At 58.6% G+C, this 135,268-nt stretch overlaps 5 protein-coding genes across 7 annotated transcripts in view; 3 read left to right on the top strand and 2 right to left on the bottom strand.

Moving 5' to 3' along the window:
- The first annotated feature begins 50,072 nt into the window (after positions 1–50,072).
- ADGRB2 (adhesion G protein-coupled receptor B2) lies at positions 50,073–80,867 on the top strand. The gene is made up of 31 exons (XM_058819932.1): positions 50,073–50,859; positions 57,303–57,386; positions 59,212–59,376; positions 60,631–60,795; positions 63,087–63,254; positions 65,480–65,644; positions 65,718–65,819; positions 66,409–66,515; positions 67,204–67,398; positions 67,505–67,573; positions 67,685–67,793; positions 68,767–68,913; positions 69,649–69,724; positions 69,796–69,898; positions 70,884–70,927; positions 73,044–73,170; positions 73,883–73,986; positions 74,751–74,853; positions 75,084–75,234; positions 76,274–76,343; positions 76,484–76,550; positions 76,641–76,726; positions 77,294–77,392; positions 78,120–78,291; positions 78,364–78,459; positions 78,597–78,636; positions 78,762–79,420; positions 79,668–79,703; positions 79,972–80,076; positions 80,216–80,269; positions 80,360–80,867. The coding sequence occupies exons 1-31, from the start codon at positions 50,082–50,084 to the stop codon at positions 80,552–80,554; spliced, it is 4,641 nt and encodes a 1,546-aa protein (XP_058675915.1). The 5' UTR covers positions 50,073–50,081; the 3' UTR covers positions 80,555–80,867.
- Positions 80,868–85,984: 5,117 nt separating this feature from the next.
- On the top strand, positions 85,985–115,296 carry COL16A1 (collagen type XVI alpha 1 chain). Its single transcript, XM_058820004.1, has 70 exons — positions 85,985–86,065; positions 87,964–88,026; positions 88,142–88,259; positions 90,325–90,448; positions 90,533–90,808; positions 91,366–91,446; positions 91,870–92,001; positions 92,908–92,961; positions 94,815–94,850; positions 95,185–95,211; positions 95,986–96,048; positions 96,183–96,224; positions 96,324–96,368; positions 96,706–96,741; positions 96,870–96,932; positions 97,021–97,065; positions 97,146–97,241; positions 97,361–97,399; positions 98,304–98,348; positions 99,558–99,593; positions 99,964–100,083; positions 100,164–100,199; positions 100,283–100,318; positions 100,395–100,469; positions 100,584–100,628; positions 100,712–100,747; positions 100,840–100,893; positions 101,157–101,273; positions 101,350–101,385; positions 101,495–101,602; positions 101,683–101,817; positions 101,892–101,945; positions 102,610–102,651; positions 102,735–102,770; positions 102,918–102,971; positions 103,039–103,116; positions 103,210–103,254; positions 104,236–104,262; positions 104,342–104,407; positions 104,493–104,546; positions 104,626–104,679; positions 104,754–104,807; positions 104,900–104,944; positions 105,029–105,127; positions 105,761–105,796; positions 105,948–106,013; positions 106,890–106,934; positions 107,220–107,264; positions 108,522–108,575; positions 108,680–108,733; positions 109,398–109,451; positions 109,535–109,579; positions 109,669–109,722; positions 109,808–109,843; positions 110,564–110,626; positions 110,769–110,840; positions 111,060–111,113; positions 111,208–111,252; positions 111,436–111,480; positions 111,566–111,619; positions 111,704–111,757; positions 111,867–111,917; positions 112,488–112,577; positions 112,671–112,706; positions 112,810–112,854; positions 112,935–113,123; positions 113,598–113,664; positions 113,774–113,950; positions 114,836–114,913; positions 114,998–115,296. Exons 1-70 carry the CDS (start codon positions 85,990–85,992, stop codon positions 115,198–115,200), a joined length of 4,815 nt encoding a protein of 1,604 aa, XP_058675987.1. The 5' UTR covers positions 85,985–85,989; the 3' UTR covers positions 115,201–115,296.
- An 831-nt stretch (positions 115,297–116,127) lies between these two features.
- On the top strand, positions 116,128–119,863 carry PEF1 (penta-EF-hand domain containing 1). Of its 2 annotated transcripts, none has more exons than XM_058819989.1 (5): positions 116,128–116,157; positions 116,619–116,838; positions 117,380–117,535; positions 117,989–118,132; positions 118,607–119,863. In XM_058819989.1, the coding sequence occupies exons 1-5, from the start codon at positions 116,140–116,142 to the stop codon at positions 118,834–118,836; spliced, it is 768 nt and encodes a 255-aa protein (XP_058675972.1). In that variant the 5' UTR covers positions 116,128–116,139; the 3' UTR covers positions 118,837–119,863. The 2 variants fall into 2 exon arrangements, with proteins under 2 accessions (XP_058675972.1, XP_058675973.1); XM_058819990.1 differs by having other exon boundaries at positions 117,825–118,132.
- A 637-nt stretch (positions 119,864–120,500) lies between these two features.
- On the bottom strand, positions 120,501–130,999 carry TINAGL1 (tubulointerstitial nephritis antigen like 1). 2 transcript variants are annotated; one of them, XM_058819956.1, is made up of 12 exons: positions 130,984–130,999; positions 129,664–129,986; positions 129,045–129,108; positions 127,117–127,209; positions 126,920–127,034; positions 125,584–125,707; positions 125,193–125,343; positions 124,300–124,483; positions 124,012–124,057; positions 123,461–123,584; positions 122,436–122,481; positions 120,501–122,318 (listed from the first exon to the last, which is right to left on the bottom strand). In XM_058819956.1, exons 2-12 carry the CDS (start codon positions 129,974–129,976, stop codon positions 122,178–122,180), a joined length of 1,401 nt encoding a protein of 466 aa, XP_058675939.1. In that variant the 5' UTR covers positions 129,977–129,986; positions 130,984–130,999; the 3' UTR covers positions 120,501–122,177. The 2 variants fall into 2 exon arrangements, with proteins under 2 accessions (XP_058675939.1, XP_058675938.1); XM_058819955.1 differs by lacking the exon at positions 130,984–130,999 and adding an exon at positions 130,842–130,940.
- Positions 131,000–135,230: 4,231 nt separating this feature from the next.
- The window catches only part of KCNQ4 (potassium voltage-gated channel subfamily Q member 4), a 24,445-nt gene continuing 24,407 nt past the window's right edge, over positions 135,231–135,268 (bottom strand). The window contains exon 15 of the mRNA XM_058819624.1: positions 135,231–135,268. This exon is cut by the window's right edge and continues 251 nt beyond it. The gene's annotated coding sequence lies outside the window, so the exon portion shown is untranslated.

Raw genomic sequence — 135,268 nt, 5'->3', positions numbered from 1 at the left:
AATAACCCCTAAAATAAATAGTTTATAAAGTTATGAAATAAAAGTTTATAAAATAAAATGAAATAAAATACCTCCTGAAAGTTTATAAAAATATAAAATAAAATCCCCAGAAATTTATAAAATTATAAAATAAAATAAACATCTAAAGTTTTATTTAAATAAAATAAACCCCAAAAGTTTGTAAAAATATAAATATGCTATCTTTTTGCTTAGTAAAAATATATTTTTGTTTTGAGCTGGGTTTATCCTTTGCTCTAATAAGCCATAAAACCCCCTCTTCATAACTAACACACCCTTTGCCTCCTTGGTTATCCAGTAATGACTCGGCAATTCTTTTCTTCTAGATCAAAACTTGCTTCCATCTCCCATGGATCCCCATCCCCATCCCATCCCATCCCCATCCCATCCCATGGATCCCATCCCCATCCCATCCCATCCCATCCCATCCCATCCCATCCCATCCCATCCCATCCCATCCCATCCCATCCCATCCCACCCCATCCCATCCCATCCCATCCCATCACCATCCCATCCCATGGATCCCATCCCATCCCATCCCATCCCATCCCATCCCATCCCACCCCATCCCATCCCATCCCATCACCATCCCATCCCATCACCATCCCATCCCATGGATCCCATCCCATCCCATCCCCATCCCATCCCATCCCATTCTCCCTTTTTTATCCCCCTCATCCCATTCCCACACATCATTCCCCCACCCCATCCCCGCCATTCCCTGAATTCTGGGCATTTTCTGCCCCCCAGGAATTTGCGGGCTCCACCCCAGCCCCATCACCCTGGAATCCCAAAACCTCCCCTGGAATTTTCTCGGCCCCTCAAGGCTTTGTCCCAAATAACCCCCGGGAGCAATTCCCACCCTTTTTCCCTGGAATGACTCGGCACTTCGAGCCACAGAGGCCTTTTTAAAGCAGGAAATAACCCATAAATCCAAATATTTCAGAACACAATTGCCTTTTTCCCCCCCAAACCGTCCGACCTCATAAATATGCATTTTCCCATTTTCACTTCCTACAAATCTATTATTGTTTTTGCCGGCTGCGGGAGGCCGCGGTTGGCATCGGGAGTGCGTAATTTATCATTAAAATGTAATTTATAACGTCGAGAGCGGAGCATAATAAAGTCTGGATGAGGTGATGGATGGTTGGGAAGCATGTGTTTAAAGGGGGTCGTGTTTACATCCTTGTAGGTCTACTCGGAAAAGGGAATGGGATGGCTGGGAAATAATTACCGAGGGTTTTTTTTTATTAAAAAAATAAAAAAATAAAACAAACAAACCAAGAAAACCCCCATGTTTTATTGTGGGCTCCTGCTGGTGCTCTCTTCCCTGGAGAGCACCTGGGAGAAGTGGGGGAGGGCTTGGGGGTGGAATTGCTGGGGTTTGGGGGGGATTTGGGGGTGTGGGGGAGAAGGGAGAGGGTCCAGGGAAAGGTGAGGATCCAGGGGAGGGAGAGGATCCAGGAAGGATGGGGACTCAGGGAGGAAGAAGATCCAGGGAAAGGAGGAGATCCAGGGAGTGAGAGGATCCAGGGATGGGGATCCGGGCAGGGACAGGGCCCAGGGGGGATCCAGGGAAAGGTGAAGATCCAGAAGAGGGAGAGGATCCAGGGATGAGGATCCAGGGAAGGATGGGGATTCAGGGAGGGAGAGGGTCCAAGATGGGAGAAGATCCAGGGAAAGGGGGAGATCCAGGGAGTGAGAGGATCCAGGGATGGGGATCCAGGCAGGGACAGGGCCCAGGGAAGATCCAGGGAAAGGTGAAGATCCAGGAAGGGATGGGGATCCAGAAGAGGGAGAGGATCCAGGGATGAGGATCCAGGGAAGGATGGGGATTCAGGGAGGGAGAGGGTCCAAGATGGGAGAAGATCCAGAGAAAGGGGGAGATCCAGGGAGGGTGAGGATCTGGGGAGGGAGAAGATCCAGGGAAATGTGAGGATCCAGGAAAGGGATGAGGATCCAGGGAAGGGAGAGCACCCAGGGAAAATGAGATCCCAGGGCAGAGAGGGCACCAAGGGAAGGGAGAATCCCGGGAAGGAAGAACATCCAAGGAAGGGAGAAGAGAACCCAGAGAAGGGAGAGTATCCTAGGAAGGGAAAGTAGCCTGGAAAAGGTGAGAACATCCAGGGGAAAGGGAACATCCAGGAAAGAGAGAACATCCAGGGGAGGGAAAGTAGACTGGAAAAGGTCAGGAGCCAGGAGAGGAGACACGTTCATGGCACTCATGGAAGGAAGAACATCCAGGGAAAAGAGAGAATCCAGGGAATGTGAACACCCAGGGAAAGGGAAATGGCCAGGGAAAGAGGAGGATCCAGGAAAGGGAGCACCAGCATTTGGCAGCGGCTCAGATTTTTATGGAAACCAGGAAAATCGTCCTCTATAAATCCCTGGATACTTCTCCTGCTCATTGCTCCCTCTGTGTCCTCTTCAGTAACAAATCAACTCCGGGCATGTGGGAGCAGAATGTGCCAGGTGAGTCTCTCTGCTTTCTCTTCCCTAAAAATCAAATCAGCTCCTCCGGGGATGCAGCAGCAGGATGGGCCCATCCATGAGGGCGCTGAAAGAAGAAATCTGGGAATTCTGTGAGCAACATCCACTGCAACAGGCTCAGGGTGGGATTTTTTGGGGTCGGGGTCCCTGTGGGTCCCTTCTAAATGGGAATATCCACCAGGATGCTCCTCCCCATGGGCCGGGGCATCCCCTGGGCGCTGCCTTTGGCAATTCCAGGCTCTCCATGGGCGGCTCGGGAATCCCGCGGGGCCCAGCTGATCCCGCCGGGATCCTGGCGGCATTCCCGAGCCCAATCCGGCCCATTGTTTTCCATCCGTCTGCCTTCAAATTGCTCCTAAATAACACAGTTTATCTTTGGCTGATTGAGTCGGAGAATTTTGCAATTACCCGCAAACAAGGACATTCAGCAGCCCATGTTATTTGCATTTTTAAGGACCGAGGATTGATTTTTTTTTTCCCCATCCCTCTCCACGGGATTTTAGCTAATGATGTTTTGGGTTGGAAATGAGGATTTCAAACATTTCAAACGTGATCACCGGCGTGGCTCCTCTTCCCCCGACCCCAAAACTCCCTCCAGCCCCATCCCATGAGTCCTCAGGCAGCTGGGGGAGAAATTTAACAATAAATTGTGCTCTTTTTTGGGGAGAAATTTTAATCCTAAATTCTACTCTGTTTCCCCATTATTTCCAGCTCCAAACTGCATTTAGGAGGGAAGAGCATCGCTGGAGCATTTTTGGAGCCAGCAGCAAACCCAGCACGGGTGGAACCGGTCCCAGTTTCCCTCTGGCGCACTCAGCCAGGGGTCAGCGGCCGCGTTTGGGCTTTTATTCACTTTTTTTATCCTTTTTTATTCCCTTTTTTGCTCCATTAGGCCGGGCCGCCTCCTCCAGGCCCCTTTTTCTGCTCCAATTCCCTCCCCTCATTGATCACCTTGTCCAAACTTCTGCGGGGCCGAGGCGGCGAGGAAGAGGAGCAGAGAGGTTTAATTACAGCCTGCGCTGGCTGCCGGGGGTCCCAGAGCTGGATAAATTATTAATTACAGCGCTGCTAATGCACTGAGCGCTCTCCCCTGCGAAACACCTGCGGGGAGAGGGGGAATTGTGGGGGAAACGCCTGGAACAGACCCGGCCCTGCCCCAGTTCTGAGTTTTCAGGAGTTTCCCAAGTTCCTGGTGAGAGGAAAAGCGAAATTGTCTTTCCAAATTGTTGGGAAGGATGGAAGCTTGATGAGAAGGTCTCACGGATGTGTGTGCTTGGCAGAAAGAAATCAGGATTTCAGACATTTCACATTGAAATCAGGATTTCAAGAATTTCCAATTTTGAAATCAGGATTTCAAGCATTTCGAATTGAAATCAGGATTTCAGACATTTCAACTTGAAATCAGGATTTCAACATTTCACATTGAAAGCAGGATTTCAAGCGTTTCGAATTGAAGTCAGGATTTCATGCATTTCACATTGAAATCAGCATTTCAAGCATTTCAACTTGAAATCAGGATTTCAGACATTTCGAATTGAAATCAGGATTTCAGACATTTCACATTGAAATCAGGATTTCATGCATTTCCAATTGAAATCAGGATTTCAAGCATTTCCTATTGAAATCAGGATTTCGAGCATTTCAAATTGAAGTCAGGATTTCAGACATTTCACATTGAAATCAGGATTTCAGACATTTCACATTGAAATCAGGATTTCAAGCATTTCACATTGAAATCAGGATTTCAGACATTTCACATTGAAATCAGGATTTCATGCATTTCCAATTGAAATCAGGATTTCAAGCATTTCCTATTGAAATCAGGATTTCGAGCATTTCAAATTGAAGTCAGGATTTCAGACATTTCACATTGAAATCAGGATTTCAGACATTTCACATTGAAATCAGGATTTCAAGCATTTCACATTGAAATCAGGATTTCAAGCATTTCACATTGAAATCAGGATTTCAGACATTTCACATTGAAATCAGGATTTCAAGCATTTCACATTGAAATCAGGATTTCAGACATTTCACATTGAAATCAGGATTTCATGCATTTCACATTGAAATCAAGATTTCAGACATTTCAAATTGAAATCAGGATTTCAGCATTTCACATTGAAATCAGGATTTCAAACATTTACAATTGAAATCAGGATTTCAGACATTTCAAATTGAAATCAGGATTTCAAGCATTTCGAAGTCAGGATTTCAGACATTTCAAATTGAAATCAGGATTTTAACATTTCAAATTGAAATCAGAATTTCAAACATTTGAATCCTGATTCTCTCCCTCACAGCCCAAAACTCCCTCCAGTCCCACCCCTTGAGTCCTCAGGCTGCTGGGGGAGAAAATTTAATCCTAAATTCTGCTCTTTTTCTTTTTTTTTTTTTGGCCGTTTCCCTACTGTTAATGTGGGGAATGTAGGGTCTGAAAATGTAAATGTAGAATCTGAAATGTAGACTCCGAAAAGGAAAATCCATGGGATGGGATCAATGGGATGGGGTGGGATGAAAAAGGGATAAAATGGGGGAATGTTTTGGGATGGGATGGGATAAAAAAGGGAGATAAAAAGAGGGAATGTCATGGGATGGGGGTAGGATGGAGGGACCCAAAGGGGGAATATGACAGGGGGACGAGTGTGGGAATGTTATGGGATTTATGGGATTTTATGGGGGACTATTGGGGAATGCCATGAGAGGGATGAGGTGGGATTGACGGCGAGTGCAAAGAGGGGATCTGATGAGGGGTAGGATGGGGGGATGAGATGGGAGAATGGGGATGTGATGGGGGGGATGACGTGTGTGTGGGGGTATCATGGGATGCAATGCAGAGCCAGCACACCCCACAATTTAGAGCAGAGGGAGCAGCAGGACACACCCATGGGGACACCTGGCCGGGGAGGGGACACTGCTGCCACCTCGGCGGTGCCGCAGGGACAAGGGAGGGCTCGGGGCCCCTCCGCCCCCCGCGCTGCTGCTTTTGTGTGCGCACCATCCATTACCGGAGCGGCTTTTGAGCGGAGCGGGGATCGCCTCCCTGGCCTTCAGCAAATGGCTTTTTCAAGGTGAACATCAGCTTTCTGCCAGAGCCAGGGCTTTTGGGAGCTTTTCAAAGAGCTGCCTTTATTCGGCAGCTGCGCTCCCTCAGCGGGATCGGGGAGAGAAAATCCCCGGCAGGAGGAGGAGGAGGAGGATAAGGGGAAAAAGCCAGGCAGGGAATGAGAGGAGATGGAAAAGGGGAAATAATCCAACCAGGGGAATAAGAGGAGAGGGAAAAGGGGAAAAACCCAGACAGGGGAATGAAAGGAGGGGAAAAGGGGAAAATTCCAGCCAGGGGAATGAGGGGAGAGGGAAAAGGGGAAAAACCCAGCCAGGGGAATGAGAGGAGAGGGAAAAGGGAAAAAACCCAGCCAGGGGAATGAGAGGGGCAGGAGAAGGGGGAAAACAGGATAAACCCAGGCAGGGGAATGAAAAGAGAGGGAAAAGGGGAAATAATCCAGCCAAGGGAGTGAGAGGAGAGGGGCAGAAGGAGCAGGGGGAAAAGGGGAAAAATCCAGGGAGGGGAAAGGGAAGAGAGGGAAAAGAGGAAAAACCCAGCCAGGGGAATGAGAGGAAGGGGAAGAGGGGAAAATCCCAGCCAGGGGAATGAGAGGAGAGGGGCAGGAGCAGGGAAGGACCTGGGGGTGCATCCATGGGGATGTCCCGTGCTGGGCAGGGAGGTCGCACACGATGCAAGGAGGAGAATTTTGGAGAGAGGGAAGGAGAGAGTGGAACCACTGCTGGGTAGGGACAAGGACAGAGCCAGTCGATGGCCAAGAGGCTGCTCTGGTGGCCCAGAGGCCGCTCCATTGGGAGCTTTCGGGGTGAGCGAGAGGTGAGAACAAAACGCGGGGATCAAAAGGGCAGCGAGCGCAGGAGGAGGAGGAAAAACCGGCAGGGAGGAAGAGCTGGGAAGGGAGGAAGAGCTGGGAAGGGAGGAAGAGCAGGCAGGGAGGAAAAGCTGGGAGGGAGGAAGAGCTGGGAAGGGAAGAAGAGCAGGCAGGGAGGAAAAGCTGGGAGGGAGGAAGAGGTGGCAGGGATGAAGAGCCGGCAGTGAGGAAGGGCTGACGCTGGCCGTGCCATCGGTGCCACCTCCCCGGTGCCCCGCGGGCCGTGCCCATCCCGTGCCCGCTCCCAGCGGAGCCGCCGCCCGCGGGCAGGGGCAGGAGCAGCCCGAGCGTTTCTGCACTTTCTGCATGAGCGGCGCCTCGGCTCACGCACCAGCGCCCGATTATCGCCCGCATGGGCGGCCAAGCGAGCCCAGCCTGCCCCAGGGTGCCCCACACCCACCCCAGGCCCTCCTGTGCCCCCTGGGGGTGTCGGTGCCAGGGTGGGGCTCGGATCCTGCCCTGGCAGCTTCCGTAGAGGTTTCGCTTCGGGATTTCAGGCCAGAACGCGGAATTTCTGAGTGGTTTGGGGTGCTGGGGAGGGGAAGGGTTGGTGGGGAGATGGGATTTCTGCAGGAGGTGCGAAACCGGGGTGAGGGAGGTGCCTGGCTGTGTCCCCAGGGTGCCACCAGCCCCTTGGCCCTGCTCTCACAAGCAGGGTGGGAGAGGTGACACAGGGACAGGCTGGGAGCGGTGGGGTCAGCATTCCATCACCATCCCAGTATGGTCCCAGTATCAGCCCAGTATCATCCCAGGATGATCCTAGCATCATTCTGGCATCACCCCAGTATCACTCCAGTATGATCCCAGTATGATCCCAGTATCACCCCAGTATGATCCTAGCATCATTCCAGCATGCCCCCAGTATCACTCCAGTATAATCCCACTATCAAACCACATTACCCCAGTATCAACCCAGTATCATTCCAGCATCACCCCAGTATCACCCCAGTATGATCCCAGAACCAACCCAGCATCACCCAGCATCATCCCAGTATGATTCCAGCATCCCAGCATCATCACAGCACCACCCCAGCATCCCAGTGCCATCCCAGTATGATCCCAGCATCACTTCAGCATTACCCAGCATCACCCAGCACCAACCAGCATTATCCCAGTATGATCCCAGCACCATCCCAGCCCTACCCCAGCATCCCAGTGCCATCCCAGCATCATCCCAGCACCGTCCCAGTATGATTCCAGCATCCCAGCATCACCCAGCACCAATCAGCATCATCCCAGCACCGTCCCAGTATGATTCCAGCATCACAGCATCATCCCAGTGCCATCCCAGCATCACCCAGTATCACCCAGCATCATCCCAGTAGGATTCCAGTATCACCCAGCATCATCCCAGTAGGATCCCAGCATCTCAGCACCATCCCATTGCCATCCCAGCACCATCCCATCACTATCCCAGTGCCATCCCAGTATCACCCATCCCCACCCCAGCATCCCAGGCCGGACCCCCGTTCCCTGCCGAGCCGGGAGCAGCGGCAGCACCTGGCTGCTCCATTTCGGGCTATATTTAGGAGGAATGTAGGGCAGGCTGGAGCATCCCAGGCCATGCACGGAGCGCGGCATGTGAGGGCTGGGCCGGGCGCAGGGGGGCCCGAGGGGGCCGCTGCCCATCCGTGTGTGCCGGCACGCTCCGGCTCCGGCCAGCTGGCCCAGGGCTCGGGAGGTTCCTCCCCAAAGATTTCTGTCGTGGATGAGCGGTAACAAGGCTGCGAAACACCCAGAATGAGCCCCAAATCTCCGGGGGTACGCCGTGCCCCCCATCCCTGCTGCTCCTCCTTCCTGCTGCTGCTCCAGGGTTTGTTATTCCAGCTCGGTCACGCTGATCTCCTCTCTCAGCAGAGGCCTTTGCTCTGCTGCTCCCGAGAGGTTTAATTCCCATTGTTGTCATTAGCATAGGAGGACAATGAAAGGTGAAGGGAGAAAATGGCTCCTGCCCCCCAGTTCCCTGGATCTCTGCAGTGGAGAGCAGGAGGGAGGTGCCAGCCTCGGGTGAGGATGGATTTGGCACTGAGAGGGTGCTGGGGATCCCAGCTGAGCCAGGGGAGCAGGAGGTGCCACCCTGACCGCTTCAGTCCTGAGTGCTCCACATGGGCACACTGCCCTCGGCTGGGCATGGTGCTAGCCCTTGGCTGGGCATGGTGGGAGCCCTTGGCTGGGCATGGTGCGAGCCCTTGGCTGGGCATGGTGGGAGCCCTTGGCTGGGCATGGTGGGAGCCCTTGGCTGGGCATGGTGGGAGCCCTTGGCTGCATCCCAGCAGCTCCCGGGGCTCTGGGAAGCTGCTCCGGCCTTGTCTGCATCCCTGTGCTCATCCCATTCTTTGTGCTCATTCTCGTCTCTGCGCCCATCCCATCCCCATTACCCATCCCATTCCCTGTACCCATCCCCATCCCTGTGCCCATCCCTGTTTCCTGTGTTCATCCCATTCTTTGTGCTCATTCATCTCATTCTTGTGTCCACCCCATTCCCTGTGTTCAACCAGTTCCTTGTGCTCATTCTTATCCTTGTGCTCATCCCATTTCCTCTGCTCATCCCATTCCTGCCCTCACCCCATTCCCTGTGCTCATTCTCATCCCTGTGCCCATCCCATCCCCATTACCCATCCCCATTCCCTGTCCTCACCCCATTCCTTGTGCCCATCCCTTTTCCTGTGCCCATCCCATTCTTTGTGCTCATTCTCATCTCTGTGCCCATCCCATCCCCATTACCCATCCCATTCCCTGTGTCCATCCCCATCCCTGTGCCCATCCCTATTTCCTGTGTCCATCCCATTCCCTGTGCCCATCCCTGTGTCCATCCCATTCCCTGTGCCCATCCCTATTTCCTGTGTTCATCCCATTTTTTTGTGCTCATTCTTATCCTTGTGCCCATTCCAATTCCCTGTGCCCATCCCATTCCCTGTGCAATCCCCATCCCTGTGCCCATCCCGATTCCCTGTGCCCATTCCATTCCCTGTGTTCATCCCCATTCCTTCTGCTCATCCCATTCCCTGTGCCCATTCCATTTTTGCGCTCATTCTTATCCCTGTCCTCACCCCATTCCCTGTGTCCATCCCCATTCCCTGTGCCCATCCCTGCCCTCATCCTGTTCCCTGTGCCCATCCCATTCCCTGTGCCCATTCCCTGTACCCATCCCATTCCTTATGCCCATCCCTGTGCCCATCCCTGTCCCCATTCCCATCCCTGTGCCCACACCAGCACCTCCCCCCACTCCCCTTTTTTTTTTGGGAGCTTCTGGCTGCTTCAAAGAGCTCCAGCCTTGAAATCCCGAAATTCCAGCGAGGGATTTTCCCCCTCCCGCCGCCCTCCAGCCCTGCGGGCCCGGCCGGGGCGGAGCGGCCGCCGCAGATGGAGCCGATCGGGGCATTAAATTTAAAGAGCTGATTAAGTGCAATGAAAACCGTGTCAGCTCCTTGTCAGGCAGGAGAATGCGCCAGGCCTGCGGATTAGAGGCTGAGTGACGGCCGGGGATTGCAGGGAGACAGGAGATCCATCAGCCGGGGAGATCAGAGGGAAACATTCCCGATCCTGGCATTCCCGATCCTGGCATTCCCGATCCTGGCATTCCCATTCCTGGAATTCCCATTCCTGGCACTCCCCGGTCTCTGTCCCTGCCCTTTGTCACAGGTGTGGTGGCACCAGGCTGAGCTGGCAGCATGAATGGAAAGAGGGGAGAGCCAGAGGTTCTCCAAAGAGTCATTCCTGCTCCTTGCCCAGCCCAAAAATGCCCCAAAAATCCCTTTATGATATTCACCTGCCCATGTTCCCCCAGTCCCTGACCCACAGAGATGAGGGGACAAATGTGACAATGGGGACACGTGGGGGTGGTGACAGAGGAAGCCCAGGTGCGGTGGATTCACATTTCCACCTCTCCACTTTTCCATCTTTCTCCCCATTTCCATTTCTCCCCATTTCCACCTCTCCCTGTTTCCATCTCTACACGTTTCCACCTCTCTCCACACTTCCATCTCTCCTTGTTTCCATCTCTCCCCATTTCTCTCTCTCCCCATTTCTCTCTCTCCCCATTTCTATCTCTCCTCATTTCCCTGTTCCATCTCTCCACTTTTCCACCTCTCCACATTTCCATCTCTCCCCATTTCCACCTCTCTACTTTTCCATCTCCCCATTTCCACCTCTCTGTTTCCATCTCTCCCCATTTCCATCTCTCCTCATTTCCATCTCTCTCCACATTTCCACCTCTCCACTTTTCCACCTCTCCTCATTTCCACCTCTCTGTTTCCATCTCTCCATTTCCATCTCTCCATTTCCATCTCTCCACTTTTCCACTTCTCCCAGCTTCCACCTCTCTACATTTCCACCTCTCCACTTTTCCATTTTCCCACCTGGCTGCTCCTTCCCCCACCGAATTCATCCCCAAATCCTTCTCCTCACCGAATTCACCCCCAAATCTGTCCCAGATTCCCAGGGAAGGCTCCAAGGATGCCCAGCTCGTGGTGCCAACACTCCCCACACCCAAACAGCAGAGCTGGGCTTGGATTTGGTGACAAACCCGCAGGAATCGGCCCACGCCGAGCTCTCCCTCCAATCCAGGGGCTCCTCCAGAGCCTGGCAGCGCTCCTGGATCGTCACCACTTCACACCTCCCTGGAATTCTCAGCTGGGAAAACGGGGATGGGCTCGGGGCCCTCCCACCCACCCCATGGAAATGCAGATCCCGGGAAATGCAGCTCTTTCCCTGCTCTATTCCACATCTGGAACATCTGGAGAAGCCGAGGTTGGGGTGATGGCTCAGCCCTTTCCTGGTGGATTCGTGGATTTGTTCCTCATGGAGCCCCTGGGGCTGACCTGCCCTGAATCCGGGTATTATTTATAACAGAAATAATAAATAATAAAAAACCAACCTCTCTGCTCTTCACGGGGGCTCCAGCCCTTTCCCTCTCTTTCCCTCGGTTAATTAATTTAATGGCTTTTTGATTGCGGAGGGATTTAGCTGGGAGCTATGGAATCTATATATAGAGATACAGAGGGGGCTATAGATAGCACAGCAAAGTGAGAACAGCCCCCATTCCCCTGGAATTGGTTTCCTGACACAAAATCCCCTGGAATTGGGGAGTTTGTGTCAGGAAAATCCATCCACAAACACCAGAGGTTTATGGCCAAAAAGGAGACAGAGGAGTCCTGGAACTTTATTCCAATCAAGGCAGAGGCCATGGGGCATTCCCCTGCGATTTCTCACATTTTTTGGAGGATGCAGCCTCCCTTTTTATCCCAATTTCCCAGCTGCATTTTCCTTCTCTCTTTGCCCATTTCTGAGGTACTTGAGAGGTTCAGACTCCCTGATACTCCTGATCCCAAAGATTTCCCAAAGATTCCCCTCTAATGTACAACCCTCCCATATAATTTTTAATACCTATAGAATTTAGGGCTTTTCCCCCATTTCTGAGGTGCTTGAGAGGTTCAGACTCCCCGATGCTCCTGATCCCAAAGATTTCCCAAAGATTCCCCTCTAATGTACAACCCTCCCTTTTAATTTTTAATTCTTATGGAATTTAGGGGTTTTTCCCCATGGGCTGAGGTACAGACTCCCCGATACGCCTGATCCCGAAGATTTCCCTCTAATGTACAACGTTCATTTTTAATTATTAATTCTTACGGAATTCAGGGATTTCTCTTCCCAACAATTCGCACCCCTGGGGCGGGCGGGGGGTGCCGGGGCCATCCCGGAGCGCTGCCCCTGGATCTCGCCGGGATGCCGCGGTCCCGCCGGGATCTCCGCAGGCAGCGAGGCGCAGATTGGCTTTGACAATCCCGGCCCGGGAGCCGCGTCCTGGCGGATGCAAATTATCCGGCAGCTCCCGGGAAAAACGCGCTGTGACAGCCCGTGCTGGGGGTGGGGAGAGGGGCTGTGACACCCTGTCACATCCCTGTCACATCCCTGTCACAGCCCCTGTCACAGCCCCTGCCAGCCGCAGCTGTGCTGTGCCCCCCCCGCGTCCCCGGCACAAAGAGAGGGGGGACACGGGCGTGGGGGACCCCGAAGGAGAGGCCGGGAGGTGACAAAAGGGGGTTTGGCTAAAGGATGGAGGTGGCAGCGGATCCAGGGACAGTGAGGGTGGTGAGGAGATTGTGTGCATGGCTGGGCAGGCTGGGAGAGACACAGAGCATCCCAGAGCATCCCAGTTCATCCCAGTGCATTCCAGAGCATCCCAGTGCATTCCAGAGCATCCCAGTGCATCCCAGTTCATCCCAGTGCATCCCAGTTCATCCCAAACCATCCCAGAACATCCCAGTTCATCCTAGTGCATCCCAGTGCGTTCCAGTGCATCCCAGTTCATCCCAGTGCATCCCAGTGCATTCCAGAGCATCCCAGTTCATCCCAGTTCATCCCAGAGCATCCCAGTGCATCCCAGTTCATCCCAGAGCATCCCAGTTCATCCCAGAGCATCCCAGTGCATCCCAGATCATCCCGGTGCATCCCAGTGCATCCCAAAGCATCCCAGTGCATCCCAGTTCATCCCAGAACATCCCAGAACATCCCAGTGCATCCCAGTGCATCCCAAAGCATCCCAGTGCATCCCAGTTCATCCCAGAACATCCCAGAACATCCCAGTGCATCCCAGAGCTTTCCAGTTCATCCCAGTTCATCCCAGAGCTTTCCAGTTCATCCCAGAGCATCCCAGTGCATCCCAGAGCATCCCATTTCATTCCAGTGCATCCCAGTTCATCCCAGAGCATCCCAGTGCATCCCAGTGCATCCCAGTGCATCCCAGTTCATCCCAAAGCATCCCAGTTCATCCCAGAGCATCCCAGTTCATCCCAGTTCATCCCAAAGCATCCCAGTTCATCCCAAAGGATCCCAGTTCATCTCAGAGCATCCCAGATCATCCCAGAGCATCCCAGTTCACGCCAGGATTGTGTTTTGCCCCATGGGGCCAGGCTGAGTGAGGAATTAAGCTCAGGGCTGGTCGGGAATGGGCCGGGAGCTGATAACAGAGATAAGGATCTGGAAGGCATCTCCCGGGATCACTTTCCCTCCTAATTCCTGGGATCACTTTCCTGATCTGATTCACCAGGTACTGGGCAGGTGGATCTGGCAAGAAAAAAAAATCTGTTCCCAGCTGAGATTCAATTCACACTCAGAAAATAAATAAATCACTCCTGGCCTCGATCGTCCCCAGGGATGTCCCCAAGTGGGTGACATTGGGATCAGACACCTCAGCCTTCCCCAGGCTGTTGTGGACCCAAAAATCCGCTGTTCCCATGAAGAAATTCGGGTTTTGAGGCCACCCCCTGCCCCCTGCCCCATCCCCAGGCTGACACATTTTTCCTGGCCCCACAAATCTGAAGGTTTGTCGAATTCCCGGGCTCAAGGATGCAAATCCTGAGGAGGAGAGCGAGGAGGGGGAGAAGCTGTTCCGAGCCAATCCCTCTCGGAGGTGGCATTTAAGCAGATGGAGGAGTGGAGTGGAGTGGAGTGGAGCTGTCTGAGGAGGATGTGATGGAAATGTGAATATGGAGAGGAGGCTCTGGCTGCCTGCTGGGAGCTGGGATCTCCCTGGAACAACATCCCTCCCCCAGCCAGCTCCTCCTGCCCGCCCTTTGGAAAGGCAGGAGCTGATTTCAGGGACTTTAAAGGGTTTTTTTTGTGGGGTTCTCTGAGGTATTTTTTGGGAGGTGAATGGGGCTGGAGCAGCCTTTGGAGAGCAGACAGGGAAGGTGGCACAGAGGTGATGCCAATTCCATGCCAGGGCAGCAGAACCACTCTGATGGCTGCACCACGCTCAGGAGCTGATTTTAGGGAACATTAAAGGGTTTTTGTGGGGTTCTCTTCACTTTTTGGGGGGTGGATGGGGCTGGAGCAGCCTTTGGAACATCTGCAAGCTGGGATCTCCCTGGAGCAACATCCCCCTCCCAGCCAGCTCCTCGTGCCACCTTTTGGAAGGGCAGGAGCTGATTTTAGGGACGATTAAATGTTTTTCGTGGGGTTCTCTTCATTTTTTGAGAGGTGGAAAGGCTGCCCTGGTGATCCCTGGGAGCAGGCAGGGAGGGTGGCACAGGGGTGATGCCAATTCCATGCCAGGAATTGCCAGGACAGCAGAACCACCCTGGTGGCTGCTGCACCGCGCTCAGGACGGGCTCCCGTGCCAAACCCTCCACTCTCCAAGCCGGATCCTCATTCCTGAGGGTTTGTAATTAATATTTATCCATCAGCAGCGCTAATTAGGCCTCTCAAGGATGCTCCTGGCCTGCGTTGGAGCCGATGAAATGCGGGTGATGCGCGAGAGGAGCCACGGGCTGGCTCGGGGATGTGCTTCGCCTCCAGATCAATCCCAGGGCTGGGTGAAAATTTTCCATCACGTTTTCCTCATGTTCTGCTTCTCCTGCTGCCCATCTCAGGGATGGGGACACATAGTGGGAGTTGTGATTTTCCCCTCCAGGTGTTCCCCCATGTTTCTGTGTCCTGGGGACGTGGCAGGGCAGGAATGAGGGAGGATTCCTCCCGGATCCCTCTCCATGCTGCTTCCCATCTGCTGGATTATTTCAGCATTTAATTATTTACTGCAGGCTGTGTGGGCAGCTGTACAGAGGCAGTTATTGCTTAATTGAGCTACTTGACTCCAGTGCTGCCAAAATAGGAATGGGAACGGCAAAAAGGATCCCCCCCCCTTGTAGGGCAGCAGGGACAGCACAATCCCCTGGGAAAATCCGGGTTTGTAGGGGAAATTTGGGGTGATGACACCTTCATCCCATTGCACCCCTCACTGCCGACTCCAAACCTGGCCCTGAGGGAGAGGGAAGCCTGGGATGAACTGGGATGCTCTGGGATGCTTTGGGATGAACTGGGATGCTCTGGGATGTACTGGGATGAAATGGGATGTACTGGGATGAAATGGGATGCTCTGGGATGCACTGGAATACTCTGGGATGCTCTGGGATGCTTTGGGATGATCTGGGATGCTCTGGGATACACTGGGATGAACTGGGATGCTCTGGTGTGAACTGGGATGAACTGGGAAGCTCTGGCATGAACTGGGAAGCTCTGGCATGAACTGAGATGGACTGGTATGCAGTGGGATGCTCTGGGATGCTCTAGGATGAACTGGAATGCTCTGGGATGCTCTGGGATGCGCTGGGAAGCTCTGGGATGAACTGGGATGCTCTGGCATGCACTGGGATGCTCTGGGATGAACTGGGAGGCTCTGGCATGCACTGGGATGCTCTGGGATGAACTGGGATGCTCTGGCATGCACTGGGAAGCTCTGGGATGAACTGGGAAGCTCTGGGATGAACTGGGAAGCTCTGGCATGCACTGGGATGATCTGGGATGAACTGGGAAGCTCTGGGATGAACTGGGAAGCTCTGTGTCCCTCCCCAGCCCGCCTGGCCATGCACGGAGCTCCTCAGCCCCAGGCTGTCCCCGCCCCTCCCAGCTCCGTGCCCTCCCCATCTGTCCCCGAGCCCGGTGTCCCCAGGAGCGCCCCGGCTCCATCCATCTCCATTTCCCCGGGAACGCCGAGCTCCGTGGATGAAAGCTCGGGATAATTGATGTCATTATGGGATGCAGCAGGATGCAGACTGGCACCGAGCAAACATCTGCCTGCTGCTCCTCGGGGAGCCCGGGGGGGCAGGAGGGAGAGGGGATGATCCCGTTTCCCTCTGGAGGGCTGTGGGAAGGAGGATGGAGTGGGGAAACCCCCAGGATAATTTTGGGATGTGATGGGTGCAGCCTCTGGGGTGCGGGATTTGGGGTGGGGTCTGGGGGGTCCTCACATCCCCCTGAGGATGCACAAGGGGTGAGGGACACTGAGCTGCCACCGCCCTGGGAATTTGGGGTGTCACACAGCCCCATGGTTTGTGTCCCAACCCATCGCCAGGCTCAAATCCACCTCTGGAAAAGGGAATGTCACCGGGCCCGCCTGGCCCTGTCCCCTCCCGCCGGGATGGCATCCAGGGAAGGACAAGGAGGATTTATTGGGATATTGCAGCTTAATTACTCGTTAATTGGGATTTTAGGGATTGGGAGTGGGAAATCAAACCAGGGAAGGGAAGGGAAGGGAAGGGAAGGGAAGGGAAGGGAAGGGAAGGGAAGGGAAGGGAAGGGAAGGGAAGGGAAGGGAAGGGAAGGGAAGGGAAGGGAAGAGAAGGGAAGGGAAGGAATTGGGAAAAAAGGAAGGGAAGGGGAGAAGAGGAAAGGAAGGCAAAGAGAATGGTGAAGGAATGGGGAAAACGGGAAGGGATGGGAAATAAAGGAAGGGAAGGGAAGGGAAAAATAGGAAAGGAAGGGGAAAAAGGAAGGGAAAGGAAAGGGAAAAAAGGGGAAAAGGAAGGAAGTGAAAGAGAATGGAAGGAATTGGGGAAAAATGAAGGGAAGGGGAAAACAGGAAGGAAAGAGAGAGAGAATGGAGAAGGAATGGGGAAAACGGGAGGGGATAGGAAATAAAGGAAGGGGAGGGAACGGAAAAGGGAAAATAAGAAGGGAAGGGGGAAAGAGGAAGGGAAAGGAAAGGGAAAAAAGGAAGGAAAAATGGAAAGAGAATGGGGAAGGAATGGGGAAAACAGGAAGGGAAGGGAAAGAAAGGAAGGGAAGGGAAAGAAAGGAAGGGAAGGGAAAAAGAGGAAGGCAAGGGAAAAAAGGAAGGGAGTGAAAGAGAATGGAAAGAATGGGGGGGAAAAGGAAGGGAAAGAGAGAACAGGAAGGAAAGGGAAAGGGAAAAAAGGAAGGAAAGGGAAAGGAAATGGGTAAGGAATAGGGAAAACAGAAAGGGATGGAAAATAAAGGAAGGAAAGGGAAAAGGGGAAAAAAAAAAAGAAGGGAAAGGAAAAAAAAGGGAGAAGGGAAGGGTGTGGTGGAGCAGCTCCAGCGCTGCTCTGGCCCCGGGAGCTCAGCCGGAGTTTCCCAGCCCCAGGATCTCCGAATCCCCATCGGGAGCAGCCATCCCGCCGGGAAGGGACGGCGGGTTTGTGCCGCTGCCAGCTCCTGCTCGGCGCTCCCGAGCGGCAGCTTGTGCTGCTAATTGTCTGTTAATTGTAATGGAGCTGTAGTCGGGGCTGCTTTAATTAGCGTTGTGCCTCATCCGGGGAGCGGGGATGGAGATGGGGAGGAACTGGCGCGGAAAGTGCAAGGAATTCTCAGGGAAAAGCGTTGGGATCAGCAAGGGTGTTGGATTTTTATGACCTAGGGATGGGGCAACAGGGAGGTGTTTTAAAAACTTTGATTTTTGAATAACAAAAGGAGCTGGGATGGCTGGATCCATGCGGGAGATTCTCTCCCAGCATCCCCAAAAAACAGTTGTCAGGGGAAAATGTTGGGATGAGCAAGGGTGGCAGATCAGGCTTTTTTCTGACCTAGAGATGGGACAACCAAGAGGCGTTTTAAAAACTTGGATTTTTGAAATAAAAAAGGAGCTGGGATGGCTGAACCTGTGCAGGAGAGTCTCTCCCAGCATCCCCAAAAACAATTATCAGGGAAAAGCATTGGGATGAGCAAGGGTGACGGATTAGGCTTTTCTTACCCAGAGATGGAGCATCAGAGAGATGTTGTAAAAACTTTGATTTTTAGAATGAAAAAGGAGCTGGGATGGGTGGATCCATGCAGGAGAGTCTCTTCCAACATCCCCAAAAACAGTTACAGGGAAAAGCATTGGGATGAGCAAGGGTGTTGGATCAGGCCTTTTCTGACCTAGAGATGGGACAACAGAAAGGCATTTTAAAAACTTTGATTTTTGGAATAAAAAATGAACTGGGATGGCTGGATCTGCACAGGAAAGTCTCTCCCAGCATCCCCAAAATCAGTTACAGGGAAAAGCGTTGGGATGAGCAAGGGTGTTGGATTAGGCCTTTTTATGACCCAGTGATGGGACAACTGAGAGGTGTTTTAAAAACTTTGATGTTTGAAATAAAAAAGGAGCTGGGATGGCAGAGGAGTCTCTCCCAGCATCCCCAAAAACAGTTACAGGGAAAAGCTTTGGGATGAGCAAGGGTGTTGGATCAGGCCTTTTCTGACCTAGAGATGGGACAACAGAGAGGCATTTTAAAAACTTTGATTTTTGAAATAAAAAATGAGCTGGGATGGCAGGAGATTCTCTCCCAGCATCCCCAAAACCAGCTGTCAGTGCTGCTTGGTGCTTCCCCTGTATTTTCCCACCCGTAAAACTCCCGATAACTGCAATTATCCCGTTTTTTATCTTTACGGCCCTGGAGGTATTGGATCCATACCCGAGCGCCAGAGGACGTGAAAAAAGCTCCTAAAGCCGAGAGGAGATCACTCACGGCACTTTGATTAAGCATCCTCAGCTCACCCGGGTGGAATTTATGGCCCTTAAAAACGCGTTTCACGCAAAGCCAGCAGCTGGATCCTTTGGAGAATGAGGGATTGGAGTAATGGGGAGTGGGGACACCCCCAGGGACCCCCAAAAATCCCCTCAGGATTCGGTTCTGGGAGGGTGGGAAGAGATTTGGTTGTGCTGGGGTGGAGGGAGGTGGCAATGAGTGACAGAGGAGGGTGGCAGGAGCTGGGATTTGGTTCCTGCTGGGGGCAGGATCCATGAGTGTCCCTTTTCTATTTATCCAGGGAAGTTTCATGCTCCTCATCCATTCCCTGTGCTGATTAATGTGTTTGATTTTTAAAATAAAAAATTGCATTTTTGGGGTGCTTTTAGGGCTGATGTCCAACCCTTTTCTTGCTGTTACTCCATTTCTGGAATGCTCAGTGTCTCTTTTCCATTTATCCCAAGGATGTTTAATGCTCCTCATCCGTTCCCTCTGCTGATCCAAGTGCTTGATTTTTAAAATAAAAATGGATTTTTTTGGGGTGTTTTTAGGGCTGATGTCCAAACCTTTTCTTGCTGGAACCCTCAGTGTGCCTTTTACATTTATCCCAGGGATGTTTCATGCTCCTCATCCATTCCCTGTGCTGATTAATGTGTTTGATTTTCAAAATAAAAAATTGCATTTTTGGGGTGCTTTTAGGGCTGATGTCCAACCCTTTTCTTGCTGTTACTCCATTTCTGGAATGCTCAGTGTCCCTTTTCCATTTATCCCAAGGATGTTTTATTTTCCTCGTCCATTCCCTGCGCTGATGCAGGGTTTGATTTTTAAAATAAAAAAGGCATTTTTGGGATGGTTTTGGGGCTGATGTCCAACCCCTATCTTTCTGGAATGCTCACTGAACCTTTTACATTTCTCAAGGGATGTTTTACGCTCCTCATCCCTTCCCCGTGCTGATCCAGGTGTTTGTGATCCCTCCAGGGTTATGATGTGTATTAAAATAAAAAAAAAAAAAAGTCAATAGGAAAGGGCCAGCGGGGATGGCAGCTCCATCCATCACCGTCACCAGGGCCCAGGATTATCCTGGGAAAAGGAGCCTGGAGCTGCTCAGCTCCTCCTGGGAAGGGGGGTTTGGTCACCCCATGGTCATCCATCACCTGGAGGGGTGGATTTGGGATTTGGGATTTGTGGGGAGGATGGGACGAGGCCTTGGGAAGGATTTGGGATTTGGGATTTGTGGGGAGGATGGGATGAGGCCTTGGGAAGGATTTGGGATTTGGGATTTGTGGGGAGGATGGGATGAGGCCTTGGGAAGGATTTGGGATTTTTTGGGAGGGTGGGACAAGGCCCTGGGAGGGATTTGGGATTTGTGGGGAGGATGGGAGGAGGCCTTGGGAAGGATTTGGGATTTGGGATTTGTGGGGAGGATGGGACGAGGCCTTGGGAGAGATTTGGGATTTGTGGGGAGGATGGGACGAGGCCTTGGGAGAGATTTGGGATTTGTGGGGATGATGGGAGGAGGCCTTGGGAAGGATTTGGGATTTGGGATTTGTGGGGAGGATGGGACGAGGCCTTGGGAGGGATTTGGGATTTGGGATCGGGGATATCCATGGATACTGATGGTTGCTGATGAATATTGATGGATATTGATAGATATTGATGGCTATTGATGGATATCCATGGATACTGATTAATATAAATGGATATCGATGGATATCAATGGATATTGATGGATATCAATGGGTATCAATAGATATCAATGGATACCCATGGTTATTGGTGGATATTGATGGATATCCATGGTTATTGATCTATATCAATGGATATTGATGGATATCAATGGATATCAAATATTGATGGATATCAATGGATATCAATGGACATCGATGGATATCAATGGATATCAATGGATACTGATGAATATCAATGGATATCAATGGATATCGATGGATATCAATGGATATCAAATATTGATGGATATCGATGGATATCAATGGATATCGATGGATATCAATGGATATCAAATATTGATGGATATTGATGGATATCAATGGATATCGATGGATATCAATGGATATCAAATATTGATGGATATCAATGGATATCAATGGATATCGATGGATATCAATGGATATCAATAGATGGAGGCCACTGGGACTCAGGACCAGGCCCAGATGACTCCCCCAGCCCCCAGGTGCTGAGGGTGGGGGGCTGCTGCCTCCTCTCCTGCGTGCCCAGGGAGGAGAATTCAGGAATTTTCCTGTTTTATCCAACAGAAAGGCGGCATTGCCAAAGCTCTGATGCCACTTTTGATATCCCCCAGAGCTTGGTGGCTCTGACTTTGCCACTCCCCACCCGGTTTTGGGGAGTTTTGGGGCTCTTTCCTTTGGTTGCTGCCTCCTTTTAGGATGAGAAGGGAGGGAGGATGAGGAAAATCAGAAAAGGTGGTGCCTGGCACCTCTGGTTTGTCCCAAATGCCACCCCGGAGAGGCTGGAATGTGCTTTCCTGGTGGGGAAAGAGCCACCCCTGCTGCGCTCCGAGGGTGGGGACTGTCACTTAACAGCGCTTAATGAGCACTTCCAGCGTTATGGAAATTCGCTCTTCACCCCGAGGAATCTGAACAAGAGCGGGCGCCTTCCTTTTTTCTTTTTTCTTTTTTTCTTTTTTTTTTCCTTTTCCCCTTTAATCTCACCACGGATCTCTCTTTTCTTTTCTCCTCTCTGCTCCCTTTCATTTAGCAGCAGAGCAGGCAGGAGATCACGATTCCAGTGGGGACCTGCTCATTCCAAAGTCAGGCACCACCCGGATACCCGAGACCTCACACGAGGCCTTTCCCTCTGTCCTGACCCTTCAAATCCCACCCCAACCCCATCAACGTCTGGGCACGAACATCAGGAAACGCTGGAGAAGCTTCTGGACCCTCAGCATCCTCAGCTCCAGGAAATATCCTGCATGTCCCATCCTTGGAAATGCCCAAGATCTGCTTGGATGGGGCTTGGTGGTACCTGGGATGGTGAAAGGTGAAACCGGACGGATTTTAAGGCCTCTCCCAACCTAAAATTATCCCTGAAGAGCCCCAAAATCTCATCCATCAGCCCTAAAACCGCCCCATCTTGGAGAAATCAGTGGCAATTATTTTTTTTTTTCATAACGAGCCATTTTGGGGTGGTTTTAGGGTTGATGTCCAACCCTCAGCGTCCCTTTTCCATTTATCCCAAGGATGTTTAATGCTCCTCATCGTGCTGGATCAACCCTTTGGAAAAACACTTGGAATTTTGCACATCCTCCTCCTGGAAGTACTTTTAGCTCCTTCCCTTTGTAATTATTGGGATGAGCAGGCAGCTCCAAGACCTGCGAGGAAATGTGTCAGTCACTGAATGATTTCCTTGAGGTTTTTAATCTTTTCTTTTTCCCCCCTTTTCCCCTCCTCCCCTTCAAATGAAAGTTGGCTAATGGCTCGTTATGAAAAAAATAATTGCCACTGATTTCTCCAAATTGCAGAAAATGTATTAATGACGCTTTTTTTTTTTTTTTTTCCACGAGACAGAAATAACGCAATTTGCATTTAAATGCGGCCGATCTTTGGGTGTTTTCTTACAGCCACATAAAAATACGGAGCGATTTCAGCGCAGGTGCCGGGGGTGGGGACAGAGGGTGGCATCAGCTCGGGGTGGTGGCACTGCCAGTCCCGGTGCCACCGGGATTTTGGGATTCCGGCAGGAATTCACCTGGGAACCTCCCAATCTATCTCTGTGCTGCCAGAAGGGAGCTGCTTCTCTTCATTAATAACTTTATCCATAATTTTATTGCTGCTTTATTAGCCAGACCCCCCCAGGGAAGGGTAAAACCGCTGATTTATGGAGTGGGACACGAATCCCTTGGGATGGGGAAGCTCCAGGAGCAGCCCCATAATACAGAGTGAGGATTTTGGGGTTTCTTGGTATCTGTGGGTGAGCAGGAGAGGGGGTTTGGGGTCACCAGGCCCCTTTCCTGCCTTTTTGTCCCATTGGAGGGGTGATATGGGAGCAGTGCAGGGATTTGGGATCATTCCCTGCATTCCGCTCCTCCGTGATTTAATTCCCATTCAGGCAGAAAATCGCTGGGTTTTAGGAGATCAGGACGGGCTCAGAACTGTGGAAATTGGGCTTTTCCCTGGATTTGACAGGGCTGAGGAGCTGAGGGTGGAATCCCCTCCCCTGGCAGTTCCAGTGGGAAATGAAGAGCTGAACGATGAGGATGAATCCTCGCCCTAATCTTCCTCTTGTGCCCAGCTGGGTGGGGAAACTGAGGCACGGGCCCTTGGGGAGGATTTGGGGGTTTAAGAGGAGATTTCCCTGCTGTTCAGGCTCTCCCTGTCCCCTGGGATTCCTCCCTCCCACCCCTTCTTGTGGGATACCCGCTTTTATCTGGAAAAGGGAAATATTTGCTTTATCCACGGAAAAAAGAATTTGCTTTTCCCCATCACTGCTTGTGCCCTTTCCTGGGGAATGATTTCCTGGGAATTCCCGACTCTGCCTTGAAAGGAAAAGCAGAAAGGAGAAATTCCAGGCGGGATTTGCCTGGCTGGGAGTTGGTGACCCCCTTCCCCTTCCATCCAGGGAGGTTCCCATGGATCTGCTCCATCCCAGAGGGAGCAGATTTGGGGTGCAGGATGCTGGGAAATGCTGGGAATTTTGAGATGGGGGAGGTTTGGTTCACCCTGTTGTGTTTGATGTGCAGCTCCATAAAAAGCAAACTGCTGCCCTAAAAGCTGAAAGGAGGAGGAAAAACATTCCCTGCTTCATTCCCTGCCCCTCTCCTGCCAGGAGCTTTCCAACAGCTTTTTCTCTTCTCCCTCCTCCTCCTCCTCATCCTCCTCCTGGGGTTGCAAAACCTATGGAGATTCCAAAAAAAAGAGGCCAAAAAATCCCTCTTGGAGTTGGTTTTGGGATCGTTCCTGAGCTTTCTAAAGGGGTCAGGGCTCATCCTGGGTGTTCCTGTTTATGGAGAGGAGGATCAGGATGCTCCAACCCACGAAGTGTTTCCATGGTGTGCACGATATTCCCTGGAAAGAGGACCAGGATGCAATTCCAAGGTTTTTTTTGGATGTAATTCCAAGGTTTTTTTGGAGCCTCCGTGCCCTCAGCGTGTCCCTGTGGCAAGGGAGGACGTCTCCAGCCTCTCTCCCCTCCCCAAGTTCTCCCTCCCTTCTCTCCCCTTGTGTTTTCCTTGCAAACAGCCTCGCCTTTGAAATTCAAATGCTGCCGTGGCCCTTTCCTCACCCTCCGCAGGAATATCTCCCTTTTCATCTGAAAATAATTAACAAATGAACAAAACTCCTGTGTGAAATTAAAATTCATGCCCAGAGGTGACCTTTGAAGCCCAGCACTGCTGCTGGCTTGGGTTGGGTTTTTATATTTTCCCTTCTCTCTTTTTTTAAAATTTTTTTTATTTCTCACGCTCTCTGCAGCTCCAGAGGGCTCCTTTCCACCTCGGTTTTTTTTTTAAATTGCCATAAATTGCATTTCTCCAGGGATTCTCCAGCCGTGGATGTCCACATCAGCTCCAAGATCTGCCCCAGGATGGGGAGCTGCTCCCACAGGGCTCTTGTGGGATTTTTTTGGGATCAATCAATCCTTAAATCCCACACCACGGGGTCGGGGTCAGCTGCCATGGGAGGTTAATTGTGTGTAATTAATTACAGAGAGATTTGCACTGGAGCCCTGCCCTGAGCAGGGAATGTCCCGTGGGGGTGGAGATGTCTTATCTCTGCCCTTGGATCCTCAAGGATCTGCTGGGATTCACTTTGGGATCTTCTTGCCTGCTGGGATGGAGTTTTCCAGTGTTCCCCATGGAGAATCCAGCCCCAAACTGATTTCCTCATGGAAGAGGGGGAATGTTGAGCTGGAGATGGATGGATGGATGGATGGATGGATGGATGATGGATGGACAGATGGATGGATGGATGATGGATGGATGGATGGATGGATGGATGGATGATGGATGGATGGATGGATGGATGGATGGATGGATGGATGGATGATGGATGGATGGATGATGGATGGATGATGGATGGATGATGGATGGATGGATGGATGGATGGATGGATGGATGGATGATGGATGGATGGATGGATGGATGATGGATGGACAGATGGATGGATGGATGATGGATGATGGATGGATGGATGGATGGATGGATGGATGGATGATGGATGGATGGATGATGGATGGATGGATGGATGGATGGATGGATTGATGGATGGATGGATGGATGGATGGATGATGGATGGATGGATGATGGATGGATGATGGATGGATGATGGATTGATGGATGGATGGATGGATGGATGGATGGATGGATGGATGGATGATGGATGGATGATGGATGGATGATGGATGGATGGATGGATGGATGGATGGATGGATGGATGGATGATGGATGGATGATGGATGGATGGATGGATGGATGATGGATGGATGGATGGATGGATGATGGATGGATGGATGGATGGATGGATGGATGGATGGATGGATGGAGGGATGGCTCTGGGGAGCAGGGATGGAGAAGGGATGGAGCAAAGAAGCAGCAGGGATTGAGCAGAGATGGAGCAGACGAGCAGACAAGGAGCAGGGATGGAGCAGGGATGGAGCAGGGATGGAGCAGACAAGGAGCAGGGATGGAGCAGGGATGGAGCAGGGATGGAGCAGGGATGGAGCAGACAAGGAGCAGACACGGAGCAGGGATGGAGCAGGGATGGAGCAGGGATGGAGCAGACAAGGAGCAGACACGGAGCAGGGATGGAGCAGGGATGGAGCAGGGATGGAGCAGACCCCGGCCCCCCCGCGGAGGCACAGCCGCTCTGTAATTAAGCCAAGTGGGAAAGGTTGCCATGGCACCAGGAGCACAGAACCGGAGCTGCACCTTTGTGGCTGCTCGGGAGCCTCGGGGCGTTTCCAGCCCCTGTGCCCGGCGCTCCAGGAACCCGCCGGGCACAGGGCACCCTGTGCCAGCCCCCGGGCCCTGCCCTGTGTGGGTGGAGGGGCAGAGGCGCTGCCATGTGCCAGCGGGGCCGTGCTTGGCTGATCCTGCGGGATCTGAGCTTGTCCCGGCGGGTTTCATCCCGCTGTGTCCCGTGCCCGCCTCCCTGCCCGTGCCCGCTGGGTGCAGGTGGCACTTTGGGGGGTTCTCTGAGACTTGGGGGGCTCCCCCAGCACCCCAAACGTGCCGCCTGCTGGGCCCCCCACACCCCAACACCCCGGAGCCGGCCCTGCTGGAGGAGGAGGAGGAGGAGGAGGAGGAGGAGGAGGAGGAGGAGGAGGAGGAGGAGGAGGCTCCATCACATCCAGTTGTCCTGGCAACAGGCGAGGATGCTGCGGAGCCGGGCCTGGCCTGTCCCCTCCGGCTGCGGGAATGTCCCCCCAGCTCTGCTTTTCCCAGCCAGGGAAAGCCGGGATATGCTGATTGCCACCCTCAAACCGCACTCGGGACTGGCGTGTTTGGGGACATTCGTGTCCCTTTGTCCCGCCCAGCTGAGGAGCAAAGCAGAGCCTGTGACGAAGCAGGACAGAGCCATTCCCATGCCCGGGGTTTATTTTCCTCCCCCTGTCCCACATTCCGAGCCCGTTCCTTGCCCTTTCTCTGGCCTTGCACTCCTGTTGTGTTTCTGCCGCGCCAGAAATAGCCCGGGAGGTGCTAAAATAGAATTAAGGATATGTAAATGCTGTTTGTGCTCGCCCTGTTGCCTCCTTCCCTTCAGCAGCAATGATGATTTTCCTGCCAGCCTCAGCCCGGGGAGGCGTTTGGGATCGGGGAATGCCGGGACACGGAGCTTTGCCCGCGGGTGGGATGGGTTTGTGAACTCCCCTTGGCACCACTGACCCTTTTCCCTGAAGCTGCTCTAAATCTTGGGGTTTTTTACCCAAAATTTGGCCAAGAACCGTCACCAGCTCCCGTTGGTTACCCCGAGGCTGGGGGAGGTTCTGAATTCAGGATTTTCCCAGCAGGAATTTGGGGGGGAATTGGGTTCTGAACTCAGCATCTTCCTGGCAGGAATTTGGGGGAAATCAGGTTCTTAATTCAGGATCTTCCCAGCAGGAATTTGGGGGGAGAATTGGGTTCTGAACTCAGCATCTTCCTGGCAGGAATCTGGGGGGATCTTCATGGCAGGAATCTGGGGAAGATCAGGTTCTGTATTCAGGATCTTCCCAGAAGGAATTTGGGACGATATTCCCAGCAGGAATTTGGGGGGATCAAGCTCTGCACTCAGGATATTCCTGGCAGGAATTTGGGGGAGATCAGGCTCTGCACTCAGCATTTTCCTGGCAGAAATTTGTGGGGATCAGACTCTGCACTCAGGATATTCCCAACAGGAATTTGAGGGGGATCAGGCTCTGCACTCAGAATCTTCCTGGTAGGAATTTGGGGAGGAATCAGGTTCTGCACTCAGCATTTTCCCAGCAGGAGTTTGGGGGGGATCAGGTTCTGTTCTCAGCATTCTCCACTCAGTTTTTAGGGTGGCATCAAGCTCTGCACTTGGCATTTTCCTGGCAGGAATTTTGGGGGGATTAGGCAGGAATTTGGGGGGGGGGATCAGGTTCTGTGCTCAGGATCTTCCTGGCAGAAATTTGGGGGGGAATCGAGTTCTGCACTCAGCACCTTCCCAGCAGGAATTGAAGGGGGGGAACAGGTTCTGTACTTGGCATCTTCCCAGGGGGAATTTGGGGGAATCAGGCTCTGCACTCAGCATCTTCCCGGCAGGAATTTGGGGGGATATTCCCGGCAGGAATTTGGGGAAGATCAGGCTCTGCACTCAGGATATTGCCAGCAGGAATCTGGGGGGGATCAGGCTCTGAACCCAGAATCTTCTTGGCAGGAATTTGGGGAGGATCGGGCCCTGCCCCGAGACACGAGCAGGATTTTGGCCGAGGCAGAAGCTCCGCATCTCCCTCGCTGCCTCCTCGCGCGGCGAGGCAGGGATAACTCGGGAGCGCTGCCATGAATCTCCGCTGCTCCCGCGGCTGCCGAGGGGAAGGAATTAAGGGGAAGGAATTAAAGCACTTTGAGGAGCTGGCAGAGATCCCTCCGGGAGCCCTGCGGCGGCTTCTTCAAACCCATCCTCCCCTCAGAAGTTACAACGCGCGGCCCCGCTCCTCTCTCATCCCCGGCTCCATGGGGGCGTTATCCCATCCCTGAGACCCTACAGAACCCTAAATTCCTGTCAGAACCTCCTGTCCCCCTTCTCCCGGCCTGCTGGGGAGGCTGGCAGGGCTGGGGGCCGTGGGTGTGAGCTCTGCCAGCCGGCACAGATGCCGGCTTCGCTCACACGACAGCTCTGCTTTTTCCCTCTCCAGATTTTTGCCCTGGAAAAGTAGGGCACAGCCACGGCTGCCCACGTCCTCCTCATCCTCCCTCCCCATCCCTGGCATCTGCTGCTCCTCGTGCTGGGAATTGGATTTGTGGGGTTGGATTTGGGATGAGACCCAAAAGCGGCTCCTCCTCATCCCCTCCTGGATCCCTGGCATCTTGTGCTGGGGATGGGATGGGATTTTGGGGCATTGGATTTGGCATGAGACCCCAAAAGTGGATCCTCCTCATCCCCCTCTCCATCCCTGGCATCTGCTGTTCCTCCTGCTGGGGATGGGATTTGGGGAGTTGGATTTGGGATGAGACCCCGAAAGTGGCTCCTCCTCATCCCCCACTGGATCCCTAGCATCTTGTGCTGAGGATGGGATGGGATTTGTGGGGTTGGATTTGGGATGAGACCCAAAAGCTGCTCCTCCTCATCCTCCCCATCCCTGGCATCGTGCTGTGGGGATGGCGTGGGATTTGGGACATTGGATTTGGGATGAGATTTGTGGGGTTGGATTTGGGATGAGACCCCAAAAGTGGCTCCTCCTCATCCCCCTCTGGATCCCTGGCTTGTGCTGCTCCTCCTGCTGGGGATGGGATGGGATTTGGGGAGTTGGATTTGGGATGACCACCAAAAGTGGCTCCTCCTCATCCCCCCCTGGATCCCTGGCATCGTGCTGTGGGGATGGGATTTGGGGTGTTGGATTTGGAATGAGACCCAAAAGTGGCTTCTCCTCATCCCCCTCCTGGATCCCTGGCTTGTGCTGCTCCTCCTGCTGGGGATGGGATGGGATTTGGGGAGTTGGATTTGGGATGAGATTTGTGGGGTTGGATTTGGGATGAGACCCCAAAGCGGCTCGTCCTCATCCTCCCTCCATCCCTGGCATCTGCTGCTCCTCGTCCTGGGGATGGGATTTGTGGGGTTGTATTTGGGATAGGATTTGTGGGGTTAGATTTGGGATCAGACCCCAAAAGTGGCTCCTCCTCATCCCTCCATCATCCCTGGCATCTGCTGCTCCTCGTGCTGGGGTTGGATTTTGGGATGTTGGATTTGGGATGAGACCCCAAAAGAGGCTCCTCCTCATCCTCCCTCCATCCCTTGGCATCTGCTGCTCCTCGTCCTGGGGATGGGATTTGTGGGGTTGGATTTGGGATGGGATTTGTGGGGTTGGATTTGGGATGGGATTTGCGGGGTTGGATTTGGGATGGGATTTGTGGGGTTGGATTTGGGATGAGACCCCAAAGCGGCTCCCTTGGCGGGCAGGGTGGCGCTCCCTGGCACTGCCACCGCTCCGTGTCACCTCCCAGCTCGGGAAGGAGCATCGGGCACCTCCGGGTGCTCTGTGGGGACAGGACGAGGTCCCAGCACGGCCCCTGCAGCCACCCCCGGGCTCGGCAGCGGGCTGGTGCAGGGAGGCAGCACCATCTGCATGGAAATGGGGATATTTAAAGCCGGAGCCGGGTGGGAAGCGAAGGAATCAATTTCCCAAGTGGGAGGGCGGGCTGTTATTTTTACATCGCGCTGGATCCGCAGCTTGAATCCGGCCCTGGAAGATGATGGAGGGGAAGCGGGGCGGGTGGGGAGGGAGAATCGTGTCCCTTCAGCGGCGCTGCCATCGCTGCCAGCCCCTCTGGGAGGTGGCGGGAGGGGACAGGGAGCTCTTTTCGCTGTCCCCATTGGGTCGCCAGCTCTTTTCGTGTCACCGCCGGGCACGGCCCGGATCCGTGGGCGTCCTCACGGAGCCGTGGCTGCTCCTCCAGCAGCGCCGCCGGCTTTGGAGGTGGGCAGGGGCTCCTTTTGTGCTCGTGGTTAATTAAGAGGATCATTCAGAGCCACTCGTAGTGTAGTGAGTGTTGTCTTCTAATAGTTGCGATTCTGTCCCTGTGCCAGCTTCCATTAGCAACAAAACCCCCTTATCTTGTTCTTCCCTATCTCTTCCCTTTATATTTTTATCCTCCCCTCTCCCTGCAAGTCTCTCCCTCTCTCTCTCTCCTCTTTTTTCCCCAGCCCCGGCACCGCAGCAATAATTCCACCAGTCGTCATCTCGCTTGACAAAACACGGGTGATGTGACAGCTCCGAGCTACGAAATCCCCCTCGCCGCTCGATAATTAATTAATTTGCTAATTGCGTGCTCTGCATGGCCCCGGGGCAGCTGCGAGGGCAGCGGTGCCACCCTGACCCCGCCGTGTCCCCCTGGGGTGTCCCCCTTGGAGGATGTGGCTGTCCTGGGAATGGGGGATTGGGGTGGAGGGAAGGGAGGGGTGCAAGGAAGTGGCACCAGTGGCACCAGTGGCACCAGTGCCACCCAGGATGGGGAACTGGGATGCAGGGAAGTGGCACCAGTGCCACCAGAGCCACCAAGAATGGAGAATTAGGATGCAGAGAAGTGCCTCCAGTGCCATCAGTGCCACCCGGAGTGGTGAATTGGGGTGGAGGGAAGTGTCCCCAGTGCCACCAGTGCCACCAGTGCCATCAAGAATGGGGAATTGGGGTGGAGGGAAGTATTCCCAGTGCCACCAGAGCCACCAGAGACACCCAGAATGGGGGAATTGGGGTGGAAGGAAGGGGGTGGGATGCAGGGAAATATCCCCAGTGTCACAAGTGCCACCCAGAATGGGCGAATTGGGATGGAGGGAAGGGGATGGGATGCAAGGAAGTGTCCCCAGTGCCACCAGTGCCACCCAGAATGGGGGAATTAGGATGGAGGGAAGGGGGTGAGATGAAGGGAAGTGTTCCCAGTGCCACCAGTGCCACTAAGAATGGGGAATTGGGATGCAGGCAAGTGTCACCAGTGCCACCAGAGACACTCAGAATGGGGAATTGGGGTGGAGATTTGCATCCAGGGTGACCCCACGAGCTGGGAAGGAAAGGAAAGGAGCTGTAAGGAAAGGGAAACTGAGGCACGGCCAGTGGAAATCGATGTCCCCGGCCCCGCTGTGCCAAGTGTCACCGTCACGGCCACTCCATGGGGGGTTAAGTGTCCTGTCCCCGGTGCCAGCAGCACTCCAGGGCAGCCAGCTCGGTGAATGAATAAACAACAGCGTCGCCTCCGCCGCCGCGGGGCTGCCGGAGCCGTAATTGCTTTTCGGGAGCCGCAATTACCGGGCAATGTTGCGGAACGTGTCAGAGCCCGCGGGACCGGAGCGCGATCCCGCCGGGATCTGAGCCTGGCCGAGCTTTGGTGACAGCTGGTGGCAGCCCCGAGGGCACCGAGGGCACCGAGGGGGAACGGGATCCGAGCCTGGCCCGGCCCTGGTGGCAGCTGGTGACCCCAGAGGGCACCGAGGGCACGGCTGAGCTGTGGGTGCTGCTTGGTGGCACTGCCCTGCTCTGAGCTGGGCATCCCAATCCTCACTCCTCCAGGTGGATTTTCCCCCCAGAAGAAGAGGGAAGGGACCTGGGAGGAAATGGGGACTGTGATTGTGAGCACCCCAATCCTCTCCTTGTGGGCTTTGACCTCTTGAAGATATGGAAAGGGATTTGGGAGAAGATGGGGACTGTGATCCTGAGCACCCTGAGCATCCCAATCCTCTCCTGACCTCAGCCTGGATGGGCTTTGCCCCACTCAGAATGGGAAGGGAGGAGATGGGGACCATGGTGTTGAGGGTTCTGAGCATCCCAATCCTCTCCTGACCCCATTCCAGATGGGCTTTGCCCCATAAGAGGAAGGAAGGGAGCTGGGAGGAGATGGGGACTCTGATCCTAAACATCCCAATCCTCTCCTTATGGGCCTTGACCCCCTTCAGATGTGGGAAGGGATTTGGGAGAGGATGGGGACTGTGATCCTGAGCATCCCAATCCTCTCCTTATGGGCTTTGACCTCCTGAAGATATGGGAAGAGATCTGGGAGAAGACGGGCACGGTGATTCTGAGCACCCTGAGCATCCCAATCCTCTCCTGACATCACTCCAGATGGGTTTTCCCCCCAGAAGGAGGGAAGGGACCTGGGAGGAAATGGGGATTCTGATTCTGAGCATCCCAATCCTCTCTTTGTGTGCTTTGACCCCCTCAAGATGTGGGAAGGGACCCAGGAGAAGATGGGCACCGTGATCCTGAGCATCCCAATCCTGTCCTGGCCTCACCCCAGACGGGCTTTGCCCCTCTCAGAAATGAGCAGGGAGCTGGCAGAAGATGAGGACAGCGGTGTTGAGAGCTCAGATCATCCCAATCCTCCCCTGCTTTCCCAAAAACCTCTTCCCCCACAGCCCGAGTGGGATCTGGGAGAGCTCAGGCAAAACCCAGAATCCCAAAAACCAGAATCCCAATACCCAGAATCCCAAAACCCAGAATGCCAAAACCCAGAATGCCAAAACCCAGAATCCCATTACCGACATAAACTGGGAGCGGAGGGGAAGTGAGTGACAAACGACAAACGGCGCCGCTTTTGATGTCCTGACAAAAGCCCCGGCTTCGAGCGGGGCTGTGCATGAGCAATTCCATCCATTTTTAATGGCAGGCCCTGGAGGAAAATCCATCACAACATCGAGTTTCCCTCATGCCAGGGAGCACAAAGGGATTGGGCTGGAGCAGGCAGCGCTCCAGAGGCGCCCCTGCCCCCGTTTCCCTGGGGGGGAAGGAATTTGGGAAAGGATGGGGACTCTGATTGTGAGCACCCCAATCCTCTCCTTGTGGGCTTTGACCCCCTGGAGATATGGAAAGGGATCTGGGAGAAGATGGGGACTGTGATCCTGAGCACCCTGAGCATCCCAATCCTCTCCTTGTAGGCCTTGACCCACTGCAGATGTGGGAAGAGATTTGGGAGAAGATGAGGACCGTGATCCTGAGCATCCCAATCCTCTCCTGACCTCAGCCTGGATGGGCTTTGCCCCACTCAGAATGGGAAGGGAGGAGATGGGGACCATGGTGTTGAGGGTTCTGAGCATCCCAATCCTCTCCTGACCCCATTCCAGATGGGTTTTGCCCCATAAGAGGAAGGAAGGGAGCTGGGAGGAGATGGGGACTCTGATCCTAAACATCCCAATCCTCTCCTTATGGGCCTTGACCCCCTTCAGATGTGGGAAGGGATTTGGGAGAGGATGGGCACTGTGATCCTGAGCATCCCAATCCTCTCCTTATGGGCTTTGACCTCCTGAAGATATGGGAAGAGATCTGAGAGAAGATGGGCACGGTGATTCTGAGCACCCTGAGCATCCCAATCCTCTCCTGACATCACTCCTGGTGCATTTTCCCCCCATAAGAGAAAGGAAGGGATTTGGGAAAGGATGGGGACTTTGATTCTGAGCACCCCAATCATCTCCTTGTGCGTTTTGACCCCTTGAAGATATGGAAAGGGATCTGGGAGAAGATGGGGACCATGGTCCCGAGCATCCTGAGCATCCCAATTATCTCCTGACCTCACTCCATGTGGATTTTCCCCCCATAAGAGGAAGGAAGGAATTTGGGAAAAGATGGGGACTCTGATTCTGAGCATCCCAATCCTCTCCTTGTGGGATTTGACCCCTTTCAGATGTGGAAAAGGATCTGGGAGAAGATGGGGACCATGACCCTGAGCACCCCAATCCTCTCCTGACCTCACTCCAGGTGGATTTTCCCTCTCCCAAATCCCTTCCCACATCTTCAGGGGGTCAAAGCCCACAAGGAGAGGATTGGGATGCTCAGGATCAGAATTTCCATTTCCTCCCAGGTCCCTTCCCTCTTCTTCTGGGGGGGAAAATCCGCCAGGAGTGAGCTCAGGAGAGGATTGGGGTTTCTTTTGGGTAAAAATGCCCCTATTTTTATTCCTGATCACCCCAGGTTTTGGGAGCATCCAGTGGGAATCTCCTCAAGATTCCAAAAGAATCCAGCCCAGCCGGGGAGAGAGAGAGTGACAGATCCTGCCGGGAATGTTTTTTTTTCTGAGGGGAAAAAAATTCCCCAAAACTTGAAATATTTTAAATATTTTTATATTTTAATATTTAATATTTTTTATATTTCCATTATTTTAATTTTAATTAAAACATTGAAATAAATAATAAAAGTAAAATAATATAAATCTTCTACTATTTTGAAGATTTTTCAATATTTTTATTTTTAATGTTTATTATTTATTTTTTAATATTAATAGTATTCATTATTTAATGTATTATTATTATAATATTAATATTATTTTTATTTATTTTTAATGAAAATAGTGAAATAAACAATAAAATGAAAATAATAATTTTATTTTGGGATGGAGCTGTGTCCCAGGGGCTCTGGGGAGCAGCTCCAACCTGTTCCAGGGACATGGAACACCTCATTTACCAGGATATTTCTTCTGCCGGAACGGGAGGAAGCAGCTGCTATCTGTACAAACAAAATTAGGCCAAAGGAGGAAAGTAATTTTGTCAAAGAAATAAGGAGATGCAGGGGGAGATGGAGAGGAGACAGATGAATAAACACAATCTACATAGGAACTGATAAAAATTCAATTTCTGCTCACACACGTCCCGGTCTCACTCACACCCTTCCTCTCCTCCTCTCCACGCGCTCCCCGGCGTTGTCTGCATCCATCTGGGATGTGGGAGGCAAACACAATGATCCTCTTCTGGCTTCAGCATGCTGGAAAATTTTTTCCCTTTAATTATGGTGCTTTAATTCCCCATCCAGCCCCAGCTTTTATCCCGCTTTATTTGCCCTGCTGAGCAGGGATAGCCTGGGAGAGGGGATGGACCTCGGATTCGGGGTGCTGTGGATGTGACCCCATTCCCACTGGGATCCCAGGATGGGGATAACCCTGGGGTGACCCCATTCCCATTGGGGATGGGGATCTGGGATTGGGGATGAGAGAATTGGAAGGAATTGGTGATTCCTGGCAGTTTTCTCCCTGTGGGTTCCTGGAGCTGCAGGAGCACAAAGGCGAGGTCAGGAGAGGATTGGGATGCTCAGGGTGCTCAGGATCATGGTCCCCATCTTCTCCCAGATCTCTTTCCACATCTCCCAGATCCCGGTATGGGGACAGGCCTGGTCCTGTGGATGGGACCCCATTCCCACTGGGATCCCAGTATGGGGATAGCTCTGGTCCCTCCTGCACACTGGTGACACCTGCACCCAGGTCCCTCCGGCACGCCAGAGCATCCTCAGGGATGCAGGACCTGCATCATCCATAAGGATTCCTGCTCAAGGGAAACCCAGGAGTTCAGACTCTGCTCCAATCCCTTTCTGGGGGTTCAGGAGAATCCAGGGAGAGCTGGGAGGGGGTGCAGGGCACCCACATCCCCCCTCTGCACACCCATGGCCCCCCTGCACATCCTTTGCACGCCAGAGCATCCTCAGGGATGCAGGACCTGCATCGTCCCCAAGGACTCCTGCTCAAGGGACACCCAGGAGTGGGGACTCTGCTCCAATCCCTTTCTGGGGGTTCAGAAGAATCCAGGGAGAGCTGGGAGGGGGTGCAGGGCACCCACATCTCCCCTCTGCGCACCCGTGGCCCCTCCCTGCAAATCCACATTTCCTTTGCACACCAGAGCATCCTCAGGGATTCAGGATCTGCATCATTCCCTGGTATCCATGCTCAAGGGACATCCAGGAGTTCAGACTCTGCTCCAATCCCTTCCTGGGGAGTTTGGGAGGCTCCAAGGAGAGCTGGGAGAGGAGACAGAGTGTGCAGGGCACCCACATCCCTCCCTGCTCGCCCACATTTCCTTTGCACACCGGAGCATCCTCAGGGATGCAGGACCTGCATCGTCCCCAAGGATTCCTGCCCAAGGGACACGCAGGAGTGGGGACTTTGCTGCAACCACTTTCTGGGGGGGGTTGGGAGGATCCAGAGAGAGCTGGGAGGGGGTGCAGGGCACCCACATCCCCCCCTGCACACCCATGGCCCCCCTGCACATCCTTTGCACGCCAGAGCATCCTCAGGGATGCAGGACCTGCATCGTCTCCAAGGATTCCTGCTCAAGGGACACCCGGGAGTGGGGACTCTGCTCCAATCCCTTCCTGGGGGGTTTGGGAGGCTCCAAGGAGAGCTGGGAGAGGAGACAGAGGGTGTGGGGCACCCACATCCCCCCCTGCCCACCCACATTTCCTTTGCACACCCACATTTCCCCTCACACCCCCGTTTCCCCGCACACCCCCGTGCGCGGGGGCTGAGCCGAGCTGCAGCCCCGTTTCCCTAGGAAACCAAGCAGAGCCCAAAATCCCGCAGGGAAGCGCTGGAGGGGCTCCAGGAGGAGGCTGGGAGAGCTCTGCCCCTCGCTGTCCCAGCGCTGCTGCGGGGACACCGCGACAGTGACAGCGCGGTGGCACTCGGGGAGGTGTGGGAATCCTGTGGTGGCACTCGGGGACCTGCTGGTGGCACACTGGGGGGGTTGGAAAGGGGCATTTGGGGCTGTGCCCACCCGTGATCACCCAGAGGATCCCCTCCTGAGGCACAAGGATTTTGGGGGCTGTCCCTGTGACCCCAAGCCTGGATTCCTGCTCCCATTTTCCTGGGAATGCCCCTGGATGAGGGGGAGGAAGGAGAGCCTTGTTCTGGGATTGATAATTGGGAAACAGAGAGGGAAGAGCCTCTGGAGGGTGGCAGGGTCACACCTTCACCCTCTGTGCTGCCTCCTCCTCTTCCTCCTCCTCCCTCCTCCTCCTCGTCCCCGGGCCATTCGCACGCTGCCAAGCGGAGCTGCATTTACCGGGGCTTGCACGCTCCGAAAGTTGCTCCTCTCCCGCTCCAGGCAATTAAAGGCAAGCTATTTCTCCTCAATCAGGGCGTATTTGAATATGGAAATGACTTTTAATTACTCAGAGTCAATATCATTTTATCACCCAAATGTGTTTGAACGAGGCCCGCCCGTATTTGCAGGGTGTCTAATAAGCGGAATGCAAATTCCCCTTTGCTCCTCGTGTTCTCTGCGTCCCGCTGAGCCTCACCGAGGCGCTGCCCTTTGGAAATTCATCCCCAGGCTCCTGACGGGACAGGGAATCCCGGTTAACCCCTGCCCTGATGGGAAAATCCAAGGGAAGGGACATGGGGACATCAAGTCGCGGCCATCACCCCGAACACGGCCGGGGTCAGCTCCGTGCGGAGCCGGTGACAGCTCGGCAGCCTCAGATCCTGGGCTATTGTCTGCTGATTAATTTGCTAATTATGTTCTGCTTTAATCCCAGGGCCTGGCGGCGGCGTGGAAATGTCAGGCACTTGTTTGTGCCCCGGGTTGCTGGCGGAGTGACAAAGGCGGCGTGCCGCAGGTGTCACCGCGCGTCACCTGGCTCCGAGCGCTGCCTCTGCCACTTCCCAATGCCCCTCTGCCTCAGTTTCCCCCATAGGAGATGGGAATACCTGGATCCATCCCCTGGGGTGGGGAGTGCCGGCGCCACAGCCTCAGTGCCAGCTGTCACCGGTGCTGGGCATGTCCCCACTGCCATGGCTTTGTGCAGGATTGGCACTGCTCAAAGCTGGCCCTGAATGTCCCCCCTGGTGCCATGGGGGGTTTGGGGCTATTCCAGATCCACACCCAAAGGGGATTTGGCCTGCTTGCTGTCCCTGTACCTCCATGGAGTTGTCACCAATGCTGTCCCTGTCCCCACTGCCATGGCTTTGCAGGATTGGCACTGCTCAAAGCTGGCCCTAAATGTCCCCCCTGGTGCCATGGGGGGTTTGGGGCTATTCCAGATCCACACCCAAAGGGGATTTGGCCTGCCTGTTGTCCCTGTGTCTCTGTGGGGTTGTCACCAATGCTGTCCCTGTCCCCACTGCCATGGCTCTGTGCAGGATTGGCACTGCTCAAAGCTGGCCCTGAATGTTCCCCCTGGGGCTATTCCAGATCCACACCCAAAGGGGATTTGGCCTGCCTGCTGTCTCCCTGGGGTTGTCACAAAGGTGACCAGGACACCTTCCCTCGCCTCCCAGCGTCCCCATTTAGGTCCTCTCCATCTCCAGCCCCTTGGGGAGATGCCACCTCCTCGCTAACAAGGTGACAAAGGACGTGGCTGAGCGCTTTCCCAACATCCAACCTCTGGGATTTTCCTGCTGTGCAAAAACCCATCAGGTGTCAGGGGTTGAGCTCCTTGCTGGCAGGCTGAGCAGCCGCTGCAGCCGGGCTTTCTGCAGCCCTCATGTTTATTAATCGCCATGAATATTTATGCAAAGTTCCTCCAGCTTCTGCTGCTCGAATGCAGGCGTGATCGGGCTGGGCAGTGAGATGGCTCCGCTGCAGAAGGGGCTGAGGGTGGCATTGCTCTGGTGTAAAAGGGGCTGAGGGTGGCATTGCTCCTTGCCAGGCTGCTCTGGGCCAGGGAGGTTCGCCCAGGAAGCAGCAGGAGGTGAAAATCCCATTGGTGTTGTGCTCATCTCTCAGTCCTACAGGCCCAGCAGGGAGGTCAGTGCCTTATCCAGCAGAAATTCCTCCAATTTTCCCCCAAAAATCTCCCCAACGTGCCCAGCCTGGCACCTCAGGCTTTCCTGGTGCCCATCTGTGCCACAGCATCACCTGGCACAGGAAAGAACCAGCCCTGATCCATCCCTGACCTACAGGCCCAGCAGGGAGGTCAGTGCCTTATCCGGCAGAAATTCCTCCAATTTTACCCCAAAATTCTCCCCAGCGTGCCCAGCTGGCACCTCAGATCCTTCCTGCTGCCCTGTGCCACAGCATCACCTGGCACAGATGGGCAAGGACCAGCCCTGATCCATCCCTGACCTACAGGCCCAGCAGGGAGGTCAGCACCTTATCCAGCAGAAATTCCTCCAATTTTACCCCAAAACTCTCCCCAGCCTGGCCCTTCCTGGTGCCCTGCCCTGTGCCACAGCATCACCTGGCACAGATGGGCAAGGATCAGCCCTGATCCATCCCTGAAGAGCCTGGAATACCAAGATGGGGATGCTGAGCTGAAATCCATCAAACTGGGCCCACCAACACATCCAGAGGCCCTGGAGCCACTTGGGAAAGGATTTTCGCTGTGCCCACGGTCTGGAACCACTTGGGAAGGATTTTTGGCTGTGCCCACGGTTTGGAACAACCACAAAGCGAAATTTATTCCACGGCTTGTCCTTCGTTTCTCATCATCTCGCTCGTATTTCCTGGGCTTTTCTCCCCTGACACCATTGGGAGAAAACTCCTCGTGAAGGTCCCCGGGCAGGGCAGGTCCCTCCATCGCCGTCAGGGCTCCCATCAGAGCGGATTAAATTATCCTGCAACCCCAAACTCGCCTGTTTACGGCTGGTTTTGTTTTCCCGCTGGAGCAATTCGCCCGCCGAGTTTACGGGAAGCGATTCCGACAAGCGCCTGTCGTTACCGGCTGCTCGGGGGCCGCATCCCCTCCCTCCTCACCCCCTTTTTGGAGCCGAGGTGTTCCTGATGAACCTTTCTGAACATCCACAAGCTCAGGGGAGACAATCCCTGGGGATGGAGCCCGGAGAGAGCGTGATGAGCATCCCCAGGAGCCCGGAGAGAGCGTGATGAGCATCCCCAGGAGCTCTCAACTCTTCCCCGAATCCTCACCGGGCACAGAGCAGCTGCCACCTCGGTGCCTCTGCCTGGCCCTGATTTCTGTGCCAAATGAAGGGGAAACGAGAGCTCTGCGCTGAAAGCAGCAGCAGCGCCGGGTGCCTGGGGAGGCCCTGCCCTGCTCGGCTGTCCCGGTGTGCCCGGTCCCCGCTAATGACAGCGGTGGCACCGGGGCACCTTGTGTCACAGCCTGGCGGGGTTGTTGTGGCCTTAATGGACGGCTCTGATTGCCAGCCAGCCGGAAAGGCCCGGTGTCACCACCTCAGTGCTGCTCTAATTACACCCTGCGAGGAGCTCTGCTCAGCCCAGCCCCTCAATCCCAATCCTTCAGGCCCCAGTCGCTGTTTTCCCACATCCCAGCAGCTCAGTGATGAGGAGGACGATGAAGGCTCGCTCCCCTCACCCTGAGGGGGTCTCCAGCGCTTTTCCAAGCTGTTCCTGGGGGCTGGGAGGGATGAGCATCCTCCTGTTGGGGATTTGGTGGCAGCGGCGGTGCCGGGGGAGGTTTGCAGGGATGCAGCAGCAGCAGCAGCACAAGCAGCTCCCGAGAGCAGCACCCAGTTGTCCTGGTAACAGTGGGTGCCTCCCGCTCCCACAGCTCTGCCCCCCCAGAGATGGAGCCCCCCGAGCTCCTCTTTGCCCTCCTGGGGCTGAGGGGGCTTGGCAGGGAGGGGATGGGAGGATGGGAGTGATGCCTGGGCTGGACGGGGGGTGGTGGCCTTGTGGGACAGGGTGACACTAGACAGGACGTGCCACAGCTTTGGGGGAGTCCCCATGGGCATCGCATCCATCCTGCACCACAACCTGTGTTGCACCCGCTGTTGCATCCATTATTGCATCTTGCATCCCATACTGCATCTCGTGTTGCATTCTGCAGTGCATCCCATGCTGCATCCTGCATCCCATATCAATCTCACATTGCATCCTGCATCCCACAGCAATCCCACATTCAATCCTGCATTCCCCATCAATCCCACATTAAATCCTGCATCCTCATCAATCCCACACCAATCCCACATTGCATCCTGCATTCCCCATCAATCCCACATTGCATCCTGCATTCCCCATCAATCCCACATTGCATCCTGCATCCCCCATCAATCCCACATTGCATCCTGCATCCCACACCAATCTCACACCAATCCCACATTGCATCCTGCATCCCATATCAATCCCACATTGCATCCTGCATTCCCCATCAATCCCACATTGCATCCTGCATCCCACACCAATCCCACATTGCATCCTGCATCCCCCATCAGTCCCACCTCGCATCTGCATCCCACACCGTGTCCCGCGTTCCTCACAGGGCAGTGGCAGCCGGTCCAGGAGATCCCTTTGGACATCCCCAATTCCCTCATCCATTCTGGGCTGCTTAGCTGAGGCAGCAAACACCTCATGGGAAGCCGGGAATGACCAGGGAGCTGTGGGTTTTGGGGTTGTTCATGCACAGAGCTGTGCTGAGCTGTATTTACAGATCCAGGGCTGGGAATATCCTGCAGCTCCAGCAGAGCTAATGCTGCTTTTCTCCCCGGGATAAAGACCAGCCTGAAAAGCTGGTTTGCTTCCTCCCAGCCTTGACCTGCAGGGCATGAGTGTCTGTCTGGGGACGCTGGGTCAGGCACCCAGGGACTGCAGGGAAGCGCTGGGAACAGGGAATGCCAGGAAGGGAAGGAGCTGAGCTGCGTGGAGCTCTGGGGTGGGTGAGATCCTGCACGTGAAGCAGCACCGAGCTGGATCAGAGCTGGTGCTGAGCAGTTCTCCTAGAGCTGCATCCTGGATTTTCTATCCATGGTGTCCAGCCTGGATGGAGGGCACGGGAACAGCTGTGAGCTGAGACAGCTGAGAGCAGCACTGGCATAGGAATGCCAGGAAGGGAAGGAGCTGAGCTGCGTGAAGCTCTAGGGTGGATCCTGCACTTGCAGCAGCACCGAGCTGGATCAGAGCTGGTGCTGATCCCCAGCGTGCTGAGCAGTTGTCCTGGAGCTGCCTCCTGTCTGGCCACCCGTGGTGTCCAGCCCAGATGGAGGGGACAGGGGACAGCTGTGAGCTGAGACAGCTGAGAGCAGCGCTGGGCTGAGAGCAGCGCTGGCAGCAGCAGGATGTGTCCGGCAGAGGTGGACAGGCAGCAGAGGGAATGTGCTGCATTTCCAGCTGCGCTGCTCCCGCAGCAGCGTGGCAGCCAGGCCCTGCTGCATCCTGCTGAGCTCCTCCTGCACGCCCGGGGCTCCGTGGCGCTGACACCCCATCCCCTGCCAGCCAGAGCAGGATCCCAGCTGCAGTGGAGCGGCTCAGTCGCCCACGGACCACCAAACCCTGAAGTTTATCCTGTCTGTGCTTCCTCTCTGGGTGTGAAACCGCAGCTCTGCAGCCCCCCGAGGTCATGGGGGTCCGGCAGGCTGCGTGTCACCCCCACACGTGTCACATTTGTGGTTGTGACAGCCCCGTTTCTCAGCATCCCTGTGCTCCACACACTCCTGCAGAACTCCCCGAGGCCTGCACACGTGTGGGGACACACAGGGGACACACATATGGGACACTCACACACAGCCCTGCGTGCTTTGCACACGCGTGTGCAAACCCACATCTCCCAGCGTTCACACCCCTCCAGCCGTGCACACGCAGCCACAACCCCCCCGTGCCCGTGTGCCACTCCACGCGTGTGACACGGCTGGGACGGGGGGGTTGGGGACACGCCACCCCCTCCCCACCCCGTGTGCGTGTGCAGCGCTCACCCTCCGCCCCCCCAGCGCTGCAGCAGCGGCAGGAGCAGAACCCGGGGGTCACCTCCCCCCGCACACACACGGCGGGGGCGGCGGAGCGGGGACGGTGAGGGAGCAGGGGGGGGTGCCCGCCGTGCCAGGTGCTGTCACAGCGTGCCCGGTGTGTCACACACACGGTGCTGTAACACACCCGGTGCCCGCTGCTGTCACACACACGGTGCTGTCACACACCCGGTGCCCGGTGTGTCATACACCCGGTGTGTCACACCCGGTGCCCGCTGCTGTCACACACCCGGTGCCCAGTGTGTCACACCCGGTGCCCGGTGCTGTCACACACCCGGTGCCCGGTGTGTCACACACCCGGTGCTTTCACACACCCGGTGCCCGGTGTGTCACACACCCGGTGCTGTCACACACCCGGTGCCCGGTGTGTCACACACCCGGTGCTGTCACACACCCGGTGCCCGGTGTGTCACACACCCGGTGCTGTCACACACCCGGTGCCCGGTGTGTCACACACCCGGTGCTGTCACACACCCGGTGCCCGGTGTGTCACACACCCGGTGCTGTCACACACACGGTGCCCGGTGTGTCACACACCCGGTGCTGTCACACACACGGTGCCCGGTGTGTCACACACCCGGTGCTGTCACACACACGGTGCCCGGTGTGTCACACACCCGGTGCTGTCACACACACGGTGCCCGGTGTGTCACACACCCGGTGCTGTCACACACACGGTGCCCGGTGTGTCACACACCGCCCCGCTCCCGGCGCATGCAGCAAGTGCCCGAGCGGCGCGCGCCGCCGCCGCCCCCGCGCCCCCCGCTCCCCCAGCCCCCCCCCTCTCCCTTCCCCTCCCCACCGCATCCGCCGCCGCCGCCGCCGCCACCGGGGCCCGGCGCGCTGCGCGCCCGCTCCCGGCCCCGCTCCCGGCCCCGCGCCCGCTCCCGGCCCCGCGCGCTGCCGCCGCCGCCGCCGCGCTCCCCCGGGCGCGCCCGGGCACCGGCTGCCACCGCCGCCGCCGCCGCCGCTCGGGGATGGCCAGCCCGCTGCTCGCCGCGCCGCGCCGGGGCTACACGCGCTGCTAACGGAGCGCAGGTAAGGCGGCCACAACCCGATATCTGCCCCTTCTCCGGTGCACCGGCACCCCCCGGTTATCGGTGAGCCCCCCCCCCCGCTCCTCCATCTCTTCCCCGGTGCGGCGGCTCCGCTCCCCCCCGGCGCGGCGCAGCGGGGGCGGCAGCTCGCCGGCGATGCGGGCTGCGGCGGCCGGTGCTGCCGCTTGGCAGAGCCCCGGTTCCACCGGGGGGACCCCCGCGGCTCCCACCCCAACTTCGCTGCCCCGGCGGCGGCGGGGCTGCGGGAACGGGAGTTGCGGCCGCGCGGGTGCCCCGTGCCCGGTGCTCGGCGCGGGCAGCGGCGTCCCCGGGGCGGCCCCGGCCCTGCCGGGAAGTTGCGCGGGGATGCGGCGGCGCGGAGGGCTCGGCAGCGGGGCTGGCGGAGAGCCGCGGCGTGCCCGGGGCCGCCGGTTCTTCCCCCGGGGCTGCCGCTCCTTCCCCGGGGCTGCCGCTCCTTCCCCGGGGCTGCCGCTCCCCCTTTCTCCCGGGGCTCCCGATCTCCTCCTCCCGCTCTGCCGCTCCCCCCTCCCCGCTGGTTGCCGCTTCTCCGGTTCTCCCCTCGGCTTTGCCGGTTCCCCGGTGCCCCTCAGGACCCCCGTGCCCCCCTCGAGGCGCCGTTCCCTCCCTCCCTCCCTCCCGTTAAACCGTGCCCGGCTCCGGCCGCCCCACGGCGCAGGGGCTGCACGCGTGTCCGCGGGCACATGTGTGTTCGCTGGCACACGTGTGGCACGGCGGTGCGTGTCACACAGCAAGGCCACGCGTGGGTGCGGGGCTCCCTGCTGGCATCCCCGCTGCGGGCACACGCGTGGATTGGGCCAGCCTGGCCAGCGTGGGTGCCCGGCGGGGTTTGTCACCCCTTCGGGCAGGGCCCTGAGGGCTGCGTGGGTGAAGCCTCGGTCGTGGGTGGGTGGGTTCGTGGGTGGGTTCTTAGCCCTCCCCTGCGCGCCGGGGCTTTGTTCGGTGCCAGCGTGGGGTGCCACGGGGCCCGTGGGCGTGCGGGAGGGCACACGTGGGCACCGCGGGCACGTGCGGCACGCAGGTGGCAGCTTGGGGGGACCCGCGGCTCTTTCCGGGGGGACCCGCGAGCCCTGGCAGCGGTGGCACGGAGCGGTGCCAGGTGCGCCTCCCGCGCGTGTCACTTGTTGAGGACGGGGGAGGTTTTTGCGCAGCCGGCGCTGGCGGGGGACTGGCGGCAGCGCGGCGTGTGAAGAACCCTTCCCTTTTCTAGGTCATGGCACCGCTGGCTGTGCCGGCCGCCGCCGGTGACGCGGGGAGGTGGCCCCGGGGTGGCCGGGCCGGGGGTTCAGTGCGGGGCGCACGTGGAGCGGGTGGCACGGGGCTGGCTCTGAGCTGTGCCACCGGGGTTGTCCCCAGGGCTTGGGGACGGCGTTGTCCCTGCTTTGAAAGCGTTGTCCCTGCTTTGAAAGCTGAGGGGGGGTCGTGGGGAGGCTCCGTGGGCTCGCATGGGGAGGAGCGGGGTGGCGCAGCTGTTGTCGCTGTCACCGTCACTGTCACCTGGCAGGGAGGGTCTGCTCCCCGCTCCCAGCAGGGCTCCTTGGTGATGGCACGGTGGCACTGGATGTGGGGCTGGTCGTGTGGCAGTGCCAGCCCTGCTGTGCCAGAGCACGGAGCCTGGCAGCAGCTCCTCTGCCAGGCCTGTCAAGCCTTGTCACCGGCCCCAGCTCTGATCCAAGGAGCCAGGATCCTACAAATTCGGGCTGTGCTGGAGAGAAAACGGGCACGGAGCGGGCACAGCGGGATCTCGCCATCCAGCTGGGAGCCGCGTGGCAGAGGGGCTCCAGAGCCGGCTGGGACACGCTGCCAGCTCTTCCCAGCTCCTTCTGCTTCTCCTCAACACCTCCAAGGACCTTTGGCCGCGGAATTTTCAGCCTGGAGTCGCTCCCTGCCAAGCTGGAGATGGCACCGGGGGTGCTCGGCTCTCCCCGCTGGTGCAGAGCTCTGCCCTGGCACCAAGCTCACCGCTGTGGGATCAGATGGGATTTCCTCCAGCCAGGGTGTCCCCATTGCTGCCACATCCCCACATCCCATGGGGATTTTCAGATGGGATGGGAGCTGCAGGATGGATTCCCCATTTCCTGGAGGAAGATGATGCTCCAGCCCTGCACTGCTGTGATGCCTCCACATGGATGCTTCTCCATGGGAATTTGGACTGAGGCCCTGCAAACTCATTTCCTACCACGGGCCCATCCTCTAATGGGGACAAGGCTGGCTTGGGGCCACCTGGCTCGGTTGCCAAATGTCAGAAGCTCTTCAGCTCCTCACTGCTCACGAGGGCCATCGTGTCCCCCCTGTGCTGTTCCTTCTTGATGTCCTCCAAGAGCAGGATGGAGCCAGGCTCCTTCTCTCCCTGGAGCACCTCAGAAGATCATGGTGGGGATGGATCTAGATGAGATAACGGGTATAAAAAAATATCCACCTTTGGGGTGAGAACAGAACCCCTCTTTGGAGCCTTCCTGGATCTCCAGAATGGAGCTGATGGAAAAGAGGGTCCCACATCCCAAAGATGTGGAAGAAACTCATTGGAAGAAGCTGTGGGAGCACCGTGGCTGCTGCAGCCCCTGAAGCTGAGGGGGTTTTGCCTCCAGGGACCCCCCCCAAACTGCGCACATCCAAGAGGGGAGGCAACACCCACCGTTCCCTGGCACAGCAAATCCCCAATCCCGGCGGAGATTTCTCTGTGCTGTCTCCCGGCCTTGCTTTTTGGAGTGGAGTTTCACCAACAGCAGTTAAGGAAAATAAATAAAGAGGCCTGTGCCTGCCAGTGCTCGCGAGGCCGCGCCAGGGATTGGCAGAGCGGCACCATTAATTACAGCCCGGCACCGCTGCCAGCCTGCCGGCTCCAGGAGGGGCCGTGGCAGCACGCCGGGGAGCCACAGGGACAAGGGAGATGTGGAATCGTGGAAGGGAGGGGAAACGTGCTCCTGGATGCTGAGGGAATTGTGCCAGGGTGGGTGGAAGCAGCTGGGAGAGCGCTGTGCCCGCTGGGTGTCTGTGTGCGCACACGCTTGCACACGCGTGTGCCGAGCAGTGATACGTGTTTTCGGGGGGATTGAAGGGGAGTTTTTACCAGGAGTGGTGCTGGTGTGTTGGTGGAAGGGCTGGGAAGGCTCAGGAAGAGCTTTGCGGCAGCTTTGGATTCCCTGGATGCCTTTGAATCCCAGGGGTTGGAGGGCAGTGGGAATTTGTGGCGCTGCCTTTGTCACTGTCACCTCTGGGTGGGCACAGATGGCATCCCATGGGATGGACCCCACTGCCAGAGCGGGTGGAAGCAGCTGGGAGATCGCTGTGCCCGCTGGGTGTCTGTGTGTGCACACGCGTGTGCAAGTGTGTGCCGAGCAGGGGTCCGTGTTTTCGGGCTGGAGGATAGTATATCTGGGGAGTTTTTGCCAGGAATGGTGCTGGTGTGTTGGTGGAGGGGCTGGGAAGGCTCAGGACACCCCATGGAGGTGATTTGGGGCAGCTTTGGAGTTTTCAGATGCCTTTGAATCCCGCGGGTTGGTGGGAATTGCTCGTTGTGGCGCTGCCTTTGTCACTGTCACCTCTGGGTGGGCACAGATGGCATCCCATGGGATGGAGCCCCATGGCTTTGCCGTTCCTGTTCCTTTTGGCAGGGAAATGAGGCTGTTCCATGCTGGATCAACCATCCAGGGTGCCCCAGCCCTTCCTCACTTTTTATTCCTTTATTCTAAGCCATGCTCATGTCAGGAATTTTCCTGGATCGGATATTTTTTTCCCCATGGATTTTGTATTTTTTACAGCCTGTTAAAAGAACGATTGGGTTAAAAATCACATCCCCCCACCCCCAAATCTCCTTTAATAGTTTCTCAGATTATTGATGCTTTAGCGCTGCCCATTTATCACTTTTTTGGGGACTCGCTGGTTGTCCCCGGCTTTTCCTGATCACGATCTGCGCTCCTGCAGTGCCGGGATGATGGAGCCGGACCTGGATCCAGCCAAAATCCAAGCAAAACATCCTCATGGAAACAACCTGTTTGTGCACGGGGAGCAGTGCCGTGCCGTGGCCGGGCAAAGCCGTGCCACGCTCTGATCCTGCTGTTCCCGGAGCGAAATTCCAGCAGGGATGCGAGGCAGGGATGGAGGGAGAGCGGCGAGCCCGAGCTGTCGCTTCCGCCCGCCCGGCCGCTTTCCCAGAGCTCTGTGATGGCTCTTTAAAAGCTTTAATTAAAGCTCTAAACCCACCCCCTTCCCTGCGCCCGGGCGGCAACAAAGGCAGATGGAAGGGGCTGCAGCGTGCCAGGCTGTGCCCGCCGCGCTCCGGGTGGCATCGCTGCGCCCGCCGTGCTCCGGGTGGCATCGCTGCCCCCAGGGAGCACCGGCGGGGCGCAGGGGGGGGTCCCTGGGTGGTTCAGGGGGTTCATCCCGCATGGATCGAGGCCGTTCTGGGGGCAGAGGGGGTGATGCCAGCGCGGCCGTGCCCTGGCACCGCGGCCGGGCTGGGCTGCCCCGAGCCGGGCAGCGCAGACGGTGACGCCGCAGGGCTCCGTGTCCCCGCCGTGCCGATGGCTGGGGGTGATGGTGACCCCCGGGCAGCTCCAGCCGGGTGACTCCGTGGCACAGATGTTAAAAATCTCCTCGGCCCCTTCGCAGATCAGCGAAATATTTTCACTGCAGCAGCTGCAGGGAGCGGGGCTGGTGCCGAGCGAGCTCCGGCGCAGCCCCGGCCGTGGCTCCGCTCGGGCAGCCGCAACCCGGAGGAGGTTTTGGGGCTGGGAGGAAGCTCCGCATATCCCAGAACAGCTGGATCATGCGTGCCTGGAGAGGTGAGGAGCGGGCTGTGTGCATCCCCGAGGGTGGGTGGATGGATGGATAGATGGATGGATGGATGGATGGATGGATGGATGGATGGATGGATGGATGGAGGGATGGTGCTGCCGGAGCGTCCTCCCTGCTCGCTGCTGCTGCTGGGCGAGGGAAGCAAGCACCATCTTGTGTCCCTGCCAGGCTGCGGGAGCCCCGGGAGCTCGCTGCAGAGCAGCAGCGTGTCCCTGCCTGACCTCCTCCTCCTCCTCTCCCTCCTCCTCCTCTCCCTCCTCCTCCTCCTCCTCTCCCGGCTCTCCGAGGGGGCTGCGACTCTCGGGGGGGGACCCCAGCTCCTCGAGCAGCACCGGTGGGGGATGCCCCGCTCCGGCTGCACTTGGAATTCGGTGCTTTTGGGTCTCTCCTGTTGCATTTCTCTGGCTGGAGACCGGAGGAACCGGAGGGTTTTAATCCGGGAAAATGGAGTTTTCTTTCAGCCCTACTTGCATCGGGGAATCCAGCCGGCTCTGCTCCATCCCAGCCCCTCTCCCCGTGCCCTGGAGGGGGGAACGCCAGCACCGAGCCCTCCCCTCCGTGCTGCCGGAGCCAGCGCCAGCCTGTTGCATGAGAATTGGGATATTTTTAGCTCTTTAATGTCCCCGGAGTGGCCCCAGCTGCAGGCTCGGTCAAGTGTCCCTCCCGATGAGCCGGGGATGCCCCAGCAGCAGCACCTCGGGCAGGGGTGGCTCGGGAGCAGGATTTGGTGTTTAAGGGCGGTTTGAGAGCAGGATCTGGTGTTTGAAGGTGGTTTGGGAGCAGGATTTGCTGTTTGAGGGAGCAGGATTTGGTGTTTGAGGGTGTTTTGGGAGCGGGATTTGGTGTTTCAGGGCAGTTTGGGAGCAGAATTTGCTGTTTGAGGGCAGTTTGGGAGCAGGATTTGCTGTTTGAGGGCGGTTTAGGAGCAGGATTTGGTGTTTGAGAGCAGTTTTGGAGCAGGATTTGCCGTTTGAGAGCAGGCTTTGGTGTTTGAGGATGTTTGGGGAGCAGGATTTGGTGTTTGAGGGCGGTTTTGGAGCAGGATTTGCTGCTTCAGGGTGAGGATGAGCATCCCCCGTGCCGTGCCAAGAGCTCGGCATCCCCAGCACACGGCTGGGCGGAGACCTCAGCGATTTTGGAATCAACCTCAGCCATGGCATCTGGCCCTGTGGCCACCTCCTGGATGTCCCCTGATGTCCCCAGGGCTGTCCCTTTGCCCTGGGCATGGGCTGAGTGACGCTGCCACGTGCGCGGCGGCCTCGGCCTCTGTAGAGCAGCGCTCTGGGCTCGCTTAATAAGGCCACGGCGCGCATTATTTTATTAATGAGGTATTAAAAAGCTGTTCATGGCCATGCTCTGCATTCCCAGAGAGGCATCCAAGAAATCTGTGCTGAGCAGTGACTGCTCACCCCGTGCTTGGTTCTTAGGGTAGATGTGGGGACACCACGCTGCTGGGGCGTCACTGTACACCCCCAGCACGTCACCATGAGCTGCCAGCCTGTCCCCACCATGCTCCAGGATGAGCTCCAAGGGTTTTTTCAGCTCTGTCTGAAGTTGGTGGCTCCATGCCCAGGCTGTGCTTGGCCAGGGGTGAGCCATGGGTGGGGGGATCATTGCAGTGGGGACCTGCGGGGTTGGGATGCTGCTGTGGTGGTTTTGGGGTGAAAAAAACCTCTGTGCTGCACTGTCCCCAGCCTGGGCACTCATTGGCACTGCAAGGAGTCCCCTGTAACGCTGCAAGGTGGCAGATGGGGACAGGGACCAGGTGGGGACATGAACCAGGAGGGGACATGGGGTAACAGGGATGCTGCTTGCACACAGCACCCCAGTTACCCCACGTCACTTCCCGGTTCATGTCCCCACTTGGTCCCTGTCCCCGGGCTCAGAGCAGGGTGCTGACCCCCAGCCCAGCTCCCCAGCGCCCAAACCTCTTGGTAAGCCTCTGTCCATGTGTCCATCTGTCTGTCCGCAGGGCAAATGCCATAGGATGACCGCTGCTGGTCCCCTCTTACTGGCTGTGATTTCGTCTGTCCTGTGGCTCACGCGGGGCTTCGACCCGGCTCCCAGCGCCTGCTCCGCCCTGGCCTCCGGCGTCCTCTACGGCTCCTTCTCCCTCAAGGACCTGTTCCCCACCATCTCCTCGGGCTGCTCCTGGACCCTGGAGAACCCCGACCCCACCAAGTACTCGCTCTACCTCCGCTTCAACCGGGAGGAGCAGGTCTGCACCCACTTCTCGCCCATGGTGCTGCCGCTTGACCACTACCTGGCCAACTACACCTGCGACCCCCGGGGCGAGGCCAGCCCTGCGCCCACCTCCCATCACCCGGAGCAGCAGCAGGAGGAGGAGGAGGAAGCCGAGCTGGAGCTGTGTGAGGGCACAGGACCCTTCACCTTCCTGCACTTTGACAAGAACTTTGTGCAGCTGTGCCTGGCGGCCGAGCCCGAGGCGGCCCCGCGGCTGCTGGAGCCGCAGGCGTTGGAGTTCCGCTTCGTGGAGGTGCTGCTCATCAACAACAACAACTCCAGCCAGTTCACCTGCAGCGTGCTGTGCCGCTGGCTCGAGGAGTGCCTGCAGGCTCCCGGTGCCCGCCGCTGTGGCTTCACCCACGCCGGCTGCAGCTGCCAGGCCGAGAGCGCCCCGGTGCCCCGGCGCAACGGCACCCGGCCCCCCACGCCCACCCCGGTGCCCGCCGCGCCCGACTGCTGCCCCACCGAGCTGCATCCCGCCAATGCCAACGAGCTGGAGCTGCCCGAGGTGCCCCACGGTGAGTGGGGAGCGGGGATGGGCACCCTGTGTGGTGCTGGGGGTCTCTGGGTGATGCCAGTGCTGGTGGAATGCGTGGGTCGTGCCTGTGTGGGGTACACGGGGAGTGGGGAGGGTGGTTATGGGGCAGGGGGTGGGTCCTGATTGTGTGGGCTCTGTGGGGCTGGAATGTGCCAGGTGGGAAGTGGGAATAGGGCAGGGAATGGTGCAATGGATGGATGCTGGGGATGGAGGTGCCAGTGGGGCACTGGGAATGGGGCAGGGAATGGTGGAATGATGGATCCTGGGGGCACTGGGAATCGGGTAGGGAATGGTGGAATGCATGGATCCTGGGGCTCGAGGTGCCAGTGGGGCACTGGGCATGGAGCAGGGAATCCATGGGGTGGATGAATCCTGCCTGAGCACACTCCCAGGGCAGGATGGTGCCAACTGGGCACTGTGCATGGAGCAGGGAGTCCATAGGATGGATGAATCTTCTCTGAGCCCACTCCCAGGGCAGGGTGGTGCCAGCTGGGCATGGAACAGGGAATCCACGGGATGGATGAGTCCTGCCTGAGCATATTCCTTAGGGCAGGAGGGAGCTGTGCATGGAACAGGGAATCCATGGGATGGATGGATGAATCTTCTCTGAGCCTACTCCCAGGGCAGGATGGTGCCAATTGCAGGGAATCCATGGGATGGGTGAATTCTGCCTGACCACACTCTTCAGGGCAGAAGGGAGCTGTGCATGGAGCAGGGAATCCATGGGGTGGATGAATCCTGCCTAGGCACACTCCTCAGGGCAGGAGGGAGCTATGCATGGAGCAAGAAATCCATGGATGAATCCTGCCTGACCGTGCTCCCTTAGGGCTGGAAGTTTCCAGTGGGACACTGATCATGGAGCAGGGAATCCCTGCGTGGAGCAGGGAATCCATATGAGTTCAAATCCATGGAGCTGCAGCTTGCTGAGCCCTTGCCGTGGCCCAGCCATCCCTGGGAACACCACGGTGACCCCACCATGCCAGGGCTGATGCCAGGGCTGCTCTGGCACATCCCTCGTGGCTCCCTGGCATCACTCACCGCCTCCCTGGCGCGGGGCAGGAGCAGGAGCCAACTCCCTGTGCCCCGCTGGAGACGCGGAAAACAATTTGCAGGTAAAATGACCCTTTGCCGTGGCAAATTACCCTTGACTGCTGCAGCCCGGGCGCTTGTTATTCCAGGCAGGATGTCACGGCCGGGCTGTTAACCAGGCGGAATGAGGCCATTTGCTCGTTCCGGGATTGTGGGAACGGCTGAGGATAAAGGAGCCGGCCCCAGGATCCGCCTTGCCCTGGGGTGTGACTCTGTTCACAGGGGTCTCGGGCTGGGGGAAGAAACGAGGATTTGACTCCGTGTTTCACAAGGCTTGATTTATTTATTATTTTATAATATATATTACATTGAAACTATACTAAAAGAATAGAAGAAAGGATTTCTTCAGAAAGCCGGCTAAGAATAGAATAAGAAACAATGATAACAAAAGTTCTGTCTTGGACTCTCTGTTCGAGCCAGCTGGGCTGTGATTGGCCCATTAATTAGAAACATCTAACATGGTGTTAGCTTTCAGAAACACATAATCACGAGAATGATTATATGCAGGTGCTTTTATTGAAGAGCTCTGGGTGTCAGGGGTACAAACCCAAATCTGACCTCGACATTTTATATTCTATCATTATGTAACTTTCATGTTAATTATTAAACTTATATTGTTCTATTGCATACATTGATTTCATCCAAGCATGGGCTCCTCGTGGCCCCCCTCAAACTTCTAACAGAGTTTCTCATGATTCTTCTTACCATTAAACAATAATTATATTTAATTATTAAACAATAATCACATCTAACTGTTATATAATTTATCATATACTGCTTACTCAGGTGCAATTTCACACGATCTGGCAAACACAAAGCCTAAACATTTTCAGAGTCTATTTTTAACATTTTTCCAGGGCCCCACTAAGTCTAGCCTCTCCCGAATTTTATGATTTTAAAACCTTTTACTATCAATGGGCCAATCACAGATCCACCTGTTGCATTCCACAGCAGCTGATAATCAATGTTTACATATTGTTCCTGAGGCCTCTTAGCTTCTCAGGAGGAAAAATCCTAAAAAAAAGAGATTTTCCATAAAAGATGTCTGCGACACCGCAGTGCTGCCCGTGCCTGTGGTGCCAAGCCCGGCGAGGTGATGAGGGGATTTTGGGTCACATCTGGCCAGATGTTTTCCCTTCAGCAGCCTCAGGGTGATGTGTGGGCAGGAGCAATCCCCGACAGGGCTGTGTGGGGTTTTTATCCGGCAGATTAAGTGGCGGGGCCTGGACGGGGGTGGGTGTAGAGATAATTTCATTGGGCTTTAGCATTTATTTCAGGAGCTAAATGTCATTACGGGCAGATCCCCCAGTAAATCCCCGGTCCCTTACAGCTGCAGGGCTCTAAATCGCCTCATCCCGAGGGGAGCTGCTTGAGCTGATTGCATTTTATGGGTTTTTTTCATGTTTTGGTTTATTTTCCCCCCCATAAAAGCCACTCCCTGTGGGTGATTAAGAGCTCAGGGTTGGGGTCAGGTGCCAGCCCCAAGGTCAGCCTGGCTGACCCTGTGCCCCAGGGGTGACACCTGGGGTGGCTGGGGCTGGCTGGGGAGGAGGGAGATCAGGATGGGATTGGGAATTGGGATCCAGGATGGAGAAGAGGGATCCAGGATGGGATGGAGAATTGGGATCGACCATGGAGATTGGGAATTGGGATTCACGATGGGATTGAGAATTAGGATCCAGGATGGAGGCATCCAGGATGGGATTGGGAATTGGAATCCACGATGGAGAAGGGGGATCCAGGATGGGATGGAGAATTGGGATCCAGGATGGGGTAGAGAATTGTGATGTAGAATGGGATTGAGAATTAGGATCCAGGATGGTGGGATCCAGGATGGGATGAAGAACTGGGATCCTCGATGAAGAAGGGGGATCCGGGATGGGATGGAGAATTGCTATTCAGGATGGGATTGGGAATTGGGATCCAGGATGGGATGGAGAATTGTGATCCAGGATAGGATGCAGAAGGAGGATCCAGGATGGGATGAAGAATTGGGATCTGGGATGGGATTGAGATTTAGGATGCAGGATGGGATGGAAAATTGGGATTTGGGATGGGAATGAGAATTGTGATGCAGGATGGGATCGAGAATTGGGATGTAGGATGGGATGGAGATGGGGGATGCAGAACAGGATGGAGAAGTGGGGTCCAGGATGGGATTGAGAACTGGGATGCAGGATGTGATGGAGAATTGTGATTTAGGATAGGATGGAGAAGCGGGATCCTCCTCCAGGGGCCCCAGCACATCCCCAGGGGTGGCTCAGCGGGGTTATTCCCCCCGAGCCTGGCACAGGGCGCTGGCCTGGGGTGTCCCTGCAGAGCTGGCAGGGCTCAGTGCCACATTCCGCCTCTCCGGCTGCCACGGCCGCAAACTCCGGCTCCTTCTCCAAATTACATTTGACATTCAATTAAAGCCTGGAGCGCCCGGGGGCTCAGTGTTATTGCAGTGCCAGAGCCACGGGGGTGACGCGCTGCCACGGCCACCCCTGGCGCCACACCACGGATGGTGTCACCGCGCCGAGCCGCGGGGCAGCATCACAGAGCGCCCTTCATGCAGCTGGGGGGGGGTCCCAGCTCCCACCTGGCCTCCCCTCAGCCCCCCGGGGTGGAGAATGGTCCCCTTTGAGGGGGATGGATGGTGGCACGCAGGGCCGGGGGCTGAATGGCGCCTGTGAGCCGAGGCTTGGCGGGCGCCCAGCGCTGATCTCAGCGGCTCCTGCGCCGCAGCGACGCGGGGCTGGCGCCCGCCCAGAGCCTGCCCACAGCCCTGACCCCGGGGTGCCCGGTGCCCACGTCATACCCGCTCTGCCGGGGGGGTTCAGGGATGAGGTTGGAACCATTTGGGTGGGCGAGTTGGAGTTTTTGGGGTGACTTTGGGTGTGTTCGATGCCCTGACTCCGGGCCATCCCCACTGCCAGGGGGAGTCAGGGATGAGGTTGGAGCCGCGTGGGTGTTTTGTGCGTGAATTTGGGTGTGTTCAACACCCTGACCCCAGTGCCTGGTGCCCACGTCATGCCCGCTCCCCCAGGAGGAGTCAGGAATGAGGTTGGAGCCACATGGGAGTTTTGTGGGTGAATTTGGGTGTGTTTCATGCCCTGACTCCGGGGTCCCCGGTGCCCACGTCATCCCTGTTTTGTCAGGGGATTCAGGGAAGAGGTTGGAGCCATTTGGATGGGCTGGGGTGACTTTGGGTGTGTTCAATGCCCTAACCCTGGGGTTCCCAGTGCTCATATCATCCCTGCTCTGCCAAGGGGAGTCAGGGATGAGGTTGGAGCCATTTGGGTGTGTTGGAGGTTTGTGGGGTGACTTTGGGTGTGTTTCATGCCCTGACCCCGGGGTCCCCCAGTGCCCACATCATCCCTGCTCCCCCAGGGCATTCAGAGATGAGGTTGGAGCCATGTGGGGATTTTGTGGGTGACTTTGGGTGTGTTCAATGCCCTGTCCCCAGTGCCTGGTGCCCCATATCATCCTTGCTCTGCCAGGGGATTCAGGGAGGAGGTTGGAGCCACGTAGGTGGGCTGGAGGTTTGAGGGTGACTTTGAGTGCATTCAACACCCTGACCCTGCGGTCCCCAGTGCCAATGTCATCCTCGCTCTGCCAGGGGGATTCAGGGATGAGGTTGGAGGTTTGTGGGGTGACTCTGGGTGTGTTCGACCCTGCTGCTCTACAATCCAGGTGGTGTGACCCCTCTAAAGACTGCCAAAGGTGTGACCCCCTCTTTTTGCTGTGTCGAGGCCAAGCACCTCCAATTTTGGGTTTTCCTCACCCCAAACCCATCCCTGCTCAGAAACCAACCCCCAGAGAGGTGCTGCTGGGACAAGGACACAACCAGCCTTGGGGTTCACCTTGATGTCCCCAAAAACCACCCCTGATGTCCCCAAAATCCCCTCCCATGCTTGTCCCCACCAAGGGAACCTGGGGGACCCCTGGGCAGGCTGGGGTGCGGTGCTGGGGTTGGCTGCAGCCTCCTGGTGGTGACAGGCAAGGATTTAGTGCTCTCCGAAGGAAATTGAATTTGGTGTCTCTGTCGAACACAGCCTGGGAGAATGCCCTCGTATATCCTCGGGATTTATGGCTTTCCCCGGGCTCTTGCTGCGCTGTGTGTAATTCTGCTGCTCCCAGAGGGGGTCGGCCCTATGGGGAATTCAGCCCCACAGATCCCCCTGGGCATCCCCTCGGTGTCCCTGTGTGTCTCCCATTCCCTTGGGAATTCTGGAGTGGGATGTCCAAGGATCTGAGGGTGCCAGCGGGGAGCCCTGAAGGGTTACCCCAATTTAAGGCAAAACTTGGTAAATTTGGGGCTTTTTGACAGCACAACCACTCTGCTGTGGCACTCCCAAAAGGGGGATGGCCCCGTGGGGAATTCAGCCCCACAGACCCCCCTGGGCATCCCCTCAGTGTCCCCCTGTGTCTCCCATTTCCCCGGGAATTCTGGAGTGGGATGTCCAAGGATCTGAGGGTGCCAGAGGGGAGCCCTGAAGGGTTATCCCAATTTAAGGCAAAACTCAGCGAATTTGGGGCTTTTTGCCAGCACAAGCAGTGCCAGAGCATGCTGTGCTCCCTGCCTGGGGCTGGGTGTCCCTGCTCTGTGTCCCAGTGGGTGCCACCATGTCCCCAAAGCGCGCTGGCAGTGCCAGGTGTCCCCATGCCACCTCCCCTCCATCCCTTGGGGACATGGCTGTGTTTGGCTGGCAGTGCTTGTGCCATCCCTGGCTGCTCTCCTGGCTGTCACAGCAGCACAGTGACCACAGCATTTTTGGGGGTGGCATCCCTGGGGTGGCACCGGTGGCGCTGTCCCTCTGTCCCCATGGCGCATCCAGCTGGGATGAATCCACGGGAGCTCAGATTTGGGGACAGGAGTCCTTCTGGAGGACAGGGAGGCGTCCCAGGGGTGCGGGGGAGGCCAAGGGAGGGGTCCCCCCTGTGCCTGCAGCCGCGTCCCCCGCCCGGCCCCGCACACGCCAGTTAATTTCACGCCAAGTGCCCTTGATGGATCACTTGTTATTTTTGGTGAGCCGAGCCATAAATTTGTGCCACCTCACTGCAGCGAGCTGATAAGTGGGGACAGGGAGCACCTCCGCCTGGCACGGTGGGGACACTGGCATCCTGCCTGCACCAGGGACGTGGCACCCCAGGCTGGGGTCCGGCTGTGACACATTTGGGGTGCTGGGGGTGTGATCAGTGATGCTTCACCAGGTTTTGCTCTCAGGGGTGTCAGCATGGAGCCAGGCATCCCTGAAATGTCCTGCACTGGCCTGTCCACATCGCTGTCCCCATCCCTGTCCCCATCCCTGTCCCCTGCCCACTCTCATTTTGGCCATTTCTCTCCCCTAGGCAATGCAGTCGAGGAGAACCAGAAGGTGAAGACCCAGTGGCCACGCTCAGCAGATGAACCCGGGGTCTACATGGCGCAGACAGGTACCAGGGACAGGCAGGGGGACACTGGTGACACCAGGCTTGTGCACCTGGCCAGGGGTGACAGAGATGGAGCGACTCCCTTTGGCTTCCTGCCCACGGACTGCCTTAATTCGCTCCATTTATATATTTTTTCCTCCGCACTTTCCTCCGAGGGTTGTAAAGCAAAAGCAGGGGGGAAAAAAATCTATTAATTGTTTCGTTCAAATGTATTTATTTGGCAAATCCATCTGGGTAATTTGAACGTGCTGCTCCCCCCTCTCCCCAGCCTCCCTGATTTATGGTCGGAGGGCTCGGAGGCAAGCAGGGAGATGGATGAGCCCCAGCTCTGCTCCACATGCAGAATTCCCACCACACTCGGCTGCTCACGGGGTTCCTGCTCCACTGGGAGCTCCTGGGTGACCCCAGTGGTGGCCCTGTCCTGCTCCTGTGGCACAGAGCGGCCCCAGCACGTTGTCACCGCCGCGGGTGACGCGGAGCCCACGTTGTGCTTGTCTGCAGGACAAACGGTCCCCTCTGGAGCCCTCCCCCATCCATCCCTGTTTAATTTAAACGGATGGGCTCTGCTGCTGGGCTGTCCAAGAGCCTCAGAGACATCATCAACCTTAATAAGAGCTGGTTGTTGTAAATGTCAGCGTGCGACGGGGTGGGGAGAGGGAGCGGCGGAGGGCTGTCCGTGCTGCCCAGGCTGTCCACACTGTTTGTGCTCTCCGCCCTGTACACCCTGTTTGTGCTGCCCACTGCCCACCCTGCCCATGCTGCCCGTGCTGCCCAGGCTGTCCGCTTTGTTTGTGCTGCCCACCCTGTCCATGCTGCCCACTGCTCACCCTGTCTGTGCTGCCCGTGCTGCCCAGGTTGTCCACCCTGTTTGTGCCGCCCGCTGCTCACCCTGTTCATGCTGCCCACTGACCATTCTGCCCACCCTGCTCGTGCTGCCCGTGCTGCCCACTGCTCACCCTGCCCGTGCTATCTGCGCTGCCAACTGCCCACCCTTCCCACCCTGCTCATCCTGTCCATGCTGTGCACTGACCGTCCTTCCCACCCTGCCTACCCTGTGCATGCTGCCCACCCTGTCCATGCTGCCCACTGATCACCCTGCCCACTCTGCCCACACTGTCTGTGCTGCCCATTGACCACCCTGACCACCCTGCCCACCATGGCTGTGCTGTCCACTGACCACCCTGCCCTGTCCATGCTGCCCACTGATCACCCTGTCTGTGCTGCCCACCCTGCCCATCCTATGCTACCCATATTGCCCACTGCCCACCCTGCTCACCCCACTCACCCTGTCCACCCAACTCACCCTGCCCGTGCTGCCCATGCTGCCCACTGCCCACCCTGCCCACACCACTCACCCTGCCTATGCTGTCCCTGCCGCCCACTGACCACTCTGCCCTCCCTGCCCACCCTGTCTGTGCTGCCCCCTGCCCACCATGCCCACCCTGCTCACCCCACCCGTGCTGCCCACTGACCACCCTGCCCATTCTGCCCACCCTGTCCACCCAACTCACCCTGCCCATGCTGCCCACTGCCTACCCTGCTCACCCTGTCTCTGATGCCCACTGCCCATCCTGCCCACCCTGCCTGTGCTGCCATCCCCTCCCAGCTCAGACCCTGTCCCTCACACCAGCTGCCACCCCGTGCCCCAATCCCTTCCCCACCTCCATCTGCAGCCTCACCTCAGTGCTACCCTCAGTGTCACCCCTGTCACCCACACCCCCTCATCTTCCCCCTGTTCTCCTTGGTGCCACCTCCCTGTCCGTGTCCCTGCTGGCATGTCCCCTGTCCCCTGTCCCCCGCGGGCTCTCAGGCTCGCTGTCTCGCCCAGGGGACCCGGCGGCGGAGGAGTGGTCGCAGTGGAGCGTGTGCTCGCTGACCTGCGGCCAGGGCTCCCAGGTGCGGACGCGCTCCTGCGTCTCCTCTCCCTACGGGACGCTGTGCAGCGGGCTGCTCCGGGAGACGCGCACCTGCAACAACACCGCCACCTGCCCAGGTACGGGGGACACCGGGGACAGCGGGGACAGGGCGGGGACATCGCGGGGACAGAGAGAACGCGTTTCTGGGATGTCTCTGGGGTGTCCTCGGGGTGCTGTGGTGGATGAGAAGGGTGGCCTGGCGTGGTTGTGGATGCTCTCAGTGCTGTTGGCATCCCTCCGTCCTCTCCTTGAATGGGTACCCCGCACCCCTGTGCCCTGTCAGGGATGTTGCTGCCAGGGATTGCCTCGGGAATTCCTTTCCATCCTCTCTCCTGGTGAGCTGTGAGCTCCTCCTGGATGTCCCTGAGGCTTTGTGCTGGAGCCTGGGGGATTTGGAGCCTGGGGGATTTGGAGCCTGGCATTCCAAAGGGTTCCCCCTGATGTGGGGCAGGAAGGGGCTGAGCTGCTCAGTGACACGAGCAGGATGCTGAGAATTTCCTTTCCATCCTCTCTCCTGGTGAACTGTGGGCTCTTCCTGGATGTCCCCAAGGCTTTGTGTTGGAGCCTGGGGGATTTGGACCCTGGCATTCCCAGGGGCTCCCCCTGAGCTGCTCGGTGACTCCAGCAGGATGCTGAGGATCTCCTGTCTGTCCATGGTGGTGTCCGTGTGTCTCATGTGGGACACAGGAGGGACCTCAGGGTGCCACAGTGGCAGCCACACTGCCCTGTCCTAATCTGGGGTGTTTTGAGTGATTTTCACCCCCAGGACATGCAGTGTCTGTACCAGGGAGCGCAGCCCTGTCCTGGCACCCTGAGGACATCAGAGCTTGAGGAGGAACATCCTTTAGGATGTTCCTGGAGTGCTGAGCTCCCGTGGATGTGAGGGGCAGATTGTGCTGGGTGTGCTGACAGGGATTGGGGTGACCCATGTGTGGCTGTGGGGGGACGTGCGCCGCCAGTGCCAGCACCCCAAAAGAGAGGCTGCAGCAGCGCTGCCAGCTCAGGGATTTGGGATAAGAAATTTGGAAACTGTGCCCGGCTGTACCCTGGGCAGAGCATGAGGGGTTTGCCGTGCCAGGACCCCTCGGAGGCTGGAGGGGCTGCGGTGGCAAAGGGACAGCCCTGGGGACATCAGGGGACATTCGGGAGGTGGCCACAGGGCCAGATGCCATGGCTGAGGTTGATTCCATAATCGCTGAGGTCTCCACTCAAATCCTGCTCCCGAGCTACCCTCAAACAGAAAATCCTGCTCCCAGACCACCCTCAAACACCAAATCCTGCTCCCAAACCCCCTCAAACAGCAAAACCCCCCGGGCTGTGCTGTGTTGCAGCTGCTGGCGCGTGGGAGCCGTGGTCCCCGTGGAGCCTGTGCTCGGTGACGTGCGGGCGAGGCGCCAGGACCAGGACGCGGCGCTGCGCGGCCCCGCGGCGCCCAGGGAAGGGCTGCGAGGGCCCCGAGCTGCAGGCCAAGCCCTGCAATATCCAGACCTGCCCCGGTCAGTACCTCCCTCCCTCTCCCCATGATCCTTCTTCCCGCTGGGAATGCCAGGAGATGGTGCCAGCTGAGTGCCAGGGTGCCATGGATGCTGTGACGCTCGGTGCACCGTCCTGTCCCTGCTGGAGATCCAAGAGGAAATTCGGTGCTCCTGGCTGTGCCGGGGTCTCATGACCCCATCATGGGCAGGGGAACACAGAGGAGGCGGCTCCTTCCCTACCCTCTGCTGTGCCTGGCACTGGGGTGGCACAGGGACGTTGTGGGGTTCAGGGAGGTGACAAAGGGGGTTGGCTGCAGTCTGAGTGCACACAGGTGGCAGTGGCACAGGTGGCTGAGCTCCCGTGTCCATGAGGTCCATGCCAGGAGTGGCCGTGGTGGTGGCTGTGGGGTTTCTGCGGTGACGGGCACTGGGGTGGCACAGGGACGTTGTGGGGTTCAGGGAGGTGACAAAGGGGGTTGGCTGCAGGGTCTGAGTGCACACAGGTGGCAGTGGCACAGCTGTCGCTTCCTCCTGAGTGCCAGGAGTGGCCGTGGTGGTGGCTGTGTGGTTTCTGCGGTGACAGGCAGGGATGCCATGTCTCAGATGTTGTCCCTATGGGGACACCATGTGTGACAGCTGGAGCAGGAGGGAGTGCAGGAGCTGTTCCTGCAGCAGCTCTGACAGGGATGTGGCACCCATGGCACACAGATTTGGGCAAGGCTGTCCTGTGGAGATGCTGCTGGAGCCTTGGGCTTGGCAGGGAACAATGCCAGGGATGCTGGGTTTGGTTGGAAGTGATGCCAGGGCTGATGGATTTGGAAGGACTGATGACAGGGATGCTGGACTTGGTTGGGAGCAGTGCCAGGGATGTTGGATTTGCTAAAAACAATGCCAGGGATTCTGGATTTGGTAAAAAGCAATGCCAGGGATGCTGGGTTTGGTTGGAAGCAATGCCAGGGATGCTGGATTTGGTTAAAAGCAATGCCAGGGATGTTTGATTTGGTAAAAACCAATGCCAGGGATGCTGAATTTGTTTGGAAGTGATGTCAGGGATGCTGGATTTGCCCAGAAGCGATGCCAGGGATTCTGGGTTTGATTAGAAGTGATGCCAGGGCTGCTGGATTTGGTGGAAAGCAATGCCAAGGATGCTGGATTTGTCAGGACTGATGCCAGAGACGTTGGGTTTGGTTGGAAGCAATACCAAGGCTGCCAGAAATGCTAAGTTCAGTGTGAGCAACACCAAGGTCTCCACCCTGAGCGTGTCCCTTGTGTCCCAGCTGGTGCAGGGGACAGTCCCAGTGACAATCCCCACTCCCAGCACTGCCTGTCCAGGTTGAGCTGGCACATCCATGGGTTGGACCCGATGCCTGGTGTGCCCAAGTGTGCAGTGGGAGCTGACACCTATCAGAAATTAAGGCAGGAAATGATGGATCTGACTCCACTGATATCAGAAGGCTAATTAATTACTTTATTATGCTATATTATTCCATTATATAATACATTGTATTACACTGAATGTGCCAAGCATTCAACTCCACTCAACTGCCCAAAATCTCGTGATTGTCTGTGACCGTGTTCACAGGGATCCGAGGATGAGGGAAGAGACGAGGATCTGACTCCATGTTTCAGAAGGCTTGATTTATTATTTTATGATATATATTACATTAAAACTATACTAAAAGAATAGAAGAAAGGATTTCTTCAGAAGGCTGGCTAAGGATAGAATAGAAAGGAATGATAACAAAGGCTTGTGGCTCGGACAGAGAGTCCGAGCCAGCTGGGCTGTGATTGGTCAGTAATTATAAACATCTAACATGGACCAATCACAGATGCACCTGTTGCATTTCACAGCAGCAGATAATCAATGTTTACATTTTGTTCCTGAGGCCTCTCAGCTTCTCAGGAGGAAAAATCCTAAGGAAAGGATTTTTCACAAAAAGATGTCCGCGACAAATGTGAATCCCTTGCTTTTCTCTGTGACGGGAAAGCAAATCCCAGTAAACATCCTGGGGAAGTCGTGCCTTGCTTTTCTCTGCGAAGAGAAAGTGAATCCCTGAAAACATCCTGGGGAAGTTGTGCGTTGCTTTTCTCTGCAAAGAGAAAGTGAACCCCAAAACACATCCTGGGGAAGTTGTGCCTTGCTTTTCTCTGCGAAGAGAAAGTGAACCCCAAAACACATCCTGGGGAAGTTGTGCGTTGCTTTTCTCTGCAAAGAGAAAGTGAACCCCAAAACACATCCTGGGGAAGTTGTGCCTTGCTTTTCTCTGCGAAGAGAACCGCGGCTACAGACGCCGCTCTCCTTGTCCCCGCAGTGGAAGGGCAGTGGCTGCCGTGGGGCGCCTGGAGCCGCTGCTCCGTCACCTGTGCCAACGGCACCCAGCAGCGGACGCGCAGGTGCAGCGTGGCGGCCCCCCAGGGCTGGGCCGAGTGCCGGGGGGCCCACGCCGACGCCCGGGAGTGCTCCAACCCCACCTGTCCCAGTAAGGCCCCGCGCGCCGGGGGGGAACGGGGGGACGGCACCGCGCACCCGGCACGGGACACGGACGGGGGACAGGGACAGGGGACAGGGACATGGACAGGGAACAGGGACATGGACAGGGGACAGGGACACAGATGGGGACAGGGACATGGACAGGGAACAGGGACATGGACAGGGAGCAGGGACACAGATGAGGACAGGGACATGGACAGGGGACAGGGACACGGACTGGGAACAGGGACACAGATGGGGACAGGGACACAGATGGGGACAGGGACATGGACAGGGGACAGGGACATGGACAGGGGACAGGGACACAGAGAGGAGGACAGGGACACAGATGGGGACAGGGGCAGGGGAACAGGGACAAGGAGAGGAGGACAGGGGGACAGCAATGCCACCACCTCCAGGATGTAATGCCACCATGGGACACGGGCAGGGGACAGTGACAGGGGAACAGGGACACAGGGGACAGGGGAACAGGACGGGGACAGGGACACGGAGAGGGGGACAGGGACACGGAGAGGAGGACAGGGGCAGGGGATGGCAACATGGACAGGTACAGGGGGACATCAGTGCCACCTCTGGAATCATGATGGGGACAGGGGAACAGGGACATGGAGAGGAGGACAGGGGAACAAGGACACGGACAGGGACAGGGGGACAGCAATGCCACCACCTACAGGACCGTGATGGGGACAGGGACACGGGGACAGCAATGTCATCTCCAGGATGCAATGTCACCACGGGACACGGACAGGGGACAGTGACAGGGGAACAGGGACACAGACAGGGGACAGGGGAACAGGGACATGGAGAGGAGGACAGGGTCAGGGGATGGCAACACGGACAGGGACAGGGGGACAGCAATGCCACCTCTGGGACTGTGATGGGGACAGGGACAGGGGGACAGCAGTGCCACGTCCATGACAGGGATAGCGACACGGGGACAGGGGACACAACAGTGACAAGGGGACACGGCCATGTGCCACACAGGGTGACAGGGGAAGCAACAATGGGACAGGGACATAGGGACACCCCCGGGGGTGGGGACAGGGGGATGGCAGTGCCACCCCTGGGAGGGGAACACAGGGACAAGGACAGGAACTGGGACAAGAGGGTCCCAGTGCCACCCCCAGGACGGGGACAGGGACCCCACCGTGGTGTCCCCGTCCTTCCCAGCGCTACCAGTTTGGGGCCAGGGGCCCGTGCCCACCCCCAGGAATTCCTTGGGAATTTTTCAGGAATTGGGGGTGTCCTGGCTGGGCCTTGGGGTGTCCCCGCGGTGTCCTCGTGGTGTCCCCACGGTGTCCTCGCTGTGTCGCGGCTCAATAAATGTCCCTGTGCCTCCTGAACTGGGAATACTGGGAATTCCAGGAATGCTGGGAATGTCGGTGATGCCAGGGATCACCGGGCACATCCAGCTGGAGGAGGCTGGCACAGTCCTCGCCATGGGTCGCGTTGGGGACCCGTCGGTGCCAGGTGGTGGTGACGGGTCCCGCCGTGCTTTGGGCGTACAAGCACGAGGGAGATCTCACTGTGCACACGGGGCTGGGGACGGCTCTGGGCGTGGGGACACCGGGCACAGGATGGACCACGAGGTCCCCATCCTGTCCTTCGAGCAGCTCCTTGTTTGTGGGAGAAGTGGTGGCACCGGTGGCAGCCACACAGGGAGGTGGTGGCTCTGTGAGGTGGCTTTTTCTACACTTCCCACAAATTTCTCCTGAAGAAGTCCTCAATGTTCAATTTTGGGACAAAGTAGGGCATGAATTGATAACTTTGGGAAAGTCTGGGAATGAGTCTTCAGCTAAATTTGTGTTGTGGAGTTTACAAGTTCAAGCAAACAAAGGGAAATGGAGAAAAAGCCAAATAACAAGGAACGTACCTCTGCTCTTCCCATGGATGGTGGCAGGGAATGAGGGGCATCTGCAGCAGGATGGGCATCGTCTGCAGCAGGATGGGCATCATCTGCAGCAGGATGGGCATCATCTGCAGCAGGATGGCATCTGCAGCAGGATGGGCATCACTTGCAGCAGGATGGCATCTGCAGCAGGATGCCAGCCTGCTCTAAAAGAGATTTCAATCACTGACCCACGCATTTCACACCCCGCGGGTTTTCGGCTCACAGCATGTGGGGGCATCACCGATGCTGTCCCATCCCCGTCCCCGCGGGCGTCACTCTCCGTGAGCAGAGCCAGGTGTCCCACAGTGTCCCCATCCCCACAGCAGACAGCAAGTGGGGTCCCTGGAACCACTGGAGCCTCTGCTCCAAGACCTGCGACACCGGCTGGCAGCGGCGCTTCCGCATGTGCGAGGGCACGGGCATGCAGGGCTACCCCTGCGAGGGCACCGGCGAGGAGGTGAAGACCTGCAACGAGAAGAAATGCCCAGGTACGGGGTGCCCCCACCCCACAGCGCCCCTCACACCACATCTGGGCCGTGCTGATCCCCCTTTCCCCCCCAGCCTACCACGAGATGTGCAAGGACGAGTACGTGATGCTGATGACCTGGAAGAAGACGGCTGCCGGGGAGATCATCTACAACAAATGTCCCCCCAACGCCACAGGTGAGCCCAGATGTCCCCAGGGCTGGCACAGGGCAGGGGGTGGTGGGTGGCTGAGCACCCCAAACCCCAGGGGAAGTGGGTGGCTTGAGGGACAAGTGGCCCAAACCCCTCTGACTTGGAGTAGAGGGTGTGGGTGGCATTTGGGTTGAGCAACCCCAAAGCCCCAGAGACAGGGGTGACATTGGGGTCAGGCCACCTGGAGCAGAGTAGAGGGTGTGGGTGGCATTTGGGTTGAGCAACTCCAAACCCATGGGCAGGGGGTGGCATTTGGGTCAGGCCCCTGGAGCAAGGCAGGGGGTGGTGGGTGACAATGGGATCAAGTGCCCCTAAATCCCCTGGCCCTGGAGCTGCACAGGGAGCTGTGGGTGACACTGGGGTCAAGCACCCCTAAATCCCCTGGAATTTCACAGGGAGCTGTGGGTGACACTGGGGTCAAGCACCCCTAAATCCCCTGGAGCTGGGCAGGGGGCTGTAGGTGACATTGGGGTCAAGCACCCCTAAATCCCCTGACCCTGGAGCTGCACAGGGTGACATGGGGGTGCCAGGAAGGGATGGCAGTGCCCACCCCAACCCCAAATCTCCGTCACAGGGACTGCCAGCCGCCGGTGCCTGCTGAGCCCCCATGGGGTCGCCTATTGGGGCGTGCCCAGCTTCGCCCGCTGCGTGTCCCACGAGTACAGATACTTGCATCTCTCAGTAGGTGCCCGCTCTGGCACGGCCCCTTCTGTCCCCTGGCCCTGTCCATGGGGCTCTGTCCCATCCCTGGCACTCCAAAAGCCTCCCTGGCATGGGGAAACTGAGGCAGGGTGGTTGGGGAAAGGGGATCCCACCAGGCTGTGTCGTGGGGAATGGTTCTTGGGATGGGAAGGTTTCCTCGGATCCCCATGGAATCCCCTATGGGGTGGGAAGAGGGATCCCATCCCAGAGCTGGAGGGGGGTTCAGGTTGGGGTTGTGTTCCTGCGTGTTTGGGAAAAAGATTTTGGGATGGACAGGATGCCCCTTGACCCCCATGGATGTCCCCAGACCTCCCTGGATGTCCCCAAACCCCTGTGAATGTCCCCAGACCACCTGGATGTCCCCAGACCAACCTGGATGTCCCAAAACCTTGGTGAATGTCCCCAGACCACCTGCATGTCCTCAAACCCCTGTGAATGTCCCCAGACCAACCTGGATGTCCCCAAACCTCTGTGAATGTCCCCAAACACCTGTGAATATCCCCAGACCACCCTGGATGTCCCCAAACCCCTGTAGACTCCCTCATCCTGCACATCTGCCTTAAGTAACTCTGCAGTGTCCCTGGGGCTCTGGGGACAATAAGGGACACTCAGCGCCGCTGTGGGGTGGTGGCAGCTCGGTGACACGGCTGTCCCCTCCCCGTGGCAGCTGCGGGAGCACCTGGCCAAGGGCCAGCGGGTGCTGGCAGGGGAGGGCATGTCGCAGGTGGTGCGGAGCCTGCTGGAGCTCATGGCCCGCAAGAGCTACTACAGCGGGGACCTGCTCTTCTCCGTGGACATCCTGCGCAACGTCACCGACACCTTCAAGAGGGCCACCTACATCCCGTCCTCCGAGGACGTGCAGGTAGCGGCTGGGGGGACGGAGAGGGTCCCCCGATCCCCGGGGAGGTGGCGGTCGGTCGGTCTGTCCGTCGGTCTGTCCCCAGCCCCGCTGAGCCCCGTCCCCGCAGCGCTTCTTCCAGGTGGTGAGCTACATGGTGGACGCTGAGAACCGGGAGAAGTGGGAGGATGCCCAGCAGGTGAGTGGCACAGGGGCGGTGGTGGTGGCGGCTGGGATGTCCCCGCCACGGGGGTGTCCCCATCGCGGTGACCAATCCTGGTGGTTCTGGAGCTTCTCCCGTCTCCTGCAGGTCTCTCCTGGCTCCGTGCACCTGATGAAGGTGGTGGAGGACTTCATCCACCTGGTGGGGAACGCGCTGAAGGCTTTCCAGAGCTCCCTCATTGTCACTGACAACCTGGGTGAGCAGCAGGGTGGGAGGGTGGTCACAGGGATCCAAGGATGAGGGAAGAGATGAGGATCTGACTCCATCTTTCAGAAGGCTTGATTGATTATTTTATGATATATGTTACATTAAAACTATACTAAAAGAATAGAAGAAAGGATTTCATCAGAAGGCTGGCTAAGAATAGAAAAAGAATGATTACAAAATCTTGTGACTGACCAGACAGTCCAAGCCAGCTCACTGTGATTGGCCATTAATTAAAAACAACCACATGAGACCAATCCCAGATGCACCTGTTGTATTCCACAGCAGCAGATAATCAATGTTTACATTTTGTTCCTGAACTTCTCAGGAGAAAAAATCCTAAGGAAAGGATTTTTCAGAAAATATCATGGCTCCACACTCGCCCTGCTGTCACAGACGTCTTTTATGAAAAATCCTTTCCTTAGGATTTTTCCTCCTGAGAAGCTGAAAGGCTTCTCATGTCATCAGGAATGTACCTTCCCACATGAAATTCTTCTATTATTTTAGTATAGTTTTAATATAATATATATAATAAAATAATAAATATATGTTTTATAATATTTATATATGTTATAATAAATATATATTCATATAATAAAGATATATTATATTATATATTATATATTATATATTATATATTATATATTATATATTATATATTATAATACAATATAAATATATATCTTAAGATAATAAATATATATTTCTCTAGTATTTTTATACATTTATATATTTATATAATAAATATATATTATACATATTATGTATTATATGTATTTGATTTTTAGATATAAAAATCAAATATATATAGATATATATAAAAAAATAAAATAATGAATCAAGTTCAATCTGAAACATGGAGTCAACATTCTCATCTCTTCCCTCATCCTGGGACCACCACCATGTGAGTGTGGGGACCTGAGGGGACTCAGGAGCGGGGAGGTGACACTGGTGTCCCCTGACAGTGACCAGCATCCAGCGGGAGCCCGTGTCCGCCGTGTCCAGCGACATCAACTTCCCCATGAGGGGCCGGCGGGGGATGAAGGACTGGGCGCGCAGCTCCGAGGACAAGCTCTTCATCCCCAGGGAGGTGCTGAGCCTCGCCTCAGCAGGTGAGCGGGGAGGGCCCAGCTGTGGGCACATCTGGCGGGGTGGGCACAGCTGGAGGTGGGCATGCGTCGAACTGAGCGTTCCCGCACGTCTGGGACAGCACAGGCGTGTGCTTGCACGTCTGGAGGTGCGCATGCTGGAAGCGTGCAGGTGTGCACACAGGTGAGAATGTGAACATCTGGATGTGCACATGTGTTGCGAGCCTGCACATTTGGAGGTGTGTCAGTTGGGCGTGTGCACATCTGGGGGTGTGCAGGTGGGCGCACGGGTGTGAACGTGAACATCTGGATGTGCACACGTGTGTGAGCCTGCACATCTGGAAGTGTGCATATTGGGAGAGTCCAGGTGTGCAAACAGGTGTGAACGTGAACATCTGGATGTGCACAAGTGTGTGAGCCTGCACACCTGGAGGTGTGCATGTTGAGAGTGTGCACATCTGGATGTGCACTCAGGTGTGAATGCGCACATGTAAGTGCACATCTGGGAGTGCACACATGTATGAGCCTGCACATCTGGAGGTGTGAATGTGCACATCTGGAGGTGCCCATGAGTGCACACCTGCTGCAGATGTGGGCTCACATCTGGCTCCCATTCACACACACCTGAGCTGCACCCCCAGGCATGTGCAGGTGACCGCGCGTGCTCTCGAGCCGTGTACCCCACACATCTGGGCGCACATCTGGCCTGCCCTGCGTGTCCCCTCTCCCGTGTCACCCACCCTGTGTCTCTCTCTGCAGAAGCCGAGGAATCGTCGCACTTTGTCATCGGGGCGGTGCTGTACCGCACGCTGGGGCTCATCCTGCCCCCGCCCAGGTGAGTGGCACCGCCCCACCGTGTCCCCCGCTGTCCCCCCAGCCTGTCACAGCCCGTGTCCCTTCCCGCAGGAGCCCCCTGGCCGTCACCTCCAAGGTGCTGACGGTGACGGTGCGCCCGCCCACCCGGCCCGCGGAGCCGCTCGTGCTGGTGGAGCTGTCCCACATCATCAACGTGAGTGTCCCCTCCCCTGGCACCTGGAATGTCCCTTCCCACATCATCAACGTGAGTGTCCCCTCCCCTGGCACCTGGAATGTCCCTTCCCACATCATCAACGTGAGTGTCCCCTCCCCTGGCACCTGGAATGTCCCTTCCCACATCATCAACGTGAGTGTCCCCTCCCTTGGCATCACGAGTGTCCCTTCCCATGGTCATCAACGTGAGTGTCCCCTCCCATGTCACCGGGAATGTCCCTTCCCACATCATCAATGTGTGTGCCCCCTCCCTTGAGTGTCCCCTTCCTTGGTATCACGAGTGTCCCTTCTATATCACCATGTCTCTCTTCCCACGTCACCAGTGTGTGTCCCTCTCCCACGTCACCATGAATGTCCCTTCCCACATCACCAATGTGTCTCCTCCCAGAACATCAACCTAGGTGTGTGTCCCCCTCCAATGTCATCAATGTGTCCCCTCCCCATGTCATCAGCCTGTGTCCCCCCTGGCATGTCTATGTGACTGTTCTTGTCCCTCATCATCACTGAGTGTCCCCTCCCACGTCATTGTGAGCGTCCCCCTCTGTGTCACCCACACAAGTGTCCCCTGTCCCACATTGCCATCGTGGCTGTCCCCTCTTGTGGCATTGCCCTTCCTCATCATCAACCCCCCTGTGTCATCAACGAGTTCCTTCATCACCACCATGAGTGTCCCCTCCCATGTCACCATTAATGTCCTTTCCCACATCATCAATGTGAGTGTCCCCTCCCACGCCATCCGTGTGTCACCCCGCTGTCCCATCACCGTGTCCCCTCCCAGTCCCATGTGTGTCCCTGTCACCTGCAGGCACTGAACCAGCTGTTCCCAATTTGTGTCATGGTCCCTGTGCCCACGGTGGGGACATGCCACCCCTGGTACACCCGGGGAATGTCCCCAAGGGGTGGCATGTCCCTGGTGGGGTGGAGACAGGGCTGAGGGCAGCTCTGACCTGTCCCTGTGTCCGCAGGGCACGTCCCACCCGCAGTGTGTCACCTGGGACTACACGAGGACGTGAGTGAGGGACACGGGGACATGGGGACACTCTGAGGACAGGGCGGGGCTGGCAGTGCCAGGGGGCTGCTGGGAGGGAAGGGAGCCAGGACTGGGAACAGGGACAGGGACAGGGACTGGAATGGGGACAGGGATGGGAGCAGGGGTGGGGGAATGGGGACAGAGATGGAGGAAATGGGATGTGGAACAGGGATGGGGATGGGGACAAGAAACAGGGATGGGAACAGGGATGGGGACAGGGACAGGGAAGAGGGACAGGGAGCAGGGATGGGAACAGGGGATGGGGGAACAGGGATGGAGGAATAGGGATGGGAAAAGGGATGGGGGAACGGGGGCGGGGACAGGGAACAGGGAGCAGGGATGGGGGAACAGGGATGGGGAAATGAGGATGGGAAAAGGGATGGGAGACAGGGATGGGGGAATGGGGATGGGGACAGGGATGGAGGAATGGGGATGGGGACAGGGATGGAGGAATGGGGGTGGGAAAAAGGATGGGGGAACAGGGACAGAGACAGGGAACAGGGGAACCAGGATGGGGAACAAGGATGGGAACAGGGAGCAGGGATGGAAACAAGGAACAGGGAACAGGGATAGGGAAACAGGGATAGGAATAGGAATAGAGAACAGGAATGGGAAGAGGGACAAGGAACAGGGATGGATACAGAGATGAGACAAGAAAGCAGGGATGGATACAGAGATGAGAGAGCTGGGATGGGAACAGGGATGGGGTAACAGGGATATGGGAGCAGGGATGGGAGGGCAGGAACGGGAGCAGGGATGAGGAACCAGGACCATCCCTTCCCGCATCCCAGCCCCAGTGGCACGGGTGAATTGAGCTCCCACGGGATCGATGTGGCCCCGGAGGCGCTGCCAGGCTGCCAGATGTGATTTGTTAGCGCTGGCAGGAATGAGGGAAAGTAGGGCAGGAAGGGGGGCGGGCAGCACCGCGGGCTGGGGGAGGGCACTGCCAGCCCCCCTGCCCAGGTAGCCACGGGAACCCCACGGTTTGGGGTCACTGGTTCCTTTCATCCCCCAAACCGGTGGGGAGGTGTTGGCTGTGATGAGCGTGGCAGGTCTCAGCCCTGCCCCAGGGACATCCCCAGCTGTCCCACAGACACAGTTCCTGGTTTTCCTGACCTGCTGGGGGCTGTGGCTGCTCTCCCTGGGCGTGGCAGTGCCACCCCACTCTCTGCCCCCTCACTGGGGGCACTCCATGGCAGGAGGGGTCCCTGTGACAGGAAGGGTCACCAGGGTGGAGAAATCCCTTTAATATGAAGGGTCCCCATGGCAGGAGGGTCCCCAAAGGGTTGGGTCCCCATAAAAAGGGTGTCCCCATAAAAGGGGGGGGACCTTTATCTCTCCATGGGGGAGAGATCCTTCTAACAGGAGAGCCCCCATGACAGAAGGGTCCCCAATGGCAAGAGGGGTCCCAAAGACAGAGGGATCCCCATAATGAGGGGTCCCCATAATGAGGGGTCCCAAAGACAGAGGGGTCCCCATAATGAGGGGTCCCCATAATGAAGGGACCCAAAGACAGAGGGGTCCCCATAATGAGGGGTCTCCATAATGAAGGGTCCCAAAGACAGAGGGGTCCCCATAATGAGGGATCTCCATGGTGGAGAGATCTTTCTAACAGGAAAGGCTCCATGACAGAAGGGTCCCCAAAGGTGGGAGGGGTCCCCAAGGCCAAGAGGGGTCCCAAAAACAGAAGGGTCCCCATAATGAGGGGTCCCCATAATGAGGGGTCCCAAAGACAGAGGGGTCCCCATAATGAGGACCCCATGGAGGGAGGGGTCCCCATTGCACTCCCCTGGGAGGGGACAGAGGTGCCAGGGGGCTCTTGGGGCTGTTCCTGCCTGTCCTGCCACTGCCCTGCCCTTCTCTGAGATGTTTCTTCCTTCTCAGAGCTCTGTGGGATGATTAAACCCGAAGCCTTCCAGGGCAGGGATGGTTTCACCCCCTCCCCAGGCTTGGGGGGGTTCCCCTGGCAGTGCCCCCTCAGTGCCACCCCCTGGGCAAGGCCAGGAAGGGGTTAACCCCGGAGAGGAGCGAGGGGCTGCCGCGTGTTTGATCATTTCAAATTGCTCTCCCTCTGCTCTCTCCTGCCATTAATCAGCGATGCTGGCCTGGGAAACTGGGACACGGAGAGCTGCCAAACCCTGGAGACCCTCCCGGCGCACACCAAGTGCCAGTGCCGCCAGCTCGCCACCTTTGCCGTGCTCGCCCAGCTGCCCAGGGACCTGGTAGGGCACAGGGACAGGCTGGGGACAGGCTGGGGACAGCCACCAGCCTGCTGGGGACACGGGGTGTGGCTGGGGAGTGACCCCTGAGCTGGGCACGGGCGGTCCTGAGGGAGGGTGGGGATGGGCACGAAGCATTTCCAGGATGAAGTGGGCACTGGAGGGTGGGGATGCATTTCTAGGATGAGGTGGGCACTGGAGGGTGGGGATGGGCATGGAGCATTTCTGGGATGAGGCGGGCACTGGAGAATGGGGATGGGTATGGGGCATTTCTGGGATGAGGCGGGCACAGGAGGGTGGGGACACAGAGCATTCCTAGGATAAGATGGGCACTGGAGGGTGGGGATGGGCACAGAGCATTTCTAGGATGAGGTGGGCACTGGAGAATGGGGATGGGTAAGGGGCATTCGTAGGATGAGGTGGGCACAGGAGGGTTGGGGTATCCTCAGCAGCCAGGGGAAGGGTCTCAGCACCCCCAGCAGCCCCAGCACCCCCAGCAGGGTGGGTTTGTGTGGGCAGGGGCTGCCATGGCCCCTAGAGCTCCATACAGGGCACTGCAGTGTGCCAGGAGGGGAGGGGGCACCCCATTGCCATTCCCTGTTGGCACAGAGTCCTCTTTGGCAGTGCCACCACTGCCACTGACCCCTTCTGGCACCAGAGGGGCTGTCAGGGAGCAGTGGGGAGGGGGCTGGGCTCAGCCTGTGTGTCCCCCCAGGCCATGGACCCCTCGGGGACGCCGTCGGTGCCGCTGATGATCGGCTGTGCCGTGTCCTGCATGGCCCTGCTGACCCTGCTGGTGATCTACGCCGCCTTCTGGAGGTGACCCCAGGGGACATGGGGACATGGGGGGCTCCTGGGGCTTGGGGCTGTGTGGGGAGGGGGTGACAAAGGGGGACAGGGCACTGGGGAAGGCTCAGAATCAATGGGATTAATGGGAATGGAAAAGCTGGGTGGGAGAAGTGCCTGAGACTGTCCCCACCACAGGACAGTGCCCACCCTGTGGCAGCATGGGACAAGGGATGGGGACAGGGACAAGGACAAGGAACAGGGACAGGGGACAGGGACAGGGGACATGGGACAGGGACAGGGGACAAGGGATGGGGACATGAGACAAGGGACATAGGATAAGTGATGGACATGGGACAAGTTACAGGGACATGGGACAGTGACATGGGACAGGGACATGCGACATGGGACAGGGACATGGGACATGGGACATGGGACATGGGACAAGTGACAGGGACATGGGGCAGAGACAAGGGACAAGGACATGGAACATGGGACATGGGGCAGGGACATGGGACATGGGACAAGGGACAAGGGACAGGGACATGGGACATGGGACATGGGACAGGGACATGGGACAGGGACATGGGACATGGGACAGGGACATGGGAGAAGTGATAGGGACATAGGACAAGGCACAGGGACAGGAACAAGGGACAGGGACATGGGACAAAGACAAGGGACAGGGACATAGGATAAGTGCCAGGGACATGGGACAGGGACATGGTACATGGGACAGGGACAGGGACATGGGACTGGGACAGAGACAGGCTGGCCCCACGCCGCTCCTGCCGCAGGTTCATCAAGTCGGAGCGCTCCATCATCCTGCTCAACTTCTGTGTCTCCATCCTGGCTTCCAACATCCTCATCCTCGTGGGCCAGTCCCAGATGCTCAGCAAGGTGGGTGCCACCACCCTGCCACCACCCTGCCACCCTCAGCCTCTCGCCTGGTCCCCTGCTGGCTCCCAGCTGCAGATTGGATTTGGATTAACTCGATCCCGGGATTAAATCCCCCTTGCTTTGACACAAACCTCGCCGGGCATGGGCGTTTAACCACCACAGTGCCAGGCACTGATGTCCCTGTGATGTCCCTGTGATGTCCCCGTGATGTCCCCGTGTTCCCCCTGCAGGGCGTGTGCACCATGACCGCTGCCTTCCTCCACTTCTTCTTCCTCTCGTCCTTCTGCTGGGTGCTGACCGAGGCCTGGCAGTCGTACCTGGCGGTGATCGGCCGGATCCGGACACGCCTGGTCAGGAAACGCTTCCTGTGCTTGGGATGGGGTAAGAGCCCGGCCTGGCTGTGCAAATCTTTATTTCTGAATAAAGAATCTTCATTGTTTACCAATCTCCTGGCCTGGCTGGGAGGGGGGCACCCCTTGCCCGTCCCTGGCACACCCCAGGCTCGGTGTGATGGTGCTCACAGGGGTCTGAAGGTGAGGAAAGAGATGAGGATCTGACTCTATGTTTCAGAAGACTTGTTTTATATTAGTATTATTAATTATTATTATATATTTATTATTATCTATATATTGTAATATATAATAAAATATTAATATTAAAATAATAAAATATTAAAAATAGGATATTATAAATATTATATTAAATAAAAAGTCTATAAATAAATATATAAAATTATATAAATATATAAATATATAAATATATAAATACATAATAAAATATTCTATTAAAATATTATAAAATATTCTATTAAAATATTATAAATATTATACATATTAAAAATAAACTATTATAAGGAAACCTTAATTAAATACTATGATTTTTATTACATTTATATATTATAATTTATTATATATATTATTATTTTTCATTTTATATTCATATTATTTTATTATATATATTACATTAAAACTATACTAAAAGAATAGAAGAAAGGATTTCATCAGAAGGCTGGTTAAGAGTAGAATAGGAAAGACTGATAGCAAAGGCTTGTGGCTCAGGCTCTGTCCGAGCCAGCTGACTGTGATTGGCCATTAATTAGAAACAACCCCATGAGACCAATCCCAGATGCACCTGTTGCATTCCACAGCAGCAGATAACCATTGTTTACATTTTGCTCCTGAGGCCTCTCAGCTTCTCAGGAGGAAAAATCCTAAGGAAAGGACTTTTCATACAAGATGTCTGCGACACATCAGAGGGGAAACTGAGGCACAGCGCACCAAAGCAGACCCGGGTGTCTCGGTTGTGGCACCCTCAGGAGCTGTCAGAGGAGCTCCATCGCTGTCCCCACCCCTGGAGCTGGCACAGGGTGGGCACAGTGCCACCTTCCTCCATCTCCTCCATCCCCGTGTCCCCTCTCCAGGGTTGCCAGCCCTCGTGGTCGCCGTCTCCGTTGGATTCACGCGGACCAAAGGCTACGGGACAGCGAGCTAGTACGTGGGACAGGGGACAAGGGACACGGGGTGGTGGGGACAGGGGACAGGGGGCAGGGCATGGTGGCTGCTGTGGGTTCACTGGGAGCAGGGCACAACCACGGGGCTGTCCCTGACCCGCCACCCTGTGTCCCCTGCAGCTGCTGGCTCTCGCTGGAGGGCGGTTTGCTCTACGCCTTCGTGGGACCCGCTGCTGTCATTGTGCTGGTGAGCCCTGGACCCCCCAAACCCCACCCTGGGAGGGCTGGTGGCACGGGTAGGGGTCTCCATGCCAGCCCTGAGCCCACCCTCCCGCAGGTGAACATGCTGGTGGGCATCATCGTCTTCAACAAGCTCATGTCCCGCGACGGCATTTCAGATAAGTCCAAAAAGCAGCGAGCTGGGTAAGTGTGTGCCCTGTGCCCCACGAGAGGGGGTCCCAGGGGTGTCCCCAGACCCCCACACCCTGCCAGGGGCTGGGCACGGGGTGCCCAAGCAGCGGGCACAGGATGGGGCAGATTTCACCGCATCAGTGGGCGGCGGGGGCCAAGCGCGGGGTGAGCACAGCCCCTCCTCGTTGGGGGCTGCTGGAGGGGCAGAATTTGGGGGGCAGCCCCTCGGGGAAGGGGGGGGTCCGCAGGCCACAGCCCCCCCTCCGTGCCCGCCCCCTCCCCTGCCGCTTGGCCACCCCCCCTCGCCATTAACAGCTGCCACCCTCGACTAACCCGACGCTCTCTTTCTCTCTTTCTCTTTCTTCTCCTCCTCCCATTTGCTTCTTGCCTGTGTGTCCGTCCATCCATCCATCCATCCATCCATCCCTCCATCCATCTGTCCGTCCATCTGTCCATCCCCTCACCCTCGTGCCTTGCTCCCTCTCCTCTCCCCATGCCTGCATCCCTCCTCCTCCTCCTCCTCGTCCCCGCGTGGCCCGGTCCTGGCCGCGGGGCGCCGGGGGGGCGCTGGGCCCGTAGCTCCAAGCCCCCCCCGTGCGGCAGCCTGCTGCTGAAATGCACCAAGTGCGGCGTGGTGTCCAGCGCGGCCATGACCTCCGCCACCGCCAGCAGTGCCATGTTAGTGCCCGTCCCGCGCCCCCCGCCCCGAGCACAGCGCGGGGAGGGGGCTCTGGGCATCTCTGGGGGCGGCTTGGGGGTCCCCGAGGGGATGGAAGGAAGGAAGGAAGGAAGGAAGGAAGGAAGGAAGGAAGGAAGGAAGGAAGGAAGGAAGGAAGGAAGGAAGGAAGGAAGGAAGGAAGGAAGGAAGGAAGGGTGATGCTGTGTGCTCGGGGCGGGGTGTCCCATCACGTCTGCATGGCATGGCTTCCCATGGCAGGTCACCTCATTGCTGGGGTTGGGGGGCTTGTCTGGCCTCGAGGTGGGGACCCTCGGGACTCTCCTCATGGAGTGTGGCCGCCAAAGTCCCTGCTCATGGGGGTTTGGTCACAATAGAGGCAGCCCCAAAATTCGCTGCAAAAAAAGAGAAAAAATCCCCAAATTCCCCTCTCTGCTGTTCTGGTGGCCGTGGTAGGGTGGTGGTGTCCCCGTGTCCCCCCAGCACCCTGTGGCTGTGTGAGGACAGGTACACACCTGCGGGGCTGGAGCCCACAGGTCCCCTCAACCCTCAGTTCCCAGCCAGCACTGGCTTGGGGACACCGAGGACGAGGGGACAGCTGTGTCACACAGCCCCAACCATGCTTGTGGGGTTTGGGGGGCTGCTGTGGGGAGGGGGCGATGCTCGGGGGGCTCTCCCAGAGCAGCCCCACCCTTCAGGCTCACCCTGGCCCCTCTCTCCCTGCGCCAGGGCATCGCTGTGGAGCTCCTGCGTGGTCCTGCCTCTGCTGGCGCTGACCTGGATGTCGGCCGTGCTCGCCATGACCGACCGGCGCTCCATCCTCTTCCAGGTCCTCTTCGCCGTCTTCAACTCCGTCCAGGGCTTCGTCATCATCACCGTGCACGGCTTCCTGCGCCGAGAGGTGGGGGCGGCGCCGGAGGGGCGCCGGGGGACAGCCCTGGCCGCGGGGCCGTGACCGGCTCTGTCCCCGCAGGTCCAGGACGTGGTCAAGTGTCAGATGGGGGGGTGCAGGAGCGAGGAGAATGAGAACTCGCCCGACTCCTGCAAGAACGGGCAGGTGCAGATCCTGGTGAGTGGGTCCCCCCCTGGAGACCCCCGCCGCCGCTGCTGCCCATGCCCGGCCGTGCTGCTTCATTTCCCCGTGTCTCTCCCTTCTCTTTCTCTCCTCTCTGTCTCGCTCTCTCCCTTCTTTCTGGATTTTTATAGACAGATTTTGAAAAGGACGTTGACCTGGCGTGTCAGACAGGTGAGCTCCCCTCTGTTGGCCACACCTGGGAGGGACAGGCAGCACGAGCCAGAGGGGTCCCTCCTGTGCCCCCTACCCACGGTGGGACCCTCAGGGCCGGCTCTGACCCCGCTCCATGCCCACAGTGCTGTTCAAAGAGGTGAACACCTGCAACCCCGCCACCATCACGGGCACCTTGTCGCGCATCTCCCTGGACGGAGACGAAGACCCCAAGCTCAACACCACCTCGGAGGGCGGCCTGGGCTTCTCCAGCCTGCCCGGCAACATCCCCCCCACCAGCATCCTGGTGCAGGTGCCCAAGATGACGCCCAACGTGGTGGCGGGTCTGACCGAGCTGGGCGAGCCGCCAGCGCAGCAGCTCAGTCTGGAGGCGCCGGGTCCCGTTTACCTGTGCACTGAGAGCAGTCTGAGACCCCTGGAATACGGCTGGATCCGGGCTCCCGAGCCGCCCCGAGAGAGCGATTACATGATGCTGCCCCGGCGCACCAGCAGCCTCAAGCGCTTCCCGCGGGAGGAAGGAACCCTCGGTGCCGGCGCGGAGGAAGCGGTGCCCGGCGGGACGGGGCGCCCGGCGGCAGAAGGGGACGCCTATCCCGGCTTTGTGGCCGTGGATCATGTCAATGTGAACCTCAACCAGCCCTACGCCACGGTGAAGGCGCCCTACGGCCTGCAGTTCAAGCAGCACCCCACGGTGAGGCAGATCCTGGCCTCGGAGCTGTCGGAGCGCAGCCGCACCATGCCCCGCACCGTGCCCGGCTCTGCCATGAAAGTGGGGTCCCTGGAGGTGAGCGGGGGGGTGGTGCCCATGTGGGGAGGGAGCTGTGTGCCCAGGAGACAAATGCACGTGTAAAGATGCATGAATTCCCCCCGTGCCATCCCACCCTTGGCGGGATGAGCTCCGTGTCCCCAGCTGGGCATGGATTGGGGTTGGCATGAGCCCCTAAACCCTGTTCCCTCTCATCCTGGCCCTGCAAAGACCTTTCCCTTTTCTTCTCCATCTCCTCCCCTGCTCCTGCCTGTCCCCCTGCCAGAGGAAGAGGTTGCGGTACTCTGACCTGGACTTTGAGGTAAGTGCTGCCATGGAGGTGGCACCGGTGTCATCGTGGGGGACTGATCCACGTTGTCCCCACTCCCTTTGCCCCACCAGCGGCTCCTGAGCTCCGAGGGGTTTAGACCAGGCAGTGCCAAGCGTTGGCTCTGGATTAAAACACCGATGATGAGCGTGGAGTGCTGGTCTGGGATGCCAGGGATTGGGACAGGGATGGGGACAGTGCCAAAGGACAGGGGACACAGCGGGCAGAGCCGATGGCCACAGGCCCTGCTCTGCCCCCGCAGAAGGTGATGCACACACGGAAACGCCACTCGGAGCTCTACCACGAGCTCAACCAGAAATTCCACACGCTGGACCGGTACCGGGCTCCGTCCACCGGCTCCTCCAAGGTGAGGTCCTGGAGGCCCCGTCCTGCCCTGGCGTGCACCCTGCCAGCCTTTTCCTCCTCCCGCATGGACTGTGGCACCCCGGGGACACTCAGGGCACCCCGGGGCACCGCCGGGGCTGAGCGCTGGCGTTTTTTCACAGCGAGAAAAGCGGTGGAGCGTCTCGTCGGGCGGCGGGGACAAGAGCACGGCCAACGTAAGTCCTGACCCCCCCTGGGGGTGTTGTGGAGAGGGCAGGAGGTGGCTGTGGCACAGAGCTTGCCCACAGCTGCCCCTCACCCTGCAGGATGTGACCAGCCCCGAGGAGCAGCGGCCGAAAGCTCCGGCAGCGCCGCCCAAGCCATGGAGCACGTTCAAGGCGATGACACTGGGCTCGCTGCCCAGCGCCCAGCGGGACCGGCTGGAGCTGTGCAGGGCAGACTGGGACAGCCACTGCGCTGGCCTGGACGCGGCCGACGGCGATTTCCAGACAGAGGTGTGAGCCCCGGAGGTGCCGCCGCCGCTGCCGCCGCCGCCCCGTGCGCGGCCCCGCTGGGTTTGCTCCGAGCCCCGGGGCAGCCGGGGGGTCCCTGCCCCTCGGGAGAGCCGCCTCCCACCCGTCCTCATGCGGTTCCTCCTCCTCCTGCCACCCCCAGGACGCGGGTGTGGAGGGGACCCGCGCCCTCTCCCCCCACCCATCCCCAAAATGCTCCCCCACGCTCACGCCTGCACCCCAACCCCCGGGGCAGGACCGGCCCGTGGAGGCCCTCAGACCTTTGTTCTTTTCTACCGGGATGTTTCTTCTTCTTCTTCTTCACGCCGTGCACCGTGTGCACGCCAGCGGCCGCCCCCCGGGACCCCCCCCAAAAAGCGCCGGGAGCCCCGCGGCCGCCCCCTCCCAGCCCTCCCCACCGTCCCCCACCCCACGGGGCAGGTGCTGTTGTTGTTGGAAATAAAATTCACTCTCTGTGGTGCCGTGGGGCCGTGGGCGCTGCCTCGTGCTTGGTCTGGGGGTGGCTGTCACCCAGTGCCACCCAGTGTCACCCAGCGTGTCACAGCCTGCACCCCCCTGCCCAAAAATCCCACCCTGAGCAGGGCTGATCCTGCACCCACGTGCTGCAAATGAGGGTCTGATCATGGGAGATGGGAAAGGTAATTATAGAGTAATTAATCTGTGAGTAAATTAGGAATCTTGGAGGTCATCACCATGTGGAGTCGTTCCAGGTGGGCTGCCTGGTGCTGCTGGAGCATCCCAGCGTCCAGAGATGGAGGTGGGAGCTCCAGCAGGAGCAGCAACTGTGGGTGGGAATGTGCAGAGCAGGACAGTGGTGCTGGAGGAGAGGACATCTCTGCTGGTGGCTCTGGGCACATCTGGGATGAGAGATTTGGATCCATGGTGGGATCATGGCACCAAAACCCTTCCAGCTCCTCCATGGCGGTGCCATGGTGGGAGTAGATCCTGGTCCCAGCCCTTTTCGCTTTGGGAAAACCTCCTGAGCTTCTTGAGGCCTTCCCTTGGACAGCACAGGCTTGGGAAGACCAAAGGACACTGCCCAGTTTGGGCTGGTGGCCACTGCCCATGGGATGGGACAGGGCTGCCCCCATCCCCAGCACTGGGACACTGGGACAGGATGTGACCCTTGGAGTGGGGTTGAAAGTCCCAGTTTCATAAGCCAGTTCATCCCAGCAGTGCCCAGTTCAGGTTTGGGCCACTGGGAGAAGCCATTTGTGTCCCAACGTGGTGGTGGGAGTGACGAGGAGGGCGTGGAAGGAGCCAAATTATCCCACTGCCACCTCCTAAGCGGGATCCAGCTGTTTGGGGAGGGGGCCAGGATGAACATGAACATTTTGGCTGCCCATGGCAGGGGTCAGAATCGCGGGTGACAGATCCTGGGGCGGTTGTGGGGCTCCCAGCCCCATGGAGGGTGTGGGTCAGGAGCAACATCCATTCCTTGGGGTGTTCCCCTGCTCGTCCCTAATTCTACCGGAAAATTCTGCCGGAAATTCTTCTGGAATTCTGCTGGAAAATTCTGCTGGAAATTCCGCTGGAAATTCTGCTGGAATTCTGCTGGAAAATTCTGCTGGAAAATTCTGCTGGAATTCTGCAGCCACATCTCCAGCTCCGGTTTCTCAGAGCTGCCACGCACAGGGATCCCCCCCCTATGCACCCTCCCTGCTTCGGGGGGATCCGGGGCCTGCTCCAGCTCCCCTCCTCTCCTTCCCCAGCCAAACACAGCCGCGAGAGGCAGCGTCAGGGTTTCCTGGGGCATCTGTTGGCAATTAGCGGCTTTTATTACTCATGGAGACGCCAGATGGGGCGAGGGAACGGAGCCCGGGCCAGAGGCACAGGCTCGAGGAGTGTCCCAGCATAAAGGGACAAGGGACAGCCCCCAGTCCTGCCAGACAGGGGTGGGTCAGAGCAGATCCCAGAGCTCTGGAGCTGTTTTCCATTCTCAGCTCCCATCGGAGCCGGGCTGAGTCCCCCCAGTGCCAAAAATGTGAATTTTGGGGGGCGGAAATGATGGAGAAGCGGCTCTGAGGCTGCTCGGGGTACGAGGCCCTCGTGGAGCTTCTCCCTCCGCTTCCCAGGAAAGAAACTTCACCAAAAAAGAGGCAAAAATTGCTGTTCTAGCACCGCGGCTACAAACTGGCCCTGGGAAGCTGGAAAGAATTCATGCAGGCGCTTTCCTTCCTGGCTGGAATTGTGCCTGGATTGGAGCAGAAATTAATGCTGAGCCTCTGAAATCCTCAGTCCTGCCAGACAGGGGGTACAGGGTGGGTCAGAGCAGATCCCAGAGCTCTGGAGCTGTTTTCCATTCTCTGCTCCCATCGGAGCCGGGCTGAGTCCCCCCAGTGCCAAAAATGTGAATTTTGGGGGGCGGAAATGATGGAGAAGCGGCTCTGAGGCTTCTCCCTCCGCTTCCCAGGAAAGAAACTTCACCAAAAAGAGGCAAAAATTGCTGTTCTAGCACCGCGGCACAAACGGCCCTGGGAAGCTGGAAAGAATTCCTGCAGGCGCTTTCCTTCCTGGCTGGAATTAGGCAGGGAGGGAAGGGGGGGGAATTGTGCCTGGATCGGAGCAGAAATTAATGCTGAGCCTCTGAAATCCTCACCGCAGGAATTCCCTCCTGCGCCTTGTCCAGCTGCCTCTGAGCCAGCCTGGTCCGGCCGGCGTCATCCCAACCCTCATTCCCTGGATTTGGGGAGCTTTTTGGGGGTGGATGAGATGTGGGGAGCCCCAGGGTAACAAAATATCCGCGTTGCTCGGAGGCAAAATTTTCTCCAGCCCCAAAATTACCGGGCTCTGCTCCGGCTCGTGTTTTTTGGCAGGCGGCTCGGCAGTTTCTTGGAAGCACAGCGTGCCTCTGCTTTTTTTCCATGATGGGATGGATGGAGGGTGGGCTGCAGGATCCTGCTTTCCATCCCCCCGCTGGGCGCCGCTCCAAGGCAGAGCTCTGGGCAGGCGGGATCCGGCTTCTTCCTCCCTCTGGAAATGCCGATCCCGTGCTCTGGAGCAGCAAAGAGAAGCAGGAGCTGCACGGAGCGGGGTTTTCCACGCTGCCACCCTCGGTCGCTTTGTGCCGCTGGGTTGGGGGCAAGGAAACCAAGGGAGCACCCTGGGAAGTGAGGGAAACTCAATTGTAAACCCTCCGAAGCGCTTTGCAGATGAATTGAGGATCTTGAGAGATGCAGAGGATGGGATGAGGCTGCCCTTCACCCCTGCTCTGCTCTGGGGCTGGGATGGGATGTGGGGCCGGTTTTGGGGCCCACAGGACGCACAAACCCAAGTTCATCGCTGCTGGGTGGCCCCAAACAAAGAACAATCATCCCAAACGAGAGAACAGAGGAAAATTCGCTCTGTTTTCGTTCCCACTTGCTTTAATTACCCTTAATTACCTCAGCAGGCACCTCGCGGGAGCGTTGTCGCCGGGACTGGCTGGGGTTGCCCACGACAGCTCATTTACTGCCTCTGCACGAGCAGCAGTTGCTAATTAGCGACTTTATTGAGATCCACGCGTCCCTCACGCGTCTCTAAAGCTGCAGCCTGAACAGATCCATCACAATTCGGGAGAAAACGCAGCTGGGCCATCCTGAGAGTCCCTGTGCCACGGTGACACAGCCATGGAGATGCCAGAGGATGCTTTGCACCCTCCTAAAATTACATGAGCTGAGCTCGTTCTCTGCCTGGTTTTGGGGGGTCAGGGCGGCCTGGCACGCATGGGAATGGGAGGATGGGGCAGCCAGGCCGCGGGGCAGCATTGCAGGCTGGCACATCCCGGGGCAGCATTGCAGGCTGGCACATCCTGGGATCCCTCCAGGGCTTGGCAGGGCTTTGGGAGATCCGCAGGACGCGGTGCCAGCGGCAGGGATGGCGGCAGGGATGGTGGCAGCAGCCATCCTGTCTCCTCGCTCTGACCCCGGGCATCTCTCCCAGACTGTCCCCAAGGCACCCCCGAGGCGCAGGGAGGGGACAGCAGCTCCGTGTCACACAGAGAGCTGGCAGCCCTCGGGGTTTGCCCGGAGCTGCTCCTGGGGCCGTGCCCGTGGAGGAGCATCCTTGAGGGACACCGTCCTTCCTTGGGGACACATTCTGGCCAGCGGTGCCACCACCGGTGCCACCAGTGGGTGCCCTCAGCTCCGTGTGGGGAGGAAGAGCCGCTCCACAAGGGGGACTTGAGGGACACCGTCCTTCCTTGGGGACACATTCTGGCCAGCGGTGCCACCCGCGGGTGCCCTCAGCTGCCTGTGGGGAGGAAGAGCCGCTCCACAAGGATGGCAGACAGGGAATGGGATACACCCCATCCCAATTCCCGGGATTGGGGTTCCCCTCGTCTGGGCCGGAGAGGGGAAGGAGGGTGGGGAGGGAGCGGAGGCGCTGCCTGGAGGAGGAGGAGGAGGAGGAGGAGGAGGAGGAGGAGGAGGAGGAGGAGGAGGGCGGGGATGCCAAGGCGGCTCCCCCGGGTTGGGGGGCGGCTCGGGCTCCCCCCGGAGGGAGGCGGGGAAGGCGGCGGGGGCGGCTCCCGGTGTCCGGTGTCCCGCTCTCCAGCGGAGTTCCCGGTGTCCCGCGGTGGAATTCCCGGTGTCCCGGTGTCCCGCACCCCCCGTCCCCACCGAGCCCCGCGCAGGTGAGCCCCGGCAGCGCGGAGCAGCCCGGCCCTGCGGCGGGACGGGACGAGGGGGATTATTCCCCGTTAATCCCCGGCGTTAATCCCGCCCCGGGGCCGCGGGGACCCGCCGGTGCGGAGGGTGCGGCGCGGGGAAGGCGAGGAACGGAGCGGGGGTGGCACAAGGGGTGGCACGGGCCAGAGGAGCCGGGTGGCAGCACAGGGGACAAGCGGTGAAGGGGCTGTGCGGGGACAGGGGGGCTGGGAAGATCGGGGGGTGCCAGAGAGCCCCGAGGATGTAGGGCAGGGGTAGAAGGACGGGGATGTCCCGCTCGGGCAGCAGCCCCGGAGCCGACGGTGTCCGTCTGTCCGTCTGTCCGTCTGTCCCTGCCGGCAGCCCCGGCTTGCCTCGTGGCAGGAAGCAGGAGAGGGGCCAGGTCGGGGTGACCTGCAGGGATACCCCGACCTGGTTTCATCTGCCGGGATCCACGCGGGGCCGGGAGATGGAACGGGAGGTGCTGAGCCCTTCCCGGGCGGGTGCACCCGGTTCCACGCTGGGGAAAACTTCAGTCATTGCATTTCTGAATGTTTGGTGTAAATTTCGGTGCTGGCCTTTGACACCCAGGGATGCTGGGATGCTGAGACTTGGGGTGGGTGTGGAGCAGAGGGATGGGGGACACACTGACCCCCCAAAACATCACTGAGCCATGGCCATGGAGGGTCAGTGCCACTCCATGCTGGTGGCTTTACTGGTGTGGGCAACCAGGTGCCCATCTTGGGGTCTGTCCCTTGCAGGTGGCCCTGAGGGCCCTGAGCCTCTGCCAGGGGCACCATGAGGGGTCTCTGGGCCCTGGTGCTCGCCTGGCTCATCAGCGCCTGCCAGGGGAAGGAGCCGCTGCCAACAGAAGGTAAGGAACACCGGGAGAAGGGCTTGGGAGCCACATCCCTCCTCCTCTGTCCCTGTCACAGCTGGGTCAGCCCAGGGGTGGCAGAGCAGAGGTGACCACAGACACTGCGAGCTGTGCCAGGTCCCCACATGCCAGGACCGGAGTGGTGGCTCCAGAGTGAGTGCCAGGCTTTGCTCAGCATCCCCCGCGGGCAGGGGGCCAGGGGTGGCAGAGCTGAGCCAGCCTGGGACACCCCAACACAGCCCCCAGAGGCCTGGCATGGGGACAGATGGGGTTTGGTGACACTCGGTGACAGCCAGGGCAGTGCGGCTGGAGCCGGATCTGGGCAGGGCAGGTGAGCCAGGACGGGGCAGGGTGAGGATGCACAGAGCTCCCGAGGGGGGTTTGGCCATGATGCACACCATGGTGGAGGGCTGGGAGGTGTCCAGGTGCAGCTGGGGACAGGGGGACGGTGGCTGAGGATGGGAACGGGGATGGGGGAACAGGGGTGGGGAAATGAGGATGGGAATAGGGATGGGAGAACAGGGATGGAAACAGGGACGGGGAACAGAGATGGGTCCCGGTGTGGGATGAGCCCCGGGCTCCGGGGGAGGAGCTGCTGGAAGCGACACCGGGGTTGCATCAGGCAGGAGGGGACATTGTCACTGTCACTGTCACTGTCACCCGCTCCTGCTGCCCAGCACGGCCTTTCCTGAGAGACAGAGGCAAGATTTTCTCTTCCCAGAGCTGGGAGAGGCTCCAGAGGGGTGGCACTGGGGTGATTTACGCTCCTTGGTGTCCCCTGCCCTGCTGAGGTTGAGAGAGGGGGACTCTGCCCTGGCTGTGACATTCACTGCTGTGACATTGGCCCAGGCATGTCCCCACACCACTGCTGGCCCCTGCTCAGCCTGGGCCACAAACACGGTGGTGCCAAGCTCTTGACAGAGGTGGGGAGGGTCTGGGGGGGCAGAGACCCCTTGGCAACATCGTAGGAGCATCTTTGGTGCCCATCCTGCTCCAGGGCCGCTTTGCATGGAGACAAAACAAATCCTTCCCTTCTCCCTTGTTTACTCCTTTATCTCGCACCTCCCAACATCTGGCGCATCTGGAGGTGGCTCGCTGCTGCCGGGGCCGTGATTTATCCCTGCAAGCGGCAGCAGCACCCCCGTGACCGCCCCTGACACGGCATTTCCTGCTCCTCGGCCTCGGGCTGCACCCTCGCGCCTGTCCCCGAGGGCCACCGGCTCGGGAAGGGGCAGGAGGGGACAGCTGTCGGTGGCGCTGTGGGCGTCCCTGGCAGCCGGCCCAGCCTCCTGATGCTGATCGCAGCCGCGGGGCTGTCTGCGGGCAAAACAGAGCTGGGAAAGCGCTTCACCTGCGGGAGGCGGCAGCGCCAGCTCTGTCCCCTCCCGAGCTCTGTCCCCTCCAAAGCTCTGTCACCTCCCAATCTCTGTCACCTCCCAATCTCTGTCCTCTCTCAATCTCTGTCCCCTCCGAAGCTCTGTCCCCTTCAAAGCTCTGTCACCCCCCTATCTCTGTCCCCTCCCAATCTTTGTCCCCTTCCAATCTCTGTCCCCTCCCCAGCTCTGTCCCCTCCCCAGCTCTGTCCCCTCCCATTCTCTGTCCCCCTCAATCTCTGTCCCTTCCCAATCTCTGTCCCCTCCCAGGCTCTGTCCCTTCCCAGTCTCTGTCCCCTTCCAATCTCTGTCCCCTCCCAAGCTCTGTCCCCTCCCAAGCTCTGTCCCCTCCCAGGCTCTGTCCCTTCCCAAGTGGGGTTTTCTTGCTCTGTGCTGCCTCTGGGGCTGGGGCCGGCTCCTGGCAGCACCCCCAGACCCTCCTGGCCTTGGGGAGCTCTCTGTGGTGCCACCCTGCTTGCCTGGGGACACCGCAGTGACAGTGACAGCTGGTTTGCCCCACAGGGGAGCTGTGCCCGCGGCTCTGGGACGAGGACCTGCTTGGGGACAAGTACGAGAATGTCACCGGTAAGGAAAGACCCTCTCAGGGATCCCCTGGCACCCCAGGATGGGCTCTGTGACCTGCCTGGGGACTGTCACCTGTCCCAGGGCCGGGTCTCACGTCCCCTGCTCTGTCCTGCAGGGTTTAACCTGGTTAAAAGGTTCGACCTGCTCAAGATCTCATCCATCAAGAAGATCCGCAGCGCCCGGGGGCCAGCGGTGCTGCGCCTGGGCACCGTGCCCCTGGTCCAGCCCACGCAGTGAGTGGCACTGGGTGACACGTCAGGTGGCCTTGGGTGACCTGTGAGGTGGCCCTGAGTGACCCTCAGGTGGCCCAGAGCTCCTCCAGGTGTAAATTTGGGGTCTGGTGCAGCTGGGGTGTGACGGTGTTCATGGGGGGCTGAGGATGAGGGAAGAGACGAGGATCTGACTCCATGTTTCAGAAGGCTTGATTTATTATTTTATTATATATATTATAATATAAGATATTAATACATAATATATTATATGTTATATTATATATGTTATATTATATATTATATACCATATATCATATATCATATGTTATATAACATATATTATATATTATATAACATATTATATACTATAGATTGTATACTATTTATTAGATAGTATATTTAATATATTAATATATTATAATATAATATATTATATTAAAACTATACTAAAAGAATAGAAGAAAGGATTTCATCAGAAGACTGGCTAAGAATAGAAAAAGAATGGAGTGATAAAGGTTTGTGGATTGGACAGAGAGCCTGAGCCAGCTGACTGTGATTGGCCATTAATTAGAAACAACCACATGAGCCCAATCACAGATGCACCTGTTGCATTCCACAGCAGCAGATAATCAATGTTTACATTTTGCTCCTGAGGCCTCTCAGCTTCTCAGGAGGAAAAACCCTAAGGAAAGGATTTTCCATAAAAGATGTCTGTGACACTGGGTGGCCTTTGCTCTTAGCTCGTGCCAGGGATGCCAGGCAGCTCCGTGTCACCCGTGGGGACACTGGGGACCCCGAGGCTGCCCCAACACTTTTCTCCTCGAAAGTAAACCCCAGGCTGCCACGGCTCTGCTGGGTGCTGGCCAAACCTTGTGCAAGCAGAGCTCTGTGCCCGCTCTGTGGCTGCTCCTGGCAGAGCCTGCGGGGTCCAGACGAGCTCCAGAGGCTCTGAGCAGGCACTGCTGGCTGTGTGGGGGGCTGCTGGGGGGCACAGGCTGTCTGGCCTTTGTGCCCATGGTGCCAGGGCTGGCAGGGACGCTGCAGCGTGGCAGGGTGGCAGCAGATCCACGTCCTGCAGGAAATGGCTGTGGCGTGTCCCCACATTGCCCCGGGGCTGGCACGGAGCTGTGCTGGGCATGGGGCTCTCCAGAGGGCCAGCAGATCCAGCCTGGGCAGCCAAACCCTTGGATGGATGGTGGAGAATCCAGGCTGGTGCTGTTCTTGGCTTGGGGCACAGCAAATTCAGCTTTGGGGAGTCTGGAGTTGGGCACAGAGATCCTGTGAGATCCTATGGGTGCCCACCCACCTCGGTGCCCTGCCAGGGTGTCCCTGTGCCCCGTGGAGAGCAGAGGGCACCGCTGGCCTGGTCCCAGTGCCCATCCCTTGGTGCAGCTCCAGAGCAGTGGCTTGGAAAGCCGTGGGTGTGGAGCCAAGGCTGGGAGCGGAGCAGAGCCTGGAGCAAATATTTCCAGTGGCTGAATGGGCTGTGGGAGAGCTGGGAAAGGCTGCCAGAGCCTCCCTGGCAATGATGGATGCATTTCCTGCCTGCCCTGGGACAAAATTTTGGGATAAGAGCTGCAGCCATGCCAGCAGGAGTGGCAGTGTGGGGCAGAACCCACTGTGACGCCATCCTGGGTGCCACCAGTGGGGGCAGCTCATGGGGGGTTATTGGGGTGGTGCTGCCACCTGAAAATGCCCTATGGATCTGTGCCACCTGTGGGGACGGCTCATGGCAGGACCCACAGGGAGTTGTCGGGACGGTGCTGCCACCTGAAAGTGCCCGAAAATGGGTGCCACCAGTGGGGACAGCTCATGGCAGGACCCACAAGTGGTTGTTGGGGTGATGCTGCCGCCTGAAATTGTCCTATGGATGGGTGCCACCAGTAGGGACAGATCAGGGCAGGACCCACTGGGGTTTGTTGGGGTGGTGCTGCCACCTGAAAGTGCCCTATGGATGGGTGCCATCCTCCTCAGTTCCAGCTCCATCCCCAGAGCACCCCATAGGATCCAGCCACCCCTATGGATGGGTGCCACCCTCCTTGGAGCACCCCATAGGATCCAGCCACCCCAAGAGCTGTCCCCACAGGCAGGTGTTCCCCCGGGGACTGCCCCCCACCTTCACCCTGGTCCTCACCTTGCTGCTGAAGAAGAACAGCACCGGGGAGCACTGGTACCTCTTCCAGGTCACCGACCGCCAGGGATACCCCCAGGTACACCCCGGGGACGTGGGGGGACACCCCAATGACATCCAGGAGCCATTTCTGAGCGTGCCACTGTCCCCTGTGTGTGCCCAGCTCTCCCTGTCCGTGCACGGCCCTGAGAGGAGCCTGGAGTTCCAGGCGCGGGCACCGGGTGCCAGCTTTGTGAGCGCCACCTTCGCGGGCAAGGCGGTGGCGTCGCTGTTCGACGGGCGCTGGCACAAGGTGGTGCTGGCCGTGCAGGGCCAGGCCGTGTCCGTGCACCTGGACTGCGCCTCCATCTCCTCCAAGCCGCTGGGGCCAAGGAGAGCGCTGGCACCCGAGGGCAACGCCTTCCTGGGGCTGGACGCCGTGCGTGGCACCCCGGTCAGGGTGAGTCACAGGGGTCGGTGCCCATGAGTGCCAATGGGTGCCAATGGGTGCCAATGAGTGCCAATGAGTGCCAATGAGTGCCCCAGGGTCAGTGCCCCTGAGTGTCACTGAGTACCAATGAGTGTCAATGAGTGCCATTGGGTGGCAATGAGTGACAATGAGTGCCCCTGAGTGCCAATGAGTGCCCCTGAGTGCCAATGGGTGCCAATGAGTGCCCCTGAGTGCCAATGAGTGCCCTGGGGTCTCTGCCCCTGAGTGTCACTGAGTACCAATGAGTGCAAATGAGTGCAATTGAGTACCCCTGAGTGCCAATGAGTGCCCCTGAGTGCCAATGGGTGCCAATGAGTGCCCCTGAGTGCCAATGAGTGCCCCTGAGTGCCAATGGGTGCCAATGACTGCCCCTGAGTGCCAGTGAGTGCCCTGGGGTCTCTGCCCCTGAGTGCCAATGAATGCCCCAGGGTCAGTGCCCCTGAGTGCCAATGAGTGCCAATGGGTGCCCCTGTCACTGCCTGCACTGTCAGGGCCACCCCTGACCTGTCACCCGTGTCCTGCTGCAGTTTGACCTCCAGCAAGCTCAGATCTACTGCGACGCCGAGCTGGCCAGGCAGGAGGGGTGCTGCGAGATCTCGGCCAGTGGGGTGAGTGACCCTGAGTGACCCTGGTGCCCCTGAATGCCACTGAGTGGCCCAAAGAGCCCTGGAGTGCCCCTAGTGCCCCTGAACACCCCTGAGTGCCAATGAGTGCCACTGAGAGCTCCTGAGTGCCCCGCGTGCCTCTGAGTGCCCTGAGCGCTTCTGAGTGCCAATGAGTGGCAATGAGTGCCACTGAACACCACTGAGTGCCCCTGAGCACCCCTGAGTGCCACTGAGTGCCCCTGAGCACCCCTGAGCATCTCTGAGTGCCCCCACCCCAACCCTGGACCCTGGAACTGCCCTGTGCAAGCTCAGGGTTTTCCCCACAGGGGAAACTGAGGCACAGTGAGGGAAGGTCTGTCCCCTTTGTGTCACCGCCTCGTGCTGCCTGTCCCCACGCCTCTCTCTGACCCCGCTGTGTCCCTGCAGTGCCAGACGGAAACGCCCAAGACCCGGCGGCAAGCGGAGCTGATGCAGAGCAGCAACCTGATCGAGATGGTGCCGCAGCCCGAGGGCAGGGTGTTCACCCGCTGCTTCTGCCTGGAGGAGCCGCTGGGCACCGTGAGCTCTGGCAGTGCCACCCCGCGCCCATCCTGGTCCAATCCCAGTCCCCATCCCCATCCCAGTCCCCATTCCAGTCCCTGTTCCCATCTCCATCCCCATCCTGGGTCCCCATCCTGTCTCTGTCCCTGTCCCTGAGCCCATCTCCATCTCCATCCCCATTCTCATCCCAGTCCCCATCCCTGTTCCCATTCCCACCTCCATCCCAGTCCCCATCCCAGTCCCATCCCATCCCATCCCATCCCATCCCAGTCCCCATCCCCATCCTGGGTCCCCCATCCCCGTTCCCATCCCTGTTCCCATCCCATCCCAGTTCCATCTCCATCCCCATCCCTGTTCCCATCTCCATCCCAGTCCCCATCCCATCCCATCCCATCCCATCCCATCCCATCCCATCCCATCCCATCCCATCCCAGTCCCCATCCCATCCCATCCCATCCCATCCCATCCCATCCCATCCCATCCCATCCCATCCCAGTCCCCATCCCATCCCATCCCATCCCATCCCATCCCATCCCATCCCATCCCATCCCATCCCATCCCATCCCCATCCCATCCCCATCCCCATCCCCATCCCCCTTCCCATCCCATTGCTCCAGCCCCTGGAAAATCCCTTCCTCACTTTTTCCACCCAGTATGAGGCTCACGAGGGAGGGAGGGAGGTGTCTGTGACCTGAGGGGATGATGAGGGACAGGAAGGTCCCACCAGGGCAGGGAGGTGTCCGTGACCTGAGGGGACAAAGGACAGGAAGGTCCCAGGTGTCTGTGACCCGAGGTTCTGAGGGACAGGAAGGTCCCACCACTGCCTCCTCCTCCTCCCTGAATGCCCGGGCAGGACCATCCCAGGATTCACGGACAGGGCTGGGATGCTCCAGGCTCTTCCCACCAGCTCTTCCCTCCCTGCAGGAGCCGGGCAGAGCCTCGGGAAGGACCAGCCTGAGGGACGATCCCAAGGACAAGGTGAGCGTGTGCCAGCCCTGCTCCCCTCCCAGTGCCACCCGCTGTGCCACCACTGTCCCACAGCCCGGCTGGCTCTGTCCCTGCCAATTTGGGCTCTCCCAGCACTGCAGGGACGCCGTGAGGAGCGGCTGCTCTGCTCCCCCGAGCAGGGACTGAGGCCCCACTGGCTCCGTGCTGCTGCTGGAGCCAGCCCAGCTCTGGCCAAGGGCCTCTTTGCTCCCTGTGAGCGCTGCCAGAGCTGGGAAACGTCTCCAGAACTCCTGTTCCTCATCCCTGAACGTCTCTGGGATCTGTTCCTCATCCCTGAACGTCTCTGGGGTCTGTTCCTCATCCCTGAATGTCTCTGGGATCTGTTCCTCATCCCTGAATGTCTCTGGGATCTGTTCTTCATCCCCTCATCCCACCACGGGGATGTCTCAGGGTGCAGATTGGGGTGGGTGCAGACCTCCAGAGCTCCTGTTCCTCATCCCTGAACGTCTCTGGGATCCCTCATCTCACCACAGGGATGTCCCAGGGTGCAGGTTGGGGTGGGTGCAGATCTCCAGTGCTCCTGTTCCTCATCCCTGAATGTTTCTGGGGTCTGTTCCTCATCCCTGAATGTTTCTGGGATCTGTTCCTCATCCCTGAATGTTTCTGGGGTCTGTTCCTCATCCCTGAATGTTTCTGGGGTCTGTTCCTCATCCCTGAATGTTTCTGGGATCTGTTCCTCATCCCTGAATGTTTCTGGGATGCCTCATCCCACCACGGGGATGTCCCAAGGTTCAAATTGGGGTGGAGGGTGATAAATGGGCTCAAAAGCTCTTGGACATCTGTTTCACACTCAAGATAGCTCAGCTGCCTTAGAAGGCGTAAAATCAGCAGGATGGCTTCTGTGGGAGTGGTGGAAACAAAAAAAGTTTTAGTAAAAGGCAAAATAACAAAATCCTTTACAGAGAAAACCCAGCCAGGTGCAAAAGGTTATTGGGTGCTCTGGGGTTTGGGGGTGTTGCGGGGTTTTGGGGTGCTCTGGGTTTGAGTGCTGTGGGGGTTTGGGTGCTGTGGAGTTTGAGGGTGCTGTGGATTTTGGTTTTGGGAGTATTGTGGGGGTTTTGGGTGTTATGGGATTTGGGGCGTTGTGGGGTTTTAGGAGTGCTGTGGCGTTTGGGAGTGCTATGAGATTTGGGGTGCCCTGGGGTTTTGTGTTCTGTGGGGTTTAGGGGTGGTGTGGAATTTTAGGTGCTGTGGGGTTTGGGGGTGCTCTGGCGTTTGGAGCGCTGTGGGATTTTGGGTGCTGTGGGGTTTTGGGAGTGCTGTGGGGTTTTGGAGTGTTATGGGGTTTGGGGTGTTGTGGGCTTTGGGAGTGCTGTGGGGTTTTGGGGTGTTATGGGGTTTGGGGTGCTCTGGTGTTTGGGGTTCCTGTGGGGTTTGGGGTGCTGTGTGTTTTTGGGTTGCTGTGGGGTTTGAGGGTGCTGTGGGGTTTTGGGTACCCTGAGCTTTGGGAGTGCTGTGGGGTTTTGGGGTGTTGTGGGTTTTTGGGTGCCCTGATGTTTGGGGTGCTCTGGGTTTGGGGTGCTCTGAGTTTTTGGGTGCTCTGGGTTTGGGGAGCTCTGGGTTTTTGGGTGCCCTGGTGATCGGGGTGCTCTGGGTTTGGGGTGCTCTGAGTTTTTGGGTGCCCTGGTGTTTGGGGTGCTCTGGGTTTGGGGAGCTCTGAGTTTTTGGGTGCCCTGGTGTTTGGGGTGCTCTGGGTTTGGGGTGCTCTGAGTTTTTGGGTGCTCTGGGTTTGGGGAGCTCTGGGTTTTTGGGTGCCCTGGTGTTCGGGGTGCCACGGGCAGTGCGTGCAGCTGCTCCAATCTCCCACCCCCCGTCTCTTGCAGTGCCCTCCCTGCTCGCCCCAGATGGCACCAGGAAATGTGAGTGTGGCACCGGGCATGGGGAGCCTGACCTGGCCAGGCTGGGCTGTGACCTTGGGGGTGGCAAAAGCCACTGAGCCACTGTCCCCAGCCCCCCACGACCCCACAGCTCCTCCTGGCCCTGCAACATCTGGAAGGGCCCTGATCCTTTCCAGATGTGTCCCCATTCCTACAGCAGCAGCTGGCTGGGGTGTGGGGGGGGTGGCAGGGGGGTGGCAGCCATTGGGACACCCATGGTGGCACTTGGGGACAGAGTGCTGGGACAATGGGGACTGTGCTGGGCTCAGGGCTCTACTGCTGCCACCTTGGGGACACCTTTGTCCTGTGTCCACAGGTCACCCTCGGTCCCCCAGGTCCCAAGGTTGGTTTGGCACCTCCCAGGACACCCAGAGCTGCAGCGGGGATGTGGGGATGCTGTGCCAGAGCATCCCTGCCAGGAGCTGTGGGCACACATGGGGACGTGGGGACACCCTGTGTTCTGTCACCCTCCCTGTGCCCATTTGTCCCCCACCCTGTGCCCGTTTTACACCCACTTTGTGCCAGTTTTTCATCAACCCTGTGCCCGTTTGTCCCCCATCCTGTGCCCATTTGTCACCCATCCTGTGCCCATTTTTAACACACCCCGTGCCCGTTTTTCACCCACCCTGTGTCTGTCACCCACCCTGTGCCCATTTGTCCCCTTCCCTGTGCCCACTTGTCCCCCATCCTGTGCCCATTTGTCACCCACCCTGTGCCCGCTTGTCCCTTTCCCTGTGCCCATTTGTGTGCCCATTTGTCACTCATTCTGTGTCTGTTTGTCCCCTTCCCTGTGCCCATTTTTCACTCACCCTGTGCCCATTTTTCACCCACCCTGTGTCCATTTGTCTGCCTCCCCGTGCCCATTTCTCCCCTTCCCTGTGCCCACTTGTCACCCACCCTGTGCCCCTTTATCACCCTCCCTGTGTCCCCTTCCCTATGCCCACTTGTCACCCACCCTGTGCCCCTTTATCACCCTCCCTGTGTCCCCTTCCCTGTGCCCATTTGTCACCCTCCCTGTGCCCATTTTTAAAACATCCTGTGCCCACTTGTCCCCCTCCCTGTGCCCGTTTTTCCCCCTCCTTGTGCCCCTTTGTCCCCCTCCCTCCCTCTCTTGCAGGGCACCAAGGGCGAGCGGGGCCTCCCTGGCACGGCGGGTGGCAAAGGGGAGAAGGGTGACCGTGTGAGTGTCCCCGGTGTCCCTGTCCCTTGTGTCCCCTCCTGCTGCCTCCCCTGGTACACGGGGATGCCCTGGGGGTGCCCCTGTGCCCCCAAACCCCCCAAACCCCATCCCTGAGCCACCTCCCCTCTCCGCAGGGCATGGACTGTGTGCGCACCCACCCCGACGGCCCCGTGCAGGTGAGAGCCCCCAAAACCCTCCCCAAATCCCCCTCCCCAAATCCCCATCACACCTCCCCTCTCACCTCCTCCTCCTCTTCCTCCTCTTCCTCCTCCCAGTGTGCCGAGGGGCCGCGGGGTGAGAAGGGGCAGCGTGGGCAGGTGGTAAGTGACACTGTGGGGACAATGTGGGGACATTGTGGGGGTCCCCCTGCCCTGGGCTGGGGTGGGGGGTCCAGCTCTGCAGGTCCAGCTCTGTGTGGGCATGAAAGGAGCAGGAGGTGACCCTGAACAAGCCCACCTGGGCACCCACCTGGGCACCCACCTGGGCACCCTCCTGAGCCCACCTGGGCACCCACCCAAGCCCACCTGGGTACCCACCCAAGCCCACCTGGGCACCTTTCATGATCCCACCTGAGCACCCTCACGAGCCCACCTGGGCACCCACCCAAGCCCTTTGTCCCCTTTTTGTCCCCCTCTTTGTCCCCTTTTTCCCATGCAGGGACTCCCGGGCCCAGCTGGTGCTGAGGGGCAGAAGGTGAGTCCAGCTCACCTGGCATGGTAGCAGGGACACCTGGCATGGTGGCAGAGGTGCCAGCACCTGCCAGCACCAACCTTGGGTGACACCACGGGTAACACCAGAGGTGACATCTGTCTGTCCTGCAGGGCCAGAAGGGTGAGAAGGGGGATGGAGGACTGCAGGGCAAGCCAGGGCGCCCTGGCCGTGATGTGAGTAGTGCTGGGCACCCCCTGGGCACCCCTTGGCACCCCTGGGCACCCCCACAGGAGCCTTCACACCCCCCTCCCCTCCTGGCAGGGCCGGCCTGGAGAGATCTGCGTGGTGGGACCCAAGGGACAGAAGGTACCTGGGGGGGTTTGGGGGTGACAGGTGGCACATGGTGGCACTGCCAGCACTGCCACCCTCCCCTCATTGTCCCCCAGGGTGACCCCGGCCTCGTGGGACCGGAGGGCTTGGCCGGTGAACCAGGACCCCCGGGCGTGCCAGGCTCCCCAGGGGTTGGCATGCCAGGGAAGCCGGTGAGGAGCCCTGTGCCAAGGCGGTGTCCCCACGGTGGGCATGGCCATGGCAGGGGCAAGGTGCCACCCCAGAGCCAGGGCACCCCAGCAGGGCTAACAGCGCCCTTTGTCCCTTTCAGGGTGACCCTGGTGGCCCTCCAGGTGCGAAGGGAGAGAAGGTGAGTGCGGGGAAGGGTCCCAGGTGCCCCCCAGGGATGGGAACCCCATCCAGAGCTGGACCCAGCAGGGCTGAGCTGCAGCTTCAGCCACTCTGCGTGGCCCAAGGAGCTGGCTTGGGGGACAGGACACCCCTGGGGGGACAGGAGTGTCACCCAGGGCTGTGGTGTCACCCCAGAGGGGACAGGGGTGTCACCCAGGGCTGTGGTGTCACCCCAGAGGGGACAGGGGTGTCACCCAGGGCTGTGGTGTCACCCCAGAGGGGACAGGGGTGTCACAACCAGGGCTGTGGTGTCAGCCTGAGGGGACAGGGGTGTCACACCCAGGGGGACAGGGGTGTCACCCAGAGCTCTGGTGTCACCCCAGAGGGGACAGGGATGTAACACTCAGGGCTGTGGCGTCACCCCCGGGGGTACAGGGGTGTCACACCCAGGCCTGTGGTGACAGTGACACCCTCGGGGGGACAAGGGTGTCACACTCAGGGGGACAGGGGTGTCACACCCAGCATTGTGGTGTCACCCCTGGGGGCACAGGGGTGTCACACCCAGGGCTGTGGTGACAATGACACCCCCAGAGGGACAGAGGTGTCACATCCAGGAGTACAGGGGTGTCACCCCCAGGCCTGTGGTGTCACTCTGGGGGGACAGGGGTGTCACACCCAGAGCTGTGGTGACAGTGACACCCCCAGAGGGACAGAGGTGTCACATCCAGGGGTACAGGGGTGTCACACCCAGGGCTGTGGTGTCACTCTGGGGGCACAGGGCTGTCACCCAGGGCTGTGGTGTCACCCCTGGGGGGATGGGGATGTCACCCAGGGCTGTGGTGTCACTCTGGGGGCACAGGGCTGTCACCCAGGGCTGTGCTGTCCCCCTGGCCGAGCTCAGCGTTCCCCATCTCTGGCTCCAGGGCAGCCCGGGAGCTCCTGGCCCCGGAGGATCGCCTGGGACAGCCGTGAGTAGCAGAGCCAGGAGCCAAGGCCGGGGTCAGGGCCGGGTCTTTGGCTCGGGGTCGGGGCTGCTTGGCCGGAGAGGGGCCGGGATCTGAGCCCGGGAGCTGAGAGGGATTTGGGAAAAGGGGGAGCCAAGAGGGCTTTGGGAAAAGCGGGAATTGAAAGGGGTTTGGAAAGCCTGGAGCTGAGAGGGATTTGGGAAAAGTGGGAGCCAAGAGGGCTTTGGGCAAAGGGAGAGCCAAGAGGGCTTTGGGAAAGGAGGGAGATGAGAGAGTTTTGGGAAAAGCAGGAGCCGAGAGGGCTCTGGAAAAACCAAGAGCTGAGAAGCTTTGGGAAAGCCGAGAGGGCTTTGGGAAAAGTGGGAGCTGAGCCAAGAGGGCTTGGGAAAAGCAGGAGCTGAGAGGGCTTTGGGAAATGAGGGAGATGAGAGAGTTTTGGGAAAAGCAGGAGCTGGGAGAGATTTGGGAAGCTGGGAGCTGAGAGGGCTTTGGGAGAACCAAGAGCCAAGAGGGCTTTGGGAAAACTGGAGCTCAGAGGGCTTTGGGAAAAGCAGGAGATGAGAGGGCTTTGGGAAAAGCAGGAGATGAGAGAGATTTGGGAAAAGCAGGAGATGAGAGGGTTCTGGAAAAACCGGGGGCTGAGAAGCTTTGGGAAAGCTGAGAGGACTTTGGGAAAAGTGGGAGCTGAGAGGGATCTGGAAATGTGGGAGCTGAGAGAGCTTTGGGAAAAGCAGGAGCCGAGAGGGCTTTGGGGAAAGTGGGAGCCAAGATGGAACTGAGAGGGCTTTGAAAAACTGGGAGCCGAGAGGATTTTGGGAAAAGTGGGAGATGAGAGAGTTTTGGAAAATGAGGGAGATGAGAGGGCTTGGGAAAAGGAGGAGCTGAGAGGGCTTTGGGAAACCGGGAGCCAAGAGGGCTTTGGGAAAAGTGGGAGCTGAGCCAAGAGGGCTTTGGGAAAAGCGGAAGCCAAGAGGGCTTTGGAAAAAAGTGGGAGTTTATAGAGTTTTAGGAAACTGGGAGCTGAGAGGACTTGGGAAAAGTGGCAGCTGAGAGGGCTTTGGAAAAATGAGAGTTTTGGGAAAAGCGGGAGCATTGCTCAGGGCTGGGATCGCCCTGTGACGGGGCTGGTGGCCAGCTGAGGGTGCGGGGTGGCACTGCTGGGGCACAGCGTGGCCTCCCTGAAGCAGCCCCGTCCCCACTTTGCTCCTGCAGGGTCCCCCTGGAGCGCTGGGGCCGAAAGGAGACAAGGTGGGTGAGGTGACACGGTGGGTGAGGTGACAGGGGTGACACGGTGGGTGCAGTGACAGGGTGGGTGCAGTGACACACAGTGACACGGTAGGATGGTGACACTGTAGGTGCGGTGACACAGTGGGTGAGGTGACACAGTGGGTGAGATGACACTGTGGGAATGGTGACATGGTGGGTACAGTGACATGGTGGGTGCAGTGACAGGGGTGACACGGTGGGTGCAGTGACACACAATGACATAGTGGATGCGGTGACACTGGTGGGGTGACACGGTGGCCACGGTCACATCCCTCAGTCCTACGGCTGCCTGGGATATCCTGAGGGCCACCACACCGACCCCAGGCTCTGTGTCACTGCTGTCACCGTGCAGGGCGAGCCGTGCCAGCCGTGTCCCACCGAGGGGACGCTCGGTGCCATCGGAATTCCTGGAATTCCCGGCCAGCCGGGGCCGCGGGGGGAGCCCGGAGCGCCCGGCAGGGACGGGATCTCGGTGAGTCTGAGCCCAGGGATGGGGGACAGAGCGGTGTCACCTCAGCATCCCTGATGTTCCCTCTGTTTCCCCCTTCCCAGGACACCCCCGGCCCCGCAGGACCCAAAGGGGACAGGGTAGGTGACACGGGCAGGGCTGGGAGTCCCCATCTCCAGCTGGGTGACACCGAGCAGCGCCCACCTCCTCCTTTCCCTCGCAGGGCGATCCTGGCATCCAGGGCATGAAAGGCGACAAGGTGAGTGTGTGACCCTCCATGCCACCCCCTGCTCGGCCACTGCAGGCCCTGAGCTGTCCCCTGCTGTCCCCACCAGGGGGACTCCTGCCAGCCCTGCGATCACCTCCGCGTCCTCGCTGCGCTGCGCCTCGAGGGGCAGCCGGGGCTGCCGGTGAGTAACGGGGTGGGACCCCCAGTCCCGGGTTGGGACCCCCCTGTCCCGGGGCTGGGTGACACCCTGGGATGCTCTGAGTGCCCAGAGAGTGACCACACGTGTGTCCAGCAGGGCCAGGAGGGGCTGTCCGAGCTGGCCGGGATCAAGGGTGACAAGGTGAGTGACCCCTGTCCCCTCTGGACATCCCAGGCTTGGCTAATCCCGACCCTAATTTTAATCCTGGCCCTGCTCCGTTTCAGGGGGACGTTGGCCATGTGGGACCCACGGGCAGACCGGTGAGTGGGGACATTTTTTGGGGGGGGTCTGGGGTGTCAGAGATGAGTTTTGGGGACCGTGGTGTCACCTGTGCTGTGGATTCTCCGTGCAGGGAATGCCAGGAGAGAAGGGAGACCCAGGTGTGAGGGGGCTCAAGGGAGAGAAGGTGGGTGCAGCATTGGGGACACCCCTGTCCCTGCTGTGTCCCTGTCCCTGCTCTGTCCCTGTCCTGTCCCTGCCCTGTCCCTGCTGAGATCTGGGGTGGGGAGGTCAGGGGACGCCCCCAAATCCTCCCCAGGACCCCCCAACCCCCCCACAAACACCCTCAGGAACGCCCAAATTCCCTCTGGAACTCCCCAAACCGCCCCCAAATACCCCCAGCCCCCCCAAATCCCACCCAGGATCCCCCAACCCCCTCAAATCCCACAGGGTGACCAATGCGGGCAGTGCCCTCCCACCCCTCAAGCCCTGCAAGGGACAGCGACAGTGGTGGCAGTGCCGGGGCCACCGGGTGAGAGGGGCCCTGCTGGCTCCCCAGGCAGAGCGGTGAGTGCCCCCCGTGCCCCCCATGCCCGTTTTTGGGGGGGATGCCCCATCCTGACCTCTTGCTGCGTTTCCCCAGGGCAGACCGGGCGAGGCTGGTGACAAGGGACAGAAGGTGAGCAGAGGGGCTCGGGGTGGCTCAGCGGTGACAGAGGGCACTGTGACTTCCGTGTGCTGTGTGTCCCCTCCCTCTGTGTGCCACCTTTGTCCCCTCTCTTTGCCAGGGTGACGCTGGCAGCCCGGGTGACCCTGGCACGCCGGGCATGGCCGGCGTGCCAGGGCTGGCGGGTGAGCCTGGCATCAGGGGACCAGCTGGCCCTAAAGGTGACAAGGTGAGGACAGAGCTCCAATTCTGGGCATCTGTCCCCTGTCCCTGCAGTGTCACCATCCCTGTCCTGTCCCCTCCCTGCAGGGAGAGCCGTGTGAGCCTCACCCCGCCATGCTCGGGCACCTCCCGGACCCCGAGGGCATCCCGGGAAAAGCTGTGGGCATCCCGGGGCCCAAAGGGGAGCAGGGCCCGCCGGGCATCGGGCAGCCTGGCAGAGCTGTGAGTGTCCCGTCCCTCCCCGTGGGACAGAGCCGCTGGCACTGTGCCCTCGGGGTGACCCTGCTGTGTTTTAGGGCAAGCCGGGACTGCCGGGGGTGCGGGGTCCTGCGGGGCCCAAGGGGCTGCAGGTGAGTGGGGTGCAGGGGGTGGGGTGTTGGGGACAGGTCAGTGCCCCTCTGTGTCCCCAGTGGGGTCCTTGGGAGCCCGTCTGTGTGCTCAGTGGGGTCCTGGTGTGCCCCTTTGTGTCCCCAGAGGGGTCCTGGGGACACCTCTGGGCCCCCAGTGGGGTTGTGGGGACACCTCAATGCTCCCTCTGTGTCCCCTATGGGATCCTGGGGACATCTCAGTGCCCCCTCTGTGTCCCCAGTGGGGTGCAGGGGCTGGGTGTGGGGTCCTTGGGACACCTCAGTGTCCCCTCTGTGTCCCCAATGGGGTCCTGGGGTGCCCCTTTGTGTCCCTAATGGGGTCCTGGGGACACCTCAGTGCCCCTCAGTGCCCCCAGTGGGGTCCTGGGGTGCCCCTCTGTGTCCCCAATGGGTCCTGGGGACACCTCAGTGCCCCTCAGTGCCCCCAGTGGGGTCCTGGGGTGCCACTCTGTGTCCCCAATGGGTCCTGGGGACACCTCAGTGCCCCTCTGTGTCCTCAGTGGAGTCCTGGGGTGCCCCTCTGTGTCCCCAAAGGGTCCTGGGGACACCTCAGTGTCCCCTCTGTGTCCCCAGTGGGGTCCTGGGGTGCCCCTCTGTGTCCCCAATGGGGTTTTTGGGACACCTCCCTGCCCCTCTCTGTCCATAGGGTGAGCCAGGACCGCGAGGGATCGGCCAGCCTGGACCTCAGGTGGGTTTTGGGGTGTCTGTGTTGTCCCCTGCTGTCCCCTGCCGGGTGGCTCTGGTGCCTTTCACATCCTCTGTTTTCCCCAGGGAGACCCCGGGAGCCCCGGACCCCCCGGACCCCCCGTGAGTAGGGTTTGGGGTGTTGGGGTGGGCTTTTGGGGCACCCAGCCCTGGCTGATGGGGTCACCCCCCTGCCAGCCCTCTGTGGTGGCTCTGGGGACAGCATTGTCCCCTCCATGGGGGGGAACCAACACCCTGTCCTGCCCCCAGGGCCCCCCAGGACCGCAGGGACCCCCGGGGATGGCAGCAGAGAAAGGTGCCAAGGTAAGGCAGCGTCCCCCAGCCCTCGGTGTGCCCCGTGCTCCCCATTCCTGCTGTCCTTCCTCTGCAGGGATCTGCGGGCCCCAAAGGTGCCACAGGACCCCCCGGGCCACCAGGGCCACCAGGGAGCAGCGTCACAGGGCCACCGGTAGGTCCTGCCCTGGGGGTGGGCAGTGCCACCCTGCTGGCACCGTGATCCTGGTGCAGCCGGGCGCTTCCCTCACCCTCCTCTTCCTCACAGGGCCCCGAGGGGCAGCGGGGGCTCCCTGGCTCCAGCGGGCAGCCGGTAGGTGAGGGGGTGCCAGGGGGGGTGCCAGGGGGGTGGGGGAAACTCAGTGGGTGGGGAACATGGTGGTGGTCACAGGGGTCTGAGAATGAGGGAAGAGACGAGGATATGACTCCATGTTTCAGAAGGCTTGATTTATTATTTTATTATATATATTATATTAAATATATAATGTAATGTAATGTAATATAATATAATATAATATAATATAATATAATATAATATAATATAATATAATATAATATAACATAAATTATATGCATATATTTATATATACAATATATACTATATATACAATATACAATATAATATATAATATATAATATATAATATATAATATATTATATATTATATATAATATATTATATATTATATATTATATATTAATATATCTATTATATATATTAAATATATACAATAATATATATAAAATATATATATAATATATAATTGATATAATATATTAAATATATTATATATTATAAATAATACTTTATAATATATTAAATAATATATTAAATACTATAATAAATTATTAAATAAAAAATTAATATTAGAATTAAAATATAATATATTAATAATATATTGAATATATTAAATTATATTAATATATAGAACAATATATAATATATATATTAAAATATATAATATATTATATTAAAATTATCCTAAAAGATTAGAAGACAGGATTTCATCAGAAGGCTGGCTAAGAATAGAAAAGGAATGGAATGATAACAAAAGCTTGTGTCTCAGACAGAGTCCAAGCCAGCTGACTGTGATTGGCCATTAATTAGAAACAACCCCATGAGACCAATCCCAGATGCACCTGTTGCATTCCACAGCAGCAGATAATCATTGTTTGCATTTTGTTCCTGAGGCCTCTCAGCTTCTCAGGAGGAAAAATCCTAAGGAAAGGATTTTCCATAAAAGATGTCTGTGACAGGGGGCTGCCCTAACCCCCATCTCTGTTTCCTCTGGCAGGGCGAGAAGGGTGCCCAGGGAGAGAAGGTGAGTGGGGGTCTCTGGGTGGAGCTGTGCCCCCCGTGCCACCCCAAACCCGCCCTGCCCTCACCCCCTGTGCCCACAGGGAGACCCTGGCGAGTGCTCCTGCCCCTCCAGCCCCCGCCAGGACCCCAGCTACAACGGGATGCCAGTGAGTGTCACCCCCCTGGCACTGTGTCACCCTCATGGGGCACATCCCAGCCCCGTTTCATCCTCTGGGATTCTCTCACCCCCAGGGAGCGCCGGGATTATGGACTGGGATGTCCTGGCAGCCCCAGCCTGGCCCACAGGTCAGTGCCACCCCTGTCACCCCCTCATCCCTCATTCCTCACCCCTCACCCTCTCTGATTGTTTTTTGGGGTTTTTCAGGGTCCCCCTGGAGCTCCTGGTCCCCCCGGGCCGCCCGGTGCCCCCGGTCGCCAGGTGAGCGTTGGTATAGGGGAGGTGACCCTTCCTGAACTTTCTGGGCAGGGTTTGAACATTCCCCTGGGATTTAGGGAATGCCCGGACACAACGGCCTGCCCGGACTGCCTGGACCGGCTGGAGACCTGGTAGGTGGTGACAATTCCCGTGGCAATGTCCCCATGGCGGGGACAATCCCTCCCTCCATCTATCCATCCCTCCATCCCTCCTTCTCTTCCAGGGACCCCTGGCCGTCGTGGCTGAGAGGAACATCGAGGTGCTGAAGGTGAGAGGGTGGGGATGGGGTCACCCTCCTGCCCTGGGGACCCCTCGGGGCACCCCTGACTCCCCTTTTCCCCCCCTTTTCCAGACTCTCTGCGGGGACTGTGCCGAGCTGCAGGCAGCCCTGGAGGGGGAGAAGGGAGATGGGGGCATGCCAGGCGCCCCTGGCACTGAGGACTGTGCCAGGGTGAGTTTCTGAGTGGGGATGTGGGTGCCTGACACCTCCTGGACGTGCAGGGATGGGGTTGGAGAGATGCTCCTGAGCAGAGAATTGGATTTGGTGGAAGTTGGGATGGAGGGGGAGAAGGGAGATGGGGACGAGGGAAGAGACGAGGATCTGACTCCATGTTTCAGAAGGCTGATTTATTATTTTATGATATATATTATATTGAAACTATACTGAAAGAATAGAAGAAAGGATTTTATCAGAAGGCTAGAAAGGAATGGAATGAAATGATAATAAAATCTTGTGACTGATCAGAGAGTCCAAGCCAGCTGGGCTGTGATTGGCCATTAATTAGAAACAACCACATGAGACCAATCCCAGATGCACCTGTTGCATTTCACAGCAGCAGATAACCATTGTTTACATTTTGTTCCTGAGGTCTCTCAACTTCTCAGGAGAAAAAATCCCAGCAAAAAGATTTTTCATGAAACATGTCTGTGACACCAGGGAATTGGATTTGGTGGGATTTGGGGGAAGTCCCGCCCTCTGGGGACACTGACCCATCTGGGAATGTGGGCACAGCCCCAGTGGGGATCCCAGGGTGGGACAGGCTGGTCCTTTGTCACACTGGGTGACTCCAGGGTTCTTTTCCAGTGCCTTGCGCAGCTCCCGCGAGCAGAGGAGGCTCGGGTGAGTGACAGAGTGACACACTGTCCTGGTGCCACCTCAGGGATGGCTCCTGCTGGGCACCAGCACTGTGGGGCCTTTGGGGAGGCTTGGCATGGCTCAGCGTGGCTGGCAGTGCCACCTTGGTGTTCTGATGTGTCCCCACCCTCTGCAGGGTGACAGCCCTGACTGCGCCGGTCACCCCGGGCTGCCGGGAGCGCCGGGGATGCCAGGAGAGCAGGTGGGTGACCCCAACCCACCCAACCCATCCAACCCACCCATCCAACTCATCCAACCCATCCAACCCACCCAACCCATCCAATGGATCCAACCCATCCAACCCATCCAACTCATCCAACTCATCCAATCCACCCAATCCATCCAACCCATCCAACCCATCCAACTCATCCAACTCATCCAATCCACCCAACCCATCCAACCGATCCAACCCATCCAACCCACCAACCCACCCAACCCACCCAACCCATCCAACCCATCCAACCCACCCAACCCATCCAACCCTGCCCTTCCTGGGCGCTGTGCCACGTCCCATGGTGCTGTCCCCACCTGGGTGGTCACACCTGGTATTTTAAAATCATAAAATTTGGGGAGTTAAAAGAAGCTAGACTTAGTGGGGCCCTGGAAAAATGTTAAAAATAGACTCTGAAAATGTTAGGCTTTGTGTTTGCAGCTCGTGTGAAATTGCACCTGCATCTAACAATTATATAATATACATATACTGCTTATATGTTTATGATAAATGATATCATTTATCATATACATATAAGCAGTATATGATAAATGATATAATTGTTAGATGTGATGATTGTTTAGCAATTAAATATAATTATTGTTTAATGGTAAGAAGAATCATGAGGAACTATGTTAGAAGTTTGAGGGGGACCACGAGGAGCTCGTGCTTGGATGAAATCTATGTATGCAACAGAACAACATAAGTTTAATAAATAACATTAAAGTTATATAACGATAGAATATAAAAGGTCGGGGTCGGATTTGGGTTTGACACCCAGAGCTCTTCCATAAAACCACGTGAATAGAATAATTCTCATGATTATGTGGTTCTGAACGCTAACACTGGCACCTCCATCCCCTCCAGGGCTCCCCAGGATTGCGCGGACCCCCAGGACCACCCGGACCCATCGTGAGTAACCCTGCCCGGGCTGGGGGGGTCTGGGGGCTCACAACACCTCCAAGCAGGTTGGCAAAGGGGCCTGGCACCCTGCCCTGAGACAGAGGGCCATGGCCATTGTGAGGTGTGACATGGCACAGCACGGATGTCCCCACGGATGTCCCCATGGAGGCTGGACATGGAGGTGACGCTGCTGCCGGCCCGGAGGTGGAGCAGGAGCTCTGTGGCACCCCCAGGGCTCAGGCCAGGCTCCCCAGTGCCTTTTCCAAGCTGTGACCTCCCTGTTTCTCCCCTCAGGGCCCCCCGGGCTTCCCTGGAACGCCGGGCGCCCCCGGACTGCCCGTAAGAACGCAGCACGGCTCCGCTCTGTGCCCCTTGTGTCGCTGCCGCTTGGTCTGGCTGTGTCCCCTGTCCCTGTCCCTGCTGGGGACAGCCCAGCACAGCTGCCCTTCCATTCCATCTCCATCACACCATTCTCACTCCTCCATCCCAAAGCAGGGGGTCCCGGCGGACCCGGATTTGATGATTTGGGGATGATCTTCCTCAGCTCAGGGACCTGGTGGTGGCACTCGCCACCTGCTGGGTCCCCTCAGCACCACGGGAGCCTGCACGGGTCCAGGGAGATGCCACCTGGGCCAGGTGACCGTCACAGCTCCTCTGATGGCCACCAGGGACACCAGGAGGATCCCATGTGTGACCTGGGCTCATCCTCCTCCTCACTCCTGTGTGGTCACTCAGCCTCCACCACCACCTCCATCTTCATCCTCACCTCCTCCACCATCTCCATCTTCATCTCCGTCTTCATCCTCGCCTCCACTTCCATCTCCATCTTCACCTCCACCTCCACCTCCATCTCCATCTCCATCTCCATCTCCATCTCCATCTCCATCTCCATCTCCATCTCCATCTCCATCTCCATCTCCATCTCCATCTCCATCCTCACCTCCATCTCCATCTCCATCTCCATCTCCATCTCCATCTCCATCTCCATCTCCATCTCCATCTCCATCTCCATCTTCATCTCCACCACCATCTCCACCTCCATCTCCACCTTCATCCTCACCTCCACCTCCATCTCCACCCTCCTGCTGCCCCTGCTCGCTCCCCACAGGAGCCGGTGGTGGGGCTGTGCCGGCGGCTCCCGGAGGATCCCGCGCTCCTGCTCGTGTCCCCTTGTCCACTAATGTCACCGTCACCCCAGGGCCTCCCTGGGGCTCTCTGTGGGCCGTGCTCTGCGGTGTGCCAGCGTGTCCTGTCCTTCTCTGTGTCACCTCAGTGCCACGTCACCCCACTAACCCACCCCGGAGGTCCCCGTGTCACCCTGGGAGGACGGGGGGCACCAGGCTGGAGCTGAGGGCTGCACCCAGAACTGGGCACCCCATGAGCCCCCCCCAGGGCTGGCATTTCCATAGCACCACGGTTTGAGCGTCCCCACCACATCTGGGCACTGCCCTCAGTGCCTGCAGGGGTGGAGGGAGCCCAGGCAGGTGCCAGCAGGCTGGCAGAGGGCACAGAGCCCACGGGCTGTGCCCAGCTCCTGCTGCCAGGCGGGCACAGCCCTGGAGACCCCCCTGCATCTCCTCTCTTCTCCCCACCAAGGGTCTGCAAGGGGAGCGTGGCCCTGCGGGGCTGGCCGGAGCCAAGGGGGAGCCGGTGAGTGCTGTGGGACCAGGGGACAGGGGGACGCTGGTGGCCTGAGGGGGTGGCACCTGGCTGGGGGGCTGCAGGGGGCTCAATGTCATCGTCGTCACTCACAGGGACCTCCAGGACAGCCGGGATACCCCGGGGCCACAGGGCCACCCGGCCTTCCTGTGAGTATGGGGGGGACCAGGCAGCCCCTGCCAGCCTCTGTGCCCCATTCCTGCCTCAGATCCCATTCCTGTCCCAAATCCCATCCCTGCCCCAAATCCCAGCCCTGTGCCAAATCCCACCCCTGTGCCAAGTCCTATCCATGCTCCATGTCCCATCCATGCCCCAAATCCTATCTGTGTCCCATATCCAACTTTTACCCCATATCCCACCTGTACTTCATATCCCACCTGCACCCCAAATTCCATCCCATGCCCCATATTCCATCCATGCCCCAAATCCCACCTGTACTCCAAATCCCCTCCATGCCCCACATCCCACCCGTACCCCAAATCCCACCTGTACCCCAAATACCATCCATACCCCACATCCCATCTGTGCCCCATATCCCACCTGCATCTGAAATCCCATTCATGCCCTATATCCCACCCATACCCCAAATCCCACCTGTACCCCAAATCCCACCCATGCCCCATATCCCATCCCTGTGCCATGTCCTATCCATGCCCCAAATTCCACCCATTCCCCAAATCCCGTCCAACGCCCCAAATCCCATCTCTGTGCCAAATCCTATCCATGCCCCATGTCCCATCCATGCCCCAAATCCCACCCATGTCCCATAGCCCACCGGTGCCCCACATCCCCACCCTGTCCCTCCCTTCCCAGGGCATCAAAGGCGAGCGAGGCTACGTGGGTCCACCCGGAGAGAAAGGGGAGCTGGTGAGTCCCTCAGGGCCCCTCTCCATGGGCACCAGGGCTGGCACTCCCACCCACCTCCACTGATCCTATTCCATCCTTCCCAGGGTCCCCCCGGCGTGGACGGGCTGCCCGGCCCCGTGGGGCCAGCGGTAGGTGCCCACCTTGGGGGTTGTGGGAAGGGATGGGGTGGCTGGGGGGGTGTGGGGTGCTCCCACCACCCCATCCCATCTCTCTGCAGGGTCCCAGGGGTGAGCGTGGGCTGCCGGGAAGTGCCGGAGAGAAGGGGGACCAGGTGAGTGTCCCCAAGGGGGACAGGACCCCCAGGGCCACCCCCACCATGGGCTGCGGGGTCCAGCTCAGCTCCTGTCTCTCCTCAGGGTTTCCAGGGCCAGCCTGGCTTCCCGGGACCACCGGTGAGTAAATCCCACTAGGAGTCTGAGTAAACCTCACTGGGAATTCTGAGCAAATCCCACTGGGAATTGTGAGTAAACTCCACCAGGAATTCTGACTAAATCCCATCAGGAATTCTGAATAAATCCTACCACAAATGCCGAGTCAATCCCACTGGGAATTCTGAGTAAAACCCATTGGGAATTCTGAGTAAATACCATTGGGAATTCTGAATAAATCCCACTGGGAATTCTGAGTAAATACCACTTGGAATTCTGAGTAAAACCCACGAGGAATTCTGAGTAAATCCCACTGGGAATTATGAGTAAATCCCAACAGGAATTCTGAGTAAAACCCATTGGGAATTTTGAGTACATCCCACTAGGAATTGAGTAAACCCCACTGGGAATTCTGAGTACAACTCACCAGGAATTCTGAGTAAATCCTGCTGGGAATTCTGAGTACATCCCACTGGGAACTCCAGCACCCTGGGAGACGGACCCCATCCCTGGCTGTGTGTCCATCCCTGGCTGTGTGTCCATTCCTGGCTGTGTGTCCATCCCTGGCTGTGTGTCCCCAAGTCCCCACAGTGCCAGGGATGGGGACAGGGGGTTCCACAAGGGGCACACGAGTGGGGTGAGGAGCAGGGAGCAGCCCTGGATCAATCCCATTAAATTTAGCCGGGAAAGAGCAGGATTTATGGGACAGGATCCCCCTTCACTCAGCACCCCTCTCCTCTTTAGGGCCCTCCTGGTTTCCCAGGAAAGGCTGGTCCAGCGGGGCCACCAGGGCCTGTGGCAGAGAAGGTGAGTGCCACCCTCAGAGAAGGTGAGTGCCACCTGTGCCAGCGGGCAGTGGCTCCGTGCTGTCCTCGCCTGTCCCTCGGGCTATGGCCAGGTCTGGTGGCCCTGCCTGTGACCTGCCTGTCACCTCCTGTGGCTCTTGCAGGGCAGCGAGGGCATGCGGGGCCCCACGGGGATGCCAGGGCCCCCCGGACCCCCCGGACCCCCCGGAATCCAGGTAAGACCCCCCCATGTGTCACCCTTGGGTGCTCCTGGGAGCAACACTGGCTGTTCCCAACCCCAGGGACCTGTTCCCATCCCCAGGGACCTGTTCCTATCTCCAGGAACCCATTCCCATCCCCTGGGATCTGTTCCCATGGCCTGGGGTGCCCTGAGCAAGTCCCTCAGACCTCGCCAGTGCCACCCTCCCTCTGTCACTGTCACCTTGTCCCCACAGGGCCCTGCTGGTTTGGAAGGCCTGGATGGCAAGGACGGCAAGCCAGGGCTGAGGGTGAGGCTGGGTTTGGGTTGGGGGGCAGCCACCCTGCACCCCCCAGGACACCCCCAACCCCGGTCTGTCTGTCTGTCTGTCTGTCTGTCCCCAGGGTGACCCTGGTCCCCCCGGGCCACCAGGAATGATGGGTCCTCCGGTGAGTGACACCCTCCTTGTCACCTCTCCCTGGCAGCCAAGCCGGGCTCTCCTGAGCCAGGACTGTCCCCTCAGGTGTTCCTGGTGACACCGAGCTGAGGTTGGTGGCCCTGGACCAGCACTGCATGGTCAGGGTCACCTGGCATCACCCTGGGACCCCCACCCAGCTCTTTTCTCTCTCCAGGGCTTCAAGGGCAAGACAGGACACCCAGGGCTGCCAGGACCAAAGGTGAGCCGTGGTGACACTGCCTGGTGACGTCCCCAGGGACCTCAGGCATGGCCAGGACTCCCCTCACTGTCCCTTCTCCTTTTAGGGTGACTGTGGCAAACCCGGCCCACCAGGCAGCACGGGCCGGCCAGGAGCTGAGGTGAGTGACCCCTTGTCACCCCCTTGTCACCCCCTTGTCACCACCCTGCCATCCTCATCCTCCTCCTCACCTTGCCTTCCTCAGGGTGACCCCGGACCCATGGGACCCCAAGGCCGGCAGGGACCCCCAGGGCTCATCGTAAGTTGGTGCCCCCACAATGGGGGAATCCTGGAGGGGATCCCTTTGGTGACAGGGAGTGGGGACACCACCCGTGACCCCCAACTGACCCCCCTGTCTCTGTCCCCAGGGTCCCCCTGGCAGCCCAGGACAGCCAGGACCCGCTGGCCTGGCTGGGGTGGTGAGTAGTGGGGATATGGGGTGAGGATTTGAGGGTTTGGGATCCCCTGATCCCAGTGCTCTTGGTGCTCCCGATCCCTCCTCCCTGCAGGGGCTTTGGGGTGGGAATTTGGGGTGGGGATTTGGGGGTTTTGGATCCCCTGATCCCGATGCTCCAGAAGCTCCTGGTCCCTCCTCCGCACAGAGGGTTTGGGGTGGGGATTTGGGGTTTTGGGATCCCCTGATCCCAATGCTCCAGAAGCTCCTGGTCCCTCCTCCCCACAGAGGGTTTGGGGTGGGGATTTGGGGTTTTGGGATCTCCTGATCCCAGTACTCTTGGTGCTCCCTATCCCTCCTCCCCACAGGGGCTTTGGGGTGAGGATGGGTGGGTTTGGGATCCCCTGATCCTGATGCTCCGGTGTTCCCGTTCCCTCCTCCCCACAGGGGATTTGGGGGTTTTGGGATTCCCTGATCCCGATGCTCCCGGTGCTCCCGTTCCCTCCTCTCCATAGGGGCTTTGGGTTGGGGGTTTGGGGTTTTGGGATCCCCTGGTCCCGATGCTCCCGGTGCTCCCGTTCCCTCCTCTCCATAGGGGCTGAAGGGCGAGCGCGGCTCCGTGGGCGAGCGGGGTCTGCCGGGAATGCCAGGACAGCCGGGACCCCCAGGACACCCAGGACCACCGGTGAGCACAGCAGGACCCTACACCCCGAGCGTGGGGACCTTGGGGTGGCCCTGTGGTGTCACCACCTCACGCTGCCCCTCTTTGTCCCCGCAGGGAGAGCAGGGAGCGGACGGACCCGTTGGGAAGGAGGTGAGCAGCGTTCTCTGGAACTTTCTGTCCAGCTGGACACGGATTTTGTCACCCCCTGGCCTGGCTGGGGTGACATCCCTGTCACACTGCTCCTGTTTTTCAGGGACCACCAGGCAAACCGGGCATTGCAGGCCCAGCTGGACAGAAGGTGAGGCTGTGCCAGCTGGCAGTGCCACCACGGTCGCTGTGCTGTCCTGGCACTCCAGAACTGACCTTTCCCATCCGCAGGGTGACGCTGGAGCCCCCGGCGAGCGCGGCTACCCTGGCGAGAAGGGCAGAGCCGGGATGCCAGGGGGGCCGGGCAAAAGCGGCTCCATGGGGCTGGTGGGGCCGCGGGGCCCCGCGGGGGAGAGGGGACCCCCGGGCTCGCCGGGCCCCGCGGGCAGCCCCGGCCTGCCGGGACCCCCGGGCATGATGGTAAGGACAGCAGGTGGCCCTGTCGGGGGGCAGGATGATGTCCCTGTGGTGTGGAGTGGTGGCCATGTCCCCTCGTGTGTCCCATCGTGTGTCCCCTCGTGTGTCCCCTCGTGTGTCCTTGTGTCCCCTCGTGTCCCCTCATGTTCCCTCGTGTGTCTCCTCATGTGTCCCCTCCTGTGTCCCCTCGCGTGTCACCTCATGTCCCCTTGTGTGTCCCCTCGTGTCCCTTCATGTCCCCTCACATGTCCCCTTGTATCCCCTCATGTGCCCCCTCCTGTGTCCCCTGGCATGTCCCTGTGTGTCTCCTCACATGTCCCCTCCTGTGTCCCCTGTCCTCTCACGTGTCCCCTTGTGTCCCTTCATGTCCCCTTGCATGTCCCATCGTGTGTCCCCTCACATGTCTCCCTGCGTCCCCTCATGTCCCCTCGTGTCTCCCCTCCTGTGTCCCCTCCCGTGTCCCCTCTGTCCCCACAGGGAGATGTGGTCAATTACGACGAGGTCAAGCGCTTCATCCGCCAGGAGCTGAACAAGATGTTTGACGGTAACGGGGGGTGGTGACCCTCCCTGTGTCCCCACCCTGTCCCCACCCTGTCCCCGCTGGCTGAGCTCGGGTTTTGTCCCCGTTTTTGTCCCCATTTGTGTCCCCGCAGAGCGGATGGCCTATTACACCTCCCGGCTGCACTTCCCGGTGGAGATGGTGGCGTCCCCGGGCAGGCCCGGTCCCCCCGGCAAGGACGGGCTGCCCGGCCGGCCGGGACCCCCCGGCTCCCCGGGCATGCCGGGGCAGATCGGCCGAGAGGGGCGGCAGGGCGTGCCGGGCATGCGGGGTACGTGCTGCTCCCCGGGCCGTCACCGGTGTCACTGCGCTGTTCCCGGTGTCCCCACCATGTTCTCGATGTCTCTGGGATGTTCCTGGTGTCTCTGTAGTGTTCCCAGTGTCCCTGGGGTGTTCCCGGTGTCCCCAGGATGCTCCTGGTGTCCCTGGGCTGTTCCCAGTGTCCCCAGTTCATTCCCAGTGTCTCTGGGCTCTTCCCAGTATCCCCGGGACATTTGCAGTGTCCCCAGTTCATTCTCAGTGTCCCCAGTTCATTCTCAGTGTCCCCAGGACATTACCAGTGTCCCTGGGCTGTTCCCAGTGTTCCCAGTTTATTCCCAGTGTCCCCAGGACGTTCCCAGTGTCCCCAGTTCATTCCCAGTGTCCCTGGACTGTTCCCAGTGTTCCCAGTTTATTCCCAGTGTCCCCAGTTCATTCTCAGTGTCCCCAGTTCATTCCCAGTGTCTCTGGGCTGTTCCCAGTTCATTCCCAGTGTCCCCAGTTCATTCCCAGTGTCCCTGGGCTGCTCCCAGTGTCCCCAGTTCATTCCCAGTGTCCCCAGTTCATTCCCAGTGTCTCTGGGCTGTTCCCAGTTCATTCCCAGTGTCCCCAGTTCATTCCCAGTGTCCCTGGGCTGTTCCCAGTTCATTCCCAGTGTCCCCAGTTCATTCCCAGTGTCCCTGGGCTGTTCCCAGTTCATCCCCAGTGTCCCCAGTTCATTCCCAGTGTCCCTGGGCTGTTCCCAGTTCATCCCCAGTGTCCCCAGTTCATTCCCAGTGTCCCTGGGCTGTTCCCAGTTCATTCCCAGTGTCCCCAGCTCATTCCCAGCGTCCCTGGCACTGGGACGCTGTGGCTGTGCCAGCTTCTCACCCCTCCTCTCCCTCCACCTCTCCCCCAGGTGAGCCGGGAGCCAAAGGAGAGAAAGGCGAGAAAGGCGTGGGGCTGATGGGGGACAGCGGCCCCCCGGGACCCCCAGGTGAGCCCCCAACCTCTGCCTGGCCCCCAGCCCCACCCTGGGCTTTGCTGCCACCCCACTTTTCCTTCACTCCTTCTCTTCCAGGTCCCCAGGGGCCACCAGGCTACGGCAAGATGGGTCCCCCGGGCCCCGTGGGGCAGCAGGGCATCCCTGGCATCCCCGGCCCTCCCGGTGCCACGGGGCAGCCGGGCAAAACGGGGCACTGCAACCCTGCCGACTGCCTGGGGGCTCTGCCCGTGGAGCAGCCGCTCTTCCAGCCCAAGAACGTCAAGGGTCCCTTTGGCTGAGCCCCCCGTGCCCCCCGAGCCCCCCCAGATTTGCTGTTAATATTGTTCGTGTTTCACCCCGCTGTGCCGGGGCCGTGCCCGTGCTGGAGGGCTCAGGGGGGCTTGTACAGGCAATGGTGGGGGCAGGTGGATCCTGCCCCAAAAATACACCTGTGAGTGGACATGGGTGGCTCTGTGCCTCATCCCCAGACTGTCACCACCCTGTCACCAAGGGATGCTGCTCCGGCCATCTGAGCAGCATGAGCCCACTCTGGTTGGGGACACGGTGATGCTGAGCACCCTGGGATGGATGGAGGAGTGCCAGTCCTGATGCCAGGGGATCCTGGGATGTCTCAAGGCAATCCCAGCCCTGATTTGGGGGTATCCCAGCGCCGTTCCTGCGGAGATCCCGCTCTCATCTCAGCACATCCCAGCCCTGGTTCCAGGAGATCTGGGATGGGGTGGGATCCCAGCTTTGCCTCTGGAGGAATCCCAAACTAATTCCCGTGGTCTTGTGGGGATTCTACGTCTACTCTCAGGCTGACACCAGCCCTACTCTTGGATCATGCCTGGAATTCCTGGGAATCCCAGACCGCTATCCCAGCCCTGCTCCTAGAGGGATCTCGGTCCTGCTGCCAGGGGAATCCCAGCCCTCATTTTGTGGGGTCGCCAGCCCCATTCCCGGGCTGATCCCGGTTGATCTTCCGGGGAATTCCAGCTCCATTCCCTGGCTGATCCCGGCCGCAATCCCGGACTGATCCCGGCACTATCCCCGCTCCTGGTGGGCCCCACCCCGCCCAGGCGCCGTTGCCGCTTTAAGGCCTCCGTCGGGCGCGCGCTTCCCGCGCGTCACCGCTCTGCCCCCGCCCCGCCCAGAGGCGTGGTCACTGCCTAGCGTAGCCAATGGGTGCAGGACTTTCGGTGACGTCATCAGGGCGTGGCCGGGGCGGAAGACCCGCTATGGCGTACCCGGGGCAGGTGCGGGACCGGGACCGGGATCGGGGTCGGGATCGGGACCGGGACCGGGACCGGGACGAGGACCAGGAGCGGCGGCGGGGAACGGGAACTGGGACCGGGACCGGAGGAGTGGGAGGGGCGGCAGGGAGCCCGACCGGGACCGGAGGGCAGGGAATGGGGACCGGGGAGCGGGACCGGAGAGGCAGCGGAGAGTGGGACCAGGGAGCGGGACCGGAACCCAGAGCGGCGCTGGGGACCAGGGACCGGGATCGGGACTGTGACCGGGATCGGGACTCTGACCGGGATCGGGACTCTGACCGGGATCCGGACCGTGATTGGGAACGGGATCCGGACTGTGACCGGGGCGGGGGTCGGGGCCATGGGAGGCGCGCAGGGTCTCCAGGGTGAGCGACACCAGCGCCATCCCCGTGCCCATCCCGGTGCCCGGTGCCCGCCTCACACCGGCTCTGTCCCCTCCCCAGGGCTACCCCGGCGCAGGACAGCCCCCCTCGGTCGGGCCGTACCCCGGGGCTCCCTACGGCGGGGGGCCACCCCCGGGACCCTACGGGCACCCCCCACCCGGGGGTCCCTATGGCGGGGGGCCACCCCCGGGACCCTACGGGCATCCCCCACCCGGGGGTCCCTACGGCGGCCCCTACGGCAGCCCCCAGCCCGGGCCCTACGGCGGGCCGGCCCCGGGAGGTGAGTTCGGGATCTTCCTGCCGCGGTACCCGGGACAAGGTGGGGAGAGATGGGGTGCCCAGCCCGGTGCGGGGTCGGGGGGCTGGGGAGTCCCCACCCCGATGAGGGTTGAGGGGGTCCCCAGCTCAGCAGAAGCCACCAGGAGGATGAAATTGGATGTCCCGGTTTATTATTTTGAAATCCTGGAGGAGGAGGAGGAGGAGAGGGAGGAGAAGGAAGAGGAGGAGGGAAAGGAGAAAGAGGAGGAGGAAAAAGAGAAAAGGGAGGAAGAGGAAGGGCCAGGAAGCCCTAAAACTTTCACCCCACACCAATCTCCCGGTTCTGCCGGATTTGTGGCGCAGCACCGTGGCTCCTCTCCACCCCAGGCTCCGGTTCCCAGCCCATTCCCGGCTCCAGCCGTTCCGTGCCCATCCCGGCCCCGTTCTCCCGGGATTTACCGGGCTGTAATTCCCGTGGGAGGAGAAGCTCCGGGGCCAGCCCAGCCCAGCCCCTGGCCTGTCCGAGGGGAAGGTGACAGCTCCGATGGCCTCTCCCCGAGCAGGGAATGCCCCCCCAGGGGTGGATCCCGAGGCGTTTTCCTGGTTCCAGACGGTGGATACGGATCACAGCGGGTTCATCTCCGTCAAGGAGCTGAAGCAGGCTCTGGTCAACAACAACTGGTCCTCGTTCAACGATGAGACCTGTCTGCTCATGATCAGTGAGTCTGGGGTCTCCTTCCCCTCCTTCTCATCTGGTTTGGTTGGCTTTGGGGTGAATTCCCCTTTTCCCTGGGTATCGCTCCCGGCTGGAGCTGGGCAAACCAAGCAGCTCCCAGTGGGGCAGGACACGGGTGCAGGGCCCAAAATCCTGCTTGGGAAAGGAAATCCCAGCTCTGCACAAGCCCCAGATCCCAGAAAAACAGGGAGGAAAGTGAGGGAAGCCCAAAAAATGCAGAGATTCACCCAAAGCTTGCCCCAACCTCAGCTTTTGGTGCCGTTTCTTACCAGCCTTGAGGGTTGAACGGTCCCAGTGGATCGCAGTCCTGGTGAGGGGGATTTTTGGGATCAGAGCAGGACTCCAGGGAGCCACGGCATGGATCCTGAGCTCCCTGGAAGTTTCTGCAGCTTTTCCACTCCTCCTCCCTGCCCTGTTGCTGCTCCTCCCTGCCCAGACATGTTCGACAAGACGCGGTCGGGGCGCATCGACGTCTACGGCTTCTCCGCCCTGCTGCGCTTCATCCAGCAGTGGAGGAGCCTCTTCCAGCAGTATGACAGGGACCAGTCCGGCTCCATCAGCTTCAGCGAGCTCCAGCAAGGTGGGTGAGGGCCACAGCCACCAGCCTGGCCCCTCCTGATGCCCCTCATAACCATTTCCAGGCTCTGTTCCCAGCTGGAACCTGGAATTCCTGCTGGAGTGGTCTCTGCAGCCGGGCTGGAGGGGTCTGAGCTCCTTGGGAATTATCCATGGGATAAACCAGGAGCTTCTCAGGGGACAGGAGGTGATGAGCTGCAGCAGGGGTGGGGCACAAAGTTCCTTCAGGAAGCCCAGAATTCCCTCTCAACGATGAGTGGCTGGAGCCTGGTTTGTGGGGAGGAGCTCTTGGGTGTGTGTGAAAGGGAAAAATGCCTGGAATTTGTGGTTTGATTCCTCTGGAGAGCCCTGCCCGTGCACACCCTGAGTGGGAAGGGTGGTGGGAGTGGGAGATGGGGTGTGTGGGGCATGGGGGAGCAGGACACAGCCGCTCCCTTTCCATTTGGCAAGGTTCAATCCGAGTTTTTCCTCCCCCCAGCTTTCTCCCAGATGGGTTACAACCTGAGCCCCCAGTTCAGCCAGCTGCTGCTGGCCCGGTACGCCCAGCGTTCCCCCAATCCCAGTATCCAACTGGACCGGTTCATCCACATCTGCATGCAGCTGCAGAGCCTCACCGACGCCTTCAGGGAGAAGGACACGGCCATGGTGGGGAATGTCCGCCTCAGCTACGAGGATTTCCTCACCATGGTGGTGACACGGATGCTCTGACATCCCCACTCCAAAGGCTGGGAATTCTGGAGCTCTCCAGAACCTTCAGCCATCCTCATCTTCTCTGTTGGATGATGCTGAGCCCATCTGAGAGTTCCCCCCGGGGCCAAATTTCCAGCTTGATCCACCCCAAATCCTGCTGGGGTTTTCCTGGCTTGGATTCCTCGTGTCCGTTTTGTGAAACCCACGCCAAACTGGGACAGCCAAAGCAGCTTAGATCCCGTGCCAGCCCCAAATTCCAGCTTCATCCCGAGGTTCTGCCTGCAGCAGAACATCTTCATTTTAGGGAGGAAAAGCTGCACCTTGGGTTTGGAAGAAGCAGGAAAGGGGAAAAATGAGGATAAAGCTCCTTCCTTCCCTACCTGAGTGCCCTGGGAGCGCATCCCGCCCTGGGAATGCTTTCCTGGGGGTCTCATCCCTGTTTTCCATGGGGCTGCTGGAATGGGATGTCCTGCTGCAGCCCCATGGGATTGTCCCCTCGCTGTTGCCAATCCTGAAGCCAAATCCAGACAAAGTTCAGAGCTCAGGTTTTCCAGCTTTGGAATAAAACGTGTTCTGCTCCAGCTGCTCCGTGGTCTCTGTGTCCAGGGAGGGCTCCAGGGGACATCAAGTGCCTCCTGTCCCCTGTGGTGGCACCAGGGGACACGTCTCAGGGCTGGACACCATTCCCTAAAATCAATTCTGAGGAATTTCATGTCCAAATATGGAAAATAAAGGATTAGGGGGGACTCCTGAGGCGCAGAAAAATCCCATCAATGCAGGAGTTTTCTTCCTGAGTGATGAGCCTGGAATCCACCCTGATGAATCTCCGAGAGATTTGCAGGAATTCTTAAGGAATAAAAGGTTCAAAGGTCTGAGATGAGCAGGAGGAGCCAGGCTCGGTGTTTTCTGTGTGACCTCGGTGTTTTCCAGCCCCGAGCAGGACTGGCTGTTCCCAACCATCCCCGAGCATTCCAAGGATGTTTTCCCCTGAGCATTTCCAATATTTCTGTTGAGTCAGAGCTCAGCCCTGCTTGGGCTTGAGGCAGAGGGGTTGTAAATATATATAAATATATTGATATGTATATAAAAATAGAAATATATATTTTATAGATTTTTTAATATGTTTTATATGTGCATATATGTATTTTAATATATATTCTGTGCTATATATAAGTACATAAAATACATATATGTAAAATATATATAAAATACATATAAATATATTTAAAATACATACCTGCATGATATATATTTTTTTATATATATACATACACACACACATACAGGTGTATAGGTAGATATGTATATATACACTGGTGTATATATATACATATATAGAGGTGTGTGTACATGCATATTTTCACATATAAATATATATACAGACATTTTTAATACATATATACATACATGTACATATATATAGATACACATAAACATATTAAAAACTGTTTATATGTATATATACATATGTAAATATATAGAAATGCATGTGTTTGTATACATGCAAGTATATATGTAAATACATAGACACACACGTAATATATAATATATAATATATAATATATAATATATAATATATAATATATAATATATACATTATGTTTTATATCTTATACATATTATATTTTATATGTTATATTTTATTATTACATTATTTATATTATATATATTAAATGGGTGTGGTTACATGCACATATATACACATATAGAAATATATACAGGATATTTTTATATATATGTGTGCAAAAATATATATATAAAAATATTTTGCACATATATATATATATACATTGAGAGATTTATATTGAGATATATATGGGGAGGTGAACACAAAGAGACACCTGTATATATATAGATGTTCAGACATATCTATACACATCTATATCTCTATCTATACACAATAGAGATATTTTTACGTATTTTAAAAACATATATTCGCACCCATCCTGCAGTTACAGGAAGCCACCATTAGGTGGCACCGCCCTCCACCCCGTGAATATCCCCTGCGTGGGGACCCGGGGGTGACAGAGGGAGGGGACACGGACGGGGACCGCCACCAACGCAGGCCTTTGGGAAAGGCGACAACAGCCCCAGCGCCACCCCAGGGAGGGCACGGGGGCTGTGGGGACACCGTGGATGTGGTGGCACGTCTCATTTTTGCGGCACTTGGGGTGGCACATGTCACTGTGGTGGCACTTGCAGCTGGCATTTGGCCGCCCAGCTGCACGGTGGCTGTGGTGGCAATACCTGGCCGTGGCGGCACAGCCGGGTGCGGTGGCACAGCTGGCCGTGGTGACCCCCTGGCCGTGGTGACACGAGTGGCCGCGGTGGCCCGAGTGGCTGCGCGTGCCCGCGGCGTGGCCAGCGCTGGCCGCGGTGACCGGAGCGGCGGGGCCGGAAGGTGGACAATGAGCGGGGCCTTATCTCACCCCCCCAGCCCTTCCCGAGGCCGCGCTGGGCCCCCCAGACAGGGGGTGACAGGGGCCACGTGTCCCCCTCGGAGCACTGAGCGCACCCTCCGGGCTCTGAGGCTTCCATAACTTTATTTACAAACAATAAAAAGCAAAATAAATACAAAAAAAATGTCTTAAAAGTACAGCCCTTGGGTTGAGGGGGAAGAGGGGCTGTGCTGGCTGCGTGGACCCCACTTGTGGCCGCCCCAGGACATGGGGACACCAAGGGGCTGAGCCCTCCCTTGTCCCTGCTGTCCCCCAGGGGGGTGGCAGGGCCATAGCACCATAGGGACAGGCTGGGGGGGGACGGTGGGGACCCCATCCTGGCACCACCCAGCCCTGGGGGCTCAGGGGACCCCCTTGTTGGGTTATTTCACCCCCAAACTCCAGCGCTGCCCTGCTGGGAGGAGCTGCTGGAGCCAGGACGGGAGGGACAGGAATTTCCATCGGGAAAAGGAGGAGAAATCCCACAGCTGGGATTTTGGAGGGGTGCAGCTGCCTTTGAAGAGCCCCCAGCCGCCACCGCAGCCCAGCCGAGCCCTGGGGCAGGGGGGATTAGCGGGTAAATCCCACGGGAGACGGGAGCAGCCCCCGGAGCATCCCCCTCGCACGCCCCACTGCCCCCAGCCGCTGTGTCAGCACGGCGGGGACACGCAGCCCCCTCCAGGGGACACAGGGACAGCGCCAGCCCCTGCCCAGTGTGCTGTGAGCTGGGTGGGACCGCGCTGGGGACATTGGGGGACATCATGGGGCTCACTTGTGGGGCATGTCCTCCAGGGGACACAGGGAACAGCGCCAGCCCCCTGCCACTGGACACAGGGGACAGTGCCTTGCCCACCGTGCTGTGAGCTGGGCAGGGCCGCGCTGGGGACAGGGACATTGGGGACACTGGGGACATCGCGGGGCTCACTTGTGGGGCATGTCCTCCATGCTGACGCGGCCCCAAACCCCCACCACGAAGGTCTCCACCTCGCACTCGTTGACGCCGCGGGCGATGCGAAAGTGGCCGCCCTCGCCCCACGCCGTGCCCCACGAGTTGGCCGCCGTCTGCAGAGGGGACAGGGGACACGCTCAGGGCGGTGATACCCCCCAAAAAAGCTGGACCCCAAATGGGTGCAGGGAATGGCAGCACCCCATGGCTGACCTCTTCACCCCAAAACTTACCCAGTATTTTTGGGTCTGGCCATCAGGCAGCTGCTCCTCTCCCCACCTGCAGAGGGACAGGACAGTGAGGGGGGGTCCACAACCCCCAGAATGTGGGGAAGATCCCCAAACTCCCCCAGACTTTGGTGTCTCCAAGCACCTCCAGGCTTTGGGGTCCCCAAGCACCCCCAGACTTCGATGTCCCCAAGCTCTCTGAGACTGTGGTGTCCCCAAGCACCTCCAGAATGTGGGGTCCCCCCAAGCTCCCCCAAACCATGGTGTCCCCAAGCTCCCCCAGACTGTGGGGTCTCCCCAAGCACCCCCAGACTGTGGGATCCCCAAGCACCCCCAAACCGTGGTGTCCCCAAGCTCCCCCAGACTGTGGGGTCCCCCCAAGCTCCCCCAGACTTTGGGGTCCCCCCACCCAGCCCCGTGGTGGGATTGGGGCACGGGGGGGCTGACCCTGCTCATTTCCTGCCCCCGGCACCTCCCCAGGGCCATCCGAGGTTGGGACATCCGCTCCAGGAATAGGGGCAGGAATATTTAGCCACGGCAGGAGGAAGGAAACACGGACGCAGGGCAGATCCAACCCCATCCTGGGGGTCTGCACCTCCAAATCCCCCGTCCTCCAGGGTGCTGAGCGCCACACTGTGTCCCTTGTGCCACCAATCCCCTCCTTGTCACCTTTCCCAGCTTGGGGACACCCAAAGGGAACATTTTTGCCACCTTGAATGGGATAGGATGGGATAGGAAGGGATAGGAAAGTTGTGGGATGGGACAGGACAGGATGGAATGGGGCAGGATGACATGGGACAAGATGAAATGGGAATGGGGCAGAATCAGATGGGAATGGGATGGGATGGGGACAGGATGGGACAGGACGGTGTGGGACAAGATGAAATGGGAATGGAAGAGAATTGGGTGGGGTGGAACATGAAGGAGCAGGGATGGCATGGGATGGGATGGGATGGGATGGGATGGGATGGGATGGGATGGGATGGGATGGGATGGCTCTGTGGGCCCCCCCAGGCCACCCCCAGACCTACCCCGTGATTTTCACCGAGTGGGTCCCGTGCCTCTGGTGCTTGGGCCCCTTCCCCTCAGCCACGGGTGTGTGCCGATAGATCCCGCTCTTGTACATGAAGAAATCCTCGTGCACCTCCAGGATGGCTGTGGGGACGGCCAGAGGGTTTGGGGACACTGCCACTGTCCCGAGGGAGGGGATCTGTGTCCCCATGGGTGGGGGATGTGGGCACAGAGGGGCACGGGGGCATCAAATTCCAAACAGCAGCTGGAGCCTCCCTGGGGCCATGCAACAACACTCCCCGGAGGTTTCAAAAAGCACAATTAAAGTTAAACAAACGCAGCTGCCAAGGCGGTGATTAAATCTCAGGAGTTAATGAGCAACCCGGTGCCCGCTGGGGTGGGCAGCGTGACGGGCACTGGGGCAGCACTGCCTGGGCACGCAGGGGGAGCGGCCCAGGGGGGTTCTGGCTGCCACCACAGCTCCCCCAGCATGGACAGAGAGGTTTCCTCCCCTATTTTATTCCCCCAACCTTTTGGGGTGCACCAAGGGGTGTCCCTGCCTCTCCCATACCTTGCACGGGGCCGTTCTCCATCAGCTCCTTCATGATCTCCTTCTCCTGCAGGCACAGAACAGAATGGCAAAGGCTGACACCGAGTGGCACCGGGAGCCCTGGCAGTGCCCTCCCACCCACAGGGATGCAGCAGAGCAGCTCCAGCACCCACAGGCGGCCGCTGCGGAGGAGCCGCTCCCCCAGTGGGGTTTTCCCAGCCGCATTCCCAAGCTCGGTTTTCCCAGGTGAAGCAGCCCCAGCCAAGCCCCGTTCCCGCTCCCCGCTCCGCCCGCGGGCCCGGCGCTCACGCTGGAGGAGAGGCGGTAGGCGGGCGTGGACTGGTAGATGTCGTTGGCGTGGCTCCGGGGGTTGGGGCAGCGCGCTGTCGCCTGTCGCTTGCCCCGGCCCGTGGAGCGGCTGTGCATCATGCAGGGCGGCGCCGCGGGCTGGCTCTGCTGGCTCGTGAACGGGTAGCACTCGTCTGTCACCACGCTGGGGTGCGGGAGGGGAAGGAACGGCTCCATCCTCATCCCAAATGGAACTTCCTGCTCCATCTCAATCCCATCCCCGTACCGAACTTACTCTCCATCCTCACACCAAATCCCTCTTCCATTCCCATACCAAAACTCATTCTCATCCCCATTCCAATCCCCACTTCCATTTTCACCCCAAACCCCACTCCCATCTCCACTCTGATCCCCACTCCCATCCCGATCCCAAACCCCACTGTCCATCCTGCCCTCATTCCCCAGCTGTCCAAGCAAGGTTAAGGACAGGGATCTCCTGGGCTTTCTCCAGGTGACCAAAGCCCCAAAGCCCCTTTATCCCAGAGCAGGCCCTGTCCCCCATCCCATCCCATCCCATCCCGTTCCATTCCCATTTCATTTTGTCCCATATTGTCCTGTCCCATCCTACTCCCTTCCCACCTCATCCCACAACTTTTTTTTCCCATCCTATCCCATTCCATCCTGTTTGATGCCATCCCCTCCTGTCCCATCCCATTCCCATCCCATCCTGTACCATCCCCTCTTATTCTCTCCTATTCCGATCTTATCCCATCCTATCCCATTCCATTGTGTTCCACCCCATCCAATTCTCTTCCATTCCCATTTCACCTTGTCCCATATCGTCCTGTCCCATCCCACCTGTCCCTATCCCATTATCCCACGCCATTATCCCATTACCCCAGTGTCCCACTCACCCTCTCCTGCGCAGGTACCACCAGGCTCCGTCCAGGCGCCCCCCGCTGCAGCCGCGCTGGTTTCGGGTGTCACAGGACAGGAGGTTTTGGGGGGACAGCGCGGGGGTCATGTGGCCCATGGAGTGGATGGAGATGCGGTCCGAGGCCACGGCTGGGGAGGAGCCACGGGTCAGGGGGAGGACGTCCCATCCCTGTCCCCAGTGTCCCTGCAGCTCAGGGGGAGGTGGTTCTGTCCCTGTCCCCTCTGTACCCGCTGTCCCCCCATCTCATGGGGAGGTGGCTTTGCCCCTGTCCCCGCAGCTCAGAGGGACTTGGCTCCGTCCCTGTCCCCGCAGGTCAAGGGGAGGTGGCTCTGTCCCCGTTGTCCCCCCTGTCCCAGTTGTCCCCTCACCGGCCGTGGAGAAGGCCCAGGAGCCGGCGCAGTTCCCCTGGTCCAGGGGCTCGTGGATCATCCCGGGCCACTTCTCGGCAGCATCGAAGTGACGCGGCAGCACCTCGTTGGAGTCCATGTTCATCTGCGGGGCAGAGATGGGGGGGCTCAGCCCACGGGACCCCCCAGCTCCTCCTGCAACCCCAACCATCCTTTGAGATGGTCCCCAGTGAGCTCTAGTGTCCCCAGCCCCACTATGGGACCCCAGCTCCTCCTGCCACCCCAGCCATCCTCTGAGCAGTGTCCCCACTTTTGTGTCCCCCCAGCCTCATTGTGACACCCCTCAGGACAGGGACATCACCCTGAGACACAAAGATTTGGGTTCCCATTTATCCCAGAAATGCCAAACCCCTCAGTTTCCCCTAAATTTGGGCTCCACAGCCCCAGCACCTCCTTAGAGCACACCAGCACTGAGTGTCCCATCACAGAGCCCAGCAGGGCCCTTGGTGGCCGCCCCGAGGGGACAGCCCAGGGTGACACAGCCCCTCAGGGTGGCCTCTGGCCCTGCCTTTCCTCCCTGGATCAGGACAGTGTCCCCGCCCTGGCCTTCCTGGGGAGGACACGGCCACAATCGCCCGCAGGAAACGCCTCTAAAATTAAACCTGGGGCTGGGGGTGCACCAAGCGCTGCTGTCGCAGACATCTTTTCATGAAAATCCTTTCCTTGGGATTTTTTTCCTCCTGAGAAGCTGAGAGGCCTCAGTGACAAAATGCAAACAATGGTTATCTGCTGCTGTGGAATGCAACAGGTGCATCTGGGATTGGGCTCATGTGGTTGTTTCTAATTAATGGCCAATCACAGCACAAACTGTCTGAGCCGCAAACCTTTGTTATTAATTCTTTTCTATTCTATTCTTAGCCAGCCTTCTGAGATGAAACCTTTTCTTCTATTCTTTTTCATATAGATTTAATGTAATATATATCATGAAATAATAAATCAGCCTTCTGAAACATGGGGTCAAATCCTCATCTCTTCCCTCATCCAAAGACCCCTGTGACCACCGTCACACCCTGCCAGCCCCCCAGGGACCCCCGGGGGGTGCCCAAGCCCGGGTTTGGGTGCAGGGAGAAGCAAAGAGAGGCAGCTCTGCTGAGTCAGCAGCGTCGGGCTCGGCGTTCCGATGGGAAACCAGCGCGGAGGAGAGGGGGAAAAAACAACACTGGCAGCGCGGGGATTGTCCGGGGGAATTTGCTGAGCCGCTGTCTCCAAACACGAGGGCTGCCCTGCCTGCCCCCTGCTCTGGGAGCCCCTTCCCAGCCATGGCCGTGCCTCAGTTTCCCTCCCCGCGGGCACTCACGTGCATCTCGTTCATGTTCATGACGGTGGCAGAGGGACGGAAGGTGCCCAGGCGGTGCCGGATCCCGTCCTCCAGGGTCATCCCCCAGAACTGGCTGTAGTTGGCGGCTCTCCAGCTGCGTGGGGAGAGGGGGGCACGGCTCAGGGGCCACCCCGAAAAGCAGCAAGGGGTGCAGCACCCCTGTGCCCAGTCCTTACCCGTAATTGCCCCTGTTGATGGCGTCGATGAGCTCCCCATCCATCAGGCAGGCGTGGTCCTCGCACTGCCACTGCCCGCCGGGCCCGCAGGTGCTGCAGGGGGAACAACAGGTGAGAAACGATGTCCCCAGGGTGACCAGGGTGGCGCTGAGTGGGCGCTGCCCCTCCCAAACTGGTGGCTTTTGTTAGGGGTCACCAGAGCTTGGCACCTTGCAGTGGGGTGAATCCGTGGGCAGCCCTCTGGGTGACCCCGAGTGGCCTTTGGGTGACCCTGAGTGGCCTCTGGGTGATCCTGGGAGTTGTCCCCCCCCTGCCCCAGCCCCCACAAGAGCCCCGAGGGCAGCCAGGCCATGGGACAGAAAATCATCTGAAAAGCTGCCAGGGCTGCAGACATCAGAGAGGGGCTTGGACAGCAGCCCGGGGCTGGGGGTCAGGGCTGGGTGTCCCCACGGGTGACCCACAGTGACCAGGGCACTCCATGGGGACAGCCGGGCCAAGGGGGGGGTTCTGGGGGTGTGGTGGGTCCCCTGGGGAGCCCCGGGCTGTGCTCCCCCCGTGCAGTGAGCAATGCTTGGCATGCTCAGATCCCGGCACATTTCCCTTTTATGGAGCTGAGCGAGGCCATGGCCGTGTCCTGCCAGACACCCCCATCCCGATCCTGGCCGGCAGCACCTGGATTCCAGCCTTGCCCCATCCATCCCTGAGCGATCCTGGAGCTCTGTGTGACACCTGGGGGCTTGGGAGCACCTCAGGGTGCCACACACACCTCGTGTCACCCCGCCATGGGTTTTGTCCCTTGTACCGCCCCCCCCCAAGCAGGACCCTGGGGTGACGCTGCAGAAATTTCTCTTCTCCAGGCACCAAATGTGAGGGAGAAGGTTTGGAAGGGATTTGCTCCCTCCCCGGTGCTGGTGGGTCCCTCCCCCAGCAGCCGAGAGGTGACATCCACCTGCGTGGCTTGGGGACATTGACATTCCCAGGGGAACGGGGACACCCTCCATCTCTAAGTGCTCCATGCCACAATCCCAGAGAAACTCCCCAGAGCTGTGGGGAGGCTCTGGATGGCTTTTCACCTGCAGGCCCAGCGTTCTGTGTGACACCTGGGGACTTGGGATCATCTCCGGGTGCCACCAGATGGGTGCCCCACACACCCTGTGTCACCCCGCCATGGGTTTTGTCCCCTGGTACCCCACAATAGGACCACACCAGGGGCAGGGGTGGAAGTGACACTGCAGAAATTTCTGTTCTCTAGGGACCAAGTGTGGGGGAGAGGGTTTGGAAGGGTTTGGAAGGGAAGAGATGGGTCAGAGATGCTCCCCAGCAGCAGAGAGGTGACATCCACCTGCATGGCTTGGAGACATTGACATTGAACAGGAACACCCTCCATCCCTGAGTGCTCCGTGCCACCATGCTGGATAAACTCCCCAGAGCTGCAGGGAGGCTCAGGGTGGCTTTTCACCTGCAGCCCCAGCACACACACATGTTCCCACACGTGCCCCTGCCCTGCACACGCCCCAGACGCTGCCTTTGATTTCCCCTTATCTGCAGCATCGCCCCTCGGGCTGCAATCCTCGTCTCCAATCCCCCACCTCCGAATGCCAGCAATACCAGTACAGAACACCAGTATTCCCAGTTAACCCCGAGCTCTGGGAGTGCCCAGCAGCACAGAACCCCCGTCAGGCTTGGGCAAGCTGGGCTGGGACCAGCGTGGCCAAAACGCCCCTGGGCAGCGCCGGCTCCCACGTAGGCATGAACTGAAACTTGGGAGAGGCTCAAGGCCCTTTCTGGCTCGGGATTTTTGTTGGAGCAAAGGCATTTTGGCAGCAGCTCCCACCACCCAGCTCGGGCCTCGCTCTCTGAGGTTTACAGGAGCGTGACACCTTCCTCTGGTGACGTGCTGGTGACATGCCACAGGTGCCCACACTCACCACAGGTTGCAGTTCTCCCGGTATGTGGCTCCTGTGGGGTAATTGTGTCCAGCACGGGCACAGCCTGTATGGGAATAGGAGAGCTCCTGGTGAGTGTTTGGAGTCCCACCAGCCCCCCAAATTCCCGGGGGTGCAAACCAAAGGGAAAAATCAACGTGGTTCTTAAATCCAGGCTGCACGTGGGGGTCAGTGGGTGCAGGGTGGGAGCCTGGCTCGGCGCCGGGAGGGTTAAATGTGCTCAGCCTGGAGGGACAGGGATAAAGGGGCCGGTTGTGCCCGGGAGCTGGCTCTGCTCCGCGGCCGGGACTTGTGAGAGAGCCTTGTGCTGGGAGCTGGGGGCTGCCCGCAGGGTTAAACCAGGGCCAGCATCTGCCTGCCCCAGACGTGACCGGGCAAGCCGGGATGGCGTCCCCTCATGTCCCCTCGTGTCCCTGCAGGCACTGATGGGAACGGGCTCTGGGGTCATGGGCTGCTCCCACACCTCTTTTTGAGGGAGTCCATCCCCATCCCGGACATTCTGTAGCAATTCCTAAAATTTTGAGGAGTCTGAGCACCTCTGCAGTGAGGGCAGCACTACATCCATCACCCCAGGGCTGAACCCCAGCACCTGCAGCCTCACCTGGGGCTTTGGGGAAGGGCGCCGGGATTCCCAGGCAGTATTCCCAGAAGTCGGGGCAGCAGTCGGACACGGTGCGGTTGCAGAAGAGGTCGCAGTAGCACAGCGTGTCGTGGTAGGGCACGGTGCAGCCGTCGTCGCGGCCGTGGCAGCACACGTCGCCCCGCTGGCAGTAGGAGCCGCCCGCGTCGTAGACGCCGTGCTGGTACAGACCGGGGCCCAGCTCCCGGCGGGTGCGGACCCGCGAGGACACGGCCACCCGCGCCACCTGAGCCACCAGCCAGAGGCACAGCACGGCCCGCATGTCCCCGGCCATGTCCCCGCACCTGCGGAGGGACGGCGGTGAGGGCACGGCGGGGGCACGGCGGGGTGGGCGCTGCTGCCACTGAGGGCACGGCGAGGTGGGCGCTGCTGCCACCCTGCCCTCCCTGGGCTCTGCTCTCACCCTGCCCTCCCTGGGCTCTGCTCTCACCCTGCCCTCCCCGGGCGCTGCTCTCACCCTGCCCTCCCTGGGCTCTGCTCTCACCCTGCCCTCCCCACTCTCTGCTCTCACCCTGCCCTCCCCGGGCTCTGCTCTCACCCTGCCCTCCCTGGGCTCTGCTCTCACCCTGCCCTCCCTGGGCTCTGCTCTCACGCTGCCCTCCCCACTCTCTGCTCTCACCCTGCCCTCCCTGGGCGCTGCTCTCACCCTGCCCTCCCCGGGCGCTGCTCTCACCCTGCCCTCCCCGGGCTCCTCAGAGCATTCCGGTTTTGTAACTCCCCTTGTGACCGCGCAGCTCAAGCTCCAAAACACCATTTTCCCCCCGGCTCCGCGCATCCCGGGCTCACCCACCCCTTCACCCCTTCACCACCGGCTCCAAAACCAAACCCTCAGGGGAAAGGGCTCCTCGGGACACTCGGGGGCTGCCCGGAGTCCATTCCCAGCGCCACCCGCAGTCCCCACCGTGGGCAGTGCCATGAGCTGCCAGGCTCAGCCCGCAGAGTTTGGGAGGTGATGGCGACCCCAAAAAGGGGCGGTGGGGACAATCCGGGGGCACACGGGGAAGGACCCCCTCCTGCCGCCTCCCTCCCGCTGCCGTGCAGCGTGGGGGGTCCCGGGACCCCCATAAAACGGGGAGGGTGACCCGGTAACCCACGGGGACCCCAAGGGTGGGACCCCCCCCCCCCATTCCCGGCCGTACCTGCCTCTCCCTTCGCGCAGAAACGCCGGGAGAGGGGCGGAGGGTCCGGTGCTGGGATCCCTCAAGGAACTCATGGGGCGGGACCCCCGTTTCTCCCCATGCCTGGCACCCCACCCGGTCCCGCCCGGAGCCCGCTCCGTACCTGCCGCTCCCGCCGCTCCGCCGCCCCGCGCCCGCCGCCGGCCCCGCCGCTCCCTTATAGCCGCGCCCCGGCCGGGGGGGCGCGGGGAGGCGCCGACACAGCAGCCAGCGGCCCGGGGCGGAGCGCGGCGGGGCGGGGGTCGGGCCTGGGGCTGCAGAGAGGAGCCCCCAACTTGTGGCCCGCTCTGTCCCCTCGGTGTCCCCGGCTCCTGATCCCTTCCTGGGGTCCCTCTGCGCTGCCCTCTCTAAATGGGGGCTCCCGGCTATGGGGGCAGCACCCTCTGCCCCATGTACATCCTGGGGGGCTTCCCCATTGCCCAGGTGTGCGCAGAGGAGGGGAGGGGGCTGCATTCCTGCCCATTCCAGGGGTCCAGATGAGACAGGGACACCCCAAGGCATTGAGTTGGTGTCACTTGGACCCTGCCCGGCTGTCAGAGCCCAACCTCGGGCTCGGGGACCACAATAGGGGGGTCCCGGCCGCCCCCCAGGCTCCAGCACCTGCTGCGGGAGCTCGGCCGCCCACGCGGGGCTCCCGCTGTCCCCGCCCGGCCGGGAGAATCTCCAAAGGATTCCTCGAGGGTGGCTCACGGCAGCCAGCACGGGAGCACGGCGGGGTTCCCTGGGCGGCCACGGGATCCTGGCTGAGCCCACGGGGGGGATACCGCGGCCAGGGTGGGATTCATGCCGGGGAAACGGGGAGCACCAAATCCCGCCGGGCACGGGGGCTGCCGGCACCCAAGGGTGCTCTGGGCGCCTGAACCAGGGTCCTGTGCAGCCCCCTGGGCAGGGAGCCCCTGCTCCAAGCGCTCTTGGAAGGGCCTTTGCTGTGAGCGCGTCCTTGGGCAGCGCACGCAACGCGGAGCCGGAGCGGCGCAGGAAGGAACTGAGTCCAGCCCAGTCCGTCTCCAGCATGACTGGACTCGCAGGAATCCGCAGTGAGTCACGAATTCCCCCAAGACCCCCGGAGAACAAAGCAAAGCCACTGGCACAAAGGACATCCCCGGCCGCTGCTCCGTGTCCTTGTGCCCCCGCCAGCTCCCTGACAGCTCAGAGACGCCGCGGGAGCAGCTGAGCGTTCCCGTAAACAGCGCTGTCCCCCTGCCAGCTGATAAGAAAGCGGCGCAGCGCGGAGGCGGCAGCGGCCATAGGCCAAGTGTTGGAGCATCCCCTCACCCCGTTCCTGCGTCTCCGGCGGGGCTGGCCCTGCCAGCTCACAGCTCCGTCTCTGTGTCACTCTGTGTGCGTGTGTCCCCTCTGCGGGGAGTGGCAGCCTGGGCACACGTGGGGTAGCCAAGGTGGAGGGGGACAAAGTCCTGCCAGGGCACTTTGTGTGCCCGTGTGAGGGCGGGAGGCAGAGCCCAGGGCTGGCACACGCCTCCTGCCCTGCCTGTGCCACCGGGGGAGGGACAAGTGCCAGCACCCTGTTCCTACTGCTCAGAGACACGGGAAGACCCCAACCCACGGCTGGCTTGGCCCTGGATGCCCCACGAACAGAGCCGGGTTCTGTCGAGCTGAGTGCGGGGTGAAGATCCCACACTGCAGGGATGAATCCCTCCAAACCCACCCAGGAAAGCCGCCCACCCCTCTGGTGCGTGGTCCAGTGCCCCTCAAAGCCAGCCCCCCACGGATCGCACCCCACATATGGAGCACTGGGCGGAACCGGGGTGCTGGAGCCCCCCCGACCCCCCATCCCCGGCTCTGGGGGCGCTGCCCCTGCAGGGCTCGGCCCCGAGGCGATCCTGGAGAGAATTTCTTGGCAGGAGGCGGCCAGGAAAGGCAGGGACGGAGCCGCGGCCGGCCCCGGTTTCCTCTCCGGCCAGCGGCACGGGAAGGAGCCGCCTCAACCCCCCGGCATCGCTGCAGGACGCGCTGTCCCCCGGGGGTGACAGCTCACTGCCAGGGGTGAAGCTTTGCTGTCCCCACAGGGGTCTGGGGGCTCCTGGGGAAGGGGGGCGCACCTTCACCTCACTGGGATGGCATTGGGGACATCGCCATTTGCGGGGGGACACATCAAACAGGCAGGGTGGCCACAGCCCTTCCCGGGGCAGCGACACTTCACTGTAAGGTGACAAAAATCAGGGCACGGGTCCTTCTGCAGTGACACCAACCCTGCACCCCTGCACGGACAGGATGGAGCTGGAGCTGCGCTCTCAGTCCCATCTCGGTGGCTTTCTGCAGCTTAAGGGGTCAGGGAGGTGTCCGGAAATTTGTGTCCCCGGCCGGTCATTTGTGTCCCTTGCCGGAAATTTGTGTCCCTTGGCGGAAATTTCTGGTCCCTGCTGGACATTTGTGTCCCCTGGTGGACATTTGTGTTCCCTGCTGGACATTTGTGTCCCCGGCCGGACATTTGTGTCCCCTGCTGGTCATTCGTGTCCCCTGCTGGACATTCATGTCCCCTGCTGGACATTTGTGTCCGCTGCTGGTCATTCGTGTCCCCTGCTGGACATTTGTGTCCCCTGCTGGTCATTCGTGTCCCCTGCTGGACATTTGTGTCCCCTACAAGACATTCATGTCCCTTGCTGGACATTTGTGTCCCCGTCCGGTCATTTGTGTCCCCTCCCGGTCATTTGTGTCCCTGGCTCGACATTTGTGTCCCCGTCAGGACATTTGTGTCCTGTCCCCACCCGGTCATTTGTGTCCCCTGTCCGCAGCTCGGTGACAGGGCCGCAGTGCCACCTCTCGGGAGACAGACAGCAGCAGGCGTCAGCCTCTACTCCAAATTTTAATGAAACAAATAAATTAATAAGTTAATCAAGTGAGGTAACTACCGCTGGCTCTGGGGGGCTCTGCGGGGACCAGCCAGCCCGGGCAGGGGAGTTCTAAAGGGTTAAAATTCCTGCAATTCCTGCAAAGCTGTCACATGCACCTCGCCCAGCGCTGTGCCCCGCTTTGGCACCGCTCGGGCACCCCCGGGATTTGGGGGTTCGAGCAGCCCTGGCACGGCCCGCGCTGGCTGCATGCACTGATGGGAGAGGGGACGAGCAGGGTCGGGGGTCCCCAGTGCCCGGAGCAGAGAACCTGGAGCGAACCCCACTGTGCCAAAGAGAGAGGGGGAGCGGTGGGAGCAGCCCAGGACAGGTCCTGGCACCGTGGGGTGACCACCGAGCCCTCCTGGTGCCACTTTGGCACAGCACCGGCGTTGGGACTGGGACAGAGCGGGGCTGTGGTGGCTCTGCTGTTGGTGACATGCAAGGACACCACCGTGTGGCAGCTCCCCTCCAGGCCCGGCCCGTGATGCCCAGACAGGGACAGGGACAAACTGAGCACGGCAGGACCCAGCCGGGAGGGAATCCCCTAAGCAGGAGCAGGGGCTGGGACACTCCTTGGGGACAGCGCTGTCCCCTGCTCAGCTTCCTGGCTCCAGGGCCACCCTGGGGTGGAGATTTCCCCCTTCCCTGAGCTCTCAGGGCCTCCAGGGCAGCACAGTCCAGGCCTGGGAGCTGGCAGGGGGTTGCTTATTGCCTATGGCCCCTCGGGTTGCTTTTCCCAGGGGTGTTGCATATTAAGACATTATTGCATAAATATAAATATATATATAATCTATATATATATTGCCCTGGGAGCATGCACGGGCAGGCAGAAGGCTCTGCTGTGCTTCTGAAGAGGTGCAGCCTGGACAGGGGGGGACAGTCCCCTGCTCCCCACACTGGGGACCCCCAGTGACACGGGTAAAACCACCCTGGGTCGTGTCCCCACACCCCTGCACTGGCAGCGAGAGGGAGATGGGACCTTGCATAGCTGGTGGTGGCCCCGGCTCAGCTCTGGGGGACCACACAGGACCTGTCCTGAGGGCTGGGGATGGGCTTCAAACCAAACCCCAGGGGATGGGGCCAGCCCTGAGCATCCCCACTACAGCTGGGGAGCACCCAGGACCCCAGAGCTGCAGGGGCGTCATCCTACAGAAAGCCAGGAGCACCCCAGGAGCATCTCAGGAACATCCCAGGAATATTCTAGGAACGTCCCAGGAACGTCCCCAGGAATGTCCCCAGGAATGTCCCAGGAATGTCCCAGGAGCATCCCCAGAAGCATCTCAGGAATGTCCCAGGAACATGCCAGGAATATCCCAGAAACATCCCAAGGAGCACCCCAGGAACATCCCCAGGAGCATCCTCAGGAATATCCCCAGGAGAACCCCAGGAACATCTCAGGAACGCCCCAGGAGCCTGGGCTGGCCACGCCCCAGTGCCACAGGCACCCTGCTGCAGCCGTGTCCCCACAGAGGAAGACTTGGTTCAAGTAACACCGTGAGGGGACAGCGAGGTGACAATGAAGGGACAACGCTCCTC

Source organism: Ammospiza caudacuta, chromosome 25, assembly GCF_027887145.1.
Source record: "Ammospiza caudacuta isolate bAmmCau1 chromosome 25, bAmmCau1.pri, whole genome shotgun sequence".
NCBI classification, from domain to species: Eukaryota; Metazoa; Chordata; class Aves; order Passeriformes; family Passerellidae; genus Ammospiza; species Ammospiza caudacuta.
Note: the sequence above shows the minus strand (reverse complement) of the source record. Positions and strands in the feature narration are given on the sequence as shown.

Coding starts and splice junctions, on each gene's coding strand:
- ADGRB2 (XM_058819932.1), top strand. CDS start 50,082: ATGACCGCTGCTGGTCCCCTCTTACTGGCTGTGATTTCGTCTGTCCTG. Junction 57,387..59,211: donor GGTCTACATGGCGCAGACAG/GTACCAGGGACA, acceptor TGTCTCGCCCAG/GGGACCCGGCGGCGGAGGAG. Junction 74,854..75,083: donor AGTCCCAGATGCTCAGCAAG/GTGGGTGCCACC, acceptor TTCCCCCTGCAG/GGCGTGTGCACCATGACCGC.
- COL16A1 (XM_058820004.1), top strand. CDS start 85,990: ATGAGGGGTCTCTGGGCCCTGGTGCTCGCCTGGCTCATCAGCGCCTGC. Junction 103,255..104,235: donor CTGGCTCCAGCGGGCAGCCG/GTAGGTGAGGGG, acceptor TTCCTCTGGCAG/GGCGAGAAGGGTGCCCAGGG. Junction 104,680..104,753: donor CCGGTGCCCCCGGTCGCCAG/GTGAGCGTTGGT, acceptor CCTGGGATTTAG/GGAATGCCCGGACACAACGG.
- PEF1 (XM_058819989.1), top strand. Junction 116,839..117,379: donor CGGCGGGCCGGCCCCGGGAG/GTGAGTTCGGGA, acceptor CTCCCCGAGCAG/GGAATGCCCCCCCAGGGGTG. Junction 118,133..118,606: donor CTTCAGCGAGCTCCAGCAAG/GTGGGTGAGGGC, acceptor TCCTCCCCCCAG/CTTTCTCCCAGATGGGTTAC.
- TINAGL1 (XM_058819955.1), bottom strand. CDS start 130,915: ATGAGTTCCTTGAGGGATCCCAGCACCGGACCCTCCGCCCCTCTCCCG. Junction 127,210..129,044: donor CGGGAGAACTGCAACCTGTG/GTGAGTGTGGGC, acceptor TTCCCCCTGCAG/CACCTGCGGGCCCGGCGGGC. Junction 124,058..124,299: donor CCTACCGCCTCTCCTCCAGC/GTGAGCGCCGGG, acceptor CTGTGCCTGCAG/GAGAAGGAGATCATGAAGGA.